The 109,024-nt window shown below is 42.7% G+C and overlaps 1 protein-coding gene and 1 long non-coding RNA gene across 5 annotated transcripts in view; both read left to right on the top strand.

Annotated features, from left to right (window-relative positions):
* LOC115029082 (uncharacterized) overlaps window positions 1-7,549 on the top strand; it is a 35,878-nt gene extending 28,329 nt beyond the window's left edge. For 2 of the 3 annotated variants that reach the window (XR_015045460.1, XR_015045459.1), the window contains one exon: window positions 2,437-3,283. This is a non-coding gene — a long non-coding RNA (uncharacterized LOC115029082). Of the gene's footprint in view, window positions 1-2,436; window positions 3,284-7,506 lie in introns of those variants that run through there. The other variant, XR_015045461.1, reaches the window with a different exon arrangement.
* A 26,236-nt stretch (window positions 7,550-33,785) lies between these two features.
* On the top strand, window positions 33,786-108,797 carry LOC110307606 (cytidine monophosphate-N-acetylneuraminic acid hydroxylase). Of its 2 annotated transcripts, none has more exons than XM_029468279.2 (16): window positions 33,786-34,081; window positions 56,550-56,659; window positions 56,874-57,074; window positions 62,163-62,254; window positions 68,380-68,489; window positions 70,040-70,230; window positions 74,810-74,957; window positions 75,253-75,334; window positions 76,268-76,405; window positions 78,726-78,861; window positions 94,217-94,357; window positions 97,612-97,786; window positions 102,101-102,217; window positions 104,653-104,768; window positions 106,444-106,540; window positions 107,678-108,797. In XM_029468279.2, exons 2-15 carry the CDS (start codon window positions 56,649-56,651, stop codon window positions 106,517-106,519), a joined length of 1,734 nt encoding a protein of 577 aa, XP_029324139.1. In that variant the 5' UTR covers window positions 33,786-34,081; window positions 56,550-56,648; the 3' UTR covers window positions 106,520-106,540; window positions 107,678-108,797. The 2 variants fall into 2 exon arrangements, with proteins under 2 accessions (XP_029324139.1, XP_085687335.1); XM_085831209.1 differs by lacking the exon at window positions 33,786-34,081 and adding an exon at window positions 34,611-34,671.
* The last annotated feature ends 227 nt before the right edge of the window (window positions 108,798-109,024 follow it).

Below are 109,024 nucleotides of genomic sequence, written 5' to 3'. Positions count from 1 at the left end.
AATAGCCCCAGTCAGCCTGAAATTCAGTTTCAAGCTGATAGCCTTGAACTCACTGTGTAACTGAGGCTGGCTTCTGGAGTGCTGGGATGGTAGGTAGGCCACACCAAGCCTGCTTTCATATGGTACCACTACAAACGGAGTCCCAGCTCCAGCTCTTAACTTGCTGTTGTGTTCATAGCAAGCAGTTTCCTTACATAACATTTGCTAGAGGTACCCACCATTGTATTTCTTGTCATTTGCAACCAAAAAACTTTCATTCCTCTCTTGGGAACTGTGACTAATGAAGGGAAAGAGGCTGGCCAGTGAGCAGAACAGAAGAGAGACCAGAGGAGCAGCCAGAGAAGGCTTAACAAAGAACCAATCCCAGCAGGCAGCAAGCTAAGAACTGGGAATAGGTTGCAAAAGTGTCCCTGTGTCTTGAGTCTATGATCTTATACACATGGAATCCCAGCACCGGGAGCCTGAAGCAAGAGGAGTACAATAATTTTCAGGCAAGCCTAGGCTAAGAAATGAGACTGTCTCAAAACTCAAAGAAAATAAAACTGATAAAATAGAGCAGGTTTACTTTCCATTTAAGTCCCTTCCTGGGGTCAAGCCATAATAGATCCATTGTTGTACCTGCCCACTCCCCTTCTCCAGGATAGGGCTAGATTTTCATTTTACCTGTCACAATTTCCCACCCCCTCATCTGATATCTCAGTCTGGCCCTTGCTTGTCTCAGACACTCAATAGACTATTCAAAAGATTGAGAATTTCAGGTAGGGCCAGGCATGATAATACACACCTTTAATCCTAGCACTTGGGAGGTGGAGGCAGGTAGATTTCTGTGAATTCGAGGCAGGTTGGTCTACATAGTAACTTCCAGGAAAGTCAGAACAACATGTGAGACACTATTTCTAAAAGCCAAAACAAATAGACAAACAAAAAAAAATTTCAGGTGAAGTCAACCACCCATAGGTAATTAAAACTTGTCACACAAACATTTCTTCTAAAATTTCAGCTAGGTTTGTAGTATAAAGTAAATATATAAAGTGGTTTCTTTTTAAACATGTGAATATGAATTTAGACATTCAAACTAATACGGATGCTATTGGAAGAGCGCTGTCGGGCTAGGCTGGGCAGTGCAAACCTGTCATCCCAGCAGTTTGGAGGCTGATACTGGAGGATTGCAAATTTGAAGCTCGTCTGGATTATACAGGGGCTTCAAGAACAGTCTGGGCAATTTAGGAAGATTACGTCTTTGAAACAAAAAAAATGAAAAGTGCTAGGTGCTTGCCCAAAATTCTTAAGGATCTAGGTTCGAGCCATAAAAATATAGCTGCCTATTAAATCTTCTTTAAAGCAGATTAAACAGAAGATATCAAAGCCTGACGAACTTTTCTAAACATTCATTTCCCCTTACAGTCCTAAAGTTTAGTCTCGGTAACTCTCTCAGCATCAAATGCTGCCTTTTCTCATTCAAGGGATAGTCTCATGAACACACACACACACACACACACACACACACACACACACACCCCTCTTCACTCTCATGGTAATTGTAGAGTTAATCTCTTAGCCAAGGTATAGAGTAAAGAAAGGGTCCACTATCACAATGGAAAAAGAAAATGTGATTTATATACACAGTGGCATTACTATTCAGCATTTTAAGCAAAAGAAATTCTGTCATTTGGCCCTGGAGAATACTGTTGAGTGAAATAAACCAGATTTCTACAGAAAGATAAATATCGCACGATCTCATGTATAGTACATGAGATCCATTTCCGGATGGATTTCATTTTTGTGATGTTATTAGAAAGTCTGATACTGGGTAATTTATTAATAAAAACCCCAGAATTTCATTTTCTATATTTCCAGGAATAGGAAGTCTAAGATCAAACTGCTGTCTGGGCAGAGCCAAGTCTCTGCTTGCAAGGTGATACCTTGTTGCTGAAACCTATGGGTCTCCCATCATCATCACCACCGCCACCACCACCACCACCACCACCACCATCACCATTACCATCACCACCTCCACCACCGCCACCATCATAATCCATTACAGAGACTATAATGTAAACACATGCCAAGCCTGCATGTTGGACACTCTGAATATATACAACTATATTTGTTGATTTAAAAAGGAAAGTTTTGGGCTGGTGAGATGAGATGGCTCAGTGGGTAAGAGCACTGGCTGCTCTTCCAAAGGTCTTGAGTTCAAATCCCTGCAACCACGTGGTGGCTCACAACCATTTGTAATGAAACCTGACACCTTTTGGTGTGTCTAAAGATAGCAACAGTGTACTTACACATAGGAATAAATAAATCTTTGAGCCAGAGTGAGCACAGGTCCTGAGTTCAATTCTCAGTAACCACATGATGACTCACAACCATTTGTAGTTATAGTGTACTCATATACATAAAATAAATAAATAAATCTTTTCTTTTTTTTTAAAGGAACGTTTCCCATGGGTTCAAGATGGCAAGATGGGCTAGCTTGAGAATTAACCCAAGAAAAACATGAAGGGCCTTCAAGGGCAGCAGATATGTTTGACTCAACCATAATGAAACTAATGAAATTAGAGAATTCTAGGAAATCAAATCATTGTCTTGAAAAAGGCGATAAAACAAAAATCATGTAGCTAGCCTCAAGTATAAACTGTATAACTGCCTTTCCCAGTGGTATCCATCAGTTCTCTACAAGAGGGTACGAGTCAATATATTTTAAAAGTTAGAATTTTACCATTTTGCAAGTCCTCGGTGACATAATGAATTACAGTGGTGAACAGGAAAGAGGGACTACAAATCAAGGCATCCTTGAAGTAAAAGCAAAGAGCACTATGAGAAAATTGAGCTTCAACTTAATTGGGCCTAAGAAGGAAGAGGGACTTGTCCTATCACACAGCTGAAATCCGCAGAATCCAGGTGGCAGAAAATGCCAATGTCCAAACAATTTGCTTTTATCTACAAATAAATTAATGGGAAAAAGAAGGGAGGCTGTCAGTAAAAACAATTGTGAGATCTGTCAACCAAATGCAGTGTGATGAGCCCATTTGGATCCTGATCTTTTTTCCCATTAATTTGCTTATTTATTCACTGTACATCCCAATTGTAGCATCCCCTACCAGTCCCTATCACTTGGCTCTTTCTCCATCCCTCCCTCCCCTTCTCCTCTGAGAAGGGAGAGGTTCCCCCCTGGGTACCAATCCACCCTGGTACCTCAAGTCACTGCAGTGGATCCTGATCTTTTAAGAAAAGATTTATTTTATATTTACTAGAATGTGTGTGTGCAACTGTATGTATTTGTTATTTTTTATTTATTTTTATAGTTATGTATGTTTATGTTAGTTTGTTATGTAATAGTATTTATGTTATCTTTTATAATATATGAAGCTTTAGGAGAGTATTTTTTACTTATGTGTTCAAAAAGCTATGAAGATCACAAATACTCAATCCTTTAAAGCAAATAAACGTATTGAAAAACATGAAAATAAAGCGGCCTTGAACTGAGAGTCACTGAAACAAAAGAGTGTCACATCTGACATGTAAGAAAGCAACGGTTAACAATTCTCACAGTCGCTCGCCTCTCAGTCATCTGCGCAATCAAACAGTTCACACTGAAGTTCTATGTCACTGCTCAATCAAATGGGTCACAGTGAAATAGTAATCAATGTTGGATAGTTAATGAAAAATGAAAAAAAGAAAAGGAGGAAAGGACATGATTGCCCCTAGGGATGATGGAGAAGAAAGTTTGCTATAGATAAAAAAGAAGACATAGTCAGAGGCAGACATATCTGAGAGAGTCCAGAGTGAATATGACCCTGAGTCATGGGAGGAGGGGGGGAGGGGGGGCAGGTGAAGCAGCCAGAGAGGCCCAAAAGAAGAGGGGTAACAAAAGTGGCTGGATTATAATAGGGAGGGGGCAGCCCTTATTATATACATGCAGCTTCCTAGGCTGCAGAGTTCAGAGTAGGCACTTTGATGTGTTAAATAGGCACACCACTATTTGTCTCAGGTTTGAAACCTAACATCCCAGCCTTTTTGTTGATAATAAATAAATGATAAGGGGCAACATATAATCTTCTAGGACTACTTCCTGCTGACACTGGGAATCAATTTTTGGGCTCCATGGAATGCTGGCCCAAAGAGCAGGTTGTTTCACTCACTGTCCAGGCTCTGGAGGACCAACTGGGGCTAGAAAGATGTTGTCAGGTTGGAGTAGTGTGTGAGGCGGGATGGGAGAGACTAGTCACTTTGAAGCTGTCTGGGATGCAGATTTTGAGGGGACACTGGGAGCTGGAAACTTGCTGGAGCAGTCTGCAGTTGATTTGACATCTGCTGGGACAGATAGACCAGAAACAGAAGGTAGAGTTAAGGTGTGTAGGGGAAATTTTTTATCTTGGGTGTACATTTGAAAGCTGATAGTTGGGGGAGGGTAGTCCCAAGACCAGGGGAAAGATCCTACCTTCAGGAATAGGCAGGTGGGGAAATAGGCTATTGGGTGACAGGAGTACTTATCTGGAGCCCCTTTGACCTGTCAGAGGAGTATTCAAGTTCACTCCCTGAAGCATACAATAATTTTTCAAATTTATGAAAAAAGACAAAAGTTTAAGATATATTAGCATTACAACTGTTTACAATCTGTACTGAAATCTGCACTGTATAAAAAGCAGTAGACACATGTCTTTGAGTCAGAGTAAAAGCTTAGGGATGCAAACATGATTTTAGATTAAAAACATTAACACTCTTTTTAAAGGGCTGGCATATAGATTGGATATAGAGAGATTTTTTATTTTATTTTTTGCACAATGAGAATTTTTTAAAAGTCTATATTTAGGAGACAACCAAAGTATATTTAAAATCTTGAGCTTGTGACTGTGATAGTATTTTACCAGGACTAGATCAATAGCTTATCAGAACTCCACTGATTAATGTTAAAACTATGAACTTTTGAAGTATTAGAATACCAATAGCATAGAGAGGGAAGAAATCTGAAGAAGTTCTGAAAGACCCACAACGTGAGGACTCCCTCACGTTCTGACTCAGGAGAGGCGACACCCCAAAATCACCCACAAGAAACGATCTTGCTGCAACTGCAAGAGGATTTTTATTCGAGAGCGTTCTCGGGCCCATGGTCATACACCACGCAGGGGTAGAGGACCATGGCGCCCCGAGTAGCTGAGTAAGGGGGTATTTAAAGGAAGAAACCACAATTCATGGAGGTGGGGAGGGTGTTGTTGGAAAATACCAAAAATACCAGTTAAGAGTCACAAGGAAGTATAAAGTCACAAGTGTCAGGTTATCTCTCAAGACAGTTTCTAAGAGCCCCTAACAATCTAAGAGCCCCTAAAGATAGCACATTTGCATTGCAGGTTCCAGTAATGGTCAGGGTGCCATTCTTTGAATTGAACCCAGGAAGCTGGTAGGTGGAGGAATGTCGCTATCTGTTTTATGACCAGCACCTGGAGCACTAAGCCACAAAGGCTACACTCCCAAGCCTGGGCCCAAAAGCCTCGAATTTTGTCTTTACTTTGCTATACTTTTTTAATACTTCTTCAGTTCTAATTTTTTTTAATATATCTACACACCTTAAAATATCTTCTTAGACCCTCACATTTAAGCTTTCACACTCTGGGCCCCAGGAAAAAGCAAAAGAAAACAAAAAGACTTTAAAAAAAAAGGAAGACAATTTACAAAATTATAGAAAAATTAAACAAAAAAACAAACAAAAAACCCCTTGGTTTTAGAAGAAAGAACATTCACTCAGTTTTCTTCCTGGAAGCTAGAGTAGAGAACAGGTGACTCAATTTATAGTCAGTCTTTACACAGGGCCTGGTTTTTGCTGTGGGGAGCAGGTGTGGCAGCAGTCCCAAGAAGGCGCCAGGGACTGCAGCTAAGTCTTATGACTTGCACCTGACTTCCTCATACATCTGAATATAAGCCACAAACTTCGTGAGAGCTGCGCAGGTGTACCAGGTTACTGGCGAAGCCATTTTGGTGGAGATATGCCCCTGCTGCCCTGATTAGCTGAAGCTGCGTGCCTGGTGAGGTGGCGTGGCCTGCTGTGCGTGGATGAGAACTGATAGTATATAAGAGTGAGAGGCCCAGGGCTCGGAGTCTTTCGCCTACACAGTCAATGCGCAGCCCAATAAACGTGTGCAGAAGGATCCTATTGTGGTGTCTTTCTTGCTGGCGAGTCAGGCGTCCCACGTTTTGCTACTTTTCTTCTGTTATGTCCAAATACCTGACAAGAAGCTGGCCAAGGAAAGAAGGGCTTATTGGCGCTCACAACTTGAAGAAATAATGTATTGGTGTGAAGGTAGATGCAAATCAAAGCTGGGGCTGGGCGAGGAAACAAAAAACAGATCGAAGTAGACTGAAATACACAAACACTGACTGATTTATTGATGGACTTATTACATCACCTGTACTGCCTATTTGCCAAGCACAACTCCACTTGCTACCTGGAACAGAATGCCCTGGAAGAAATAACAAAATGTTGACCTTAACAACCTGCTGACTGTCCTTGCTTTTGTCCACTGGTGACGTCTCGCCTCCATTCTCAGTGCTGTCGAGGTGCTTATTCACCTTGTGGAGGTGTCATCCCTACGACAAGATGAATGCTGGTGCTCATTAGGTCTCAAACCTAGGATAAGTGGCTGAGCTGCCTATTTAACTTATCAAAGTAGACCTGGCGCCAGGTTCTCCCAGCCTCCCTCAGTCCCTACATGCTATGGGATTCTTCTGCCTGACATACCCTGCACTCTGCTCTAAACTTCTTCAGCCCGGGGGCAGGGCTCCCCTGTCCCCAGATGAGCTTTTCTATTTAATCCAACCATTTTGGTTTCCTGGCACTTTCTATCTACCCTTTACCCTCCTCATCTCTTGGCCAGTGTCTTGGCCCAGGCCATGCTCTTGGTCGGCAGCTCCTCTCTTGTTCTCCCTCCATGTCTCTCCTCACATGGCCCTGCTCAGTAGAGCCATGCTCACTCTGGACTCTCCCTCTGCCTATGCACTCCCTTTTACCTACAATAAACCTTCTCCTCCACTACACCTAGGAGCAGTTAAGTCCTTTCCCTTTTTATTCATTCATTCATTGCTCACGTTTCCTTTTCTTCTCCTTTTCCACCTGGGATGGCTATTCTTGGTTGTTAACTTGACTACATCTGGAATTAACTAAACCCCCAAAACGCATAGGCATACTTGTGAGGAATGTTTTGCTTTTGAAGTGGGAAGATCCACTTCTTTTTGTTTGTTTTTGAGACAGGGTTTCACTATATAGGTACTGGAACTTGCTTTGTAGACTAGACCAGCCTTGAACTGAGAGATCCATCTGCCTTCTTAGTGCTGGGATTACAGGACTGCACTATTATATACTGCTGGGAAGACATGTCCTTTATCCAGATCTTTTAAGATGTGGGGGGGACCCAGCTCTATTCAGGGTCATGGCTTCTGTTGGCAGCCTATATAAAGAACATGGAAGCAGGAAGTTTACTCTTCTTACATGTTTGTTCTTGATCTCCCTAGCAACTCCATTTCTTACTGGTATTAGAGACTACTTCCTCAGGACCCTAGCATATACTGAAGACCAGCTGAGACATCCAGCCTGTGGACTGAACAACTACTAGATTCTTGGACCTTTTATAGGTAGTCAGCCATCATTGAACCAGCTGGACTACAGCCTGTAAATCATTCTAATAAACTCTCTATATAATATGTATCATACCCCCTATATGTAAATACATATATATTTATGTCTTAGTTAGGGTTTTACTGCTGTGGAAAGACACTGTGACCATGTCAATTCAGCAGTTCCTTAGAAAATTGGACATAATACTACCTGAGGACCCAGCTACACCACTCCTGAGCATATACCCAGAAGATGCTCCAACATGTAATAAGGACACATGCTTCACTATGTTCATAGCATATATATGCTGGAAACAACCCATATGTCCCTCAACAGAAGAATGGTTACAGAAAAATCAGAAAATGTGGTACATTTACACAATGGAGTACTACTCAGCTGTTAAAACAATGACTCATGAAATTCACAGGCAAATGGATGGATCTAGAAAATATCATCCTGACTGAGGTAACTGATTCACAAAAGAACACACATGGTATGCACTCACTGATAAGTGGGTATCAGGCAAAGAGTGTGGAATACCCATGAAACAACTCACAGACCACATGAAGCTCAAGAGGAAGACCAGAGAATGGATGCGTCAGTCCTACTTAGAAGGAGGAACAATATAATCAAGGGAAGTACAGGGTGGGAGAAAGAGAGGAAGGGGAGAGGAAAAAGAAGGGCAGAATTAGGTATAGGATGAGATGTACAGAGGGTCAGGAAATTGAACAAAGGTGTGTGGCAATGGGAGATGGGGAACTGGGGTAGCAACCAGAAAGTCACAGATGCCAGGAAAGCAAGAGCCTCCCAGGATCCACAAGGATGACATTAGCTGAAATACTCCACAAAGGAGAGGGAGACCACATCCAGAGGTTAGGCATGGCACCCCTGGTTGAGGGATGGGGCCACCCACCCATCTCCAAAACTTTAACCCAGAATTGCTCCTGTCTAAAGGAAATACAGTGACAAAGTGTGGAGCAGAGACTGAAGGAAAGGCCATCCAGAGACTGCCCCACCTGGGGATCCATCCCACATACAGACACCAAACCCAGACACTATTACTGATGCCAAGAAGTGCTTGCTGACAGGAGCCTGATATAGCTGTTTCCCGAGAGGCTCTGCCAGAGCCTGACCAATACAGATGTTGATGCTTGTAGCCACCCATTGGACTGAGCACAGGGACCCCAATGGAAGAATTAGAGGAAAGACTGAATGAGCTGAAGGGGTCTTACCTGGCATCAATGGGAGGGAAGGTCCTTGGTCCTGTGAAGGCTTGATGCCCCAGTGTAGAGGAATGCTAGGGCAGTGAGGCGGGAGTGGGTGGGTAGTGGGAAAGCACCCTCCTAGAAACAGGGTAAGTGGGGGATGGGATAGGGGGTTTGCAGAGGGGAAACCAGGAAAGGGGATAACATTTGAAATGTAAACAAATAAAATATCCAAATTTTTTAAAAAAGAGGAGAGGTTTGTACAGTAAGTGTTATGGCTAATTCTGTCAATCCAGTACCAAGGAGACTGGCCTCAAACCACATCTGATTCGAGAAATTATTTAGACTAGGTTATCTTGTGAGCGCCCCCCTCGCCAGCAAGAACCACGCCACAACAGGATCCTTCCGCACACATTTATTGGGAGAGCTTGATTGCAGAGGCAAAAAGACCCCGAGCCCAGAACTGGTGCTGCTTATATAGGCGTAGGAGAGGCATGTCTCACACCCGGATTGGTTATGCATTCTACCTCATTTGCATGTCTCACATCTGATTGGTTATACTCTCAGTATCATACCTCATTTACATGTCTCTCATCCGATTGGTTATACTCTCAGTACCTCACAAAACCTCATTAACATGCCCGGGTCAGGCAGTGACTTGGCAAAAACTTTACTGCATATGTACACATTGATTGTTTACCCAAACTTATGCGTGGTGGCCAGTGGTAGCCAGCACTACCTTGTAATGGCATATGTGGCTTCCCACAAGGTTAGCCTCTGGGCGTGCCTGTGATTAGGTAGGAAGTAGGAAGAACTGTAGGAAGCCGTGATAATACGTGCCGTCACTAGATGGCGCTAAAGCTCCATTGTGCGCATGTGCCGGAGCAAATGCCCGCCAAGTCACTAGTCCGTCCCCCGGGGACATTTGAGACTATGGGTGGAACCTCCAGTAGTATTAACACGTCACACCTGTGGGTATATATAGCAACACGCTTCTATCCTTCTTTGTTCTACCTCACGATTATGAATAAAGTGTAACCACGAAAGGTCTTGACTTGTGTCCTGTGTGCGTTCCTGCGGGACGGGAATAACCCAGGACAAAGAACCACACTATAGAAACTTCCTCCATCTCGAAGTACTCCTGGCTGTCTTCTCTCCCCCCAAACACACAAGATGCTTTACCTTTGTAGAATGTCCTGTCACTGTGTCCTGACATTCAATCTAGACTCTTCCCAAGGATGAATCTGTCTCCACATCTCCAACTCCAGGATTACAAGTGTGCACTACCATAGGCTTGGCTTTTTAAATGTGAATTCTGGGGATCAAACTCAGATTCTTTTTCTTGCTTGGTAGACACTTGACTGAGTCACCTATCTCCTCAGCCCTATTACTGTTCTTAATGCCTCACGGTGCCTAACTTATAAGTTAAATACTTTCTCTTTCTGTTTCTCTGTTTCTCTGTCTCTCTGTCTCTCTGTCTCTCTGTGTCTCTCTGTCTCTCTGTCTCTCTCTCTGTCTCTCTCTCTGTCTCTCTCTCTGTCTCTCTCTCTCTGTCTCTCTGTCTCTCTCTCTCTCATGTGTGTGTGTGTGTGTGTGTGTGTGTACACAGGGAAAACCAGATGAATTTGTATCATGAGGTAGGCTTTCTATAAGCCTAGGAAGGTCAGGGGCTGCCCGTGCCCCGTGAAGCAAGGTGTTGGTTAGATTTCTCTCAAAACCTCAGGAAGGAAACATTCTGCCCACACGTCAGCCTGACATTTCTGCCTTCCAAATCCATGAAAGTGGGCAGTGCATGAACATCCAAGTCCTCACGTGGCTTCTGAGTTTGTGGGCATTTTCCTCTCCACGAACTGTTGAAAGCTGTGATGAGAAAAGACTAGTGTACACCATGCTGTCAAAATGACAGCCTATATGGACACCTCTTGATTCCAAGACGGTTTGGCTGCAAGGATCCATCTTAACAAAGAAGCCTTTCGTGCCCAGGATGCAACTTTGTGATTTCTCTTTATCATGGCTTGCACTCAGGTGTGGTACCGGCCCTGGTGCTCAGCTGTCAGTTATCTCCCCGTGCATCTTAGTTGTCCCCGTCCTTTGACACACTGGCAGAAGCTCTCTGACATTCCTTGGAGTGAACTTGAATTCCATAAAAGAACTTTCTCCCAGTCACATCTCTCTTTCAATCCATCTCTCCCAACTTTTCTTCCTCCCTTTCTCAAAAAGCTAAGGCAGAAGGACTGCTGTGAGTTCAAAGCCACCCTAGGCTACACTGAGAGTCGTTATCTTAAAAATGAAACCAAACATAACCAAACACCCCACCACCAGCAGCAGCAACAGCAGCAACAAATATAATTTAATATTTTTATATTCTAGGGGAACTTACTCTAGAAGTATAATTTCTTAGTTGAAGGATACTTGCATTTATTTTTTTTAAGATTTATTTACCTATTTTTACTTTATATGAGAGAATTTGTCTGCATGTGTGGATAGGCACCGTTTGGATACAGTGCTCATGGAGGCCAGAAGTGGACATCAGAACCCCTGAACAGGAGGGCAGTTTGGCTCTACCATGTAGGTGCTGGGAAATTAATACAGATGCTGTAGGCCAATATGAAAAATGACTCAGTTCATGTTAACTGCCTGGGGCCAGGGGAGATCAGCTGAGTAGATTAGGATAATTTTTCAGTGTGTTTCTTTATGTCTAAAAAGAGCTGCTGGCTCTGGACAACCTAGCTGAGGAGACTGGGCCAGCCTGTGGTAGTGTTGGCATTGCAGCTACTCACAGGCTCCTGAAGACTGTTCTGGCTTTCAGTGTCCATACCCCCAACCTCCTTGCAAACTTAGGCAACTGGTACACATTTCTCTCTTGCTCCTGGCCTCAGAGAGGGCCTACTCTTTGCTTAGAGCGCCACATATTCCATAGTCGGGTGACATAGTCACCGCTCACCTGTTCTGCAGTGTTATACGTCAGGAGTGCCTTGTAGCTAGAACCTGCCATCCTCTGAGGCATCCGGTACACACTCTGAGGGACACACACACTGAACTGGTTACCTTCATGTTGTGCTAACCTGAAAAGATGCAGCCTAAAGAAGGGTTTACTTTGCCTTAAAGCACCACCATCTGTGGTTTGAGGGTACAGTTTGTTGACATTTCATCTAGGCTCTGCCCCAGTTATCTGGCAACAGCCAGGTGTACCTGACTCACTATAAAATGGGCTGCTTGCCCCCTCTCTCTCCCTTGCTCTTACTCCCTTCTTTTCTCCTTTTGCTCCTGCTCCCTTAGCCTCTTCCTCCTCACTCCATGTGCTCATGGCTTGCCTCTACTCCTCTTTTCCTCTCCTTCTCCCCCTCCCCTCCCCTTCCCCCTCTCCCTCTCTCTCTCTCTGCCTTTCTCTCAACTCCCCTCTCTGCGCCCTATAGTATAGCCTATTCTATACTATACTGTGTGTGGCTGGTAACTCAAGAGGAAGGGATGCCGCAGTATGGGCCCGCAGAGATACCCCTTTCCCCCACATACCTGCCTCCACCAAACATTCCTTCCTTCTTATTTTTTATAAAATGCAACACAGTCCATCATGGAGAGGAAGACATGGCAACAGAAGCTTGAGGTTGCGTGGATGGCCTGCAGTGGCAGACCATTAGCAGAGGAAGTGGAGCTCTGCCCTTGTCTCAAAAGGCACTGATGAGAAGCGGTGATAGGACTGGAAACAGGGCCCATCCTTTCCCTCAATGACTCACATCTTCCAGCTGGGTCCCACAGCCCACAGGCTCCACACCCGCCACTGCAGGCCATCCACCTGGCCCATTCTCTTTGGAATTCTTCTCAGAGGCAAGGCACCAGGTTATAAGGAAGCCTTGGTCCCACAAATTATCCACACATAGGTGTCTGGAAGCAAGGCCACTACTACCTCTGCCCTGTTCCATTGTCTTTACAAACTCCCACCCAGACTCATGGGAAGGTACAAAGTGAGAAGAGTGGCTTTCATGGTCTAAGAAGCCTGTGGGCAGGGTCACAGACAACAGCCCAGCCCCACTGAGGAAAGAACCCACAAGGCATTCTTATCTCTGTGAAGTCTTTCTTTTTATGTCTTAACAGGAAGATATCTGGTCAAGTGGTTACCAGTGGATGAGCGTGGTATAAAATTGAGACCTATAGAACCATGAGGAATGACATACCCATCTAACCTGGACTCTCACGCTTAGAGTTATGAATCATACATCTCTTGTCTTTTCAATCCTTAACACACTAGGGGAGGGGAGATAAGGAGTAGGAAAGAAAAGAAGTTATATTCATACTTAACAAAATATTCATCTCATTTAAATGAAAAATAGAGTCACTGTAGGCTTGGGAGATAGTTCATTTGGTAAAATGCTTGCCTTCCATCTCCAGCTCCTGAATTCAATGCCCAGACACCATGTGAGAGAAGCTGTCCTTGCTCAAAGTTCCAGCTCTGGTGAAGTAGAGACAAGCAGATCTCTAGGGTTTTCTGGGCAGCGAGCCTTGCGTATTTCACAAATTCCAGGACAGTGAGAAGTCCTGTCTCACAATAAAACAATGACATCTGAGGAATGACACTCAGGGTTGTCCTGTGGTCACTACATACTTTTAACCCTCCCAGGGCAAATGCACTAAGAATCTATGATGGGGATGGAGGAGGTGGATGCGCTTCTAAAAGGGCAATCTGGAGGAAGCTGGGGAGAATTGCCCTCATCCAGTTCATGTGCTGAGTTTTGTGCTGCATTGTAATTTTGGGCGATGTTAATGTGGGTGGAGCCTAGGTACAGGCTATGACATGTTTCTTACCATAACCCTAACCATTTTAACTTAACAGTTATCTGCAAAAGTTTCATTTACAAAGGAATCCATGCTGGCACAGAAACAAAGTTCTAGGTAGCATACAAACTTTCTAGGCTTCCTGAGGAAAGGTGCTGCCTCCATCCTCTTTGTGCTCTGAAGAGCCAGTATCAGCATGTTCCCAGGCTCAACCCATGCTTTTCCTACTTGAATGCCAGATTCTACCAGATCAGTTCACAGATAGCTCAACAGAAGAGGAAACAAGAACTCACTTAAACGTCTGTTTCTTGAGGCCACAACTGCAATGCAAACACAAGTCTTTGCTTAAGAGTTTTCCAGCCCCCAAGCCCCTTCAACAGGGTGTGTTGGCACTTGCCGAGGAAGTGTATTGTTGCTTCCCATTTGATGCTAACCACAGCCAGCCTGAGAGTTCCCAGAAACTGCTCTGCTGGTTTTGAATGGCAGGATGCTATCACAACGGAGAAAGTGGCGATGGGCAGGATTGTCTGAACTCTATTTAAAAGTACGACCCAGTCTTTGCCTCAAAGCAAGAGGACTGAGGAGTTTCATTAAGAAAGAGAATGAAGAACTGGTATGTTGGCTTGCTTGACAAATGACATTATATTATTCAGTCCAATGTTTACTTTTTTTTTCTAGCTACATATCAAAATCTTAGACTGAGATTCATAGTTGATGCTTCCTGATTACATTGATGGCAATCTAGCCAAGTTCTTCTTTGAAATATATTGGGCACATTGTTCATACCTATGGGGTTGAGCTGTTGTGGGAGTCTTTCTGGAATAAGCACTCTGGAAGAGAGTTGTCACGATGGACTAAAGCCAGGATAGGCCTTGGTCCTACGTCCAGTTTGCCTTCTCATTTCATACTCTAAAACTACAAGGCAGAGTATTGAGTGCTCATGTTGGTGGATTTTTCCTTTGATGAGTATGAAATGTCTTTTCTTATCGTTTTTGATAACTTTTAGTTAAAAGTCAATTTTATTCAATACTGGAATGGCTACTCCAGCTTGTTTCTTGGGAACATTTGCTTGGAAAATTTTTTCCTGCCCTTTACTCTGTGGTAGTGTCTGTCTTTGTCACTGTAGGCAGTAAAATGCTGGGTTCTGTTTACATATCCAGTCTGTCAGTCTGTTTTTTATTGGAGAATTGAATCCATTGGTGTTAGGAGATATTAAGTAAAAGTTGTTGATTTCTGTTATTTTTGTTGTTAGATATGGAACTATGTTTGTGTTGTTTTCTTCTTTTGGGTTTGTTGAAAGAAGATGACTTTGCTCTCCCTAGGGTGTCCTTCCCCTCTGTGTGTTGGAGTTTTCCAACTTATTCTTGGTAGAGCTTTCTTATTCTTTGTAGAGCTGTAGTTCTGGAACGATATTGCATAAATTTGTTTTTGTTGTGGAGTATATTACTTTCTCCATCTATGTTAATTGAGAGTTTTGTTGGGTGTAGTATCCTGTACTGGCATTTGTGTTCTTTTAGGGTCTGTATGACATCTGCCCCGCATCTTCTGGCTTTTATTATCTCTGGTGAGATGTCTGGTTAATTCTAATTGGTGTGCCTCTTTACTTACTTGACATTTTTACCTTACCACTTTTAATGTTCTTTCTTTGTTTTGTGCATTTGGTGTTTTGATTTTTATGTTTTGGGAGGAATTTCTTTTCTGGTCCTGTCTACTTGGAGGTCTGTAGGCTTCTTTGACCTAGCCCACTCAGTCAGTCAACAGGTGCTCCAGCGCTGGAGTGAGGATTAAAACAAATCAGACAATTAGACATTGTAGCATTACCCCAGTCAATTGTGAGACTGAAGGCAGGTTTATCGTTTCCAATCTGCTTTTATACCATTTTAATTACATGCAAGTATTAAGGGCAAGTAATATAATATGGAACTAGCAAGGCAATAAGCAAAGTCCCATGATCACTCCCATGGCAGTTGTTTCCAAGGGCTTGTCAGGATGACCAAAATATCTGTGCCCACTTCCTTGTCCAAACACAAAATCTTGCCTGAAGCCTACTTCTTTTTGTTCTACCACAGTCAAAAGCTCATTAAGGGGAACATCCCATTGCACCAGCTGTTTCTCTAGATCAATCTGCTCCCGGTAGCAATCGAAGTTATACTTGGAAGTGAGCAAGGTGATCAGCGCTCTAATCAAATCACTAGATGAACCAACCAACCAGCATCTAGTGATCGGACTTTTCTACCTTTTCTGTTCTGTTCTTTCCTCTTCACCTTCATAACACCTTGAGAATCTACCTTGAAGCAATGAGATGTTACTCTTGGCATACGACCCTCAAAGTTCCCATTTGTACCTCTAGCCTGACTGCTTTTAAATGACTTTTGACATTTCCTGTACTATTCCTGATTGGTTAGAATAAAAAGAGCATTGCTCATCTAAAACCATGCACGTTCCTCCCTTGTCAGCTGTAGTCAAGTCTGATCCTTTGTGATTTTGGAGGACCATTGCTGTACAGGAATCTCTCCAGTTCTAAGAGTGACTGGGTTTTCCTCAACAATTGTTTGTTTGTTTGATCCGAGTAGAGAGGTGGCCCATGTTGGATTTGTTGGGTGTCCATTGCAGTGGCCCTGGTGGTCATGGATCCAGCCAGGGCCATTCCTAGCAGGACTACAAAAAGTACAGGGGTTTCTTATTTCTTGAATCTAAGGGATGCAAGTACTGATGGACCTCATTTCCTGGGAGCACAGGTAAGTTGGGACCAAGAATACGATTTCACAACTGATTCCTGGGTAGCAGGTATAAATACCCTCAGGGTAGGAGAAGTATTTCCCATTAGGAACTACTGTTCTTTTAACTAGTCTGGTACAACCCGTTTTCTTTCCCACCACTGGGCTTTTTCTAGGAACTGACCAGGTGGCCCAGTTAAATGCATCCCCTTTGTGTTTTAAGTTGGGCTTTGGCTAGTCATTCCCACTTCAGTATAAGTAACTTGGTTTGCATGTAAACAGACCCCACAGCCCTGATCTAGGTTAAGGAGCTCATGGATGGCACTTACTGAAGCCAGCATTTTGAGACATTATTTCCCCACATGAAAGGCTTCTCTATGGTCAGTTCCCATGTTATTCCTCCACCAAGAACCATTACAGTTTTAACTCCTTGTCCCTCTGTCAGGGCTCTTTTCCAGGTTCTTTTTGTGGCAAAGTCCACATGTCGCTTCTAATATCAATAAGCTCCCTGACAATCTTTCTTCTGTCTTCTGGTCACTTACCTATAGGGTATCACTACCAGGGACCATTGCCAAAAGGAATCACAGTTTGTTTTTCCAGCATAAGCAGTTCGATGTGGTCCAAGGAGTGATCTGAGGCTGGCCCAGTCCCAAGTACCACCTGATGTGTTTATAAAAAGATAGAGAAAGGGGCAGTGATATGTTCTATGGAGGTGTGGTGAGGTGTGGGAGAAGGGGGTGCCTCTGTGGGCCCATGTTGAGGTATCCTTTCTCTCTGAAGGGCCAGCCACATGACGGTATAGTATAGAATAAAGTTTATTCAGGGTATGGGGAGGGGAGTTAAGAGGGTAGTAGAGGCAGAGAAAGGCAGGAGGCAGGGAAGAGTAGGGTAGTAGAGGCTGGCCATGAGCTCGTGGAGAGAGAAGGGAGAAGGGAATGGGGAGAGAGTGGTGGCCAGAAAAGCAAGAGCAAGAGAGGCGCAAGAAAACAAGAGAGGGGAGCAAGCAGCCCCTTTTATAGCATCAGGCATACCTGGCTGTTGTCAGGTAACTGTCAGGCAGAGCTTAGACAGAATGCTAACACTACCACCTGAAGGAGATAAGGCAGATCGTCTCTTGGGGACACTTAGCTATATTGATGGGTTTTCAGGAATGGGAGTTGCCCTGGGACAGGGTTTTCTCTAGATTAATGGACAAGATGGAAGAGGCTGAGTAGGGGCTGGCTCAGATGTGCCTCAAGACCAGGAAGGACATCAAGAGGACTGGAGCCATCATTTCTATTCCCAGGTCTTTTTGAGATGGTCAGTTTCAGAGGTTGGTCTGGGTTGGCTCTTGCCAACCAGTCCACGGTAGCCTTGGCGTGGGGGTGGTGTATCCATGGATTGAACTTTAAGGGTTAAGGAAGGGCGAGGATTCGACTTGTTTGTATGTGTGTAGTGTCAGCTAAGTCTTTCAAGAACTGCTGGAAGCAGGTGTGTCTGTACTCTCAGAAGTCTCCTGAGTCCTTTGGGAGTTGGGGAGGTGGATGGCCAAACATAATCTCAAAAAGAGAGTAACTGCCTTTATAGCACAGGCAATGCACCCTAAACAGTGCAATCAGCACAATTCCCAGCCAAGGGAGGGAGGTCTGTTTCTTAGCCATGTTTGGCCAGTACCAGGTTTTTATTTATTTTTTTATTTTAGATATTTTCTTTATTTACATTTCAAATGTTTCCCCCTTTCCTAGTTTCTTCTCTGAAAATCCCCTATCTTCCCCCCCCCCCTCCTGGCTCTGGCATTCCCCTCTCAACAGAGGAATGGATACAGAAAATGTGGTACATTAACACAATGGAGTACTACTCAGCTATTAAAAACAATGAATATATGAAATTCTTAGGCAAATGGATGGATCTGGAGGATATCATCCAGAGTGAGGTAGCCCAATTACAAAAGAACACACGTGATATGCACTCAGTGATAAGTGGATATTAGCCAAGAAGAATGGAATACCCAAGATACAATTCAGTGCCATTTTTTAATAGTTATATTTCTTCTCTCAATCTAGTCGTATGACTGGGTGGTACTGTGTGTGGAAGTTCCAAGCTAATTGTCTGTGCCAGGAGGAAAGACTTCTATGCAGGTTGAAAAAGGCACACAATAACCAGCAAGTATTAGTCCCCTCTGCTGGGCTGAATACCAGTAAAGTCCACTTGCTTTCTTTTTTTTTTATTAAAAAGGCATTTTTAATTATAAATACATTTTAGTTGTAGCAGTAAAATACATTTTGTGTTACCATGAATCTTTTAAAACAAAATAACTTCACTTACAAGGGTCACACCATAGACTCCTGGGCTCAAAAAAAAAAAAAAAAAAAAAAAAAACCAAACCAAACCAAACCAAAAAAACATGTCCTAAGAAAGTAGTATGAGCTAAGGGGACTCCAAAACCCAAGTTAGGAAAGAGGAAGAACAGAGAAAAGAAGCCTTGGTGGCTAGCTTTGGGGGTTATCTTATAATACAAAACCATCTTTATTTACTTTTAAGAATAAACTCTTCCGGTATTAGAGCCTCTCAGACGAGGCATGGTCTACCGCAAAGGAGCAGAGTCACTGTTATCATTTTGCCATAGATTATGCTGAATCAGATGCTTGTAAGGTAAATGGACCAGAGTGGTTTTACATACAGCCTCCCTTATGAAGGCTTTCCCAATAGAAGACCCAGAATGAATCTACTGTGTGACTGATCCTATACATTACTGACCACATTTAGAGAATTGTATTTTTTAAAAAAAAATCATTAAAAAGAAAGATCCTGTATCACTGACAATCAGGACTCTTTACTAAAATGCAAACCCCATTAGCTTTATAATTCAGAGAAAGTGTTTGAACCACTCTATTCTCCCGGGATGCAACTATGACAGAGAACCAGTACCTCGATGGGTCTCAAAGAATCAGGTCAGATGGCTGGCACAGAACTCAGATACAGTACTTGATGTGCATAATGTCATATACATGGATAGATAGAAGCAGTCACCATCCTGATACATGGAAATCAGGGACCCTTGGGGTGGGGGTGTCGTTGAGAAACAATCTTAGGTACAACTGACACTTTGGGACTTCAACCAGGACAAAAGAGTCCTCTGACCTCCTGAAAGATACAAAGTGGTATCATGCAAGGCAAATCGCAAATAAACCAAAGTCGCTTATAAGCTGGGAGTGCATCGAGGAAAGCTGTGCTGAGCACACCAGCAACCCGCAGCTAAAGCTTCCCGGGCCTTTTATGTAGGAAGTCCTGGGGGCTAAGAACTCTAAAGCTGTGCATTCTATGATGGTCACTGTGTATTATACTTCTACGCCTACGCCATTCTACATTCTATTACCTTAAAAATAGATATATATCAGAAGATGGCCTAGTCAGCCATCAGTGGAAAGAGAGGCCCATTGGTCATGCAAACTTTATATGCCTCAGTACAGGGGAATGCCAGGGCCAAGAAGTGGGAGTGGAAGGGTGGGGGAGTGGGTGGGAGAGCATGTGGGGGACTTTTGGGATAGCATTGGAAATGTAAATGAAATAAATACCTAATAAAAGAATAGATTTGTTTTCTTGCTAGCGACCCAGTAAATTCAAAGCCAGACTAGAACCCAGAAAGCAGAACCCAATACCCGCCAAGCTGCAGCCCAGGCTGAACATTAAACACAACACACAAATGTAAAACTATCCAAAGACCTATCAGGTTGATGACATTGTAGTTTCTTTCTCAAAACTAACATGCTCACCCATGTCTGCTATGACTTAGGAGCCACTCATGCTGTGGGGGTGGTGTGTTCCCTCAACTCTTCTACAAACATACAGAGGTCTTCAAGGTAGCTAAGGAGTCAGAAACTATTGTTTCTTTCCTGCCACATACAACACCCAGGCTCTCCCTAACACCTGCAGGCTCAGCAGAGAACCCAAAATAACTTTGTTAACCCGAGAAACATATATAACATGAAGGTAAATCCTTTGCCCTCGCCACAACACACATACAAAAGAAGAAAGCGGGGGGGGGGGGGGAGATTAAAAACTATAAGCTCCATTCATTGGGGACTATCTAATGTTTCTGATGCCCCAAGTCACTGCCACCGTAGGACCAGGACTCCTTCACTAAGAGCCTGGGCAAGTGCAAGTACACTCTCAGGGCATCCGATGGCTTCTTTCCACAATTATGTCTCCATGTGGAGGGATCAAGGTTGACTCTAAGCACATCTCACAAACGCACAGCTTCCGAACAACAGCCAGGCAGCTGCGTCGCAACAACAAACTCACTCTAGAAATGAAAGTGCCCCTGTACCCTAATGAGGAGGCGTAGAAGAGACCCCAAAGGGAGAGAGCTGAAAGAGCCACTTGAGGTGCCAGGGTGATTAAAATGGCCCACGAGTAAAGAGATAAACCCCTCCTGACTCTCAAAGTGTGCTTCCTGGATGGCTGTGGCAGCCACCCTGGCAGTGGGCCCAGCAATCTCAACAACCCATCCAGGGAAAACTGAGGTCAGGTTCAGCTTCATAATCACTTTTTTTTCCTTTATTTTTCTTGATCTTGCTCACAATTCTAAAATCTTAAAATATGATAGGTTTGTAAATAGTTACCACGGTATGTTATCTGCCACCCTTACCCCTCAGTTTCAAACATTAAATATTAAAAAATTATTCCATAAAAATAAAAAATTTTCTTAAAAGGTAATATTGATTTCCCCTCCCGTACATCATTCTAAGGCAGGCAAGCACATGCTAGTATACTAAATAAAGTACAGAAGAGACCTCATATGAGGTAGAAAGACCCCCCCAAAATACTGAAAATCTCATAATATTGTTTAATGAACTCACAGAATTATATAAAATTTAGTATGCATTATGCTTAATATATGTATCAAAATAAAATCTCTCTGTTGAACAAATTGCAAGTAAAGTCTGGTCTACCACTCTGATGTAAAGTCCACTTTCATATGGTCAAATGTGTGGGACCCTGTTCATGTGCCAGCATGGGGTCTTGGCTCCCTGCTTTGGATTGTTCCAGTCACACTACAGACAGGCTTTGCTCACCTTTTGGGTCAGTGCCGGCAACCTCAGGACCACTAAATATCTTTGTAACAACTTTTGTAGAACAGAGTGGTGGCTATTCTTGGTTGTCAACCGGACTACATCTGGAATTAACTAAAACTCCCCCAAAATAGAGTGGCACACCTGTGAGAGGATTTTGCTTAATTTAAAGTGGAAGAAATCACTTTTAATTTGCATCTTTGAGATGGGGAGACATTTCTTTATTACAGATTTTGAAACAGGAACACACACCTTTAACTGGGTCACACCTTCTGCTGGAAGTCTATATAAGCACATGGGAGAAGGAAGTGTTTGCTCTTTGCCTGCTTGATCTCACCTCACTAGCAAGTCCACTCCTTCACTGGCATCAGAGCCGACTTCTTTGGGTTTCTGGCATCTGAAGACCAGCTGAGACATCCAGCTTCATGGTGAGAAACTACTGGCTTCTCCAACTTCCTGTCCATAGCCACTCAATGTTGGATTAGCTAAACTGCAGTCTGTAAATCATTCTAATAAACCACACACACACACACACACACATACAACATTTACATATTTATAGTATACAATATATAAAGTATTTGTAATGTATATTGTAGAGAGAGAATTGAGAGAGAGGGGAGGGGGAGATGGAGAAGGAGACAGAGAGGGAGAGGGGAAGACATGGAGAGGGAGAAAGAAAGGGAGAGGGTGAAGGAGGAGGAGGAGGAAGAGGAGGAGGAGGAAGAGGAGAGGAGGAGGAGGAGGAGAAGGAAAAGGAGAAGGAGGAGAAGGAGAAGGAGAAGGAGAAGGAGAAGGAGAAGGAGAAGGAGAAGGAGAAGGAGAAGGAGAAGGAGAAGGAGAAGGAGAAGGAGAAGGAGAAGGAGAAGGAGAAGGAGAAGGAGAAGGAGAAGGAGAAGGAGAAGGAGAAGGAGAAGGAGAAGGAGAAGGAGAAGGAGAAGGAGAAGGAGAGGGAAAGAGATTCCTTAAGTTCTGTTACTCTAGAGAACCCTGGCTAATATAGGCATTTTTTTTTTCCAGATAGGCTGTCTCATGAGCTTGCCAGACTAGGCTGAGAGCTGTCATCTCAAGAATTATTATTTTACTATCTGTGGTGACTAACCAACTTTCCTTCTTATTACCCCATCCCCCCTATTTATCTGTTTTTCTTTTCTTCTGGTTTATATGAGGGGCTCTCTTAGGAGCACCTAGAGTCTAACATGTACTTAGAAGGGAGAATGCCCCAGGGTATGTCTTCATAGAGGGTGGCTTGTTTAGCTGCATTGTTTGCCAGTTGGATTCTCTAACTCACCAGACCTTGACTCTATGGGAGCCTGGCAATGCACCACTGCCACCGCCCAGGACCCAGCAGCTTCAAGGATGTGATCTCTATTTTAATTTCTTTGCCTCCTGACGTAAGTAGCCCCCTATCTCGATATTGTCCTGCTTTGATATTGTCCTCTTGTTGTGAGAGGCTCTCCCCCTGTTGCAGGCTTCAGCTCCATCAATAAAAATCTTTGAATTATGGAGTGGCTAGTCTTTCAAGTCTGCTGTATGAGGAGAAAATCTCTTTTATAATGTCTCCAGGATGATGGAGGGGCTCTTCCTTCTGTTCAGGCAAGCCATGTGGCCGGATAACACAGCTTGGATGAAGGAGGACCTGGAGTTTCCCTCAGTGGCAGGCAGATGCTGATGGAGGGACACAATCTGGTGGTCTTGCACCTGCCTTGGTTCCTTGTGAGCCTGGCAATCTGAGGTAGCATCCCAGCAAACTCTCCTCCTCTGGGGAAGATAATGAGGGCTTTCTTCGGGCTTAACAGGCTTTTCAGGACTGTGAAGGTCTCACATAGGACTATGTAGCCCCCATGACCACAATAGTTACTAAGGAGAAGTTGGGGATGGGGTGTATGCTTAGGCCTAACTCTGTGGTCCCTAGGGTAGGCTGGAGACATCCAGCTTCTCCTTCAAGCAGGTGCCTGCTTGACTGCCACATTGTTCCAAATTAGGAGCTCTTACCTTGGGGCCTTATGCCCCAATGTATCGCTTCCTATTAGGAAAGGTGAGTTTTTCTTCAGGTAAACTGACCTCAATTGAACTGCAGGTTGGAGCCCAATCAAATCCTATAACCACAGAATTGGGGGTGGGGTTGTCGCATTACAACCCTTCACAGATTTGCTCACCATCCCTTTAGAAGGATCCATTCTCATATTAAATGACTAGTCTATATATTTCTCGGAGGCCAATACCAGTGCCTCAGTATCCCTTTGAGGCTTTTCCGTGAAGACGTGGGCCACCTTAGTATCCTACTGAGGCTTCAGATACAATCTTTTGCAGGGTGAGCTAACCTGTATTAGCTCTTCGTGCCTGTCTTCATAGTCCAGTCTCATCTTTTTCCACTTGAAGACTCCAGTCCTGGGTCTCAAAGACCTCTTGGCCACTGGAAGAGGACCTCTGAATTCTATTGGAGGTCTAGCTTTCTGGTTCTAGGGATCTTCACTGAGCTGCAAGGCTCAAGAGCTACAGCTTCTCCAGACCAACTGGAGAAGTGGTGAAGGAGATCTGGCTGGGGGACCTCCAGAAATGTTGTGCGAGTCTTTCCAGAATAAGCACTTTGACACCAATGAGTCTGGAGGAGGGAGATGTCCCTGGTGGACCAAAGCCAGGACAGCTCCTGAAAGGTCTTGGGCCCGGTATAGTTTGTATTCTATATGCAAAACTCACAGACGGGGATGGGCATGCAAACAAGATTTTACAGAAGCATATATGGCAGTTAGCAGGTTAAAGGCAACAGCCCATTGTTTCAGTGGTTTCTCCAGGTCACTCTGTTCCAAGTAACATATAGTGAAGTTTTGCTTGGCATGACAGACAATGCTCTAAGTAGGCAACTAACTAAATAAATCAATAACCCAGTGTCTAATAGTAGGTCTTTCCTACCAGATTCTACTTCCCAGTAGGCACTTCAGGGCATGTGTACAGAGTACCACACATCGGCTTGGTATAAACTTGATTCCTACACTCATCATATACGAAAATTAATTTAAAATGAGTCGAGATTGAAGTGTGAGATCTACAACTGTAGAATGACTAGACTCATTTAATAAAAATCAGGATGCAGGCCTGAGAAAAGATTTTGGGAGCATGATCTCAAATGCAAGAAGTAAAAGTTGACAACCAAGATTACATCAAACAATGAAGCTGCCGTACGGCAATGGGAGCAGCTAAGTGACAGCCTTTAGGACGGGAGAAAGCCTTTGCAGATGGCTTGCCTAACGAGAGCTCCATGTCCAGAATATAGGAATATAAGCTGCTCAACAGAGAAAATTAGGTCATGCAGCTAAGAACAAATGAGCTGGCTAATGAGCTCTCAAAAGAGATATGCAAATGCCTAAAACATGCTTGAGAGTCTTTAATCACAATCACCACTAATCAGGAGGAAAATGCTAATTAGAAAGTCTGTGAGATATTTTCTCTAGTGAACCTGGCTCTTATCAAAACATACAAAAATAATAAATGCTGGGGTCTTGCAGAGAAAGAGAGGTGTCCTTTTGTGTTTGACTTATTTCACTCTGCACACTTTAGTTCAGTTTTCCCCTGAGGAAAAGCAGGTCCGAATTTTGTTCATATATATATTTCAATATATAAATTCACATATATATATATTCAAATATAAATATATGTATGAACAATTATGATACACACACACCATGTGCTGTTCATCCATTTGTTTATTGATAGAAACTTGGACCTTTTCTGTCTTTTGGCTATTATAAATGGTGAACACAGATATGTAAGTCTCTATTGGGGTCTTCGCTTGGAGTTCTTTCGGAATATACATACATATATATGTATATATATATACATATAGTTTACTTGTCTATTAATCTTCTATCATTCATCTACCTATTGTCTATAAATCACATAATATATGTATCATCTACCTACTATCTATATATATTTGTCTACTATCTATGTATCTGTTATCTATCACCTCTAATGTATCTATTATCATTACTACCTATAATTTATTATTCATCTATTATTATAATCTATCATCTATTATCATCTATCTAGGATTAAACTTCCAGTTTATCTTTATCATTTTTTTAAAAAGCTTCTTCCTGTAGTCCTAGAATCCGGGAGGTTGAGGCTGGAGGACTGCCATGAGTTAGAACCTAACTTAGACTAAATACTGAATTCTAGCCCTACCTAGGCTACATAGCAAGACTGTTGCAAACAAGCAAACAAGAGCTCCAGAACAGCCCTCATTTACTGCTGCTTGACTTTCTGACTAGTTTATTGGGTCTTATGTCTACCACCATTCTCCACCCCAATCCCTTCCAACCCCGCAACAGTAGGCAGATGAGAAAGAAGGTTAGAGGGGAAAGAGGATGTAGACTTTAAACTACTTCCTGCTCATCAAGTTCCTTAGGGCAAGTTCAACCTTTGCTGTCAGGATATTTCCAACCAGCAACCAGCAATTCAGCAACATAGAAATCAAAACAGAAATCAACAGCCTGCAAAAGCAGCAGCAGCCAGGACCAGCAGCAGCTACAGCAGCCTTCATGACTCTGGAATTTTTAAGCCCTTACAAGAATCCCCAGAATTCCAAACTTACACTATCTTCAGCTGGCAAAAGCATTCCCCTGCCAGAGCATGAGGCAAATCATGGTCAGTTGCTTTGGACTCTGAAGTGGCCCCATATCCCACACTTGGGATTAAAACAAAACATATCCATACAACACGACAGTTTTTAAGGAAAACAGATGGGAGATGCATGCAGCGCAATGGCCTGCCAACTTCTGTGTTTGACTTTGGGAGGAGTGCCAGTGGTTGGCCATTCTTCTTTTGTGAATGGATGCTCTCTCTTTGGACTAATGCAAGAGCAGGATCATCTACCCTGTACCAGCCCAAATGGGCTAAAGTTCTCATTTTGGAGGTTTCAGAAATATCGCTGGATCTTCCCAGCAGGTTCTGCATATAACACCACCTCTCTTTACTGGTGGAGGCTTCCATCTCTGTAAACAAAGGAGACAAGTATGTCAAACAGACTCATTATCAGGTTAGAGCACCAAGGGAGGGAAGTTTGCAAACTGGTAATCACCACAGGCACACCAAACAAATGAAAGGAAAACAAAGAGAGCTATGGAGACACTAAGGGGGAAAGACATCTGGAGCCTCTGGGGAGGAGCAGGTCACCAGGAAGAGCCACAAAAGTACACACAAGGCTTGTTTGTATAGAAGAGACTCAGAAAGGCAGTGGACTCTGGGGGGGGGGGTTGCTCAATAGGAGGGCATCACTGGCCTCTGGGTCAAAAGTTCAAGTGGACCGTGAGGTAGATTGCTCCAGTGAGGGGCATGAAGTCAGCTTGAGGGGAGATCGGTAAAAGGTACTGAAGAGACTTGGCATATGGAGTGAGAAGGAGAGGGAGAGGAAGGAGAATGGGAGCTACAAGAGGGAGGTTTCTGGACAAGTGAAAGTTTAGAGAGAAAGTGTGCTCTGGGGAGAGGAGCATGCTAAGAGTCTCCATGGAGACAGCTGGAAGAGCACCTTGAAGAGCACCTGCAATCTACCAGGGCTGAGAGAAGTAGGAAGCTGTGGTTCTCAACTTCTGAGTGCAGCTGAAACCCTATGTGTTCTGGACTAAAACGCCTTTAGCTTATTTTCATCTTATCACACTTATCACAGTAAGGCGGGGTGGGCCCGTGGCAGGGGAGGGAGCTGGGCACATGGCAGGGGAGGGGGTTCTCCCTGGGAGTCCCCTTAGCAGCACCCCAGGCTTGGAGACTAGGCAAACTAGATGTCTCAGAGCACTTTCTTTGTGTTAGTTTGTGGGAGGTGAATGGAGCTGACAAGAGTGTCTCCTTGTCCTTCCACCTCATCCTCCTCTTCTCCCTCTTCCTTCCTCTCCTCTCCTCTTCACTCCTTCATCTTCTTGGTTTTGCTTTTGTTTTTGGGTTTGGTTTGGTTTGGTTATTTATTTATTTATTTATTTTAAAGGCAAAGTATTTCTATGTATTTCTGGCTCACCCTAGAACTCACTGTGTATCCTGGGCTGGACTTGAGTTTAAATATGTAGACCAGGCTTGGCCTCAAACTCAAACTCCTCTGTCTCAGTTTGCTAAGTGCTGGGACTATAGGCATGAAGTATCAAGCCCAGTGTGTAGGATTACTTGGCACTTTGGGAGAAGGGGGCAGTGTCAGTCATCAGCATATAACTTTATATAACTTTTCTCATTGGTCTTTTGAAACAATTATTAGGTCCATTGAGTGAGCACTGGAGGTTTTCTCCAGGTAAAGAAATGCTCTCCTGTGGTTTCCCTGACCCTGTCTTCATTTGCCTTTCTGTGTTCTCTGGACGCCCCTGTACAAACCATGGATCCAGGTGCTCCTTCCTGCTGCTAACCTTGGTGTTGGCGTCTCTGCTACTTAAGTCTTTGATGTCCCCTGGATTTCCCTTGACTATCATAACTTTCAAGAATTTGTTTTATTTTCTCTCTCTTTTTTTTCCCCCTTACTGCTCCTGCTTCACTTACAAAACCCCCTTTCCTGGGAGATTTCAAGAAAATTTATAATTCTACATTTCATCTGCAGTAGGAAATGCAATGCTTATTCTATTTATTTATTTATTTATTTATTTATTTATTTAATTTATTTTGGGGTCTTATGCAGCCCAGGCTCACCTCAAAAAGTCACCATGTAGCTGGTCTTGAGCTCTTCACCTCCCTGCCTTCACCTCTGGAGTGCTGTGGGTTCAGGTGTATACCATCACGCCCACTAAGCTGTTTTTCTTTTCAGTTCTGAGCGACTTTTGTATGTCTTGGGTGCCCTGGCTCTGGTTTCTCTCTGGCTGGTGACTATCGCCAGGCTGACTTTGGACCCGCCAGCTCTAAATAACAACCCAGGGACTTCTTAATATTTATGAAAGCTTAGACAGTATAGCTGGGGAGACTCCCAACTAGTTCATACAAATTAAACCCTACTATTCCTGGCCTAAGCCCTGCCCCACGGCCTGTCACCTCTCCCTCAGTCCCAGCTTCGTTCCTTCCACCTCCATGTGACACTAGCAAAGCTTCCCCAGCCAGATTCTTCTCCCAGAGTCCCTCTCTCAGCCTGGAAGACCCATCTTCCCTTTCCTGCCTAGTTATTGGCCATCGGCCCCTTATTGAACCAATCAGTGAGTGCTTTAGGCAGGTGAGGAAGTGTGCCCCAACACAGAGTGTACCCCAACAGGTGATCTCACAATCACACCCACTTCCTCGCACCTCATCCTGGCCCAGACATGAATGCAGCTCTTTCTTCTGTGCTCCCTAAATGGCACTGGTGCCATTCAACCTTGGTGGCACACTTTGATGAGGCCTGGGGAGTGGGGATGGGGAGAAGGCTTGGAATCCTAGTCCCCTAGAGAGCATCAGCTTGTTCTTAAGAGGCCTCTACCCTCATCCCCCCATCCTGGCTGTCTGAGCTCCCTTTTCTGAATCCCCCAGTCGTCCTTGTCATTTTGGTGGATAAGCTAAGTAAAAAAAAAAGTCACAAAATTTGTCTTCCCATTTTTGGGAATTCAGAGGGTTTCTGCCTTTAATACACTTTGCCAAGTTTTCCCTGTTTTCTTTATTAAAATCCGACGGAGCTGTATTTTTACAAAGGGGATTCAATGTGTTATTCCCAGCAGCTAATTATCCTTACCTGCCTAGCCTTCCTCTTATAAGGAGAAACTAGGTTGTTCTTTCTTTTTCCTTTCTCTTTTGTCTCTGTCTCTGGTTGGTTTATGTGAGACACAATTTCATGTAGCCAAGGCAGTCCTGAAACTCGATGTGTAGCCAAGGATAACCTTGTCCAGACCTTCTTGCCTCCTCTTGCCCAGGGCTGGGATTCCAGGCCTGATTGCCCTTGTCCTAAGCAGTCGTAACCTGTTCATATCCATGATAGATGCCTCACGGCTCGCCGCGGCTTGCAGCTCGCGGTTCAGGGGGCTTGCAGCTCGCAGCTCCAGCTCGCAGCTCACGGCCATAGGGGCTCAGTTCCTGCTGATGCCCTCCTGCTTCCTTTTTGCTTCCTTTTTATTTCTTTTTGTTTGTTTGTTTGTTTTCTTTTTTCTTTTTCTTTTTTTTTTTGAGATTAAAGTTTTGCAAGTGGTGGCCTGGACCACATGGTCCCCCTAACCTAGGCCTCTCAAGGCCAGGAATTCCTGACCTGTTAACATGTCCAGCTCCAAGTTTCTTTGTAAAGGTGAGACTCCAGACAAGCAAACTAGTTTCTCTTCATATGCAGAGACAGCAGGATTGTCACAATTTCAGGGCCAGCCTGGGCTACATAGAGAGTTCTAGGCCAGCCAGGTATGTACATACAGAGATCCTGTCTCAGAGTCAAAAAAAAAAGGAAAACTCAGAGAATTTATGAAGAATGTAATACGTATGGAACTTCCAGTAATAAAACATGGACTCCCAAGGATGCTACTCTAACATGGACTCCTACTGCCCCTCCCAGATTCTCAAATCACCCAAGCCAGGAATATATAATAGCCCCAGCTCTCTGTCTTTGCTCCCCTGATCTGGATCCACTTTTTGAAGCATTTGGTTCTCATCCTTCCACCCACGTCTCTTAGTCCTTATCTCTCTCTTCTCATTCCTCAGGCTCCATCCTTCACTCGGCATACCTTGTCCGTCTTCCCCCGTATCCTCTCCCTCACCCTTCATTCCTTATCTCTAGCCGACATTCCTCTGGGTGGTAATGCACCTGAGATGTTCTTGTTATTTATTGCCTTTGTGCTGACAAGCCAATCCAGCCAGTGTGTACTTGGTCAGTGTCCAGATAACTACAAATGCCAGGTGCCCAAAGCCAGTGGTACTACAGCAGGAGGCTCTTTCATTGGTTGTAATTTGCCACAACCCTGTGGAAGATGAGTTGAATGAGTTGACAACACCTATGAAAGCTTACTGCACGTCTGCTGTTTGGTTCCAAGATTTCACCCTTGAATACATTCTCAATATAAATGGGGACTTCTGCCCCCCGAAACATCACAAACAAAGATGCTAATATCTAATAATAATAGTCAAAAGCAAGAAATGACCTCAAATGTCTAACAGTAGAGGAATAGAGAAACAAAATGTTGTTTGTAAAAATTAAATAGTGCTAACCAACAATGAAGAGAACAACCATTGCTTAGCTTAGCTGTATTGTTAAACACCATAGTTATGTCAGGGAGAAGATGAGACAGTAGAGTATGCAAATGAATGATTAGTAATGTAAAATTCAAGAACCAGGCATCACCACCTTACAGTGGCAGGCTTGGAAGAATGGTCATCCTCTGCATGGGAGCTAATTGGAAGAGTGTGTTAATTTCCAGAACTTGTCTGTAACCTAAAGAAAAAAGATGTGTGTGTGTGTGTGTCACTGTGTCTGTGTGTAAAAGCCACAGGTATGCACACAACAGTGGAGGTTGGAAGAGGACATTGGACCCACCGTAGCTGGAGTTACAGATGGTTGTGAGCGACCTGGCATGGGAACTAGAACCTAACCGCAGGTCCTTTGCAGGAGCAGCAACAGCTGTCAGCTGTTGAGGCCTTTCTCCAGACCTCTGTTCCATCTTTCGTCGTGGAAGGTAGCTGCATAAATGTGTGCCTATATAAAGCCAAACAAACAAAAGCCAGAAAAGCACACTCAAGAGATGAGAGAACCTTCCTATATGAAATGTAAATGCTTATTTTTTTAAAATGCCAGGTGGGAATTTATTCCTGGTATCCCAGCACTGGGGAGTCTGAAGCTGAGGTGGTGCCATGAGTTTGAAGGCCCCCTGGACTACAGAGTGAGACTCTGACATAAGAAGCAGAAACAAATATTAAAAATAGTCACATGACTCGAGGTGGAAAACGAGAAGCAAGAGTTTGACAGAGTTTGGCTGAGAGCAGATAAGGGAACTGCTGGGGCCAGGCACTGCCTGGAGGAACTCTAGGGGAATTATTTTCCATCTTTCATCCTGATGGGCACTTCTGTTGCTGGAGATGCTGTTAAAACTGCGCTATGATTTCCTGGCTTGCTGCCAGGTTGTTTCCTCTATGCCATTTTAAGTGCTGTGGTGAATGCAGGACCAGAGCTACGACTTCTAGGGTCAACAATCTAATTACAGGGGCAAGCTAATCAGAGAGCGAGGCTCACAATCTAATTACAGACTTACAATCTAGTCGGATATTTATAATGTTCTTAGAGAGGCAAGAGGCACATAAATAAAATTCTCAGAGAACTCAGTATTAGTATTTTTTTTTTAAAGTGGAAGTTTGAAGGTTCCCTGGGGCTCGTGAGACAGAAAATTCCATAATGGCGTATTAATTATTTCTTTGCTGCTATTGTTCTGAGTCAGGGTCTCATTTTGGAATCTATGCTACCTGGTTGTCTGTCCTTTTACCCGCAGTTTCCAGAGTGTTAGGACCACAGACATACTGTACCATGGCCAGTGTGTTTATTTACTTTTTTTCTTCCAGGTATGTTGTGGGATTCTGTACCGTAGAGCGCATTTGAAGGTCAGAAAGGCAACTTTGGGGAGTTGGTTCTCACCTTCCACCTTGTCAAGACAGGTCCTTCAGTATTTCTGTTGCTTCATCTCCTGCTCCCTGCTTAGGTGGCCCAAGAGGCTCAGGGCCTGTCTCCTGTCTCCACCTTCCACCTCACAGGAGTCCTGGGCTCATTTCTCAGACTTACTGGGCAAGTGCTTTGACTCGCTGAGTCATCTCTCTGGCCCTTGCTCTGTTTTGGAATTAATGAATTAAGACAAGATTTTACAATGGCCCTTTATTCTGCTTTACTTGTTTGTTTGTTTGTTTAATGTTTTACTCTATAACACAGGGTGTCCTAGAACTCACAGTGTCATCCAGGTTGGCTTCTATCACATGGCAATTCTACCTCAGCCCCCAAAGTGCAGGACTACAGGCGTGAGCCACCTCACTTGGCTAGTTGATCTTAATGAGAACACCTGGGCTGACTTTGTTCAAATTAGAATGGGAGGCAAGACACTGCATATTTCTATTTTTAAAACAATAGTTTATCCTTTTTTATGTACGTTGGTGTTTTGCCTGCATGTGTGAGGATCTCCTGCAATAAGAGTTGTAGACAGTTGTGAGCTACCATGTGGGTGCTGGGAATTGAAGCTGGGTCCTCTGGAAGAGCAGCTAGTGCCCTTACCCACTGAGCTATCTCTCCAGCCCACCACATATTTCTTGACACTATCTTATTTGTTGAAGTGAGCATAAAAGTAACCCTTCTAAGAACTAAAGCAAAGATATTTGTCAAATGAGGGAAGTAAACAGAGGAGAGCTAGAAGTGTCTTGTGAGATCCAGGCTTGAACTTTAAGCCATTGGGACCAGGAAGACAGTAGGATACTATTCAGGGCATCAAGTGGACTAGAAAGCACTGAGCCTACAACTCAATTCTGCTCCCCTCCAGACACGCAGATCCTTTCTTTGTAATAAATATTAATGCTTTTCGAGATGAGTGGTGACACACGCCTTTAATCCCAGCACTTGGGAGGCAGAGGCAAGCAGATCTCTGAGTTCGAGGCCAGCCTGGTCTACAGAGTGAGTTCCAGGACAGCCAAGGCTACACAGAGAAACCCTGTCTCGGAAAAAAAAAATGCTTTTCATGATACTGAAAGACTCTAAGACTCAAATGAAAGACTCTAAGACTCCCAAAGGGAGACACTCACTCAAGCCCCGGGTCAGCCGCGCACCCAAGAAGACACTGAGACCGAACTCAGGATGTAGAGAGTAAGATTTTATGAAGCAGCAACAAGCAAGCACATGGACCAGAGGCCTCTGGGGTCGAAACCCATGCACTCAGCAAGGTGCAGAGGAGCTTCGACAATTGGCCCAGACTTGTCACAGGCTTTTATAGGAGAAGGGTAAGGGGAAAAGTACAAGTTTTACGTCACCAAGGGGCTTTGCCAAGGGGCTTTACATAACCAAGGGGTCGTGTCCTATATTTTGGCAATGTACTCGATCTATTGGAACATTCTGGGGTAGTACCAGGAGGCCCCTATCTCAAAAATGTTCTTGGAACAGTCTTCAGTTAGGAGGGGTAGGACTAGGTTTGTTCCAGGAGACCCCTTATCTAAAAAATGTTCCCGGAGCAGTTTCCAATTGGGAGGGGGTACCTTGGGGTAAAAAGTTCAGGTGTGTTCCGGGAACAATCTCCAGATGGGAGGGGTAAGAGGACCCTGAGCTGAAGAGTTCATGGAGAGTTCAGCTTTTCTTCTTTCAATACAAGCAGAGGTGTGGATATACATCAACTTACTTCCAGATGAATACAATAGTCAGAAGTGGATTAAATTCTCCTTAATGTTTCCTGTTAGACCATGTGAATGTATCTATAACACGCACACACATTCATGAAGTCATTCACACACCCTATCTCTGACCTGGCATAGAATTTGGTTTAGCTAAAGTTTCTAATCTCCTTCCTTGTGTCTTTAGGGTGGAGCTGAGAGAGGGGTAGTGTAGATGTTAGACACATAATGTGACATCAGCCTGCTCTGCATCTGTGTCTCCAGAGGAACTTGAACTTCCCAGCTGTACTTTGGTAATTGCTTCTGAAAAAAAACCTCCTGGCCACACAGAAATCAAATAAAATTTTTAATCAAGAAAATTGAAAAATCCAGGCTGTATTATAAACATCCATTAAAAGAAGATCTGGGCCTGGGCCTTTTGATGTTCCCTGACCAGCTCGGATGCTGTCACCTTTGTCTACTCAGAAGGGAGTAAAGGTATGTTTTCCATTTTATGCTATTCGTGTGTGTGTGTGTGTGTGTGTGTGTGTTTGCAGGCGGTGGCTTGTTGAGATTGATTGTCATGTAGCCTAAGCGGTCCTCAAATCCCTTTGTAACTGAGGATGATTTTAAGCTCCTACACTTGATCTTAGCCAAAAGACCAAGAAGACGCAGTGATCTCAAACTGCTAATCCTCCTGCTTCCACTTTCCCCGTTCTGGGATTACAGGTGCAGAGGACCACATCAAGTGTAAGGGTTCACACTCATAGTAGATTGTCTTTAGTGTTCTGTGACTAGGTAGAAGAACTGAGTGTTTTTGTTGACAGAGTTAATGACTCTAAAATTATCTTTGAAGATATAGCAATGTCTACCTAAGGGACATTGGGTAGGCAGTTAACTGAGGCTCTTGTTTGCCCACACCTTGTTTGCCATCCACATACATTGTATCTTACAGCGCCTGCTCTCTGCAGTCCACTGTCCCCGGTCACTCTCTGGGCACTTCCTAAGCAGCTGCCAGCAGATCTTTATGGTTCTGGGCATTTCCTTCTGCTAGTATATTAATAATTTCTGCTTTGCTCAGGAGCACAGTAAGTGTCACAGCCAAGAGAGACACTGAGCAACAAGGGTTCCAGGGCTTAGAGAGCTGGGGTCTGGACCTGAGGGTGTTCTGGCCTGGGAGGTAAATTAAATTCATGGATCCAAAGATCTCAGAAGAGGTAAGGAGGGTCATGGCTTCTTGGCCAACTTTGGCTACATGTTCTCAAAACAAACAGCGGGCCTAGCAAACACAGGAGTGAATGCTCACAGTCAGCTATTGGATGTATCACAGGGCTCCCAATGGAGAAACTAGAGAAAGTACCCAAGGAACTAAAGGGATCTGCAACCCTATAGTTGGAACAACATGATGAACTAACCACTACCCCGGAGCTCTTGTCTCTAGCTGCATATGTATCGAAAGATGGCCTAGTCGGCCATCACTGGAAAGAGAGGCCCATTGGACTTGCAAACTATATATGCCCCAATATAGGGGAATGCCAGGGCCAAAAGAATGGGAATGGGTGGGTAGGGAAGTGGGGGGCAGTATGGGGGACTTTTGGGATAGCATTGGAAATGTAATTGAGGAAAATATGTAATAAAAAATATTAAAAATTAAAAAAAAACAGCAACAGAATGGAATCAGGCTTAAAACACCTGCCAGTAAGATGCTGACCATTTGTGGGAACAATTTGCCACCTGCCTTCTCTTTCTGTTGGGGAATATCAAACACAGTACAAATAATCCTTTAGAGTACTTCCTAGTCAGCATTCGGGGTGCCTTCTGTTATACTTTTGAAATCTAGAATGTCAAATGTAACATCTCGTTTTACCTTTACAAGTAAGCCCTGTTGTGAAGATACCCTTGGGTGGCATCAGGTTTAAATCGTAGGTTGCTGAGAAGATTCTGTGGGAATCACCTGTGTGGACTATTGCAATCGTCACCCAGCTGTTTATTAAAATCCTTTTGTGCGTCAGGCTGCGGAGGTACCATGAAGACTCGTGTATACATATGTCTGACAGTTTTCTAGGGAATGGAGAAATCGATAAACAGCAGAGCCAAAAAGTCCAAACGATAACTTTGGATATGTCCCATGAAGGAAAAGGTCACGGTACTGTGAAAGGGTCATGCTTGTAGTGAATTTCCCCTTCTCTGCGAAGTCTTCCTTGATGATAATTGACTTGGGGCTGAGAGGTAAGGAAGCTAAATATGTGCACAGGAGGCAGAGAGTATTCCAGGCACATGGCTGTATTTTGAGGAAATGAATGAAGACTACATGTCATTAAGAGCAAGACTGTAGATTAAAATGAACTGAAGTGGGCAGGTAATGTACCTCAGTAGGTAAAGGCGCTGGCTGCTAGCCTGATGGTCCTGAGTTTGAGCCACATGGTAAAGGAGAGAGTTGGCTCTCAAAAGTTGTCCTCTGAGCTCCACATGCGTTTCATAACAAGTATTTGCACACGTACACATATATAAACACACAAATGGTATAATGATAAATAAAAGCAGCTGGAGGAAGTGATGGGGATTTTCATGGGCCTTTTGGTGACTTTCATGGGTGACTTGCTGGCATAAGAGGAATTGAAGCATGGGCAGCCATTGTCTGATGTGTTTGAGCAAAAGATAGATGATCTAATCAGATAATAAGCTGAGTGGGAAAGTCAGCAAGCCTGTCTGCCTTGATTCTTCTTGTTCTGTCTGTACACATTTCTTTCTCCTGACGTTTAACACAGTATCTCTTGTAAAACACAGGTCTTAGGATCTACTCTCAGGCGAGGCAAGTCAACAAATGTCTCCATGGCTAGCTCTAAGACAGAAAGGTAAAGGGAAGATTTGAATACTGTTTTCAATGGTGTGGTTTGCTTGGGGAAATAAGGCTCAGGTTTCTTCTATGGCTTACCTGAAAATGAGTGGTCCAAGCCCAAGAGCTTGTTGTCTATAGAGAATGAAGTGGACAAATAGAGTGGCTGTGGGGAGATCAGAGAGAAATACAGAAGCTATGAAGTTCGTTCTCTCTCTCTCTCTCTCTCTCTCTCTCTCTCTCTCTCTCTCTCTCTCTCTCTCTCTCTCTCTTTTCCTCTCTCTCTCTCTCTGTATGTCTCGGTGTGGGTGTGGGTGTTCAGGGATGTACCCACTCAGAAGCCAGAAGAAGGCATCAGGTATATCAGGTATCGTCCTCTATGTTCACAGCCTATTTCTTCAAGGCATGGTCTCTCCTTGAATCTAGGGCTCCTGTCTTCTTAGTTAGGCTGGGAGCCAGCAAGTAGTACCAGCAAACCTCCTGCCTTTGCCCCATTCAGAGCAGGGTTAACTGACACATGTGCGATGCCCAGCTTGTTAAATGCATGCTGGGATCTTCAGCCCTTATGATTGTGCAGTAAGCTCTCTTAACCCCTAAGCCATCTCTCTAGCCCCCACTTTTCATCCTTGAGAGGCTAAGGGGATGGAGATTAATCCTCCAAGACTACTTCTGAGTGGGTAGACATTGTGTTGTCCTCCTTAGAGTATCACTTCCCCCACTGCCAAACTGTGATACATCTTAAGGTCACAATTGCTTCCATTGCCTGAGTTCCTTTTGTAATTTAGTGCAGTAGTTTAAAGCTCAGCAAATTTTTAGGGAAGTCTTGAATAAAATTAGAAAATTTATATTCCTCATTTAAATAACCCAGGAAATACATACTTAATGTCTTGGGGAAATTTATTCCAAAACAGGCAAACAGGTCAACTGAGAGAATACAACAAAAGCGAAATGAATTTTTGTGTCTTCTGACACAATCTGATACAAATGCAACTTTAGGTTCTAACTCCAAAAAGCAGAATCAGTCAGGAAATTAAAACAGACCAAAATCGGCAGCTTGGAGATGCTTGTGATTAATCCCTTGTTTTCAGTGAGTTTTGGACCTTGTTTATAGACATTGTTAGGTTCACTTGAGTCTATTTTAAGCATAAATAAATTTGGCATGCAAAGTAACGGGTTTCCTTTTGGCATTTTCATGCATATAGTTTGTTCTCATTTGTTTTCTCTACCCAGTGTCCGCACCCTGGGGCCCACTTCTTCCTCCAGATGGTTGCCCTCCTTCTCCCAAGAGTCCCTCTTCTGCTTTCAAATCATGCACATGTTTCTAAACACACTGATTATGTGCCATCCTTTTTGTGGAATTTAAGAAGCTAAGAGCAAAGCTCAACTTGAGTTTTCCTCTTCTCTTCCTCCCTTGAGACCTCTTCCTTCCTTCTCATGATCCCCTTTATACTTTAACACACACACACACACAACCTTTTGGGTTTCATGCCCTCTTTATACGGCATGATGAACCCAGGAAATCGTATCATCATACCTGAAGTGGCTTCTTCCTTCAAAGTTCCCTCAAGGGGACTGCAGGGTGACTTTCAATAAAACTGCTCTCTCTCTCTCTCTCTCTCTCTCTCTCTCTCTCTCTTTAATTTCTGCTTCAGTCACCCTTACGTTGTTAAAAAACCATAAAGAGCATCTCTAGCAGCCAAGAAAAGTCAGTATCAGAATCCAGAGCAGCATTTGAGAGGCCTCTGTGTACATCAGGAGCACTCTGCAACACGAAGTAACTTCTCAGGACTGTGTAATTTCCATCCTGGACTGTCTTCCTTTCCTTTGCTTATCTTATAGTTCTGTCCTATCTATTTTAGTAAGTCTATACAATAATAAAATCTTGTTCTATCATATGGAAGTTATGCAAAGATATTTCTTTCCCTCCCTGAGAATGGTGGTGCAGACCTTTAATTCCAGCTACTCGGGAGGTTATGACAAGAAGATTGCTAACTCGAGGAAACCATGGGCAACCACTTGAGCTCCTGTATCAATATTAAAAGTAAAAATTCAACAGTGACAGAGGACTTGCCAGCACACTGAGCCCTCAGTTCAACATCTAGTACCACAAAAATGTATCTTTATTTCCTCTTTAGTTTTTCCTAGCAAAAGATTCATTCTCTATCACTAACTGGATTTTTTTTTTTACAATTATTATGATTTTTTAAGAAATTTTGTGTACAGTGTCTCAGGCTGGCCTTGAACTACAAACTTCCTACTTTTGCCTTCTGAGTGCTGGGATTATGAATATACGCTACCAGGCCTTTCAGAAAACAAATTATGTTGCTTAACTATATTATTATTGTTGTTATTATTATTATTTAAATTGGAAACTTGAAACAAGACAAGATTATTTGGCACAGGACACACTAGTTTATCATAAAACCTTTTAGATTTTTAAGTTACAGGAAGAATGCATTTAAAAACGCATTTTATTTAAATTTACTTAATGTATTTACTCTTTATAACTACTTTATTTATTTATCTATCTACCTATTTATTTATTTTACCAGTATAAGCCCTTAGAGCTTGCTGTTCCTGAAGCAGAAAACACTGGCTATTCCACTGTTAAGTATGAAACAGATAAGTGTGATCCGGATTGACTGCTAGCCTAGGCAAAACAGTTGTTATCAATAAAACAATTATGAGCATGGTATCAACTTTTGATGACCTGTTCAGAACTGTGTCTTCAAGACCTAGGATTCAAGGAGCTGGAAGAATGGGGCAAATTATAGTTTAATGCTGTAGAAAAACTTACTTCAATTTCAATACACTTCTATATATGAATATAGCAAAAAAAAAAAAAAAGCAATAATGCAAGGAAGGTTGAGTTCAGGAAAACATGGCCAGAAAAATACATGATCAGAAAAATATGTAAATAAATGCCAGAAAGCACATACTAAATATTAACAGAGCAGCCCATTCCCAGAACTTCCTCAGGGCAGACTGATTTAAACACAATTGCCTGGGGTGTATGTTCCCAGGTATAATCTGGGAAAGCAAGGCAGAAGGCCATATCCAGATTCAGATACACTGACCAGATTGGGTTCTATAGCTATGACCTCATATTCAACAAGAATGAACCTCTCTATACAGTGAATGTAAATGTTTGTCACAGGAGGCACAAAATCATGTTCAAGGACAATCCAGGGGACAAAATGCACCTGAGGTAAAAGGCCATCTGCCTTTTTTCCTGGAGCTTTTCTCACAGGTCCCCAAGGCATTGTTTATCATGGGTCCCTTCGCTGTTTGCTCTGACAGTAGGCAGGGTGCGGGGTTGGGAATATGTACACTAAACATAGTGTATAGGTGCCCATAGAGGCCAGAATAAGGGGTACAATCACCTGGAGTTACAGCCATTGTGAGCTACCAGAGGTGAGAGCTGGGAACAAAACTCAGGTCCTCTGCAAGAGCAGGAGTCACATCTAACTGTCACATCTAACTGTTGAAAGGTCTCTCTAGTTAGCAATTAAAAAAATCTTTACTTTTCTTTCACCAACAAACTTAAATTATCATATTTTCAAAACTGTGCTCACATAGCTAAGAATGGTAGCTTTGATCCCAAACAGGTAAATCTCTAAGGAACAGTCAGTGATACCTAGAGAGACCTTGTCTCAATAAAATCAGAAATAAAAATTTATATATAAAATAGAAATAAAGTAGAAAATTGTATATACACACATATATTTAAATCATGTGGATTCAAAGGCATTTGTGCTAAATTTACACTTTAGTGGGTGCTGATTTATCTATAAGCTAATTTGGAACTAAACAAACAATATGCAATCATAAGCACACAGGCAGATATGATATATGATACATACCTGTACACATACATAAGAATAGTCAAAACCCCAAGATTTCATAGCTTCACTTAGAAGCATCATTTGCTAATTTTCAGAAAGTTAAACCCGTGGCGATGTGACTGCTTCCTTCAGGGACCTAGGCAATCAATCTTTAATTGCAAATGTATTCCTTCAAACATAGGCCTTTTTGCAAAAGAAAATAATAATATGTACATCTAAAATATCAGAGTGTAATGTAAATATCATTGAGAAGGCTTTAAAAATCCAATGTGGCAAAAAAAAATCAAAATCTGGGGCGTGTTCTAGATACTTCACTGAGTCCACAGACAGAGGAATGAGCTATAAATAAAAATTTCTTTTGCAATTAGACAGTACTGGGATTAAAGGTGTGTACCACCAAAGTGTCTCATGCAATTAATTTTTGAAATGGTCGATTAAATGTCAAAGGTCCTATTTTGGTAGCAGTGGCATAGCTAAGTGACAGAACCCCTATGACCCTGTTGCTGTCTCTGTGGGTAGCAAGAAGCGAGTGGACATTGCCTGCTGCCTGACTGCCCTGGTGCTGGCCCTGCCACATTCCTGGTGGCTCTGGTCATGGAACTCTGTTACCTTGCACATCAGGTGTGCTGTCTTCTCACTGCAAAGCTCAGGGTGGCCATGAACAGATGACAACAGAAAATGTTATTGTAATAGTGGGTGGGAAGCAGCAACGTTGCACAGCAGTCACTGGAAGATGCTTACATAGTCTGCCCGAAGTTGGGACACATTGAGAAGCAAGCTGAGTTTACTGCTCAGAGAGTGTGAATGCTTCCAGTGAACACTCCTCTGCTGGGAGAAGTAACTGTAGTTAATGAAGTGTTTGCAGAGCATCTGTTATGTCAGATGATCAAAATGATGCCATGAGGCCCTTGACTCATTGCTGAAGGGAGCATGTGTAAAATCCGTTGGGGAGTTTCTATGCTACCCCCAAATATATGGGGTGAAGTAACTTGCTCCAGCATGCTTGCCTTCAAATAGTAGTGGATAGACAGGCTAAATGATCTTTATTATTCCCCTCTCTTTCTCCCCCTCCTCCTTTCCCTCCCCCTTCTCTTCCCCTTCTCCTCTCCCTCTCCCCCTCCCCGTCCCTGTTCCTCCCCATCCCTCCCTTCCTCCCCTCCCCCCACCTCTGTGTGTGTGTGTGTGTGTGTGTGTGTGTGTGTATATGTGTGTGTGTAACCTCCTCTCAATAGTATTGCTAGGAAAAAAAACCAGCTTCTGTAATGAGAATTCTGGTTTCTTTAAAGACTCAGTTATGCTATGTGAATATGTTTTTGTTTTAATCCCAGGTGTGGAATAAGAGGCTGCGTCACAGCAGGTGATTATGACTTTCCTCTTGCACTACCAGAGCATAATTCTTGCCAGTTGCAGATAGTTAAATTCTGAGGACTCTGGAGAAGGAATAAACGGAAGAGCCCCAAAGGCCTGTGGTGGCTGCTGCTTCCTGCTGTTGCTTTTAATAGATTGCTGGTTTACCATTGTTGGGTTTCTGGACATTGATATTCTGACAAGGAAGATCTCTGTCTTGCCCCTAGAGACCAGATGCCTCTAATTAGCAGGAAGCAGCCTAAGGAAGTCCATGCCTGACCTACCCAGTGCTGTGGGGTTGAAAGGGATTAGAGTGTAACAAGGATTGAAAGAGTGGTAGATAGAAGAATTCAATGAAATAGCAATATATACGTGTGTGTGTGTGTGTGTGTGTGTGTGTGTGTGTGTGTGTGTGTATGCCAACAAATTTCCTAATGGGTGCAGGTAAACAGTATGCACTTCTCTTTTGATCATGCCTTAGACTCAGTATTTGGACCAGGGACTAGGCTTTGTTATTCAGAATTCAAGGTATTATCTACAGTAAAAAGTGCTTCTAAGAATTCTGTATTTTGGGATAGCAATGTTATTATAAGTCTCACATAATTTGGGGTGTTTTGTTAGTTTTTTTGCTTTTGTTTGAGAAAGAGCCTCAAATTTATAGAAACCCATATGCCTCTACCTCCTAAATTCTAGGATTAAAGGCTGCTCCCAACACATATAATATCGTAACTTGTCTATGTCTACCCCTGGGTTTATGTCAAAAGACTTAACAATCTTCCCATTGAAAATGTCTGGGTTGGGCTGGAGAGATGGCTCAGGGGTTAAGAGCACTGACTGCTCTGCCAGAGGTCCTGAGTTCAATTCCCAGCAACCACATGGTGGCTCACAACCATCTGTAATGGGATCTGATGCCCTCTTCTGGTGTGTCTGAAGACAGTGACAGTGTACTCATATAAATAAATCTTTAAAAAAAAAAAGAAGATGACTGGGAGTGGAATAAATTGTATGCTATACAGTGTGATATGAAGGACAACTGCCTTAAGCTCACAATATGTTGCACTGGCTGCTGCTCTTTTATGCAAAGCAAGAGGCTTGCAGAACAAGAAGAAACAAGATATACATCTTCTCCATTTAAAAAATCATGAAAGTTACAGGTAAGTATAGCTCTCCTGCCTAGTCAAAGTAGCTTCTTTTTGTAGCAGATGGAGACTATTATGGAGATCTGCAAGTTGGTCAAAATGCAAAGAATAAATGGTACTAAGATGCCCATCCCAATCTGTGCATCTACAATGCAAACCTGACAACTACGGCTTAGAGAACATCATAGAAGGAGCAGGCAGAAAGATTGCAAGAGCCAGAGGTCCAGGACACCTGCAGCAAGATAGTATCTCCTTGACAAGATCGAGAAGTGGTGTCTATGAAATCTTATCAATATGGTTGTCTAATGAAGACTTGCATAAGGACAGCACCAGGTGACATGCTAGCACAGATATGAAATTTCCCAGGGCTCCACCCCTAGGAGAAGAGCTACAGGCAATAGTGACTTCAGAGAGCAGAAGAATTTATCTCTCCAGGGATGATGTCCCTGATAGGTTTTCTAATCTGAAGTGGTCAGCCCTAAATACATGAATATATTGGGTGTATAATCTATATCTGTCTATGTAACAATAATAAACAAGGATTTGGGAGGGAGTAAGGAGAAGTAAGGAAGAACTTGGAGGGGGCAGAAGGAGAGGTAGAAATAATGTAAATATAGTACTCATGTATAAAATTCTTTAAAAAGCAAAACATTTAAATAAAAAAATCATATTTTGATGACCGATTTAAGTGAGTCCTTTTGCAGGCAACCAGGACAGAGAATTTGTTCAGTCTCTTAGACCTCATCTGAAGCGTTTTCTTGATCGGTCTCTATGATTAGCTTCTCCTCCCAGATACAAAGTCTCTTTAACCACACCAACCTGTGAGGAGGTTTTCCAGCCCCAAGACTTTAAGGCTAAGATGCAATTTTTACACTTTTAGTTAGCCATTGCATGCCATTCTAATCTACCCAGGCCTTAGGTACTCTGTCATCAGTCTTGCTCACCAACTCTGCCCAGCACTGTCCATCAGTCTAGGGGAGATTTCTTAGTAGAAGGCTTGGAACATCTTCAAAAATCCATCTAGAAACCCCAAGAAGCATTTTCCCTTGGGATAAGTTTCTGGTACTACAGGAGCTCCTGGAGAGACTATGTTTCTATCTGGAGTTGGGTAGCAGAAGCCCAGAGCTAACAAGCAGAACATCCTATGGGAGATGTTGTGTGTACATACCTTTAATGATATCTTTATCTCTGCTCCTCTCACCTGTCCTAAACTTCAGTTGCTAATCACATCCCCAGCCCACCACAGGCAGCCACTCTGCCCAAGACTTCACATGTCTGGCCAACTTTACTCCATCAGAAGCCTGGTCAACTTCTTTTCCTCCCTTGCATCCTCTTTTCCTCCCTTGCATCCTCTTTTCCTCCAGGGACCGGGAAGGCCTGTCTGTACCTTTTACACAGAAATTGGCTCATGGATCTCTTTACTGACAGATCCAGAACCAACTGGGGAACAGGACCTTAGCATCAGACCTGCCCCTATGGGGGGTGCCCATATATTTTTATAGTCTCCCTGTGATGGCCACTGGTGTTCTGGATTAGAAAACTTGAATGATTTGTACAAGATTATTTTTGCAAGAGATGCAAGGTGGAGATCCTGGCAAGCAGCCTCTGTTGCCCTAGTGACCTGCTCTGAAGCTCTTTGAGGCACTGCTGGTTTCTCTTTAGCAAGTGACCAATGAAGAGCATTGAACTGCTAACTGGAGGGTTTGTGAGTCACAGTTTTAGAGTCAATGGGGCAGCATCTTGTTTCAAGGATGATTGTGGTTTGAAAAACTGAGGCAGACCATTGATGAATAACCTTGGTTGCTAAAGATCGAATGGTGGTAAAATTGGATGCTGTGGTTACTTTTTCTTATTACTGTGACATTAAAAAAAAAAATGAGTACTGATCAAATAATGAACATCTTTCTGGGAATAGGATCAGAGACCCAAGAAACAACACAGTAGTGTATTGAATGTCAGATTTAATACAGTATGGCTAAGACAGATGGAATAAAAAGCTGAAACTTAAAAAACAAGCAAAAATAAGTTACTTTTTCTTATTACTGTGACATAACAGGAGGAAGCAACTTACAGAAGGAAGTTTTTTTTTTTTCAGCTTGTACTTCAGAAGGATATCATCCGTTGTAGCTAGGAAATCATGGCTGCAGCAGCATATCATGGCTGGCCATATCATGCCCACAGTCAGCAAGCAGATGAGACTCATAAGATATGTGACCCTGAGAAGCTTGAAGGGTACATTAAAGCTAAGCATGTTGATGGCCACCAGAAGTCCCTTTTGGGTTTGGAAAATGGGATAGTTTGAATATGCTTGGCCCATGGGAAGTGGCACTTCAGCAATGAGTTAGTACAAACTGAGGGGCTGCTGCCATACAATGACAGTCTGAATTGAAATCAGTTTCCTTTGCCATACCATGATGACAAGCACTGTCCCTTTTGTTGGCAAGAGAAGCAGGGACTACTGGATGCTTATGGATGGGAAGGCTCTGAACATAGCTAGCAAATAAGATTGGAGCTGTGAAACTGTGAGAGCTGCTCAGACATCTTGTTCATGACAGATACCAACTCAGAGTAGAAATTTGCTTATGTAGGGGAGAAATAAAAATTCAGACTGTGCAAGGAAAACCAAAACAGAAGACATTGCTGAATGTAGCTCCTTCTTACCAAAGAATACGTGGCACAAACCACATGTCCAACAGTAAGTAGAAATCTCTTGCTCACTGCAGCAGTGACTTAACAGATAGAATGATCAGTCAAAACACTGGCTGTCTAAAATGGACAGAGGCATGGAAGGGACCACCTGGGTATTCTTCTGTTCCCTGGTAAACCTGGGAAGAGGGTCCAGAACAGAACACTTATGTGACAAGTGACAGATTTTCCTTCCTCTCTCTATCCTCTTTCTCTCTTCCTTCCTTCCCCTCTCTTCCTTTCCTTCTGCTCATTGTCTCAATCTTCCTTCTATACCTGACAGTGGACATAGGACCAAGTCCTGTGTTCTGTAGGGATGATTCCAAAGCACTAGTCCAAAACTGTATTTTAAACGTTTTGTCAGAATTCAGGTGGCTGATGGTGCCACTCTCCAATCTGACTATATTAGAGTTAAGTGTGAATGTACATGTATTTCCTGGTAAAAATAGCTTAGTGTTTTCTGCATCTGAATAGGATGTTTCCCCATATGAATAGGAGTGGATGGAGGAAGTGGCACTGAGTAGACTAGTATTATGGTCTGCAGTCTAGACCACAATGTGGACAAAGTCTGAGTAGAAACAAAAAGAGCAAAGAACTGTAACTGAGACTAAAGGATGGACTAAATGGGTTATGTATCAGAGGAAATCCAACATTCTATAAACAGCTTGGAAGAAGCTCAGAGGAAAGGGATAGTATTATCTCTTAGAACAGTTCTACCAGGATCCCAGAAGGGTGAATCTACACTGTGAACCATGACCACCCTTGCTCTAGGAGCCCAGCCAATGAATGAGAGCATGCAAGTGTGAGTGTTCTTGCCTTGGAGACATATTCTTTACAGTGTAATTATAGAGTGGGTTCATTAATGATTGAATAGGATTCTAGTACTGGGGCAATGTCTTTTGAGCTGTATATCGTTTTGCCATAAGCTATCTATGTACAAAAATAATGAAAGGGTGTCTTCTTTTAGTTAATTTTTTATTGGTTATTGTTCTCTCTCTCTCTTCCTCTCTGCCTCTGTCTCTCTGTCTCTCTGTGTGTCTCTGTCTCTGTCTCTCTTTGTGTGTGTGTGTGTGTGTGTGTGTGTGTGTGTGTGTGTGTGTGATTGGGAAGGGACATGTGTCACAGTGCATTTGGTGTAGATTCTCTCTGTCCACTATGGCTTCTGTGGATGGAACTCGGGTCTTCAGGTTTTTTCAACAAAAGCTTTACCTGTGAAGCCATTTCATTGCCTGCTGCTTGCCCTGCCTTCTGCCTGCTTGTCTGCCTGCCTCTCTGCCTGTCTGCCTGTCTGCCTGTCTACCTTTCTGCCTGTCTGCCTGTCTGCCTGCCTGCCTGACTATCTGCCTGTCTGTCTACCTGTCTGTCTGATTGTCTGCCTGCCTGCCTGTCTGTCTACCTGTCTGTCTGCCTGCCTGCCTGCCTCTCTGCCTATCTGTCTGCCTCTATGCCTGTCTGTCTGCCTCTCTGCCCGTCTGCCTGTCTGTCTGCCTATCTACCTGCCTCCCTGTCCTCCTCCTTGTTGCATGCTTCCCTCCCTTCATCCTGTCCTTCTCTTCCTTGGGAGCTTATTATCAAAAGAGTGGTTTCCTGGTCTTCTCCAGATGTGGGTTGCCTACAACCTTTGGTATTTGCTCTTTTTCTATCTGCAAAGGTCTTTGATCATCTTCTGGTTGATTTTTTTTTCTGACTTTCAACTAAAATTTTTCACTTTTTAGTTATTGTATTTTTTATCATTTAATATACAGTAATGATACATGCTTGCATGATGTATGTAACACGATCAAATTGGGATAGTTATTTTATCCACCAATATTTATTATTTCTTTGTGGTACACGTATTCAGACCTTCTAACCACTTTGCAGTATATGTGTTACTGTTACCACAGTTACTGTACTGTGCTATGGAACACTGGGACATATGTCTCCCATCTGACTATAATATTGTAGCCATTGCCCAACCTTTCTGTTACCCCCTCTGCTTAGTACTCTCAACCTCTGCCAGCCATTATTCTGCTCTCTTTTTCGATGATGGCCCATCTTTAGCTCTCCTGGGAGACCAGCTCTCTCCAGTAGTATTTGGGTATGGAGAGCTGTGGTGCAGGGTCAGCTCTGGGGGCAGATGGAAAACAGAAGGATCACTTTAAATTATTTTAGCTTAAGTTTTCTGACTCAAACTTCTGCAAAGACAATGGGCCGATGTGGGAAGAAGAATCATTATCAGGTTTTCTTCTATGTTGGGGGATAAAACATTTCCTTTTTTGATATTAGTGTTACAAATAGGGGTTTCATAGACCACTATAGCCAGGTTTTAGGAATTTCTTCCAGCTTTAAGTTTGTAACAGCTTGTTTTTAAAGATTTGTTTATTTTATGCATATGACTACACTGTAGCTTTCTTCAGATATACCAGAAGAGGGCATCACATCCTATTACAGATGGTTGTGAGCCACCATGTGGTTTCTGGGAATTGAACTCAGGACCTCTGGCAGAGCAGTCAGTGCTCTTAACCACTGAGCCATCTCTCCAGTCCTTGTGACAGTGTTTTATTGATGAGAGGCTTTTTTCTTCTGTCTTTCTATAGCCTTTGTGCTGTCATGTGATTATCTTTTATTGTATTAACATATTACATGAGTTTATTTTTAAGAAATTGTTACCTTTGATGTTGTGAATGTGATGATGTGTGAGTGTGGGCACATGTATGCTGTGGCAAGCCTGTGGTGGTCAGAGGACAACTTATGGGAGTTGGTTTGCTCCATCTTCCATGTGGGTCTCAGGGATCACACTGAGGTCTTCAGGCTGGGTGACAAGCACCCTTATCTACTGAGCAATTTTGCTGGTCCACAAATTAATTTTCAGATGTTAAATAATGCTTGCTTTGGGGAGGATAAATTCCATTTGCTCTGGAAGAGTGATTGTTCTATAAACATTTGCTAGAATGCATCAGTGAAGCCATCTGGGCTTGGTTTTCACTTTTGGAATGGAGTTTATTTTATTCAGTTCTGGGTTCATGTGTTGTTAATGTGTGCTCTACAGCTGAGATATACCCCCAGCTATAGAGCTAAAATTTAGGTTTTGCTTTTATACAGTTGGCTTTTTATTGAACATGTCTACAAAAGAGGTCAAAAAGACCAAAACCCATATCATCATCAGATCCCCCCAGTTTCTCCTTATTTTTCTCCTACTTTCTTTTCCTCCCCTGGGTGGCAGCAGCAGTGGTGGAGGGTGCTGGGCTGCCTGCTGACATAGCTTCAGCACTTGAACTGGACAACCAGCTCGTGAATTGCAGATTCCCAATGTTGATGTTGGCCAGGGTCTTGACCAATCTTTCAGGCCATAAAAGTTGAACATTAAGCTGAGCTGCTTTAGAGAGGACATTGATTCTATTCTCCGTGACTGCTCCCTCGCTGTTGTAGAGGGTGAGGTGGACTAGAGGCAGGCAAACTCAGAGACCTAGGCTGAGTGCTCATCCCCAGATGAAGGTAAGAGCCTCCCTGCAATCTGACCTTAACTGTCTGCGAAGGGCAGAGCACTTTGGCTGCATCCAAGAAAAGAAATGTACTGTTATCAATTCTATCTGCTTATTGCTATTTACTTTATTTTGATTATTTATTTCTTTTTGAGACAGGTTCAACAATTTGTATACCTCTAGGAATTGACCCACTTGCTTACATAGAGGTGATGGTAATTTACCCTGGCTTATTTCTGATTTTTATAATCTTTCCTGAATGAACTTGCTTTGAGATAGTGGATTTGCTTGAATTTCCTGCTGTTTTCTGTTCTACTTTAACGTCAATTCTGTCAAATTCTTCCCTCTGCCTACACAAGATCTGGTCCATGCTACTTTTTCCAGCTTGAACATGGGAGCAGAGATGGTAGTTTTCTTCTTCTTTAGTGTGGCTGTTTAAACCTACAAACCTGCTTCCATATCATGCTTTACTTGATCCATCCATAGCACATTCTTTTCTAATTGTAATTCTCTTACCAAAGATGCAATATTTTGCTCACATTATTGAACAAGGAATGTTAAATTTGTCCACTGAGAAGCTTTATCTGAATAAGATTAAGCATGAATTTCTTTTTTTTTAACTTTTCATTAAGTTTCATGTCATGCACCCCAGTCTCATTCATCTCACTTTCCTCTCTAATCTACCCTCTGATCTTACAACCTGTCCCCCCAAACACACACACACACACACACACACACACACACACACACACACACAGCATAGAAAACATCTTGTTGTAGCTGTAGTGTGTCACACTATGTCCCATACCAGAGTATATTCTTCTGTCTTGCAAATGTTCATTGTAATAGGTCATTGGTTTGGTTAGAGGTCTCTGGCTTCTGTAGCGCCATCAATATTTGGGTCCTGACCTGGACTCCTTTGGATTATGTTGTTGTTGCCCAGTGTCATGGAGTTCTGCAGTTTTTGATTGGCAGGACTGGTCCTTTCATGCACCCCAGCAGTTCACGGATGATATAGGTTTGGGGAAGGGCAAACTCAAAGCCCTGAACCTGGGTCTGAGTGGTAGCTGAGCCGGTCAGCCCTCTGGCTCTCCCTCATCCTCCCACCAGGCCAGCTTTCCAGCACTTATGGCATGTCTTTGCAAGTTGTTTAAATTGTTTCTTTTCCTACTGTATTCTGTCATATGTACCCTAATATGATAATATGTAATTGACCTATAAAACTTATACAGCTATAGCTTATTATTTCATTGTTGAATACTTGGGCTTTCTAATTAAGGGCTAACATAAATAATGTGGTTGTACATCCCTGTACACTTGTTTTGAAGAACAGATGCATACCCTTGTCTAGTTTGGAGACTAGAATAACATTGGGAGACATGGCCCATGTATACTTTCTGGTTCTCCAGCCACAGCCACAGTGTTTTTCAGTGTGACAGAATAACATTGCATGCCTGTAGTAACTTACCAGAGTTTCCATTGTCACCCCCACCTCCCACTCCTTGCAACAACACTTGGTAATTTCGGTTATTTAATTTTTTTTTTCTTTTGGTTTTTTCGAGACAGGATTTCTCTGTATAGCCCTGGCTGTCCTGGAACTCACTCTGTAGACCAGGCTGGCCTTCAACTCAAAATCTGCCTGCCTCTGCCTCCGAAGTGCAGGGATTAAAGGTGTGTGCCATCACTGCCCAGCTGGTTATTTAAATTTAGTTAATCTACTGGCTGCAGGCATATCTTGTTATGGTTTGATTTTTTCACAATCACTAGAGATACTTGACTCCCTTTAAAATTGTATTGATAATTTTAATATTCTCTTGTGTGAAATGCCTGTCTAAACCTTTTTAGCCTATTTCCCTTTTAACCATGAATTTTCAGAAAACTTATATACTCTGCAAAAAATTACTTTGTAATTTCCCCAAGCAAATGGGTCTTTACTTTTTATCTTTTTATTCTTTTATGGTGTTTTGGAATGAATATGTTATCATCTTAATACAACATAGATATTGGAGATAAAGGGGATAGGAATTGGAAAGGAAGAAGTCAAAATATCACTTATTGCAGATGATATGATAGTATATATAAATGACCTTAAAAATTCTACCAGAGAACTCCTAAACCAGATAAACAGCTTCAGTGAAGTAGCTGGATATAAAATTAACTCAAACAAGTCAATGGCCTTTCTCTACACAAAGGATAAACAGGCTGAGAGAGAAATTAGGGAAACAACACCCTTCGCAATAGTCACAAATAATATAAAATACCTTGGCATGACTCTAACTAAGGAAGTGAAAGATCTGTATGATAAAAACTTCAAGTCTCTGAAGAAAGAATTAAAGAAGATCTCAGAAGATGGAAAGATCTCCCATGCTCATGGATTGGCAGGATCAATATAGTAAAAATGGCTATCTTGCCAAAAGCAATCTACAGATTCAATGCAATCCCCATCAAAATTCCAACTCAATTCTTCAACGAATTAGAAAGGGCAATCTGCAAATTCATCTGGAATAACAAAAACCTAGGATAGCAAAAACTCTTCTCAAGGATAAAAGAACTTCTGGTGGAATCACCATGCCTGACCTAAAGCTGTACTACAGAGCAATTGTGATGAAAACTCCCTGGTACTGGTATAGTGACAGACAAGTAGACCAGTGGAATAGAATAGACCCAGGAATGAACCCACACACCTATGGTCACTTGATCTTTGACAAGGGAGCTAAAACCATCCAGTGGAAAAAAGACAGCATTTTCAACAAATGGTGCTGGCACAACTGGCAGTTATCATGTAGAAGAATGTGAATTGATCCATTCTATCTCCTTGTACTAAGGTCAAATCAAAGTAGATCAAGGAACTCCACATAAAACCAGAGACAGTGAAACTTATAGAGGAGAAAGTGGGGGAAAAGCCTTGAAGATATGGGCACAGGGGAAAAATTCCTGAATAGAACAGCAATGGCTTGTGCTGTAAGATTGAGAATTGACAAATGGGACCTCATAAAATTGCAAAGCTTCTGTAAGGCAAAGGACACCGTCAATAAGACAAAAAGGCCACCAACAGATTGGGAAAGGATCTTTACCTATCCTAAATCAGATAGGGGACTAATATCTAATATATATAAAGAACTGAAGAAGGTGGACTCCAGAAAATCAGATAACCCCATTAAAAATGGGGCTCAGAGCTAAACAAAGAATTCTCACCCGAGGAATACCGAATGGCTGAGAAGCACCTGAAAAAATGTTCAGCATCCTTAATCATCAGGGAAATGCAAATCAAAACAGCCCTGAGATTCCATCTCACACCAGTCAGAATGGCTAAGATCAAAAATTCAGGTGACAGCAGATGCTGGCAAGGATGTGGAGAAAGAGGAACACTCCTCCATTGCTGGTGGGATTGCAGGCTTGTACAACCACTCTGGAAATCAGTCTGGCAGTTCCTCAGAAAATTGGACATAGTACTACCAGAGGATCCCGCAATACCTCTCCTGGGCATATAGCCAGAAGATGTTCCAACTGGTAAGAAAGACACATGCTCCACTATGTTCATAGCAGCCTTATTTATAATAGCCAGAAGCTGGAAAGAACCCAGATGCCCCTCAACAGAGGAATGGATACAGAAAATGTGATACATTTACACAATGGAGTACTACTCAGCTATTAAAAAGAATGAATTTATGAAATTCCTAGGCAAATAGATTGACCTGGAGGGCATCATCCTGAGTGAGGTAACCCAATCACAAAAGAACTCACATGATATCTACTCATTGATAAGTTGATATTAGCCCAGAAACTTAGAATACCCAAGATACAAGATACAAAGCACATGAAACTCAAGAAGAACGAAGACCAGTGTGGACACTTTGCTCCTTCTTAGAACTGGGAACAAAACACCCATGGAAGGAGTTACAGGGACAAAGTTTGGAGCTGAGACAAAAGGATGGACCATCTAGAGACTGCCATATCCAGGGATCCATCCCATAATCAGCTGCCAAACGCAGACACCATTGCAAACACTAGCAAGATTTTGCTGAAAGGACCCAGATATAGCTGTCTCTTGTGAGACTATGCCGGGGCCTAGCAAACACAGAAGTGGATGCTCACAGTCAGCTATTGGATGGATCACAGGGCCCCCAATGGAGGAGCTAGAGAAAGTACCCAAGGAGCTAAAGGGATCTGCAACCCTATAGTTGGAACAACAATATGAACTAACCAGTACCCCCTGGAGCTCGTGTCTCTAGCTGCATATGTATCAGAAGATGGCCTAGTCGTCCATCAGTGGAAAGAGAGACCCATTGGTCGTGCAAACTTTATATGTCTCAGTACAGGGGATTGCCAGGGCCAAGAAGTGGGAGTGGGTGGGTAGGGTAGTGGGGGGGGAGGGTATGGGGACTTTTGGGATAGCATTGGAAATGTAAATGAGGAAAATACCTAATAAAAAAATTTAAAAAAAGAAATCTACTTTAAATTTTTATATTTTCCTAGGATAGCAGCCCACTATATGATACTCTTCCATGGCTGTACAATGGCCACAGCTCCTAATCAGCCATATAATCACCAGGGTTAACAACTGATATTCTAACAGGAATGTCTAATCTTGTGTGTGTGTGTGTGTGTGTGTGTGTGTGTATGTGTGTGTGTGTGTGTGTTTGTGTGTGTGTATACTGTAGCAGATCTATATATAGTATGCTAAAACAAATTAAGATTAACTATGTATCGACTTTTTTTAACCATTAGCCTTTTGCTACAAGTTTTAAGCTAGCTTTTGTTACAGATTTTATATATATTTAACCATACCCAATGAACTTGCAAATCCTTAGATGAAGAGTTTACATAATCAATAATCTTGAGAGGTTTTTCTGAGAGCTGAGAGCAAAGAAATCCTAGAAATAAAAGAGTTTTCAAGAGTGGGAAGAAGAAAAAGCTTAGCAATAAAAGACTTTTCAGAGTGTGGAGCAGAGGAAGCTCAGGTATGAAGGATTTGGGTGAAGGGTTTGGGAAGTCATTTGCTTGTGCAGTGGCAGGAGTTGTTACAGTCTGCAAGAATTTGAAAATAGAGTGTGTCATGTTTTGGCCATCAAGCTGCAGTGAAGCCAAGCCATTTGCAGAAGGACAGCGAAGCTTTGATGAAATCTCTGAGTTAGAGGAGGAAAAGAGATTAGCGAAGGAGGGAAAGGGTCACAGACTGCGAACTCCACCCAAGGGAGGATTCTAATCTTGTAGAGACTCATAAGGGAGCTGTGGAAGGTTACAAGGCTCCAGTGAACCAAGAGAAGAGACCAAGGCAGGGCAGGCAGCTCCTAGGTGCAGGTAAGAAAGCTCCAGGAAGGAGCTGAGAACTGTGGGGATGGAGAAAAAGAGGGGAGGAAGAAGGAAAGCATCCTGGTGACAAGAATTACAATGTGGGCCATCCCTAAATGAATTGAGAGACCTGTCAGAGAAAAATGTCCCAAATAGTAAAGATGAATTGTCTTACCATGTGATGGGAACCCGGGAGGCAAGAGGAGCTTCCCAGCTCACTGGTGTGCTCTTATTAAGCTCCAGGGAGCCAACAGAGAGAAAGCAGGCAGTGCTGAGTTAGTATTTCCCCATCAGACTGAGAGAGCAGGCAGAGGGAGGAGCAGAGCCTTTCCTTGTGATGGGTGCCCAGGATAGCACAGCAGGCTCCAGGAGCCACAGATACTGAGATGCCCAGAATCACAGGGAAGAAGCAGATAAATAGGCATACTCTAGAACGTGGAGTCTACTATGGTGGGTGGCAGAAATCAGCAGACACAATCAAACCAATAGCAAGGTTTGATTAGGAGAGGCCAGGCCCCCTTGGATAGAAACCCATTTACATATCAGCTGGTGGTTTCAGTACTAGACGAATAAACTGAGAACATGACCATCTCAAGGTACGATTGAGGGGAAGGGTTTGTTTGTTTCATTGGTTAATTGGTTTGTTGGTTGGTTGGGTGGGGTTTTTTTTGTCTGTTTTGTTTTTAGTGTAGATATGAGGGAAAGTACAGCCAGAGGCACCTGGAAGAGTCCAGGGCAGAGAAAGAAAGTGGTATACTGAACATGGCCTGTGGATTGGACCAGTCCATGAGAGGAAGGGATGGCAGAGAGCAAGAGAAGAAGACAAAGAGAGTGCAGGCAAGAGATAGGAGGGAGAGAGAGAGAGAGAGAGAGAGAGAGAGAGAGAGAGAGAGAGAGAGAGAGAGAGAGAACCAAGAGAGAGCACAAGAGAAATAGTAAGATTCCAAGACAGTGAGAAGCTAGGGAGGGATGCCCATGAGTCTGAGAAGTTTAGGGGATGTATCTGTAGGTGTTGGTACACTTAGGATAGAGAAGCACGAGAGTCAGAAGTTCAAGGTTGTCACCACCTACGTAATGATTTTGAGACCAGAATGGGCCCCGCAGGACCCTATCCCAGAAACAAGCTTGTGCACTGCAACGCCCATATTTTATTTTACTTCTTGGTGCTAGAATGGGGCTGCAGTTGATTGCACTTGCTTTCCTTACTGGGTGACAAAGCTGCACTCCAATACAGAATGTGAGATTTGTGATTTATTTACCCCAAGATCTGTGCATCTGAAGGTGGTTTTCCTGTGCACCTTTAACCACTGTATAGACCTGGTGCCTGTGCTTGCTTTTAACTCGGTGCTAGCTCTTTACACTACAAGAAATCAGTAAAAGGACTCACTAGGTTGAAGCTGGATTCCTTCTAATCGTATTTACTTAAACCATGTCTCTGAAAAAATGCCACGTCTGCTGTGAACAGAGGAGTTTAGGACAGATGTGACAGTGGGACTCTACTATGGGACTTGTCCTAGAGCTGTGCCCTCCTCTGTTTAGAACAGAAAGCAGCTTCTTCACCCTGCCACCCCACCCCTACCCTGGACCCCCGATTCGATTCTTTTTATCTTCTGGTTTAAGACATTTACACACTGTCAGTGAAATCATCCCAGTACACTTGAGCTCATTTTTAAAGGCAGCATGAGAAGAAGAGATAATTTGGGGCCACTTTAAGTCTGGAGTAAAAGATACAAAGAAGCCCACACACACCCAGGTTTTTGCATCTCAGATATGCAAAACATAGAAACGTTCATTTTGAAAAGTCTCTTGAGTGCAACTTTGATGTTTTTGGGATCCAGAGAGAGCCTGCTGAGGCACTGGGTGGAAGCTGGATGGAGTTCGGATGCTACCTCATCGCAGCTGAGGTTTTCTGTAAATCACTCAAATTTGGTGCTTGAGAGAGTTCTGTTGTTAAATAGCTAACTGATGAGCACAGCTTGGGAAGGCAACAGGCTAAGTGGTTGGAGGAAAAAAGAAAACCAAACTAAAGATAGCAAGGGCTCTGAAAGTGAACCCATGTAGGCCAGCAGGTGGCGTACCAGGTGCTGGTTTTGGTACTCTGAGTGGTGGAGGTCAGACCAAGTAGTCAGGGATGGATCAGAAGGCTTGGCCAAGCAGGGGCGAGTTCTAGCTGACCCTGCAGGTTGATGGTGATCCTGTAGGACTTGAACTCCCTCTGGGGCTGGGGGATGTCCACGTGTAAAAGGGAAGCCAGAGAAAGCTGAACTGAAGACCCAGGCTTTTAAAAGCGGTGTGGGGGGAGGGGAGAGGAAACTACCAACGGAAATAGTAAAATTTTCGTAAACATTCACTCTCCAGGCAGTCTAATGTCATCCTCGCCATCCTCACCTTCCTGGTGTGATTCACAGAAGTAGAAAGAACACCAGCAGCTGCTTTGAAATACCCTGGAGCTGGCAGATGATGGACAGGCAAGTGAGAAAGGGCTCAGCTCTGTATGAAAGCAGAGCGCACATTTGCATGGATTTTAAAAGGTGGGGAGAAAGGGTAGTCACTATTGGGGGGCCTCTGAGCCCGGGTTGTGGGAGATGCTTCAGACATTTTCAGCTGTCTTTTCAGAATGTGTATTCTTTCAAACCCAACCGGGTGCATGCCCCTCTGGTAATGCCTGTCTCTTCCTAGCAGGAAACAGACAGCTGAGACCCTGCTGTCCCTGTCTCCTGCCGAAGTTGCCAACCTCAAGGAAGGGATCAATTTTTTTCGAAATAAGACTACTGGGAAAGAGTACATTTTATACAAGGAGAAGGACCATCTAAAGGCATGCAAGAACCTCTGCAAGCACCAGGGAGGCCTGTTCATGAAAGACATCGAGGATTTAGATGGAAGGTACCGTGGCTCCTTTGCTCTCTTGCCAGTGACCCTGTTTGCAGTTAGAGTTGACAGGAAGGTTTCTCACCCGGGACATTTCAAATGACCCAGTCAGCAAATTGCTTCTAAGTTTTCCTCTTGTTTCATTGGAACAGTTTCCTGACTTCAAAATTATGTTTTGCTTAGATTTGCTTTCTCTTCTCTCTTTCTAAGAACTCTAAGTTAGCTTGATGGTCCTAGCTATTGGGGTGTTTGGGTTGCAGGAGTAGGAGCACACATATGAGGTATTGCATTCATCGAAGATTCAATTCTTCTAGAAGTCCTGCTTCCAGGACACGCATGCACACTAGCACACACACACTCACACTCTCTCTCTCTCTCTCTCTCTCTCACACACACACACACACACATACACACACACTCACATACATACACACTCACACACACATTCTCATATCCACATACACACACTCTCACATACACATACTCACACATACACACACTCTCATACACACACACACACACACATACACCAGTGAGAGACAAACAAACAGACAAACAGACAGAGAATGCTTTCCAAACGTTGCTAAAAAGCCGGTAGACTTTTTTTGTTTTTCTGTCAGCCTAGCTACACTTAGAAAAGAGACAGAGTCCTGGCTGTCTCCCCTACACAATGGTAGGGTTCTGATTGTTTTTTTCTAAGAGCCTTTGCCTTTGCCAGCCTTCATCCCCATAGAGAATGTCTGCCCTCTGGGCAGCAGCAATGTTAGGACGAGTTGTTTGGCTTTGAGGAACTATCTAGCACATCTCAAGAGAATTCTTGGGCATCTGCTGTGTCAGCACTAGTTACCTCATAAATGCTGGGCCCTATCCTTTAAAAGCCTGTCCTGGTCTACTTGGATTGAATCCTTAGGTGTTGGGCCTTGTCATTACTTTGTGTGCTCAATCTTACCTGTGGCCTTGTGTAGATAGTTCAGTAACAGAGAGAGCTGAGGAGTTCTCCAAAATGCCCCCACCATCATTATGCAGAGGACAATCCCAAAGTCTAGAATATTCTCACAACTACCCATAGTCTTGTTTGATTACAGATACAGTTCCACATCCTAGTCGACTTTCCAGTGTGACCCTCTGTTAACCTATAGCCAAAACTGCAGATAATATTCAATTTGGGTTGTTGGCATCTTCCTAGGGAATAGGGCAGGGGGCCTCACCCCCTTCATCTCTGATACATGCTTGCAGGACTCAGGGGAGATAGAGGTTTTGTTCTCCTGCTGATTATCTTTGGGAGATACTGAATTTCCTGTCTTTCCATATGTAGCTAACCACTGAGGGAGACGTTAAAGTGAAGTGGGCTCTCTCCTCCTTGCCTGCCTGCCTGCCTTCCTACTCTCCAGCTCTGGAGTAATCTTGAACTAGTTCATCATCTTTCTCAGCCTCAGTCTGCTCACTTGGAAAATGAATAGATCACCTGCTTTGTTCAGGATTCCGAGAGAGTAAAACATTTGCTGTTGAAGCATGGGAGCCATGTTCAGATTCAGAGCATTAATGTAAAAGACCAGGCACTGTGGTGTGCACCTGCAATGCTAACCTCTGGAGAGGCAGACACAGGAGGATCCCTGGGCTGCCTGGCCAGTCAGTCTAGCTTAATATCAGTGAGCTTCAGGTTCAGAGAGAGATACTGTCTCTCAGAGCAAATGAAAGAAATGAAGAAGGAGTAACTGCTGATGACAGACATGTTGGGATAAAGGATATGGTGCTACTTGCTCTTCTAGTTCTAGTTGTGTCAGGGATGTTTTGGCTTGGGTAGTGGATAACTGCATATAGTATATTCAGTACTGAAAATGTCAAATTTAAAGGGATGTTTCATGTTCCATTCTGAATGTCAGTTCTAACTATATATACGTTTATTAAGTTGGACAAACTTTGGGTCTAGATAATTTTGGTGTATGGTGTTTTCTATTTATTTGCAAGCTGCTTTTTTAAAAAATAATAATAATAAGGATTATTGAAAATAAATTTCAAAAAGAGAAAAAAGTAAATGGAAAAGAAATTGAGAAAAACTCCCAGTAGAGACTTTTCACTCACACACATGCATATACACATTCTCACACACACAAAGAAGGCCCACTCACTCAAAACCTACAAAAGGTGATTAAAAGAATATCGCCATAGTATATGATAAGCAGCCAACTGATGTTCACTGCTGTTACTATTTATGTGTGGGGCCACCAACTTCCTCCGGTCTGTACACACAAATCATTTGGAAGAACTGGTGTTTTTTTTATGTTCAGTTTGCTCACCTAAATGTGGTAAGTTCCTCACTACCACAGATCAACCGTTCTTGTCTTCCGCAAAGCCTTAGGGTGGTTAATCTTAGTTTTTGTTTGCCAGCAGCTTAGCTCTGGGGTTGGGGGTGGAGAGAGAGGTGGAGGCTGGATGTTGACAGAGGATATCTTTCTGAATACCACTCCACCCTCCGCCTTATGTTTTGAGAGTCTCTCACTGAAGCTGGACCTCGCTAATTAGGATAGATAGGTAGGATCCCTCCGGATCCTTCTGGCTCAACATCCCCAGTGCCAATTCTAGGTACATGCTGCCACTCCCAGTGAGCGTTTTACAGGAATTCCGGGATTCAGACGCTGGTTCTCATGCTTGCATGACAAGCCACTGAGCCATGCTCCAGCCTATAAACTTCTCTTTGCTGCCCTCACAAGGAAGCTGGGCACTCTCTGCTTTATTCTCTGTGGAGCGCACCACACAGTAGTTAACCTGCATGCCTGTGGAGGCTCCCATTTGCCTCTCTACCTGCCGTTCTTCTGGAGCCTCTGTACCCTTGCCAATCGAAGAGCATCTTTCTCAGGGTACAATTAAGCATAGTCCATTCCTTCCTGCCATCCAGTGTCCTTCCTGACGCATAACCAGGATCTTAGAAGCTGTCCATCTCATGTCCTTAAGTCTAATGCTCTCATAGCTTCTGTGTGAGGAGCTGAGGTCCTTCTTGTGCCCACCCCTTCCACCTCTCTCTTATCTCCTATTCTTTTCCTACACCCCCCTGTCTCCTGCCCCTCTCTCTTCTCCTGTCCTACTCCTGTCCCTTTCCAGTGCCCTCCGATCAAGCTGGCACACAACCACACTTGGTTCTTTCAGCTTACCCTCTTGGGTTCTAGAATATTCTACAGTCCCATCTGGAATGCCTCATCCTGATTTTTAGAGGTTGTTTCCCACTCATTCCTGAGAAAGGAGGCACTACAAAGTAATTCTTCATGAATCAAACTGCGGACTATGTTTTCTTGCCACCCTAGAAAGGACGTTTAAAAATTCTGGATACAACAAAGCCGGGATATGGCAGCATGATATGTTTTCTATCTTTTCTTCCTTCCTTCCTTCCTTCCTTCCTTCCTTCCTTCCTTCCTTCCTTCCTTCCTTCCTTCCTTCCTTCCTTCCGTTTTTTAAATTTTAAATGATGCTTCTGGTAAGAGCCATTTCTTGGCTTAAAAAAATTCCTTCCCTCTTGAAACAAAACCAACAACAAACAAATTTATAAAGATAAGAACAGAAATGGTTTGTACCCTACTTCTGAATGAGCACCTCCAGGTGTACCCTATTTCCAACTAACCCCCCCCCCCAGATCTGGCAAGCTTTATTTTCTGGGGAAGTGAAAGGAAGCCTGACATAGTAGCTCACGCCCATGAGCCCAGTGCATGGGAGACTGAGGCAGGGTTCACCCCCATGAGCCCAGTGCATGGGAGACCGAGGCGTGGCTTCTCTTTGTCTGGGATCAGTTTGGGCTACAAAATAAAATTCTGACTGAAAAACAGAACAGGGCCTGGAGCAGTGAGCCGTGAATGGTGGTGCACACCTAGAAATGAAGAGCTGAGAAACAGCAGGGAGATGAGGAGGCCATGGTCAACCTCAGCTACATATAAGGTCAGGGCTAGCCTGAGCTACATGAGATCCTGCCTCAAAAAAGCTGAAGAGAGCAAGAAGGAAGGAATATAGGAAGGAAGGAAGGAAGGAAGGAAGGAAGTTAGTTCAAGCAAATATCAAAAATTATACAGTACCTCCTTTAAAGACTCGTGTTGGATATAATTGAGTCTTATTCTGAAATGGAGTTACATTAATAAATAGAAATGTAGAACATGCACCTAAATACTTACTGATAAAAAGAGAATTTTAGTGCATGTTGTATATGACGTGAGAGATATGCATTTGAAAATATACTCACTTTTAGCGGGGCATGATGGCACATGCCTTTGATCCCAGTATTCAGGGGGCAGAGTTCTGTGAGTTCAAAGCCAACCTGGTCTACAAAGAGAGTTCCTGGACAGCCAGTGCTACACAGAGAAATCTTGTCTTGAAAAAAGTCAGAAGGAAGGAAGGAAGGAAGGAAGGAAAGAAAGAAAGAAAGAAAGAAAGAAAGAAAGAAAGAAAGAAAGAAAGAAAGAGAAAGAAAGAAAATATTCTCCATACCCACTTTGTCTGAAATTCATATTTATCTGAGTATATTGTATGTGATCTGAAATTCATATTTATCTGAGTATATTGTATGTGATCTGGTAATCATACTCTTAAACCTTAAACTTTGGGGGATCAGAAACGTTGAACAGTAGAAGTGAAGGCTGAGGAGAGATAAGTCATACATAAACATGACCACATTCTCTCTGACCCCTACTTAGCTGTTGTGAGAACATCACTCTTGTGTCTTTGTGGATAAGAGCTGTCTTCAAGACCAGCAGCTTGCTTATCACATGTGTAGAAGCATTGTTTTACCACTAGCTACCCTTCTCTTTCCCTAAAGCTGGTGTGTGAATAGCCCCATTTCAAGCTGACTCCACCCTCACTCCCTGACCAGGAGGAGTTACCCTGAAGTCTATTCTCTAACACACATCATTGTGTGATACAGGCTTGATCTTCACAGGAAAAGACTTTGCTTGGTGATTAGCTAGCATCTCTTTGGCTGCCCCTGTTATCACCTCTTCATAGGTTTTCTTTCATGTATTTTGAGTTCCATCGATTGCTTTGACTTCCGAGTCATGGGATGCCATCACACTTCATCAGCACTAATTTTTTTCACTGTGTAGTACAACTGACTCTCATTTCCCCCAGGTCCGTTAAATGCACAAAGCACAACTGGAAGTTAGACGTGAGCACCATGAAATATATCAACCCTCCAGGGAGCTTCTGTCAAGACGAGCTTGGTAAACACTCATCCATGCTTTCTGTCACAGCGGAGAAGGGCAGGGAGGGGACTTTGGAAGCTTTATCCTAATGTCTTCCACTCCGAGTTTCAGATCGGTTTGGACTTTAAGCTGTTAGACCCATGCAATTGATTGATTGTTTGAGACAAGGTCTTCCTTCTCACGCTTATTGATCATTTGCATTTCATCTTTGAAGAATTACCTGTTCCTTTCACTAGTTCATTATAGATTGGGTAGGTTGATTTCTCATTGTTCAGCCTTTTTAGTTCTTTGCATAGTCTAGATACTACAGCTCTGCCAGATGTACCGTGAGCAAATATATTCACCTAGTCTCTGGGCTGTCTTCGCCAAATTGCTTCATTTGCTGTGCAAATGCTTGTGAATGCCATGAGTACTTATCAGTTGTTGGTGCTGTTTCCTGACAGACTGCAGGCCTGTGCAGACACTTCTTAGCTGTGTCTATCTGTATTTTGAACTGTTTCCCTACTCCTTCCCCTAGTGTTTTCACTGTTTCAGATCCTGCATTAAGGTATTTGATCCTTTTGGGTTAATTTTCATTAAAGAGTTAGGAATCTGGTTTTATTCTTGTACGTGCAGTTATCCAGTTCTACCAGCACTGTTTGCTGGAGAGGTTTTCTTTTCCCTAATGTCTGCTTTTGGTATCTTCATCAAAACCTGAAATGCCTCTAGCTAAGTGTGTTTATATGAGCTCTTCACTCTGATCCAGGTATCTATGTGTTTGGTTTTGTATCATCCTGTTCTTTCTTACCTAGCTTTGTGAAAGATCTGTACTACTTTTGTTAAATTAATTCATACGTAATTTTGCTGGGAGCTTTGCCTGAGCACCAGGTCCTCTCTGAGGCAGCCGATTGGATGGAGCATGGGGGGGGGGGAGGCAAGACTTGGTCTTGTGAGTGTAAAAGTTGCTTAGTATTAATATTTATTCCCCTTGATTCTTAGTTATTCTGGGGCTAGAAACCAATGGCTTCAGGAAGATTGACACCTGTTGCTGATTACTAAATAACATTTACCTGTCTTGACTCTAAGTTACTCTGAGGCCAAAAGCCGATGGCTTCAGGCTGGCCAGGCAAGAAGGAGGCTTGAAGCAATTAACTTTTATTGAACCAGGAGAAGAGAGTTTCACTTACAAAAGGAAAAATTTTTACACAAGAAAATATGCATAAACACAATACATTTATACACACATTAATACATACACATTCATTATCACATGCTTTTTGGGGGGCCAACAATCTGTCTCATCAACTTACATACTTGCATATACACAACTATACTTATATATGATATATATCACATATAAGTATATATGATGAAAATATATGGTATGTATATGATACACACACACACACATCTATATATAATTGTGGATGGGGTAAAAACAAAAGTGCCAGTGCAGCAAGAACTCACTCATTCTGGATGAACAAAAGTTTCAACCTTTATTGCATAGAGAGAGAAAAAGCTTCTAACCCTTCATTGCTAAATGAAGTTTAAAACCTGTCTCATTATAAGAAAAGCCTGCCTGCTGCTTTCTGCTCTCTCTATGGCTCCTTCTCTCTTTAGTCTTTTCTCTTCCCTCTTTAGCCCTGTTACATTCTGCTATTTTCTGCTGTCTCTTCTACTTCTATTTTGCTTTTCCTCTATTCTCCTTCTACATCCTTAAATCTGCTCTCTTCTTCTTTGTCTCTCCTTATCTGCCCAGCCCCTCCCTTCTATACTCTTTTCCTCTGCTAACTTAATGCATCCTTCCTAGTTTTTTTGTACTTTTCCAAGAGAATAGATCACATGGTATTCCAAGCATCCTTTTTTTCAAGAGTTCACACAAGTTCAAACATAAATTCAAATCACAAATTGAACAAGAAGTTATAACAAAGATGTTTACATGTGTTTCTATTAAGACTAGTTATATAACTAAACATTCACTATATGTTACCAGCTCCACGGGTTCATTGAGAGTTTAAAACTATAATTCTTAGGTCTGAGTTCACATTGAAGTTTTGTATAGATAAACCCAGCCAATATTTTATCTTCTATCCTTGCACTTACAATAAAATGTTCATTCCCAGTTTATGGCCTTTAATTAATGGTTTTATAATTTAAAGGGATGTATTCCGAAGTTATAACTGTCGTGACACCTGAAGACTAGCAGAGTCCTAATTGCAGTTTTCATATTGCAGAGGGTTTTCATATCATTTGCATAAGTTTAGAAATTCTAGAGAATCGCTATTAGGAATTAAGAAATCATCTATTTCTCTTCATAGCATTGCTATAAAAGAGTACATCTTCACTGATGTGCAGAAAATCTGCCCAATAGGGTGGGCTAACCCCAAGGATTGTTATATCAATTTAATGATGACAGGGAAGGCATATCAATGGCAAGAATCAATAGACAAAATCCCTTGGGTCTTGCCTCTGAGCTCATTCACCACAGTTCATGGTGAACCACCTCAGGAAAATCACCTGCAGCCTTTACCCTCTCCTAGATGGCTCCGGACAGATTTTATTCTTTTTGATCATCTTATAAATGTAATTTTAAGATTGCTCATTGCCACATGTAGAAATATTAACTTTCATATTGATCATGTATCAACAACCTTCCTGAATTATAAAATTATAGAATAATTTTATAAACCTATAAAATTATAGAATTATTAATTCTATAGTTTTGTTAGATATTTTAGATTTTTTTTATACTTTGGACCATGTTCTCTATGAATATAGATAGCTTAACTTCTTGCTAATTTGTGTGTCTTATATTTCATTTTCTTGCGTAGTTGCTTTATCTAAGACCTCCAGGTAGAAGTGGCGAGAGAAAGCCTCCTCGCTCTGTCTCTGCTCTCATAGTGGTGGCAGCTGGGTGTTCTCAGCCAGCCTTGAGGGCCTGCTTTGCCATGCTTTGTTTCCTAACAGTATCTTCTAATTCATAAAAGAAGATTGTATTTTGTCAACTATCCTTCATGTATCCATTGAGATGCTCATATATTTCTCACATTTCTTCCATGAATGAGATGTAGTCCATTGCTCTTTTGAATACTGAAACATCATTGTGTTTTTCAAATGCTGAACCAGGCTAATATGAAGCTCACTTGGTCATGTGTGATTCTGTTTCAGACCAACTAGGTCTTGATACCAAAACCATACAAACACACTTCAAGAAAAGAAAACCAATGACCAATATTTTTATGAATGTAGGTATAAAAAATCATCTACAAAATGGTATCAAATACAACTTATGAATGAGAGTGAAAAGAGAATTAAATAAAATGAGAAAAATGTTTCATGGATAAAATATGATAAACTGGGAGCTAGGAAGGACACAAGAACCCTTTCACTTCTGAGACCATCAATCATTCATTCATTCATTCATCCTCAGTGTTAATGACATTGACATCTGCTCACTGGAATGTGTGGGCTTTTCCTCCCAGAAACAATATGTGGACATTATTATAATCTCCACACTGCACAGGACGTGATTAGGCTCTTACGATTGTCTTGTTTTGGGTACTAATTACACCTTCTCATTGTTTCTGTTTACATCTGTTGGTCAAATGTGATGCTAATGTGTTGATAATTAACATTTAGCACACTGTGTTTGATAACTTGTTTTTGATATTAGAATTTTTTTCAGTTGTTTTTTCTATCTGTTTTAGTTTTCTGTGGGAATTGCTTCTATAGCTGTTCAATTCCCAAGTCTTTTTTTTTTAAGCTATTTTATCATCTGTTGTCATGATTTGGTGGCTTTCTTTTGGATCATCAATCAACCAGGAAACTCAGTAAACCAATTGCAGTAGCGCCTCTTGTTAGCCCAACAGCTTACACTTTCCTCATGGCACCTACAGCCATCGCGCCATTACAATCCACCTTCCTGTCCTAATGCCAATCATGCTGGGAACTGTGACTTTCTGACATGCTTTCGCTCCATTTCTTTCCTATTCTTTTTAAATAGGGATTTTAGGGAGGGTTAAGTTGGTAGTGCATGCTTATAATGGTAGCACTTGGGAGACTGAGGCAGGAGTGCCATGGATTCCAAACCTGCTTGGGTAACATCTGTCTAGCCAGGACTACACAGCAAGATCCTGGTTCAAAATGGGGCAGGGGAAGGCTTCAGGGGACTGTCATTTGATCGCTTTTCCTGAGGTCAGAATAGAGATGACAGTTTCTCTGTACTTTATTTATAGAAACAGAGTTGGCAAACATCACATTCAACTTTACTAAGTGTGTGGATTATGCTTGTGTAAGGAGTACAGAGGCCTTTGTGGAAATGCCTTCCAAGCAATTGCTGAGACTTACAGCCTCCACTTTGTCTAGCTTCTCTTAAGAGAGGAAAAATAGGAAGAAGGGAACTTCTTTAGTGGTTGTTGGGTTACAAGTTTCCTCAGGGTCTCCCTTGGCTTTCCTCTCAGCCTCTCTTCATTGGCTTGCCTGTGCTGTAATTAACACGCTGACATTGATTCATTCCTGTAAGGATGCATAATTACCACACTAAAGCTCCTATTTTTTCAGTACCTGCTTAGTTGATTCTGAGGGCCATGTTTTCCTGGTGTTCTCAACCCTCTGGCTCCCATGAGAGGATGAATTCAACTCCTGATCCCCAGGCTTCAAGCTCCCGAGTGCTAGAACTGCAGGCATGTGTACCACTAGGCCTGGCTGAGCCACGAAGCAAACCCTGATGTGGAACATATACTGTTTTCTGAGATTGCAAGATCTGTCTCAGGTCTCACAAGGCTCACAGTTTGGAAAGATTAGGTGTCTTAGAGAAAAATAAATACGTAATATATCTAGTGATGATCAGAGCTTCAGGGGAAAATGAGGGCTAGAGAGGGTTGGGAAGATGTTGGACCACTGTGGCTGAGGAGCACTGTTTGACCTGGCGTGTTGACTATGCTCTTTGGATGATTGATGGGCACAAGGGTGGAGCTGGAGATGAGCAGTGCTTGATAACAGCTAAATGTGCATTTTTCTAGTGAGTAGAGAATATTTTGAATGTTTGCAATGCAAAACGGAATAGAATTGGCTCAGCCAGCAAAATGCTTGCCAAATGTTCAGAGCTCATGTAATAGAAGCTGGGCATGGTAGTGCATCCCTGTGATTCTAGCAAAGTGGAGGAAGAGACCAGAGGATCCTTGGAGCTCACTGGTCAGTCTGGCTAGCCTTCTTGGTGAGTTTTAGGTCAAATAAAAGACCTCATCTTAATGAGATGGGAGAACAGCCAAGGTTAACCTCTGGCCTCCACAGGCACACGCCCCATGTGCTTATGTATGTTCATCTGCACACAGACACACATGTGCTCAGAGAAACATGTATCATACACCCAAAAGAAATAAAGGTAAACAAGTCTCTTTTTTTTAGCATCACTGAGACAAATTCTAAATTGTTTCCAACAATTCCTTTTATAGAAGTTATCTCAAAGTAGTGTGAGTACTGCTCATTTTGAAATGGAGATAGGGTTTTTTGTTTGTTTGTGAAATTTGTGGAAGGGAGTGGCACTGGGCAGAGGCCCATCTTAACAGACTTCTAGACAACTGTTGTTGGGAATTGTTTAATTACTTTTCTTATTGTTGTGACCAAATTCCTGACAAGGAGCAACTTAGGCGAGGAGAGATTTATTTTGACTCATGGTTGGGTTGGACACGTAGCAGATATTTGTCAATTCTAAACTTTCCTATGCTGGCCTACCTCAGCATGACGTCACCCACCGTGCTGACCACCTGCATCCTATTTCATTTGTGTCTGTCAGACATCTCCTGATTCCCATCTAGCTTGAATGGCTTGAAACTGCTTCCTAGTTATACTTCTTTTGGCTTTTTTTTGTCAGGCTAGGAGTTCCTTCCCGCACAGCCTCTCTGCACTCCAACTTTCTCTCTCTCACTGGTTTCATCACAGTGCATGTGTTAAACATGCCAGAGATCTCTTGAGATGCTTAAGTGTATCATGAACAAATGAGCAGCAGTGGCTGTTGCCTTGGTAGCTGCTGTGCGCTCAGTGAGTATTCTCTTCTGCTGTGTATAGTTTTGATCTTCTGTGTTTTGACGATGTATTTGTAATTTGGTACCATATTTTCAAAAATGTTTTCTCACATGCTCAGAATTATTTCCCTTTGGTTCTAGTTATCGAAATGGATGAAAACAATGGGCTTTCCCTGGTAGAACTGAACCCTCCTAACCCCTGGGACTCTGATCCCAGGTCTCCTGAAGAATTAGCTTTTGGGGAAGTACAGGTAAGGAAACATCAACGTTATAATACTCTTAATAACAAAATGAAACTAAGATGTCACTCATACATATATTTGCATATCTTTACAACTATATATGTGTGTGTATGTATATATATATATATATGTATGCATGTATATACACATATATAGCCTAAAGATTATATATAACAAGATACAGCATGTATATACATATGTATATACACATATGTATATATAAAATAGAGGTAGATACATGAAGAAGTTCAGAAAGTATTTTTATTGCCTGAATATTTGTGGATAAGATGGTATGTCAGTCAGTGCTTGATAATAAAATACTTGAAGCTGAGAACCTTATGAAGATTTCACTCATAGTTGGAGAACTTCAAGAGCATGGTGTTTGTATGTGCCCAGCTCTGATGAGTGCTTCAGGGTAGATGGATTCACAGTAGGAGTGTGCATGAAAGTATCCTGACATACATGCAGAATAATGACTGGAGGGAGGTGCCAGTCCTCTCATGAAAACTCACTCTTGAGGGAACTGGCAGATCCTGAGATTCTGTGACCCTGGAAGAACTATTTTGATTTCTTCTAAAAGCTCTGCCAGTAATGAATCAATTACCTTGTATTAGGTTCCACCTCTCAAAGACCCAAGCCTTCTCAACATGCCCACACTGAGCACCAAGTTTCAAGCACACGAACCTTGGAGGGGGTGTGGACGGGGTGGTGAGCTGCATTCCCACTGTAGCAGATAACAAGTTGGATATTTTTGCCCCTCATCCTGAGATCTTCCTGAATCTTTTACACAGTTTCTATCTTCAGAGCACTTTCTGAGAAAAACACCTCAGAAGTTTGGGGAAGACAAAAAAGCAAAATTAAATATTTTTTTTTCTGTATGTTTAGAAAGTTCCGTGCATTTGGGCAGGGGTTTATTTTTTCTTTTGAAACTCCACTCAGAACAGGAATACTAATAACTCATTTGTTTCCTGGCTGTTCCTGGCTCTTCACACTAGATTCCTGTTGCTGTATCTCTGCTCCTCTGTGTATTCTTTATCTGTGGATATGACAGGCAGGAGGGTGGGAGGGGGGTGAGGAATAGGTCTGGAATTCCCCTACCTGCGCCTGTCTGGAAATCATTGTTGATGCCCATTCTCAGAGGCTCTTGGCAACCTATAGAATGAGTAAATGGGTAATGTAGAGCCCAGCTATCCTGACTTCAGTCCAGTCTGCCCAGCTGTGCCAACCCACCAAACTGATTAGGAATCGTGTAGTCAATACTCCTCAAAGCCACACTAGCATGCTAAGTCCCCCAATGCTTGCACTAACATCGCTCACTGCTAAACACGTTGGAGCTGGTTTGAAGAAAGTACAATCTGGTGCATCATTGATTTGACATGAAGCAGCAGGCACTAGAGTCCATGCCCGACAGTCTGTGGAGGGTGTTGTGTTCTGTCAGTGTGTGTGCTGTAGTTGTAGTTGAGCCAGAGCTGGCTTGACCTTGTCAGAGAAATAGCCCTAGCCTTGCCCTCCATTGCTGGTGACCAAGCCATAACAAGAATCTCACTCTCTTCTAACAGATAACATATCTCACTCATGCCTGCATGGACCTCAAGTTGGGAGACAAGCGAATGGTGTTTGATCCTTGGTTAATTGGCCCTGCTTTTGCCCGAGGATGGTGGTTGCTACATGAGCCTCCATCTGACTGGCTGGAGAGGCTGTGCAAAGCAGACCTCATTTATATCAGCCACATGCACTCAGACCACCTGAGGTAAAGAAGTCACATACCCAACTCCTAAGATAACAATGGCTGAACGATGGCAGCAGTGGGATCTTTGGGTTGTTGCTTTGTTTCTTAGACAGGATCTTATGATGTTCAGGCTGGCCTTGAACTCACTATGTAGCTGAGGATGAGAATTCCTGCCTGCTGGTTATACTGCCGCTTCCAAATACTGGGATTATAGACATGTGCCACTACGCTCTGTTTATAAAACATTCTGGGGTGCTTCTGCACTCTGACTTGCACCATAGGACTATGAAAAAGAAGAGAAATAAAAGTAAAATTTTGTATATGTACTACAATTCTAATTTTAAAAGTGCCCCCACAGTGTATATCCACAAGAGTGAGGAGGGAGTCATGGAAAGCAGGGTGCTTGTAACTTCTCAGAGACTTCTGCTCTCTGCTCATGAACAGGCACAGGCATAAAGCCCATCAGAGTGGCCTTGTTTTTGTTCAAAATTTATAGCACAAACCAACACACACACACTTGTAAAAGGCCAGTGATTGCAGCATTTAAAAAGCTGAGGCAGGAGGATCAAGAATTCGATCCCAGTGTGTGCTACATAACAACACTGTTTCAAAAATGACAGACAGGTACTTTTAAAATAAAGAACCAATGAAATATTATGGGTTTTAAACACACGTTGAACCTCAATTATCTTTTGAACGCAGGAGTGCCACAGGGAGTCACAAGTGAAAGAAGGAACTAATCCCAATAAAACTTTAGTGATGGATATAATTCCCATGGATCATAAAATATTATTATATTCATCTTATAAGGCTGTATACTGAAGCAGGAAGTGGGCCAAGCCTAGTTCATGCACTGTTTGCCAAACCCCACATTTTATTGTTTATTGAGATGGTGCCTTGCTATGCAACCAAGCTTATGTGGGTCTTCCTGCCTTAGTCTCCCATGTGCTAGCATTACCATCCCTCACAACCATGTCCTGCTTTACCTTTCCCCCCTTCATAAATGTATTCTTCTCTCATACAATACATCCTGACTACAGCCTCCCTTCCTTCCACTTCTCCTAGTCCCCACCACCTGCCACTTCCTCTGACCCTGCAGAAAAGAAAAGGCCTCCTAGGGACATCAACTGAACGTGGCATAACAAAATGGAATAAGATTAGGCACAAGTCCTCATATCAAGTCTGGACAAGGCAACCCAGTAGGAGAAAGGACTCCCAAGGACAGCCAAACGAGGCAGAAACAACCCCATTCCCACTGTTAGGAATCCTACAAGAACACAATGCTACAGGACCATTATATATATGTATATATATATATATATATACATATATATATGTGTGTGTGTATATATGTATATGTATATATATATATATATATATATATATACATATATATGTGTGTGTGTGTGTGTGTGTGCAGAGGACCTAAGTTCGTGACTGCTGTTTCAGTCTCTGTGAGCGCCTATGAACCCTGCTTTGTTGATATTGTGAGCCATACTCTCCCTGTGGCCTCAACCCCACTAGCTCCTACAATTCTTCCTCCCTCTTCTGCAGGGTTCCTCTAGCCTTACCCAATGTTTGGTATTGGGTCTCCGCATCTGCTCCCATCAGCTACTAGAGGAAACCTCTCTGATGATTTGGGTAGGTGCCAATCAATGAGTATAGCAGAATCTCTCTCTCTCTCTCTCTCTCTCTCTCTCTCTCTCTCTCTCTCTCTCTCTGCCTCTCTCTTTGCTTCCCCCTCTCTCTCTGCCCCCCTCTCTCTGTCCCCCTCTCTTTCTCTTACTTTTTCCCAGTTGTTTTTGGTTCCACCCTGAGTGTCTGGACCATCCTGTTTCAGGTTCCTAACCAGTATGGGACTCAAGTTAGACCAGTCATTTGGTTGGCCACTCCCACAAGCTCTGAGCCACAGCGCATCTTACAGGAAGAACAGGTTGTAAGTCTAAGCTTTTGTGGCTAGGTTTGTATCCCGGTCCCATAAATGGAGGCCTTTCCTATTTACAGAAGATGACAGATCCGGGCTCTATATCCTTGGGTCACCCTTACAGGTTCCAGAAAGTTTCTACTGTACTAGGTGTCTATATTACCTCCTAACCGCCCCCCCATTCTAGTCGCCTATTCCTGTATTCTCTTCTTCCATCCCTACCTCACCCAGTCCACCTGTAAAATCTATTCTATTTACCCTTCCCAGGGAGACCATGTGTCCCCACTGAAAGGCCAGTCGAGGACCAGTGTCAGGGTCTCCTGATCAAAGTTGTTACACACTAAGGACAGGGTCATGATACACCCACTGTGAAGCATTTCGTGAGTGTTTGCCACTGAAAAGCTGCTGAGACTTGTAAGTCTTACATTCCCTCCGTCTCCTCAGCAAACCCCTTCTCGTTATGTTCCTTCTGAGTCACTTAGTGCCATTTACCCCGATCCTACTGTCTGACCTTTACTTTAGGTTAAACTTCCCCGAGTTATAAAAGTGAGGGGAAAAACAGTGTGGCAGAGTGACTAGGGTTCAAAGGAATGTTATTTCATAACATCAGTATAGCATTGTCATATTATATTAGCAGATAATAAAAATGATCAGTTTGTGATATGTGATATAACACCGTGACCAAGGCAACTTACAAGAGAAAGAATTTATTTGGGCTTATGGTTCCAGAGCATTAGAGTTCATCATGGAGCGGGGTGGAGGAGGGATGACTGTCAAGGCTGTTGAAGTCATAGCGGATGGTGCAGATATTGAACTAGGAGCACGAACAGAGAGGATGCCCCCGACATTCTTCCTAAGCCTCCCCAAACTGCTGCCGACCGTGGACCAAGTACTCAAATGCCCAAGACTAGCTGGCTGCAGTGTGCCTTTAATCCCAGCACTCGGGAAGCAGAGGCAGGCAGATGAATCTCTGTAAGTTCAAGGCCAGCCTGGTCTATGGAGTGAGTTCCAGGACATCCAGAATTGTTACACAGAGGAACCCTATCTCAAATAAGCAATCAAGCAAACAAACAGACAAAAAACAATAACAAAAAAACCAGTAAATATCTTTTGGGGGAATCATTTTTTTCCCTAATTCTCTTTATGATACAAGATGTGTTTTCTGAACTCAGAGATTAAAGGCAGGTCAAAGAATCCTGGAATTTTTACATCTTTTGCTTAGAGGATATCACCTGCTTCCTCCCTATTTCCTCTCCCTGCCTCACAAGTTCTGCTTATTTATGTAGCTTTTCATAGCACGGATGTTAGATTAGCACAGCTAATGCATGCTGGCATGCAGCTTTTGTTTGTGCTTACAGCAACATATTCCATTTCGTATGATTGTCTGATTCTTTTATGTGTTTGTCTGTAGGAGATTACAGATATGCAGTACCATGGCCAGACACTAGTCTGATTCTAAAACTAGTAAGAAACTCTGTTAAAATTAGAAGCTACCTTCTAATGGGAGCAGTGCTGGATTTTGTCAGAAAAGTTTGAAGACTTTTTTATTTATTATTTATTGTTTGTATTATTTGTGCCTTTATGAATATGCTTTCTCATCTATGAAAACAGAAATCTTCAGAGTCTATTGTAAGACCCAAACCGCAGGGCATGATGGCTTATGTCTATAATCCTAATAGCCAAGAGACTGAGTTAGGAGGAATTTTAAGAACTCCAGATCAGCTTGGCTACACAAGGAGACCCTATCTAAAAAAATAAAACAAAAACAACACAAAAATAACAACAATAAAACCCACAACAGGAAAAGTATAAACAAATGAGGGAACTCGTGGCAGTATACTTTTGGGATAGAATGGGTACCTAACCACTTGCTCATCTTTCTACCATACCCTACAGTGATACAGCAGAACCATTTTAGGTAATTAATGCTCAGTAGAAACGACAATGGCCTTAATGTATATAAGCAGCCGAAAAGACCTGGGTGCCTCTTTACAAACAGTTGAGATTACTAGAATGCTGAATGTTTTTCGTCTTCATTAAATTTTATTGTATGATCCCTCTGGTAACTTGAGTCCTCCTCAGGATAAGTTATGTCAGTGTAACTATCAGCGTTTAGAAAACATAGCGGTGACTCACAGGCGGGAGTGGTGCCATTCCTGGGCTGGTGGTCCCGGGTTCTATAAAAAAGCAGGCAGAGCCAGGTAATGGTGGCACACGCCTTAAATCTCAGCATTCAAGAGGCAGAGGCAGGTGGATCTCTAAGTTCAAGGCCAACCTGGTCTACAGAGTGGGTTCCAGGTCAGCTAGGGCCACACAGAGAAACACTATCTGTGCCGTGTCCTCTGTTTTATTGAGAGCAGCTACTTAGAAAGATCATGCAATGTTCATCCTACAGCAACATCTGCATGGCTCTCTCTGTGACTTCTGCTACTCCCCACCCCATCTAGCCTTACCACTCAAATCAACACTGGTGTGGAACATGGGCCTAACACACTTGGCTGACGTTCACTCTCTGGTTTGTTAGCCATGATGTAAGATTCTCTGGGACGCAGTCATGTGTGTGAACAGGAGCAGGAAGGCTGGCTTCCACCTCCTTCTCTTTCAGTCAGCAAGCCATTTCTCTTGCTAGTGAATCCCAGTTTATTATCTTTCACCGTTTCCACCCTTCTGATCTAGCTACCCTACCCTGAAGCAGCTTTCCCAGAGACGACCAGACATTCCCATTTATGTTGGCGACACAGAAAGGCCTGTGTTTTGGAACCTGGGTCAGAGTGGCGTCAGGTTAACTAACATCAACGTGGTTCCATTTGGAATATGGCAACAGGTCAGAGATCTGTTTGTTTTCTTACTATGCTTTCTGAGGTGACATTCAGACTTCAGTTTTGGACATAACTGTCTTTGCTCAAAGCTTTCATTTCCATTTAGCAAATGTATAACCTTATAATAACCTAGTTTATTATAAGTAATACATTTATTATAGGCTAATAATCCTAGTTCCAGATAAAGTTTCTCATTTCCTTTAAATTTCGATCTGATTTGCTAACTTTTCTCAAAATGACAATCTTCTCAAATATTAAGGCCAAGCTGACCTACATAATTGTTCAATTGCTGGATTGCAGGTAGACAAAAGTCTGCGGTTCATGATCTTGATGGACGGCGTTCATCCTGAGATGGACACATGCATTATCGTGGAGTACAAAGGTACCATCCTATCTCCGAAGGCAGTGGAAGGGGAACTGCCCCATAGGTGGGAAAGAGAATGTCCAAAACCTCATCCTATGCTCATTGTCTGCCCCTGCTTCAGAGAGCACAGTACATGGTGCTCTTGTGTTTGGAAAAGAAACTTTTAGATTTTTGCAGATGAAAACTTGCCAATAATTAGGAGTATGTGATGGCAGGTACATTGCTTTTAGCACAAGGGAACTGATATTTACATTGTTTCAAGGCTATCATTAATTTATTGTTGAATAAACATCGTAAGTCCCTTTCATCATGTTGCTGCATATAGTGATAAACACCTGGGATCCCAGCAGTGGGAAGGCAGATGCAGGATGACCAGGAGTTCAGGATCATGCTCTGACAAACAGTTCAGGCCAGCCTGGGCTCTATAGGACCCTATCTTAAAGAGCAAAGCAGAGAAGAGCGAAACAAAACAAAGAAAATGGAAAACAAAAAAAGTATCACTAGAAAATTTCATCATGGGTGAAGCAAGGCCTTAGTTATCCAGTAATCATTTGGAACACAATTGTACATAGATTTTTGCCAGAGATAAGGATGGGTTGAGCTGACCCCCTTAGCATCAGCATCTGGAGACAGTTTAGGAAAGTAGTGTGATCTACAGTGAAATTAGACTGATGGTCATCATGAAGTACTTAGAACCCAGCCAGCCAAAGGATGACCTACTTTACTTGGAAATCAGAATATTCTAAGACTTTAGATTCTGACAGTGTCTTCTTTATTAGATTGTTTCTTTGATTGTTGGTTTGTTTGTGTGTATGTGTGTGGGGGGGTGGAGGGACACACACCAATTCTTCTCTAATCAACTGAATTAGATTACATAGACTGCACTGGACAACCTTGTTGGCTTGGTCATTCAAACCAGAGCATTTGAGGTTACATGTTATTTCCCCACAGGTCATAAAATACTCAACACAGTGGACTGCACCAGACCCAATGGGGGAAGGCTTCCTGAGAAAGTTGCGCTAATGATGAGTGATTTCGCGGGAGGCGCATCAGGCTTTCCAATGACTTTCAGCGGTGGAAAATTTACTGGTAATAATTTATATCCCAGTGATTCTGAGCATTAGGCATGTGCTTGGATGGATGCTTTGAAAACAAGTAAGGAGCCAACCTTGTGAACTACAGACACAACAAACTGAGGTTTGAGAATCCGAGGGTAGAATGCACGGGGACCGCTGAGGTGAACGAGCGTCTCTGGGAATATGTAGGAGGAGCTAAGAAAGATAGGGCATTCTACAGAGCAGATCCCCCACCCCCCCAGGATATCTTCTTCTCTAGACTCAAGGGTCATGCTGGGATTGTGTGAGACAGTTGATTCAGTTTTGTATCTTTGTGCCACCTCTCTGATCCTAAATGCTGCAACTCTAGATCCTGTTCAATCCTAGACTTCTCTGACCAATTGCCTCCCAACACGCTCAGTCAGCCCTCTTTGCTGCCTGCTGTGTCCTCAGGCTAGCACTTCTGGTCTACTCCTGGCCTGGCTTCTTACACTGACTATTTTCATTCCCCGGAGTCCTCTTGTTGCTAAACTCTGTATGACCATCAATTTCCCATGGGTCTCAATTCAACTACTGTCTGTTCCCTGGCTGCCCTGTCTACCCAACCCCACCTCAGCACAGACACTCCCTAACTGCTCTGTTGAAGGGTGACCGTCCACCCCATCTCTTTCTGCCCTGGTGTGCTGTTCATATCACTTTATATAATTATTTATACATTTTATTTCTCCTTTTAGAACTTGCTTCTCTCACTAAGAAAGCATTTTCTTGGGAGGACTTCCCTTTTTTGTTCACAAGATTTACAGTCTAATTCAGTATTGTATGCTTAGTGCCCCAGAGAACATTGAAGCTAAGTAATAAACACTGGGTGGGGGAAAAAGCAAAAGAGAGGGAAACTTTATGAGGTGTTTATAATGAGTTCATTGACAGAGTAGGAGGTAGAAGTTGGGTGCTCTTCTCAATTCTGTAGGTGGTGGGCAGGGCTTGGCTCCTAAGTGTGACTAACATTTGTGCCTGTAAATTTAGTCACTGTGAATTGTCAGGTTATAAAAAATATATTTCAGTTACATAGTGTACCAGGCAATAATACACACTAGTAAAAGGTTAATAACTGTCTGAGTTACAGAGCATAGAGAATGAGTTTGCCTATAAAGAAAGGCTATCCACACTGAGCCCTGAATTCAGCTAGAGTCCCCAAAAGTATAACAAGCATGAAGTGAGCTTGGAACCTGTGTCTAGTCTCCTGGTAAATAATCAAAATTTGCTAACTAAAGCTGAGGACACATCTCCATCAACGTATCAGATTATTCCACTCTGTATTACTTGTTTCTCCATTTTGTTTTCATCTGAACAAGTCTCCTTCAAGTAGAGCAAGATTTATTAAACTTTTCTGTTTGTGATCCCTTGGCATCAGAGAAACTTTTATGCAATCCTGGGCATATAAATTCATAAAATTGGTATGAAAATCAAGTTTTTACTGATGATAAAATATAAACAAATTGATTTTAAAATAATTCTTCACTATATATATATAATTTAGTGTTTATTAAAGACAAAGGCAAATGTGTATCCTACAAATTGGATGTACTTATTTATTTTTACGAAGAATTAAATCTTGGATGAGCATTTGATACAGTAGGATGTGGGGTATCTCAAGCATTTTCAAAGCTGATAGATATTTTGATTTTATGATCGATTCTGAGAATTCCATTTACATAAATATGTATTACTATACAGTGGAATTATGTTTAGGGTCATTTCATAAGCTTTTAGATATTATGTCCTGACCCTAGTTAAAATTCATTGAAATTTAGTGAAACTCAAGTCAAGAACTCAAGCAGCAATTTTAAAAATAAAAGATATATTAATTTGATATAGTCTAAGGGAGGATGATAAGAAAATATGAAGATTTTTTTCCCCATAATTAAACCATTCTGTTTCTGTAAGAGAAGAAGAGGTCACCTGTGTGGTAAATCTGTAGTTTGTAGCATATAGGAGTTTTGAATGTGTGCCAAGGGCACACATAATTGATTGCTGTTGTGTTGCATGGTGACATGTATAGTGTAAAGCACTCCTGTGGGATACTCAGAACCAGGGCTGCAGAGATAGTGCATGACGCCCAGGGATGGTACAAGGCTCAACTCAGGTGAGCTGGACCATTCATTATGTGTTTTATTTTGAATTAACTTTTGTTAGCTGGATTCTCAGAAAACTGATTGCTGTTGATTTTCTTATGCCCTGTGCCTTTACACATTCCCCTGTGGAGTTACAACCCAGCTTAAGAAGGTGGGAACCAGGGCATTCACTTTCCAATGACTTGAGAACAGAGGATACTAACCCCAAATCTGTCGTTGCAGAGGAATGGAAAGCCCAGTTCATCAAGGCTGAAAGAAGAAAGCTTCTGAATTACAAAGCTCAGCTGGTGAAGGACCTGCAGCCCCGAATCTACTGTCCGTTTGCTGGGTACTTTGTGGAGTCTCACCCATCTGACAAGTAGGGCTCAGCATTTCATTCAATATTTTTACATATGAGTTAGTGTCTGTCAGATGGATGGCTTTGCTATACGTACAATTGCGCAATGAGAAAAAGATTGTGAGAATCCAAAATCTCTCTGTCTCTGTCTCTGTCTCTCTCTCGCCTTCTCCTCACCTGTACACACACCTCTCTGCTGTATAATGATCTGATTCTCAGATGATAAGAGTTTACCTTTATGACCTCGATTTAGCCTGATTACCTCTGTAAAGATGGTCTCTCCAAACAAAGGTCACACCCTGGGGAACTTGGGTGTATATCTGATATGTCTTTTCTAAGAGGGACACAACTCAACCTGTTCCAAGTACTTACGTTAAAATCAAAACTTTTCATGACTTGTCAATAACTACCATTTTATTTAGTTTCTAAAATAATTGATGTGCAAAAGATTTTTTATTTAATTTATTTGCAATGATGTGTGTATATGTGTGTGTGTGTGTGTGTGTGTGTGTGTGTGTGTGTGCATGCGTGTATGGATGTGAGCCCAAATACATGTAGAGGCCACAGAACAACTTTAAGGAGTCAGTTCTCTATGTTTACAGCATGAGTCCTGGGGCTTAAACTCAAGTCGTCAGAATCAGAAGCAGTCGCCCTTGTACTCGGAGCCATCTTGCTGGCCTAAGGCTTGTTTTCAATCAGCAGCATCACAGTTGATGGAAATAGTCCAAGTCGGGGCTGAAGCACACTGTTGGTGTGGGTACTTCAGAGTCAGTTACGTGTGTGGGATACCTTTGACATCCATGTTCACGTCAAAAGTTGAGACAGAGTGAGCCAGCTTACTTCCAGGCAAACAGCTTTAGCAACCCATATACTTTTGTTTCAAAACTCAAATGAATTCTGAAGAAATGAGACAATGTTGTTGATGGGTATATGAATATTACACAAAAATAACTTTTCTTATACTTGATTTTGGTATTGGAAAATCTTTACATATAACTGGATCAAGAAACATATAAATCTAGTTTTGAACCAAATGTTTTATGTCATCTAGATATAGATCAAGTATTCCTGATAGAAATTACTGTCTGAATTGATATAACTAAAATATACAAAAATATGTGAAATATGAAAAAACAGGATATATGAATCAACTAATATATACATACATACACACACCTATATATATTTTATTTTAAAAATTAGCAGAGTGAGTGGGGAGTAGGCTCACCTGATAAAGCACTTGCAATATATTGTTAAGGACCCGAGTTTGGATTTCTAGCACTCGTGCAAAAAACAGGTATGGCAGTTCATGCTGTGATGCCAGTACTAGAGAAGTGGAGGCAGGAGGATTCCTGGGACTCAGTGGCCCATCAGTGTAGCAGTGACAGCATCTCAAAAGATAAGATGGAAAACTGTTGAAGAAGATGGCAAATATTAACTTCTGGCCTTTACACACCCTCACACATGTGTGCCTACATACACAGGTGCATACACATGTAAATACACATAGCACATGCAAAACTGACAGAAAAGTATATGCACGTATCATGTAACACTATACATTTTAGTAGAGACTGTAGCAAACTACCCCAGCTATTCAGTACTTGGTCATTCTTGATAATAAAGCTATGATAGGTAGCAGAGAACTTTAGATATCTGTGATTTATTGTTATAAACATGAAATTTTTGATTTTAGTAGAATTGCGTTCACTTCTGTTTTAGTTACTTTTTGGTTTTTTGTTTTTGTTTTTTGGTTTGTTTGTTTGTTTTTTTGTTTGTTTGTTTGTTTTTCAAGACAGGGTTTCTCTGTGTAGCTCTGGCTGTCCTGGAACTCACTCTGTAGACCAGGCTGGCCTCGAACTCAGAAATCCACCTGCCTCTGCCTCCCGAGTGCTGGGATTAAAGGCATGTGCCACCACTGCCCGGCCTTAGTTACTTTTCTAATGCTGTGACAAAACACCATGGCCCAGGCAATTTAGAAAAGGAAGCATTTGATTGAGTTTATAGTTTCAGAGACTTGGACTCCATGATGGCTGAGCAAAAGCTCGCTGGAAGAAAGAGCTGAGCTCACATCTTGAACTGCAAGTAGGAGGCAGAGAGCACTCTGGAACTGGGGCAAGTCTTTCGAAATCTCAAAGCCCTGCTCCCAGTGACACACCTCCTCCAACATAGCCACACCTCCCAGTCCTTCCCAAACAGGTCTACCAACTAGGGACCAAGTAGTCAAATATATGCACCTATGATGCCTTTCTCATGCAGACCACCATATCATCTTAGAACATAGGTTCCCTTCTCTTTACACCATCATTTCATTAATCACTCTACATTCATCGTTCATTACACCAAGGGACTGACATACACTGATGGCTTATTGAAGTCTGTTAACAGCAGTACAGTTGATAGTCTAGTTAGCTATGAGCCCAGCACAAAGTAGCCTCAGGCCAAAAGCCTTACACACACTGCTGGTTATAAGCAGGCCTCAGCACAGGGGACACGTGCAACGGGTAAAGCTTTGAGCAGCTCTCTATGTGAGAGAGCTAGACCTTTAGTTTAAGGATTATACACTAAATTCGTGATTGTAAACTTAATGGATTATATCTCTAGGGATTGCAACAAGAACTTTTGTTTTTAGTATCTTTAATTGTATTTTATGTAACCAAGATCCAGACAGGATCCTGCTATGTAGCCCTGGCAGGCCTAGAACTCTCCATAGACATCAAGCTAACCTCAAACTTGTGCCAGTCCTCCTGTTTCTACCTCCTCGATGCTAGGTTTAGAAGACCAAGCCACAATGTCTGGCTTAGTTGCCATAATTTCTAATTAAAAAAACATTCATATATACCCTATCTATAGATGATCTCCTCCTGTGACACTGAGTGAGTTCTTATATCATTTGGAATTGCTGGATAAACATGAATTGTGTTAGGATCTGTGCTCATGTAGAAATCTATGTAGCTTTAAAAATACATTACAAGTCATTTTTTCCATAGGAGCATCCATATTGACAGAACTGAAGAGTCTTGGGCCACACAGAAAATACTGGTCCATTAGCCTTGAGGGATGAAAAGTGGGCAGGAAGGGTGGAGGCAACTAGTAAAAGTCAGATTTTGAGACCCAGGCAGGGCTGGGTCTGGTCACAATGAATGGCACTGTATACTAGGCATTGGCTTCCCCTTCATGTTCTGCTTCATGACTGTGAGAAACATCCTTAACATTCTCTAGCTGCCCACAAATAATGGTTTTACTGACACCTACAACCTCAGTGCTCGGCAGGCTGAGGTAGAAGGATTGCCAGTTCCAGGTCAGCCAGGGTTATGAAATAAGAGCCTTTCTCAAATCAAACCCATGTGATAACAACCAACAAAGAACAGGAAGAGAGGTCAGAGCTCAACAGCTGGGCGCTCAGCTGGTGTGCAGCCACACAGCAGTTGGCTAGAACCTGAACTCTGCAGCGCACACGAGAGAAATGGCGACTAGGACTCAGTTGTCTCCCTGGAGCAGAGCTGAGCTCTGAACCAGTTTCCCCTCAGTCCAGCCTGAGTGCTGGTCACACTTGATGTTAGAAAGCACCCAGGAAGATGCTCTAGACCTGTTTCCTCAACTCTAATCCTTGAGCTGGAATCTGGGAAAAGTCAGTAATTTCCAGGGGAGAGGCAGATGCTGGAGTAGCAAAGAAAGTCCTTGGCTCAGAGTCCAAAATGCTTTTGATATTTTAACAACTGATATATCTAACTAGACCAATACTAATTTTGCCCCTAAGGAATTATTAAAGGGGGTGGTGAAAAAAAGAACTTGCCAGCATTCACAACTGTCATATCTAACAATGTAGGGACACCCAAGAAGGGGATAGATAGAGGGCTTTTAGTCTTTATCCACCTCAAAACAGAAAAATAGAAGCACCCCAAACACTGCCATGGATGTAGACCAGTGCACAGCTCAGAGGCAGGCAGTGTAACATAGCAGGGAAGCGGATGATTCAGGCTTTAGACTGCTTAAAGTTTGGAAATATGTTGTACCAAGAGGGGAACCCAAGGCTGATATCAACCTGAACTCTAAATGTCTGTGATCAGGACACAATAGAAGAAGTAGCCAATTATCATTGTTGTTAATTTGAGACAAGCTCTACCTATATAGTTTAAGCTAGCTTTAAGCTCATTGTCTGTCTCCCTCAAGCTCTCCAGTATTAGGACTGCAAAACTGTACTACCAAACCCAGCTTTAAAAGTTATTTCACAGAGTCTAGGTCATAAACAGCTGTAAAATACCTCATACAATGTCAGAATTTTGGAAGGTTCCCAGAAATATGTATTTTTTTCTTTTTTCACTTCCTCTTCCCCTTACTATAGTTTAGGGGGATCACTGAGAGCAAATTTTCTGGAAACAATAATTGTAGGATCATGGAAATGACTGTGTATCACAGCTCAGTAGTGGGATTGTAGACATATCCTCTGATAGTTTGTATAAGGACAAAAACAAGGAGAAACAGGAGGCATTAAATCATATTCCCAAGAGGCGCCTATTCAGCCTCAAACAGTTAATGCAAGCCCACTTTCCCCACAGGCAAACTGAGCTCTGTGCAGTGAACCTTTGGGCAGTAGCATACACTGAGCAAACTGTAAGACCTATGACCTCAGGACCCTGGAAAGTAAACGATCGCAGAAAATAGAAACAAAATGACAGCTTGACAGGATAACCCCTCAGTGATGCTGAGGTTTTAACTTCATGTTTACGTGATTATTTGGGAATGGTATCCTGTGATGAAGTCCAGGCTAGCCTCAAACTCAAGATACTTCTTGCTCAGCTGCAAATGCTAGGGTTATGAGCACATGCCACTATGCCACACCCTATGCTTCTGTTTTCTCAAAACCATAGTATCTCTCTCTCCTCAAGACAGTCAAAGAGTGGTGTTGAATACTGGTGAGAACTGGATGCATTGCTGGGGTAAGGGTGGAGCAGGGTGGAACAGGGTAAAGCAGGGGTGAAGCAGGGGTGGGGTCGAAACCGAGGAAGATCAGAATAAGCAGGAGAACCTTCTGAGCTGGAAGGTTTCCTTTCCTTTAGTTCTTTCCTTTTCACTTGCCAAGTCCCCAGGTGACTACTTCAGTCATAAGGCTGCCTCCATGAAACCCCAGGGGAGGGGAAAGAAGCCTTCTCTCAGGTCAGAAGGACTTTGATTTCAAGAGAGTAGAGAGAATCCTGTTGCTCTTTCTCTTCTTCCCTTAACTCGCTCCACCTACCTTCCCTGTTTGCCCTTTTGGAGACAGGGTCTGCTGCAGTATCCTGGTCCAGCCTTGAACTTGCAGCAGTTCTTGCCCCAGCTTTCCGAAGACTCAGAAGGGCCGTGAGTCTTGCTCTGTTGCTGTTTTTCTTTCTCTAATGCTTGGCCCCAAAATAAATGGAATTCTTAGAAAGAAAGTACTCATCCAGTCAGGGAAGCCAAAGTCCTGGCTTCTCAGTAGATTATTTTCTACTGATGGATCATTTGACATTGATAGAGAGTAGACACTTGGGAGGCAAGAAAGTACTGGGGAATGTTTCAAGGAGAGTTATGGCTTATAAAAATGAGCCAGACGAGCAAGTAAACTCGGGAGCTCGGCGACTGGCTGTTCTTTGTGACCATAAGCAGGAGACAGAGACTCTGCAACTGAAGTACAAGAGAGAGCACACAGCTCAAGCCCCATACTGGTGACTTGGTAGCACCTGTGTGACCCCATGCTTGTGACTTGGTAGCACATGTGGAACAGAGCTAAAAGAGGAACTGAAATTAAAACCGCAGCCTGAAGATAGCATTTTTGAACTTGTAGCATAAACATGACCTGCTTATAATATTAAAACGAAAATCTAAACTGCCACAAATAGAAACAACACCCAGAGTATCATAAAATAGTTTTCTAAGGAAAAAGATAAGATCAAAAACGAAGTATAAAGAAAAACAGGAAAACATTATCATGTCATGAAGGGAAGCACAATATATAATAGATCCAAAACGACACAGATGCTAAAGGTATTAGGGGAAAAAAATCAAACATCTATAAAAGCTATGTTTCAATAAATAATGGCAAAATCCTTTGACTGTAAACAGAAAGAAAGCTACTCACACAGAGAGAAGATAGAAGAACCAAATGGAAAATTTACATTCAAACTCCACAATCTATGAGGGCAAACACCTGGAAGGTGTTCAAGGGCCTTCTGGGATTGAGAACAGCAAGAGGAAGTGAACTTAAAGATAGAGCAACAGAAGCCATGAAACCTATAAACAGGAAGAAAAAGACTGGACAAACAAGAACAGGGGACCCGTGGGACAACGGCAAATGTCAGGTATTCATGAAGAAGAGGTAAAGGCCATGCATGTAAACAAGAGGAAGAGCGGGTGGATGGAACTAAACTTAATAAATGTCAGAAACTTAGAAGCTAAAAGCACAGTAAGGCCCCAAACAATATAAACTTGAATCAAAAGAAGCCTGGACCCATCAGAACAAAATTACCAAAACATAAAGACATAGCAATATCAAATTACCTTGGTTTTTTGTTTGTTTGTTTGCTTGCTTGCTTGCTTGCTTGCTTGTTTTTATCAGAGGAAACAATTTTTAACTGGGCTTCTAATCAGAAACAGTGATGGCTGGAAGTTAATAGAATTTTAAATGTGTTTACAAGACAAAACAATTGCATCTAGATCCAGGAAAGAGGTATTGGGGCAGAGAGGAAAGCAGACATTCTCAGATGAGAGACCTCTGGGGAATCACTGCCTTAGAAAAACTCATGGGATGTTCTTCAATTAAAGAGGCGTGATTGTGAGGGAGAACAGAAATGAAAATATCTTGACATATTTAGTGGATGGCTTTTTCATTAGGTTCTTTAATTTGAAAGATGATGTAACACCGAGGTAACTATCAGTATGTAGAGATGTTATAGATTAAATTGTGTCTGTTCAAAATTTTTATGTTAAAGCACTGAGCCCTGAGTAGTTCAAAATAGAGCTTGCTTGAAGGTAGGGCCTGTACAAAAGGAATCTAGTTAAAATGAATTCATGAGGGCAGACCTTGTACTTAAGAGTTGGCTGGTGTCCTTAAAACAAGGCACAATTTGGGCACAGAGACACATGAAGGAAAGATGATATGAGGAGACAAAGGTGAGGTGGCTAACAAATGGTCATGGTCAGAGTCCGAGCTCAGCCTGCAGGAGGCACTGGTTCTGCTGTACAGCGACTTTGACCTTCTAGCTTCTGCGGTAATAAACAAAACAGCATTCCTATTTTACTTCTGTTCTCTAAGCACCTCCAGCATGGCAATTAGAGCAAAGTGATCCAAGATTCACACATGATGTAATCCAAGTAGATTGTGAGAAGCTAGTGTAGCTAGTGTAGACTGTTATAACATTATGATCCCCAGAGCAGCTAGTTTATAAGGGATACGATTGACCAAAAAGATTTAACAGGCAGACTAAATAGAATACCAAAAGACTTGCAAGTAACCTAAAAGAAGCTAAAGTGGGAAGGGGGAACAAAGGAATACAGATAAATGACAGACATAACTCAAGAGATACTGATAATTGTATTAAATATGAATGATCTACAGATTTGTAAATGAAACCATGTGGAACCTGTTAGAGTAGCCTGGCCTCAGACTGAGTAGCCCAGAGCAGTCCCTTTTCAGCACCCCACTCGAGCTGCTATGATTTCATGGCCCACAGAAAGTAGAAATAGAATAAAAATAGGTAGCGTCTTTTAAAAAATAACAAAATTAAACTACTAGATGATAGAGATCGTAATGGATAAAGGAAGGCAAACTCTACGGTTACACACACACACACACACACACACACAAATCCATTTCAAACATAAGCACAGAGATGAATGGCTACAACAAGTTACTGCTGAAGAAGAAAGGACTGGCTGACGCCAGATGAATGTAGGCTTCAGAACAGGGTGTGGGAAACATAGTAATGCCAGTTCACTCAGGAGACAGAAGAGTCTGCTGTGTGTGTGCCTGACATCAGATCTTTAAACACACTGATAGAACTGAAGGGGGAAATGGAAACCCACAGCTGCAGTTGGAGGCTTCGGGATTCTTCTTTCAATGTTTGGAAGACCAAGAATTCAAAGAGTCGGGGAAGACACAGACATCACCCCTGTGGGTCTGACTGACATTCATAAGGAACTCAGCCCAGGGTAGCAGGTAGTGTGTGTGTGTATGTGTGTGTGTGTGTGTGTGTGTGTGTGTGTGTGTTTGTGTGTGTGTGTGTTTATCTGTGTGTGTGTTTTATCTGTGTGGAAGGCTATTCACGCCATGACCTGGAAATGGCCTTCAGAGAAAAACTTTGGAGAGTTGGTCATCTCCTACCATATTGTTTGAGGGTTTCTTATTTCTCCAACACTGCATACTAGGCTACCTGGCCCTAGAGCATTCAGACAATTCTCTTGTCTCTGCTTCCCATCTTGCTATAGGAGTGCTGGGTTATAAATGTGCATCATTGCATCTGGCATTTTTTTAAAAAAAAATGTATGCTCTAGGAATTAAACTCATGTCACCGGGCGTGTAGGTGAATACTTTTATGTGATGAACCATCTCATAAGCCAAAGCAAATAATTAATTTAAAAATCGTCATCTTGGAGAAGCTCGTGTGTGTGTCCAATGTATTTTGATAATGCTCACCCCTACTCTCCTCACCAACTTTTCCCAGAACCACGCACTCTCATCCTCGACCAGTTTTGTTTTGTGGGTGCTTGTTTGTTTAACAAATCACTAAGTTCAATCTGTGCTGTCCATCTACAAAGTCCTGAGTGTAGGACCATGCACTGGATAGTGGTAGCCCTATTAAGACTGATTTTGCCTCCCCACAAAGCAACCAACTGTTGGTAGCTCCCGCTCCTCCTGAGCCCCTTCCCATTCCATGCTGAAGCATTGACTGGCTTAGGTAGGTGACCACAGCTGCTGTAAGTTCATGGGTGCCACTTTCCAGAAAATGCTTTTATTCTGGTCCTTTCCTACCTCTGGTTCTTATCATCTTTCTGTCCCTCTTCCATGATGGTCCCTGTCTTAGTCACTGTTCTATTGTTCTGAAGAGGCATCATGACCAAGACAACTTTTATACAAAATAAAAAATAAATTAAAAAGGCATGTAACTGGGGGCTTGCTTGCTCACAGTTTCAGAATTTAATCCATTGTCATTGTGACAGGGAGCATGGCAGCATGCATGGCACTGGAGAAGCAGCTGAGGGCTACATCCCAGTCTTCAGGTAAGCAGGCAGGCAGAGAGAATGAGAGAGACTGGCATGGGCTTTTGAAACCTCAAAGCCCACACCTAGGAACATGCTTCTCCAACACTTACATCAGCCACATGTTCCACACTTAAGTCAGTAAAGCCATGCTGACGTAATTCTTCTCAAATAATGCCACTCCCTGGTGCCTAAGCATTCAAATATATGAGTTTATGGGGGCCATTCTTATTCAAGCCACCATATTTTACTTCCTGGCCCCCATCAACTTATTGCCATATCATAATGCAAAATGCATTTAATCCATGTTCAAAGGCCCCATAGACTTTTACAGTCCCAACATGGTCTAAAACTCGTAAGTCTCTTCTGCGATTCATAACCATCTTTAACTGTAACCCACTATAAAGTCAAGATCAAACTGCAAATCACAAACTTCCAACATATGGTGGTACAGGCTATCCATGACCATCCCAAAGGAGAGGAAAGGGACCATGGTGAGGAGACACCAGACTAAAGAATACAAGACCTAAAAGCAGCTGGGCTTCATCCTCACGGTTCACAGGATGGCCTCTTTAGATCACCATGCGGGAACACCCCTGATACATGCCTGGCCTCAGCTGCTTTCCCTAGCTGCAGCAGGAGATTCCACAACCCTTTCTTATATCCTTGACTCTAAAGCCAGAACCATGTAGCTGAAGCCGCCAAGTTCTGCTGCGTGGTAGGATGGAACTCTGCCCCTCCTTCGACTATGTCTGTATCTGCTTTCTGTTGTTGCTTTCTATCACTTCTGAAGCTCCCCTTTGATTCCTTTAGAGTTGGAAGCTTACTTGAATGGGGTCTTGCCTTGAGGTCACCACTCCCTCTATTCCAACTAGCATCAGACTTTTCTTTAAGCTTTTTATCTTCTTGAGCCTAGGACTGGATCCCCCTCACCTTTCCTTCAGATTTTCTCCTTATGCTGTGCATTCCCACAGAATTCTCTTTGTCTTCTATAGATGGAAACAGCCTAGATACCCACCAACTGATGAATGGATAGTGAACTTTGTGGTATAGCTGGATCACGTGGTAGATCTATTTCTAGCACATTGATTTCCACAGTGGCTATACCACTATAAGGGTTCCCTGTTGGCCACACCATTGCCAACATCTATCTGTCCTCTTACTCTGAGCCATTCTTACTGCGGTGACATGAAATCTCAATATAGTTGTAATTTACATTTCCCTGACAGCTTTCTAGACAGTTTTTAGAACTATCTCTTAATCATTTGCATTTCTTCTGAGAATTCTCTGTTCAGTTCTGTGGCCCTCTTTTTTATTTTTTTATTTTTTTGAGTTATGTCCGTTTGCTTTGGTGGTGGTGGTGGTGGTGGTGGCTTTTGTTTGTTTATTTGCTTAATTGTTTGTGGGCGAAGAGAGCAGGATTCCAGGGAGACTTTTAGACAGCAAATGAGCCATGGTAAGGGGGTTAGTTGCTGGAGCCACAATGGCACTAAGAGTTCGCAGCACAGCATTGCTGTCAGGGTGAACATCATCCTTCCGTGTTGGAGTTAATACTGCTTAGCCACCCTGGAAGCAGTTTGGAAGTCGCTTTAAACCTAACCTTCTTATACGGTCTAGCATTTCCACTTTTGGACATTTGCTTTTTAGAACTCCAAGTCTTTATTCACATAAAACTATAGTACAACCCACATGCCACAGAAAGGATACGCAAACTGTGAAACCGTAAGTTGAAGTCTGTGATCCTCTGCTCTAAGCTTCATGAGTGCTGGGATCACAGGTCTGTCACTATGCCTAACGTAGTTTTATCACTTTAAATGCTAACGACAATTTTACCAATATTTAAATCTTGCTTAGGTTAATATACAGTTTATCTGCTTCCAAGCCCATACTGTAGTAACTAAATCTCCAGATAGAACATTTTTATGAGTTATGCCTTCTGATTTATAGTAAGAGCTATTATGACATGCCAGATGAATAAATCTAAAAGCAAGTGAGAAAGCGCAGTTTCAAAAGGTTATACAACCTTATGATGTGGATTGTATGGCAATTAAAAACACAAATCCATAGGAATGAAACACAGACCAGCCATAGTTAAGAGATGAGAGGTTGGTAGGCAATAAAGCCTAATGGAAGAAAGTTTTGGGGAGTTATTCTGACTGGGACTCACATAAATCTGCTCGTGGCTATGAGCCCGTGGGAGTGTGTCCCACAGAGATGAAAGCAGTTGAGTCTAAGTATATTTAAAAATGTAAAGGGTAAAGGGCAAACATGATACGTTTTAAGCTAGTATATAAACATTAAATTTCATTATGACATTTCATCCACGTGGACTGCTGTTTTTGGCTCATGCTCACCCATATTGTCTTCTGACTACAGTTAGAAAAACATGATTATTCTTTAAAAAGGAAAAATTAAAGTTATATATTTTTTTTCTTTAGTGGTGGGGAAGGGGGGTCAGAAGACAGCCTGCACCAGTCTGTTCTCTTTTACGGTGTAAATCCCAGGGATTAAACTCAGCTTGGCACCATGTTTACAGACATAATGATTCTAAAAAGGACTTGGGGGTAGAGGGGACACAGACTGCTTATCCTCACATGGCAAAGTTGTGGATCACCTTCAGACGGGAGTGATCTGGTCTGTGTTTTTATGATTTCACTGAGTAATAAAGAAGCCAGCTTCAGAGATAAATTTTCATGGCAATAATCACTCAAGGAAGGCCCTTGACTTCCTGTTGCTTGGCGACAGCTACACAGAAGGGACAGTGCTGCAGGATTTAAGCTCTGGTTCTACCACCATTTGTCAAACCCAACACTTAACGATTTCGTGTGTCTTATGATTAGACACGATGGACTAGTTTGCCAATACCTATCTTTTACCATGTGGGCCCTGAAGCCTCCCAATGTGCCGTGTTATTGATGTTTTCTTCTTTTCTATATCCTTGTCAATGCTATATACAAGGTGTAGATGCTATCTACAATGCTATTCTTGAGTCTCTTAAATGTTTTTTTTAGTAAGAGTGGCCCAAGGTTAAAAGATGAGTTCTTGTAGTCAGTGCTCTTTTTGCTTTCTGTGACATATTGTCTATGGAGTAGCATAGAGCTCAAGTGGGGGTAGAAAATGGAGGGTAGAGGGGTGGGGTGTGGGACAGAATGACACAGAGAGTAAGGGACAGGATGGCACAGATGACTAGAGGTAAAATAATTGTCCTCAGAATTCTAGTTTGTAGGAAGAAAAAATAATTATAATACCAGATAGCAAATGCTATCTGGTAGCATGAGAACTTGCTGGTCATTTTTTAATATTTCCTGCAACAATGTAGAGTCTGTCCAGAAAAGGAAAAAAGGTGCTGAGCGTAGACACTGTAGTTTATGATGGGACCTAGTAGCATACACCTGGCACACTACAGCACTCGGGAGCACAGACAGGAGAATTGGCAAAGGTTCAAGGCCAGGTCTACATGGAAAATTCCAGGCCCTTGTGAGCTATATATGGAGACCCTATAGAAGATGGATTTTAGGGAAAGAGTCTGCAGCTCAGCCTAAGGGCTGGGGCAGGAGACATTATGAGGAAAGCAGGAAAGAAGTGAGGGACCCAGACAGAAGTACAGTGTCTGCAATGATAAACAGTCTGGGGGGTTTCCAGAAACTTTGGGGATCCCGGTGAAGTCTAGTGAGGAAGACGGCCATCATTAGTCAGCAGTCTATGAGTCCATATTGTGGGAAAGGCAAAAACAGAAGGACATTGGTTTGGAGACCAATTTAAAGCTATTATAGTTACCAAGGAAATCATGGTGAATGGTGGCAGAAAATGAAAGAGAATTCGGATGAAAGAAACATTAAGTAACTGGAAGTACAGGGTCTTGTAGAAGAGCTGGAAGGTGGGGTGTTGTGTACAACACAAGCCTTTAATCCCAGCACTCAGAACGCAGAGGCAGGCCAACCTCTGTGAGTTCTAGGCCAGCACAGTCTACAAAGTAAGTACCAGGACAGCCAGGGCTATACAGGGAAGCTCTGTCTGGAAAAACCAAACAAAAACAAAAACAAACAAAAAAAGATCTAGAAGAGTGGGTATTTATTTAGGAAGTACTCAAATTTCAGCACACTGCTGTTGGTGAAAGTAAGTATACGCTACAATCCCATTACATAAGCAGCTCGTTATTATTGTAGAGAAAGAGACAAAAAATGTCTCATTAAGTTATGGAAGTTTATGAACTACCACCTGTGCTTTGGAGAGAGTGATGGATGGACAGTACCCTGGCTCAGGCTCAGGAGGCGGAGCCTCGCAGTAGGGAAAGCCACTGTGGGCTTGAGAAGGGATACAGCTGCTTTACTGGGAATTGACGATCTGGGGAAGTGGCTCAGGGGTCGCGTGCTTGCCACACAAGCACTAGGCCCTACTTTAGCATCTATGACCCGTGTGAAGCCTGGGCTTGATCATACACACCTGTAATCCCAGTACTAGGGAGTCAGATACAGATGGCTCATTGGGGCTGGCTGACCCAATGTTCAGTTGAGTGGTGGAAGAAGATGCAAGTGTCTACCTCTGGCCTCCACATGCACATACTCACAGGTGCACACATGCACAGAGAGAGAGAGAGAGAGAGAGAGAGAGAGAGAGAGAGAGAGAGAGAGAAGCAACAAGAAGATGCTGGTGTTAGGAACAAGAACAAAGCATGGGACCTTTTAAGGGTAGTGACAGTGTTTTCAGGAAAGAAATACAGATGTTTGTTCATGTTCTATTTAACTATCTAACTAAATAAATATCAGGTCTAGAGAACCAACCTGCAGGACAAAGAAGCCAAATTCTCTTTAGTATTAATATCTATCCACCATCAGGTGAATCACGGTGACAAATCTGTTTTTTCTGACTCCATCATTTTCTGTCTCAACACCACTGTCAGTATGATGTGGAAATTAACAAGTTACGGGATTTTTAGGCACAAGTTTGGTTTTTGAGAAAGGTGGTGGTTTGGAGTTTGATTTGGGGCATGCCCAGCTTTGGTTACTAGCACATTTAAATTGTAGATCTTGAGCTAAGGATGTAGGACCATGGTAGAGCCCTTACCTTTCATGCATAGGAAAAGAAGTAAAGAAAAGAAAAGGAAAGAAAAGAAAAGAAAAGAAAAGGAAAGAAAAGAAAAGAAAAGAAAAGAAAAGAAAAGAAAAGAAAAGAAGAGAAGAGAAGAGAAGAGGGAAGAAAAGAAAAGGGAATGGAAGAAAAGGGAAGGAAAGAAAAGGGAAGGAAAGATAAGGGGAAAAGAAAAAGGAAAGGAAAGGAAAGGAAAGGAAAGGAAAGGAAAGGAAAGGAAAGGAAAGGAAAGGAAAGGAAAGGAAAGGAAAGGAAAGGAAAGGAAAGGAAAGGAAGCAGGTTTCAGGAAGGGTTATAATTGAGGATACTTGCTCTTCTGTAAGCAGTGAAATTTTAAAAATGTCTCATCTTGCCTTTTGCTTGTCCCCCTTCTCTCTGTGTGCACACATATACATGTATGAGGGTGCAGCATGTGCATGTATGTGACCATGGATGCCATGGTCAACCTTGAGTGTCATTCTTCAGGTGCCATCCACCTGTGATTCTGAGTCAGTCTGTCATTGCTGGGCTGGGCAGCAAGCCCTAAGGATAACGGATACCGTTTTAATGGTTTTGAATGCAGAGACTTTTCAGACATTATTCTGAAAGCTGGAGAGAGACCCTGGGGCCTTGTCTGTAGTTTGAACCTAGGCAGGCTGGGTGGTATGCAGTCTTTGCTTCCTTCTACAGGAAATGAAGGCAGTGATAGTAACAGTCTCATGACGCATTGATAAGTTTGTATCAAGCACTTAGTATAACGACTACTGAGTAGTATCCACTCAGTCTTCATTCCAGTTGATATTCAGTCGGACTGGGCAATTACTGCTTATGTGCAATTCGTCTGCTTATTCATGGCTCCTCTCGCTTAATTCCAGTCACTACCTGAGTGTACTTAAAAAACAAAAGACATATACTTCCTCAACTGGTTAGAGACGATAGCCCAGATATGGTCTTTATTTTTCTTAAGTACGTGTGTGTGTGTGGGGGGGGGGAGTTGGAATAAAATGGGATGAAAGAATAAACCGAAATGTTCCCTGTTGCTGCCACACACACTGGAGAATGAACTGTCTCATCTGGGAACACTCCTATTTCTTAGGTACATTAAGGAAACAAACACCAAAAATGACCCAAATCAGCTCAACAATCTTATCAGGAAAAACTCTGACGTGGTGACATGGACCCCACGACCTGGTGCTGTCCTCGACCTTGGCAGGATGCTGAAGGACCCAACAGACAGGTTCGGCTTCAATATTTATGGGGGATAAAAACACCTTATGTAATTTTTTAATATTATGATAAAGAACTCTCCTCCTGACTTGCCACAGGTCCCTACTCTGTAATAATGTTAAGTTTTGTCAAGTAACATGCTAAGCTCCTTACCTGATAAGACCTCCATCTCACTTTTAAATGTAGAAATCTTAGAACCAGGCAGCCTACCACACACCTGTAATCCCAACACTTAGGAGGCTGGGGCAGAAGGATCAGGCCAACGTGTACTATTTGAGACCCTGACTTAATAAAAATAAATATGTCTTACTATTAAAATAAAATAGACTAATAATTATCACTCAAGTCAGACAGCTTTCTCAAGCAGTTCATCCTTTATAACGGCTCAAGTGCCTTCATCACCCCAAAACCTTATTAGAGAGTAAAGGGTAAGGGGCTAGAGAAATGGCTCAGTAGTTCAAAGCATCCGCTGCTACCACAGAGGACCAGAGTTCAATGCCGGCATCCATGTTGGGTGGCTCTGAAAGTTAGTTTTCACCTTAGTGCAAGTATGACCTATAAAATTAGCAGCACTTTTCACGATATCAAACAGGGAAATGCAATCCCAACAGAGCTAACATTGACTCAAGAGGCCTGCAGCTTTGTAAGTACACAGCCTGAGCCACACAGTCATAAATTTCTCACCACATAAAGAAGTGCAGAGTTTACAGGAAGTGAACTGCGGGGCAGCTGGTGTTGCCTTTTGCTGACTTCCTGGATATGACTACAGCCTGTTCAGTTCTTGTTTTCTCTCAGCCCATCCTTTCCTGGCATGCTCTCTCTCTACCACTCACCCAGCGTTTGACCCTGCCTCTTGTTCCCTGGTTTGTGGTTGTGCCCTTCCCCTCTCGATCCTTCCGCCATTTGCACCTGCAATTTAATTTTCAAATCACAATTTTCAATTTGCAATCCACTGACTGGCTGTTGAACCAAGGTCAGTCAAAATATTTTCAATCAAAAGTGAAATTCACAATCGCCAGTAGAAAATAAAAACGTATATAGTATAGAGTATAGCGTATATAAAGGGTTTTATTTCTGGAATAACTTTATAACCTGGTAGAAATAGTTCTTAGCTGGGAGTGATGGTTCACATCTATAATCCCAACACTTCAAAAGGCAGGAGGATTACCAAAAGTTCAAAGCTAGCCTGGTTTGTTTCTGGATTGCAGAGTGAGACCCTGTTTTCCCACTCTACCCCCACATGAAATAGTTTTTACAGAAATTATGGCAAAATATTGGAAATCTCTCTCTTTATTGCTGACAAGCAAATCCTTCTAAATTATGAAAGTTAAAATTGCTTAAAATTCTTTAAGAGGTCCCAAGTGCTCCAGTATGGAAGAGTAAAGATGTTTCTTGATTGTTTCAGTTAATACTCATCCTTCAAGAGCCTTCCTTCTTCTTCAGCATTTTCCTAAGTCTCCTGAATTATCTTTGTGCAGACCTCTCATACTGTGTCTTACAGCATGCGGCTATACTGTCACCCTTACAGACATCAGAATCACCAATGACCTTGATAAATGCAGATCCTGAGCTCCCCTCAGGGATATGGGGGATACAACAGGTGTGAGAGTCACAGCAGAGCATTCTGGGAAACAAGAACCAATATGGTGGCATCTCAGTGCTAACATACAGTAAAGCCACCATGTACTGCCTTGTGAAGGAAGAAGAGACAGAAAATCTAGGACTGTGGTCATGGAAACTCAAAATAGTTGGCATTTAGCCAGATCTTAGGGACAAGTAGACAAATACAGGAGAGACAGAACAAGGAAGAAGAGGGGAATAGAAGAAGAGATGGGGAAAGGATGGGAGGGAGGGCGAGAATGATATTTTCTAGTCAGAGGCCATGGCCTGGCTGGGGAAGAAAACATTGACTAAAGATAAAGTTAGGACATGAATACCTTTGATCCATAGATGACTCATTGAGACCTTTTGGTTCTGGGTGCCAGAAGTACAGAGGACACAGTCAGGAAGAAGCCTTGGTCCTCAGGGAGCCCTCCAGGCCTGAATTCAGAGCTGATGAGTAGAGGCAGAAGGAGGCAAGGATACCACATGGAGGCCAGGGTCAGCAGGGCCTCCTAGCTCAGGGCTTTGAACCTGTCCTGCAGGTAAGGAGAGCCACAGAAAATGATAGAGCAAAGGAGGATCAGTCTTGAGCTGTGCTTCCAGAAACACCTCAGCTTTGTCGGGAAGAATGCTCTAGAGAAGCAGCTAAAACTAGGCCTCTGCAGTCAGGAGGCTGGGGGAAAAGCTATGGCTTCTCACAAGAAGAGATCCCAGGCAAGGAGCTAGAGGAGACTGGGCATGTATTTCAGAAGTGATACCAAAGGGCCTCTGTAACCTTGGAGCTATGATAGACTCAAAGTGAAGCTTTGAGACGACAGGTGTCTACTATTGCTTGCAAATATTTAATAGACGCGGGTGTGTTCCCTTCCTTAGACGTTTCCTTGTTTACTTCATACCATATTACTTTCTCAAAACCCAAGAGTCCACATTCCATCTCCTCAGGATGAACAGAGCTTTAGGACTGTTTGTACAACTAACTGGATTGAAGGATAAAAATACACATCTGTCTGTAAGCCAGAGTTTGATTAACAGCCAGAGCACAGTATATCTAAGGCAGAAAATACTATAGGTGAAAGTCCATTTGTATGCTGAAATATTTGTTGGGTACCACATGGCCTGACTTTTATTGGGGGATGTAAACACACATTTGTTCAACCCAGAAGGACATATTAACAGACCAAAGAACCAGAACCACCCAAGTACAACTTGGTGAACCAGTGAGTTCATTGGGCCCACTTTATAGGGACAGGACTGGATCAAAGGCAGCTCGTTACAGAAAATTCCAAATCGGATAGCCCCCACTCCCAGTAGGAAATGTTTCGGTTCCCCTCCATTCTTTTACCAAATGCCTCTCCTAATTGGGATGCAGAAGCCTCTGAGTGCCAAGATCCACAAAGTCGGCCCAAGCAGATCATATTCAACATCTCCATCATCTAGTAATTGGGAGCAAATGGGTCCCAATATAATACCAATAATATCAGGGATCTTGTGCCTTTCGATCTCCAGATACACACAAGACTAGTTAACGCAATGGACTTGGGAGCCTTGCCTGTTGCATGGTGTATAGGAAACAGTGTGCCTTGGGCTAGGAGAGGACTCTGAAAAGTATCCCAGTGTCTCACTGCTGTTTTGACCGACCCGCCTCATCTTTGTGTCTTTAAGCAAGGGCATTGTGGAGCCTCCAGAGGGGACAAAGATTTACAAGGATTCCTGGGACTTTGGCCCGTACCTGGAGATCTTGAATTCTGCTGTCAGAGATGAGATCTTCTGTCATTCATCCTGGATTAAAGAGTACTTCACTTGGGCTGGATTTAAGAATTACAACCTGGTGGTCAGGGTATGCCTCCGCTCTCTTGTAATCTGGAGATCTTTGGAACCCCCTAGTTTCTAGTTTGTCCTCTAGTTAGCACTTGGGAAGCTGTATAAAGTGTCCAGCAGAGTGCAGGCAGGCCATGTGATAAATAACTCTCTGAAATGGAGGGGGCCATTAAGCACAGCTCAGTTTAGCTTTTGCAGTATTTTCTCTCTCCTATCACAATGAATTCTTCTTTTTAAATCACAGTATAAAGCAGGTACCTGGTAGCGTTGTCATCTATCCTTTGGCTTGGTTGGGTCTTCCATCTCCTGGAGCCCTGTCCTCTGTACCCTCCTGCTGCTCCCGGTGTTCCCTGTCCTCGCGTGCTTTATTAACCTCTCTAGCCTGCTCCCTTGTGGCTGCCTTGTACATTGTCTGACATGTCAGGAGTGCTTAACTGTGGGGCTAGACAGTGGACTCCACACAGAGGGGTATCAATGAGCAGTGTGAGGCTGAAGCCACCAAATCCTATCTGCAACGGTGCTGAGGACCAAATGGTATAAAGCAGGAGCAAGCATGGGTGCTGAACAGGAATTAGCCCCAGAAGAACATGCCAATTAGCAGCTTTGGCATTCATGTGGTGGGTAAGCTGAGGCCGGCAGCCATTGAGGGTGAGTGCTAGAGTCGCTGATGGGACACCTACAGGGCTGAAGCCAAAGGCAGCTGGTGACTGGAGAAGTCACTCAGCAGACTTTTCTCTAAGGAAACAAAGTTTAATTTACTCAGCTGGCACTCCCTGTGGCCAGCAAAAAAACTATGAACTCTTTTAACTTCTTGGGGTCAGCAAGAAAGAGAAGGAAAGAGAAAACACACACGCACACACACCAAGTAGATGAAGCAAAAGGCAAAGTCCAATAACTTTATACACACAAATATAAACAAACCACATACATGCACTCATATACACACACATACATGCACTCATATATACACACATACATGCACTCATATATACACACAGACATGCACTCATATATACACACAGACATGCACTCATATATACACACAGACATGCACTCATATATACACACAGACATGCACTCATATATACACACAGACATGCACTCATATATACACACAGACATGCACTCATATATACACACAGACATGCACTCATATATACACACAGACATGCACTCATATATACACACAGACATGCACTCATATATACACACAGACATGCACTCATATATACACACAGACATGCACTCATATATACACACAGACATGCACTCATATATACACACAGACATGCACTCATATATACACACAGACATGCACTCATATATACACACAGACATGCACTCATATATACACACAGACATGCACTCATATATACACACAGACATACATGCATGCAGACCTACAGACAGACATATACACATTCACATAGGATGCTTAAAGCAAAGCTCCAGCAAAGCAAGCAGGCTCCAAGCATGTCACACATCTACATGCATGCATATATACACACAATTGGTGGGTGGAGCAAGCTCCAACACACACCCAGACAAGCTTTTCATATGGACATACATATACAGAGTTGATGAGTGGAAGGAACAATGTCCCAACCTCCATTCACACAAACTTTACACATATACATACATACATGCATACATACACACACACACACACACACACACACACACACACATAGTTGATGGATGAAAGGGATGATGGTCCAGCCCGCATACTTTATTCTTTCTTCCATAGTTTATATATCCCAGCTAAATTTTGCAAGCAGTATAAAACTACAATGTGATTACCTTTTTGTTTTCTTCTAGTGAATGATTATGAAAAACACTATGTTCCCCAATATCTTTATAAGAAATAACATTACATAATACAGGTAAAGAAAACAAATTATTTCCCCAAACCCACATACATTTGTAACTGAGCAACTTGTTATAGATTAACAAAACATAAGCACCAGGCATGGTGGCGCACGCCTTTAATCCCAGCACTTGGGAGGCAGAGGCAGGCGGATTTCTGAGTTCGAGGCCAGCCTGGTCTACAGAGTGAGTTCCAGGACAACCAGGGCTATACAGAGAAACCCTGTCTCGAAAAAACCAAAAACAAAAACAAAAAAAAAAACCCAAAGTATAAGCAAGCAATATAGTTTTTCTCAGTCTGTTTCTCTTACTGGCAGGCAGCAATTTGCATTTTCAAAAAGGGAGAGATTCTTTTATTATTTATCTTTAAAAGTAATCTTGTAAGAATCTTATAAAAAAATCACAACTCTAAACTTTTATACAAAAATCAGTCATATCTACCTTAAATCCTCAGATTGCATATCTACTCATCAGAAAGACTTAATAAATCATTTCAGAAAGCTGAGGGCAAAAATGAGGATAGGAAACCAATCAATCATCACCAGTCCAGCCTCAGTGAGAGTCACATCAGCCTGGGCTGCCATTGTTCTCGTTCCCTGACCTTGAAATGCCTCTTGCTTAACTCTTAAGAGTGTGCTTATCTGAACTTCAAATGGTCCCCTAAGGTTTTCTACATCAGAGACAGTAGCAAAAACATCTCAACCTAGCTTTCCCAACAAGTTTATTTTTCCAAATGTTTTCTAAGGGTGGTAGTGGGCGTCGTCACTGCTGACTATCTATGTCTCTACATTCTTTCCTACAGTGGTAACTGAATGATTAATCTGCTCTGGCAACAATGTCTGAAAGAGATCAAGCTTTATTACTGTGAGTGCCAGAGATACTGAGGGGCCAGAAGTCCTCTGAAGTTTTCATATAATTCTTATATGAAAAGAAACATGAGGGCAGCAAGCAGAGCAGAACTCCATAACAGCATGAAGTCCTCAGGGCACGTGGTCCTCAGAGTCATGTCACACCGAGGCCCACTCATGTGACTGTGGTAGCCAGCAGGCCACATTCCATGATTTCTAAAGCCACTTGTCATTCCTTCTTGCATGGCCCTCAGCAAGCACACATGTGCAGAGCAGCAACCCAGGAGCCCAGGCTGTATGCTTCTCAAGGCACGCCAAAAGCAGAGCATGCTGGAGATGCATCTCTGTGTAGAGCGCATGCCTTGTATGCAGGAGGCCCTGGCTTCAGTATCTAGGATGCCAACAATCAAACTTAGCAGAAGGGGGGTACAAGAGGAAGAAGAGGCCTGGGGTAGGCAGTGGTCAGGGCAATGGATCACTGGTGACAATTTGCTTACACCTGGTGCCTGGGGTTGTACAAGCAGCAGTCTTAGATGACAGTAGGATGTGGGCAGCACTCACAGGCACCAAGAGGTACTGGCTGCTCTCAGGAGAGGACCAATCCCCAGTTTGCTGTGCAGCCCCTGAGCATCAATACCAGGTCACACTTGCTGTATTCCAAAGTCCTGGTTCTCGAGACACATGCTTTTCATGCCAGGCTGCCAGTGTTCATCCCTGGGCAATGATGAATTAAACACTGTGTGAGCATGTGCGCATTGGTGAAAGATGCCAGCTCTCCCCACACGCCCCTTTTGTGGGATGAGTTATTTCAAGATGAGATACTTTCTATATTTGAGGTATTCAAACCTTCTTCTTTTAATGACATAAAAGAATAAGAGGTATAAGACCATTGTTTTAAATAATATAAAATGGTGGTACTTAGATTAACTCTCAACTATTTGTAAGGAAATCATCTCTGAAACACAAAGCCTTGGGAAACTGAATGATATTTTCACTTTGAGTAATCACCTTGAAAGTGATATCGTTAGACTTTTTGATGACTATATTTCTTTAAAATTTTAAATTACATTTATGTATGTATGTAGGTAGGTATGTATGTGTGTGTATTTGTGTGTATGTGTGTTTGTGCTAGAGTGAGTGTATGGAGGTCAGAGAACAACTCGTGGGAGTCGGGTCCCTCCTTCCACCATGTGAGTTCCAGGCACTGGACTCATGTAGCCAGCCTTGGTGGCAAGCACCTTTACCTTCGGAGCTGTCTCACTGGCCCAATGAATGTATATCTATCTGTTTAGTTGCTATATGATGGGAGACACGTATTCCACATTTTATGTTCCCCTATCTGAAAGCGTCTGGTGCTTCTTGCTGTCACGTTGCTAGTAACGCTCTGTGCTAGTGAAGTTTGAGCTTTTGCTGATGTGGAAGAATGTAATGCTATCAGCTCAGGAGAGAGACTGGAATAGAGGAAGGGGAAAAGTAGTGAGGGAGGGAAGAAGATGACGGGGTATTTCAATTCACTGCTATTCTTTTAAGTGTTTAAGATTTCCATATTCTTAGAATTTCTTCAAGACCTCCACCACTTGATGAATATTCTTCCATTTACTGCCTTACAATTTGCACAGATGATTGAAACAGATGAAGATTTCAGCCCTTTTCCTGGAGGGTACGACTATCTGGTGGACTTTCTAGATTTATCCTTTCCGAAAGAAAGACCCAGCCGGGAGCATCCTTATGAAGAAGTGAGCAGCCCCCCTGGTGGGGATCCCTTCCTTTCCCTCCCTCTCCTTTTCTTGCACACTGTCCTCTCTCCTTCCCCTCCCTTCTCTTCCTGTCTTTATCACTATTCCTTCCTTCCTCCCTTCCCATCTCACTTCCTTCTGTTGACTCAGAAACACAGCTCAAAATAAGTAAGACATGATTTATCCTTAAACCAGATAAGAGTGACCATGACCTAGGGACACGAGTAAGGATTGCTCCAGGTTCCACATGCTGCATTGTGGAGAGGATTTAGGAAGTAAAGTCTTAAGGGATTTCCCAAAAAGAACATCAGGTTGGCAGGTCACAGCAAAGCGGGGAATGCTCCACTAATGCTCCACTACAGTCTTCACAGGCTCTCTGATGACACTCTTAGCTTTGGGGTTGATGGAAACTCATGGTCTGCTAAGTTGATGTATTCCAAAGGTTTTTTTCTGACAGGCAAGGGAATGTTGGCTCAGACACAGAGGTGGCTGATGGGTGGCTGTTAAAGGAGCTTAAGACGGCCTAGGATGGTTTTGTCTATGGTTTACATCTCTCCATCACCATGAAGTTCTCGTCAGCCAGCCAGCCTTTGAGAGTTCTTACAACTGGGGTGGTTTTCCTCCTGGGTACTTCATGGACTCTTTGGTGTCCAGGAGAACCTGTGAGAAGACCTTTGCTATAGTCAGGACATTTCCAGTGTCCTCCTAAGCCAATTGTCAAAAGTAAAACTGATCTGATTAGAAGTTCTATCACTCCAAGGTGCGCTGGGAGAGCACAAAAGGACTAATCAGCTCGGATTCTCCCTCTGGGGCCTTCAAAACAGTGAGGAATCACCATTTCTTAAACCTCTACAAGTTATAGTAGAGATCCCACAAAGTGTGCTTAAGTTCCCGTGGAGTCAGATGCCTCTCTAAGAATCCTGATCTTTATCCCTCAGCAAAGGCCCACTCCGGTGAGTGGCTACTCAAGCCTTAGGCAGCAGACATATTTTATCCCATCACTTGCACAGCAATGGACATAAAATGAGTCTAAATGGTTTACATACCTCAAATACGGAGCTAAGGAGCAAGCCAAAATCTGAAGGTAAATGTCAAACCAGGCTACACAGAAAAGCAAATGGATCAATCGTGTGAGTCTTCATGGCCCATAACCATGCAGGCAATGCAAATGGTTCAACCAAACTTCCAAAAGAGCAGTTCTTTGAAATGTAGCTGTCTAACACATTAGTGACAGGAGCACAAAACAAACCGAGGACTGAACCCTGAGAGTGCCCCAGGAACTCCACATACCAGAAAACCCAACAGAGAGAATGTTCTTCACAAACAAGGCCTGAAGCTGAGGACCCTTTTCCTGTATCAGCTCAATATGTGTTCACAGGCAACTGATCCCCACTCATCAGAGAATGAAGAAAGCTCTCTGCTGGGAATCTACTACCCCCTTCCAGCCAGTGCATTAGTGAGCCACAGCGTTGCTTCCTGGCTGGCTTTTCCAAAGCCATTGTCCATTGACTTAGATTCATTTAACCCCAGCACTTAATGAAGAATTAGAAAACAAAGTCACAGAAATCGAGGTTTGTTTCTAAACCCGGCCAAGCTGGACCTTTATCTTCACAGTGTTGCAGTTTTACACAGACCGTGAGACCAAGCCGGTACATGCGCACGTTCACCTAAGTTGTCAGAACCGTACAGACTCTCTTTGTACAAGGCAAATTCCTCCTGGACATCAGGACCTCAGGTTATCCATTCCCTCAGCACCGGATAACGGAGGAAATCTTGGCAACAACGGAGTCCCATCTCCGTCTCTAAGGGAGCCCAGTGAGAGTCTCTGGAGAGGGAGTTAGTCAATGTGGACATGTTTCATGTGGCTCCAGTTTCCGGCGAGTCCCTTGGCGTGGCCACGCGATGTCCGGGTGGTGTGGTGGGGATTCCCTAATGAGTTTACCCTCCTGATTTAAGGCAACCATGTTTTTTGGCAGGCTGGACACACACACACTTGCTGCCATGAACACAGAGGCAGGTGGCAGGTCACCTGCTGCTTTTGGCAATAGTATCATTTATTGAGTACCTAGTGAATAACCTCATGCTTCTGGTCATAGAATTACTTGTTTTCCCTACAGTCCTATGAGGAATATCACCTTTAATCTCCATTTTATAGATGAAGAAACTGAGGCCGTAGTTATAAGCTCGACCCTGGATTTGAGCTGTGGATTTGCCCAGCTTCTCATCTGCACCCTGCTTTCCCGCCACTCCATCCCAGCGGCTCTTGGCTCCCTCCTTCTGTCCTCAGACTGTGACCTGCCTCCAGGAGACTTCTCCCCTTCTCTCTTTCACTCTGCACTCCTGTCAGCGTGGTAGCTACTTTTTCTAAGGATAGGAGGGAATGGACTCCCAAATCTTGCCAGGGCCCCCTGAGAGCTGCTGTGTTTCCATTTCAGATCCATAGCCGGGTGGATGTCATCAGGTACGTGGTGAAGAACGGCCTGCTGTGGGATGATCTGTATATTGGATTCCAGACCCGATTGCTGCGGGACCCTGATATATACCATCATCTGTAAGCCTATCCTGAGAATGCTTGAGGCCATGGGGCTGTGGTGGGGGAGGGGCATGGGGCACAGGGGGTTATACAGGGAAGTGTAATCAGAGGCTGACTGTGTTCCCCAAGTTAGCAGAGATAGAAGAGGCTCCATATTTTTTTCCCTCTGTGTTTTTAAGACAACATATCATCCTGTAGCCCAGACTAACTCCTGATAATCTCTACTTCATCGTCTCTCATAGGCTGGGTTTACATCATATCTGGCTTTCCTTTTTAACAAGAGACCTGAGCCCAGTGTTCTGTAGACTGGGGTTTACAGGAATAACCCGCTGTATTTGTGCTTGCTTATACTCAGAAACTTCACATATTAGTAAGATCATATTTGGACTCTGAGAAAGATTCCTATCTTTACATGCACAAGGGCAGTGAAAAGAATGTAGTCTTACCATCACGACTGGCTCTCTGAAAAGATGAAGACATTTAATTTTGAAAAGTCCTATTATTTAAAATGTCTGGGCTGCAGAGATGGTCAGCAGGAACGGGTTCTGTTGTTAAGCCTGCTGACCGGAATTCCGTTCCAGTGGGACATACAGTGGAGGGAAAGAGATGACTGCTGAAAGTTGTTCTCTGACCTCTACATGCACACCAGGCACACATGCATGCATTCTCACACACATAGAAACACACACAAAATAAACTAATTAGAGGAGAATTTTTTTTAAAAAATTAGAATGTCTAAGTAAAGCCCTCTATCGAGTGCATTGAAATATTCATTTAATTTTTTTTAAACTTATTTCCTTTACAATTTTGGTTTCCTTGTTTGGTTGGGTTGGTTGAGACAGGCCTTTGTTCTATACCCCAGATCAGCCTGAACTCATTTCAGAACCTAAGCTGTCCCCAAACCTCCCATGATCCTCCCTGGCTCAGCTTCCAACATACTGAGATAACAGGTGTGAGCCACCACATGCAACCCCCACCCCTTAGTGTCTTAAAATTGTATTTTAAAATATAAAGAGTGTAGGAGTATGTGTCTGTTATAGCCGTTATAGTTTCAATTATCCCTCCTGTGAAACCTGTCTGTTTCCTGCCCCTCCCTCTGTCCTCTCTCAGGATGACTCTTGATAAAGGGCTGTGTCTTCCTGGCCTATATCTCTGCATACCCACACTTCTGTGAATATAATGTCTTCAAACACTTGTCACCTATTGTTGGGGGTGGGGGCAGACGATACCACAGTATCTCAGTGCCACACCAGTATAGACAATTTGCTTCTTACCATTTGAAACAGTGGTTGGATGAGTCGTGTCTGAATCTCTTGGCAAGTTCCCCATGCTTTCCTCGGGCTGAGTTCTTGTGTCTGCCATTTCTGGGGCTAGTTCAGCCAGGCCATTCTTCAGGAAGCAGGTTCACCTTCCTACATCTAAGGGGGTGTGGTCACCTTCACTAACACTCCAACATGATGCTTTTGTGCATCTTGTATGAGGGTAGCTTTCACTAATGGGAACTCCTTAAAGTGGGCTCACCACAAACAGACAGATAGCTTTCCTGTTTTAAGGAACTCTGAAAATTCAGTAACTGAAACAGCAGGGCAAGACTGTCCTCTGGGGAGAGCTGAGACCAGGCACCAAAGAATTCCTGGCCAAGCAAGAGGCTTTGACATTCAAAGTTCATGTCTCTTTGCTTTGTTTCTTGCAGGTTTTGGAATCATTTTCAGATAAAACTCCCTCTAACACCACCCAACTGGAAGTCGTTCCTGATGCACTGTGATTAGCCTGGACCTGGCGTGTCCCAGGTAAGCACCGCGTGGGACTGGTTGACACCTAGCCATGTATCGTATGGCTTTCGCTCTGTCACCTGAATTACAGGAAACCTGACTTCCAAGGGATCATGAAAGAGAGATTGCATGAAAACACTTAGGCATAAGAATAAATATATAAAGGTATAGAGGTCTAAACTAGTGAGCTCACCTGCTCAGAGTCCACCGGCTGCTTGGAAGGGTTGAGGTGACACAGTCTACAAAGGAAAACAGATGCTGCTTTGGAGAGAAATCCTGAGTACAAAGGGAGAGAGAACAATAAAACCAGGAAAGAGAATTGCTAAAAGCAATGGCTGAGATGGAGCCTGAGATCAGCTTTTGTGGCACAAGTCAGATTTGCCCTTCCCACAGTTAGGCATAGAGTCTCGTTACCTGTGCTACAAAGCTTGCTCCAAACTACATGTGATCAAAAGGACCACATGCTGTGGAAATGGTAATTTTCTTGACTTATGCATTTATATTCATTTATTCCACCAGTGCCCACCCTCTGCATTTATTATGTGTTAATACTTGCCTCTCCAGTACAATGTTGGGACTACAGAGATGACTCGGTTGGGAAAGTGTTTGTCATATACGTATGGGAACCCAAGTTACCCCTTAGCATCCATACAGAAAGGCAGGCTTGGTAGAGCATGTTTGTCATTCCTGTGCTAAGAAGAGGAAGACAGGCAGATCTCTGGGGCTTGCTGGCCAGCCAGCCTATCCTAACCAGTGGGTTCCAGCCAATGAGATCCAGTCTCAAAACAAGGTGGCCATCTCTTAAGGAAGACACACCTGAACGGACCTCTGGCACATGCACAAGTTCATGCATATACATATAAAGTAGACAGTTTTGTATAATCACCTTGATGCACAGCGCCACACCCCCACTGCATAATTTTGTAGGTGATACACACTCAAGGAAGTAAAGAACACATTTCATAACTGTGAGAAAGTAACGGACAAAATCAACCGAAGAAAGGAAGGGTTTGTCTTAGCTCACAGTTGGGCAAACAGACAGTGTTGGGGAAGGCAAGTCGGGAGCAGTGACTGGCTGGTTACATTGTGCCCCAGTCATCCCAAAGAGAAATGAATGTTTGTGCTTTGCTCACTTGCTCTTTCTATTCAATCTAGGTCCCCAGCCCAGAGGATAGTGCCTGCACATTCAAGATGGGTCTCCCCTGATTGGATAAACCTTTCTGGAAACACTTTCATAGACACAGCCATAACTACCATTGTTCATTGGCAGTGTCTTTTATTCAGAGATGACAAACAATGCCCCCAAATCAAGAATTTGCTCTTAAATCTTGAACACAGCAGCAGTTTATGCCAAAGAAGACAAGTTTCTATCGGCGATGGGCAAACACTACATTTAAGGGATGTTCACATATGTACCTGGTGTGCATTGTTGTATAGACGGACTCAGAACTATTTTATCGGGGCTGGTGATGTGCCTTGGTAGTATAGCATGTGCTTAGAGCACATGAGGCCCTGGGTTCCAACACACACACACACACACCTAAATTCATCCCGTGTAAACTCTTGTGCAAGGAGAACAAAGGAAAGCCAAGAATGAGCTTTGCATGGGAGATAAAGCCTAACAGAAGGAAAAGTGAGTCCCAGCATAGTAGGAACAGGAAAGGAAGGCTACCAGGCTCCAGCAGCAAAAAGGAAGAAAGCTAGAGAAGACATGTGGGCTGGGAGGAAGGCGGGGAGACTAGAAGAAAATGGGAACGAGAAGATGCTGCTGGTAGAGAGAAGAATGTGAAAATGGCTCTTGTGTTCTTTGATAGATCCGTGTCCCAGGCAGCTGCAAGACAATGGTTTCAGTTTTTCAGAGAGCTCTTGGCACTACTTCCCAAACATGGGCCGGGAGCCCAAAGGTCCCATCTCACTAGTACCGAAATGACTTTGATTCTGTTGTGAAATGTGTCAATTAATGAAGCCTGGGGGCCCTAAGAGTCCAATAGATCTTTGATTGATGATTTGAATTTAAATTTGACTCTTGAATTTGACTTCAGAATCGCTGCCTAACTCTAATCAATGAAAGACTGACTATCTCCTTCTCATTAAAATGAGCAACAAGAATAGTTGACTATTCTTGTTTATGTCACACTAGGAAAAATTTAAATACTTGGAAGTCAGAGATTAGACTTTGTGATTTATATTAGAAAGTAAATTATTCAGTTATATGTTCAGATGTATATGATGAACAAATAAAAAATTGTTTTAAAAATAAAAGTTTGTTTTCTCACTCTGTAGCCCAGGCTGATCTCAAACTAGTGGCAATCCTCCTGCTTCAGTTGTCCAACTGCTGAGGTTGCAGGAGTCACCACACTGGACTAAGATCTGTGTCTTAAGATAAAAAGTCACACCTTTCTCCTGAACTCTTAGAAACGCTGCATTAAATAAAGGTCATCTTGGTCACCTTTCCATTTCTCTTCCTGAGATCACCAGTCCCCTCGGCCCTCTGGTGTGAGA

The sequence above is a fragment of the Mus caroli genome, unplaced genomic scaffold (assembly GCF_978045245.1).
Source record: "Mus caroli unplaced genomic scaffold, Mus_caroli_1 scaffold_15, whole genome shotgun sequence".
Lineage (NCBI taxonomy): Eukaryota > Metazoa > Chordata > Mammalia > Rodentia > Muridae > Mus > Mus caroli.
Note: the sequence above shows the minus strand (reverse complement) of the source record. Positions and strands in the feature narration are given on the sequence as shown.

What these genes read in the sequence shown, in the direction of transcription:
- LOC110307606 (XM_029468279.2), top strand. An exon ending in TAGCTTTTGGGGAAGTACAG is followed by an intron (nt 68,490 to 70,039) that starts GTAAGGAAACAT and finishes CTCTTCTAACAG; the next exon opens with ATAACATATCTCACTCATGC. An exon ending in GGGAGCATCCTTATGAAGAA is followed by an intron (nt 102,218 to 104,652) that starts GTGAGCAGCCCC and finishes TTTCCATTTCAG; the next exon opens with ATCCATAGCCGGGTGGATGT.